Source organism: Papaver somniferum, chromosome 1 (assembly GCF_003573695.1).
Source record: "Papaver somniferum cultivar HN1 chromosome 1, ASM357369v1, whole genome shotgun sequence".
In the NCBI taxonomy this organism is placed as follows: Eukaryota; Viridiplantae; Streptophyta; class Magnoliopsida; order Ranunculales; family Papaveraceae; genus Papaver; species Papaver somniferum.
In genome coordinates this window covers 196,582,653-196,725,935 of record NC_039358.1, presented here as the reverse complement: position 1 = coordinate 196,725,935, position 143,283 = coordinate 196,582,653, and the positions used below count along the sequence as shown (strand labels likewise).

Sequence of the window (143,283 nt, the reverse complement as noted above, 5' to 3'; positions counted from 1 at the left end):
ATGGCAAGTACAGGTCTTTCCCACGAGGAGTGTGAAATACTCTACCAACTAATACCAAAAACTAAGTAATCGTAATATGATGTTTTTGAGAGTTTTCAGAAATTCGGAAAAAATGTAATAATAAATAACAAAGACGTAACAAAAATTAGAAAGGGTTGTGAGGGTTTTCGATTTCCGCCAATTCAATCATATATAACTCTACTAATCTCTATTTATCACTCAAGACAAAATTTGAAATCAATCTCATGTCCCGGAAGATTTTATATTAAATTCTAAAATATAGTTTCTCTGTTGTAATTTCCTTCGCTTCGTCTGTAGCGATCCTAAAGCATTACCTATCTATCCTTGCATACCTCGTCTAGGGATTTAACCGAAGCACTAAATATCAATTCAAAAGCATAAATAATCTAGAAAATCACATGAACGATTAAACACCAAGCTATATGAAGAGAAACTACTAGTCAATGAATCATTATTAGAAATATCATCGTAGAGTTTATAAAATTAAATTGACTTCCATCTAAACCCTAACAAACGATTTAGCCTACCATGGAGAAATAAAAATCAAAACGGCAAACCCTTGTTCTTCTCCTCTTCCCAGCTCTGCAGCCGCCTCCGGCTTCCCCCTTCTCTATCTCTGGCCGTCGGCCTCCTTACTTTTCCCTTTCTGTTCGTTCCAATATGTGAAAACTACAGGGAGACCCATTCTACCGATTTTCTACACCGTGAAACCCACGGGCGGAAAATTTCACGCGCGCACCCAATTTTTGTGAGAAAATTTCTTCCAAACCCACAATTTATAAAATTTGGTTTCTTCGTATCTTTTCTTCTTCTTCTTCACGGGAATTTTTTCTTCAATTATTTTTCTTTTCTTCCTCCCAAATGTGACTTACGATCAATAATATTGATAGACAGTATAATCACATGAAGATTGGAAACAATAGATGAATGAAATCGAAAGTTAGGGTTTGAGGTGATGTTATGAGATGAATTGAGATCTTGTTGTTTGTTATTTCCGAAAGATGTATGAATGGGTTTTTTTTTTTTAATTAGGTATTATGATTGAGAAGATGGATCTGAGATGTGTTCTGAGATGGAGATAGGGTTTTGTAATTGTTTCAATCAAGTAGAACAGGAAGAAAAGTTAATTTGAGATTTAGAAAATACAGGGAATAATAATAAAGCTTATTTGAGCTTGGATGATGAACAACGAAGAAGAAGAAGAAGAAGAAGATGTTGTTATGAGTGCATAACATGTCATGCAGTCAAAAAATGGATGCATAACACATTAGCCGGCATCTTTGTTATTTTGTGTGAAATTGAAAATTGATGCATAATGCATCATGCAGTCGAGAAAATGGATGCATAACCTGATATGCATCCAAAATATGGATGCATAATGCATTATGCAACCAGAAAATTGTTGCATAATCTTTTATGCATCGAGAAAATGGATGCATAACCTGATATGCATCCTCAAATATGGTTGCATAACCAATTATGCATCAATTTTTTATGTACGGACTAAAATCAACCAAAACAATGGCTACATAACTCGTTATAGATGCATAACTTTGTTATGCATTCGAGAAAATGGATACATAATTCGTTATGCTTCTGCATAATGTGTTATGCATGTGTTTTGGAGGCTGCATAATGAATATGTAGTCAGTTTTCGAAAATTTTCCTTAAAACGATGATCACCAACGACTTTTTCGTGAAAAACAAAATTTTGATATTGTTTTTTGTACTCGTTGTGTAGCTCTCTTAAAAAGATTTCCAATGATATAAAATTTGTAAAATTCCAAGGCGTGGATTTTTAGATATGTTATATCCAAATTATATTGCCAATTATACCCCTGAAAAATTAGGCTGCATAACGAGTTATGCCTGAAAAAATAGTATGCATAACGAGTTATGTATTGATTCTTAATAATTTCGGATTACTTTGGGTGTCACGGTATCTAAAATTAATTGTGGGCCTGACAATAAGAATATTATTTTTTTTGGGCCTACGCTTAATTTTCCCTTCCAATTAGGGGTGAGTATAAAAACCGTAACCGCGGATTTGACCCGTATCCGTCCGCAAAATTACGGATAGCACCCAAACCGCAAGACTTATGGGCCGGACATGGGTGGAGTTCTGAAATCCGCACACGGTGCGGTTACGGTTGCGGTTGTCTTTTAAAAACCGCGGATTACCCGTACCGTTGGGTAGTAAAGTAAACTAGTAATCCCATAACTCAAATTGAAAAACTTATGATATAGTGGCAATGGTGAAGCGCGTTCCTCCTATACATAGTGAAGCTAAGGTTATGGCTGTATACAAAACTGCATACTGAATGGTAGATGGTGTTTGGCAAGTTGATGTTGTCAGTGATCCGTTCACAGAATCACAGTTCACACACTGTGCAGGCCTAAGAGAACGTATGGACGCTGTTAGGCATAACAGAACCATTCCCTGCACATATAATATAAACAAGAGAAACAAGTTACAGAACTAGTATGAATTATGAAGTTATAGACTGAACTGAGCTCGTAATGGTCTAGGACCGTCAACTAGTTTCATAGTTCACATCCAAAAGCTAAACTGATAGTTGTCCCGTTGAGGTAACAATGTGGCATGCATCATCATCAGTTGGACGATTGTTTGTGTTCGTTTCAACCATTACATCGAAATGGAACATTTTCTGCTCTAAAGTGAGTGGGCTTGGCCTAACAAATCCGCGGTTAATCCGCAACCGGCCCGTATAATCCGCTGATCCGCAGAGGTTAAATCCGCGGGTGATTGGACCGGTCACGGTTCCATTTTTCAAATCCGCAATTTTGACGGTTTGGTTGCGGGTGACTCCTAATCCGCAACCGTCCGTCCGTTGCACACCCCTACTTCCAATATATCCTCTGTTGCGAAGGAATTCAGTGCAGACCTAGCCGAGTTGCCAGGCCCAGTCCAACATTCGATATCCAAAATCAAACCCAACTACCACTTTCCATTCTGTCGGATTCTAACCGCATGCAACACAAGCTTGCCAATTCTTTCCGTCCAAAACTTCTCCCTCCGGCGAAACCTCCTTCCACTCGGCTCTCGTTTTCTGCCTGCCAAAGTTTTCCCAGCCGAGAACTCTATGCTTAGCTTCTTGATGTAGTGCAAGATATGGCAGAATCTTATTTGAAAGGAAGAGATCAGCGAAAGAATATTCGTTAACCATGCAAGAATATCTGCATGTTTGTTATTTTTGTTAAGAAATAAGAGATATCTTGTATGATATCGTATTTGGGTAGATTTCCTTTTATTTGCATTAATCTTAGAAGATATTGTCATTAAGCCTAATAAGGCCTATATATGTCCTCGTCTAAAGAAAAAGAGGACAGACTTTGAATAATCATATTCTTCCTTTGAGAAGTTTTATCTATGTGTGGTTTCTTCCGTTTCCAGTACTAACATCCCACACCATTTGGTATTCAAAATCTGGGTATCGATCCTTCCAACATGGTTCGTGGTAGAGGTCAGGGTGGTCCTCGCGAAGCTCTAGTTGATGAGGTGATGGAGAGGACTAGATACGATGAATTTTCACGCACGGTTGAGCAGCTCGCCGGTCAAGTAGCAACATTGTTACAACGACATGAGCGTCGTCGTCCTCCTACGGATGAATCCAATTCGGATGGAACAGATGACGATAATGATACTGAAAACCCCTTTGCTGGGCGTGAGCGTGATTCTAGGAGTTGGGAATCGTCATTCCGCATAGAGATTCCTGAGTTTCATGGTAGTGGTTTATCACCGGAAGATTGTATCGACTGGTTCTCTACTGTGGAGGAAGTTCTGGAATTTAAGAGGGTTCCTGAGGATCGAGTGGTTCCGCTTGTGGCTACGCGCTTTCGCGGAAGGGATGCTGTTTGGTGGCGTCAGTTGAAAGCGTCTCGAAATCAAAAAGGTAAAACTCCTTTCGTCCTGGATTGTGTCGTTTGATCGTGGATTCTGGCAGCTGTGAAAACGTGGTTTCGGACGAGGCTGTTCGGAAACTCAAGCTTCCCACGGAAAAACATCCTAGCCCATATTCCCTTCACTGGCTTAGTAAGGGATCCGAGGTAACTATTTCCAGACGTTGTCTTGTGAAATTTTCCATTGGTGTTGTCTATGAAGATGCCGTGTGGTGTGATGTTGTGGTGATGGATGCCTGTCATCTGCTGTTGGGTCGACCATGGCAATACGATAGGGAAGTGACTCATGATGGTAAGCTGAACACATACTCTTTTATTTTTAAGCATACTCGTGTTACGTTGGTTCCTGCCAATATGACAGTACACGAACCTGTTTCTCCCGTGGCTTCCAATTTTCTTTCTTGGCGTCTGTTTGAGAACGAGATGCTCACTGAGGGGATGGTGTTCCTCTTGTGTGGTCTCTCTCGTGAGGCTACAGCTGCTATGGAAGTTCCGACATGTGTGCAGGAGCTATTATCGGACTTTGAGGATATCTTCCCAGTTAATCTTCCAGAGGGTTTGCCTCCTTCTCGAGCTATTCAGCACCGAATAGACTTGGTGCCTGGTTCAGTGCTTCCTAATCGACCTCATTATCGCATGAGTCCAAAAGAATATATGGAACTACAACGTCAAGTGGGGGAGTTATTAGCCAAAGGCCTTATCAGGGAGAGTCTCAGCCCTTGCGCAGTTCCGGCGTTGCTCATTCCTAAGAAGGATGGTACATGTCGCATGTGCGTGGATAGTCGTGCTATTAATAAGATTACGATAAAGTATCATTTTCCTATTCCTCGATTAGACGATATACTTGACCAGCTTCATGGTGCTACGGTTTTTAGCAAATTGGATTTGCGTAGTGGCTACCATCAGATTCGTATACGGCCAGGAGATGAATGGAAGACCGCTTTTAAAACGAGGGAAGGACTTTATGAATGGTTGGTAATGCCGTTTGGTCTCTCCAATGCTCCTAGTACATTTATGCGCGTAATGAACGAAGTATTAAAACCATTTCTGGGTAAGTTTGTTGTCGTTTATTTCGACGACATATTGGTTTATACTACTAACTTGGATTGTCACTTATGTCATCTTCGTGAGGTCTTAGTAGTTTTACGCCAACAACATTTTTTTGCTGCTCCAAAGAAGTGTGTTTTTTGTACGGATCGTATTCTGTTTCTCGGATACGTCATATCCAAGGATGGCATCTCGGTGGATGAGTCTAAGGTTGATGATGTACGTACTTGGCCTTGCCCCCAAACAATCCATGAGGCTCGGAGTTTTCACGGGTTTGCGTCTTTTTATAGGAGATTTATTCCCCATTTTAGCACGATAGCAGCGGCAATCACCGACTGCATGAAGAATGGTAAATTTGCATGGACAGAAGAGGCGACAGCAAGCTTCATTTCGCTTAAAGAGAAGCTTTGTTCGGCTCCTATATTAGCTTTACCCAATTTTTCTTTGCCGTTCGAAGTTCACACAGACGCCTCTAAGGTTGGTATTGGTGCCGTCTTAAGCCAAACAGGTAAGCCGGTCGCCTTTTTCAGTGAAAAGTTGAATGGAGCCAAACGTAATTATAGCACGTACGAATTGGAATTTTATGCCATCATACAGACTCTCAAGCACTGGCGTCATTATTTGATTCATTCCGACTTTGTTTTGTTTACTGACCACGACGCTCTCAAGCACATAGGTAATCAAGACAAGATGAATGCACGACAGGTTAAGTGGGCTAGCTATCTGCAGGATTTCACGTTCGTCCTCAAACACAAAGCTGGTACTCTAAACCATGTGGATGATGGTCTGAGTCGTCGTCGAAACCTCTTAACATCCCTGCGGACTGAAGTATTGGGGTTTGACTCGTTTGCGACATTATACCAATCAGACCCATATTTTTCTGTCATATTGGAAGCTGTACATGCAGGCAAGAGTACACAATTCTCCTTGCTGGAAGGATTTATCTTCAAAGGTACTCGACTGTGCATCCCGTCCTGTAGCTTGCGGTTGAAGATCATCCAGGAGATACATAACGAAGGTCCCTTTGGTCGTGACAAAACATTCCAACTGATCTCTTTCTCATATTTTTGGCCGCGTCTGTTTAAGGAGGTACAACGATTTGTCTCCCGTTGTCACATCTGTCAGATCTCTAAAGGGTCAGCTACGAATGCGGGTCTTTATATGCCGTTACCAATTCCTTCAAAGCCATGGACTGATATTAGTATGGACTTTGTCGTCGGTTTTCCGCGCACTCAACAGGGAATGGATTCTGTTTTTGTTATAGTTGACAGATTTTCCAAGATGTCACATTTTGTAGCATGCAAGAAGACTACGGACGCGGTTAATGTGGCGCTATTATTTTTCAGACATGTATACCGTCTGCATGGTCTTCCGGAATCCATTGTTTCCGACCGTGATTCTAAATTTCTTAGTCATTTTTGGAGATGTCTTTGGAAATTGTTACGTACGGAGCTAAAATTAAGCAGCGCTTATCATCCACAAACGGATAGGCAGACAGAGGTAGTGAACCGTTCTCTTGGGAATTTACTTCGTAGTTTGGTTGGGTCTCACACTAAGCAATGGGATCAACATCTGTTTCAAGCTGAATTCGCTTTCAATAGAGCAATTCATAGAAGCACAGGGTTTAGTCCTTTTCAAGTGGTCTGTGGGTTTAACCCTCGTTCCTCACTCGACCTAGCACCGGTTCCAGACCTACAACGTGTGCATACCACTGCGGATGCGTTAGTGGAGAATCTTCACCACATTCATGAGATTGCTGCTCAAAATTTGGTAGCTTCTTCTACCAAATATAAAACGGCCGCTGATAAGCATCGTCGTCATGTTGAATTTGAGGTAGGTGATTTCGTTTGGGCTGTGCTTATTAAGGAACGTTTTTCGGCGGGTACATACAACAAGTTGGGTCCTCGCAAGATTGGTCCATTTGAAATAATTGAAAAACTCAACCCCAATGCTTACCGTCTGAACCTTCCCAGTCATATTCATACGACTGATGTGTTCAATGTGCGTCATCTAATTCCCTACCACGGCGACTCGTCCGATGATGATCTTCCTAACCTGCCTAATTCGAGGGCGAATTTCCTCTTTCCCGGGGAGAATGATGTAGTGCAAGATATGGCAGAATCTTATTTGAAAGGAAGAGATCAGCGAAAGAATATTCGTTAACCATGCAAGAATATCTGCATGTTTGTTATTTTTGTTAAGAAATAAGAGATATCTTGCATGATATCGTATTTGGGTAGATTTCCTTTTATTTGCATTAATCTTAGAAGATATTGTCATTAAGCCTAATAAGGCCTATATATGTCCTCGTCTAAAGAAAAAGAGGACAGACTTTGAATAATCATATTCTTCCTTCGAGAAGTTTTATCTATGTGTGGTTTCTTCCGTTTCCAGTACTAACATCCTACACCACTTCTCCATCGTGGATACAACTCATTCCGTCCATGGCTGCTTGCAGCACCGGCAGATACACTTCAATCTGAATTTGCTCGACCAAGGTACTGCTCCATTAATTGATCCATACTTCCCTTCTTCAAGAAAAACTACCATCTTACTCGAAACATTCTGCCACTTCTGGATTATCAATTTCTCGACAAGCCAACGGACCCTCCATTTGACACTCGAACCAACACCTGCAATGGTCCCATTTCAGTGCTCGGCTTCAAAACCAGGAACACTACCTAGACCACAGCAGTATAAACTCCCGATCAGCATAGTCATCTTCTTCTATTGAGTACCAACAGTTCACCATTTCATGAATCTCACAACCATTAGCTTGTAGTTGTTGATTCCAGTTGATGCCAGCAGCCTAGGCTCATAAATTCGTCACTCAAATCCATCTCCACCAGCACCTCTTCACTGCCAACTGCCAGAGAACTGACTCCATTGTCACACACATATCTACAACCGGTACAGCACATTCTACGGCACCAGTTCACATTCAATCAAGACCGCGATGGGTCAAAACCCATCTCTACTGCCGTCATCAGCCAACACCATTTCATAAGATGAACTCGACCACTACCTGCAATTATTTCCACCATCACCATTTGCGAAGAGCTGCTGCCATTGTGGCTACCTCCATCAACATTTCTGCTACCGAAAATCATCTTCCGTGGATAAGAATACCACCTGCTGCTCAACGTGGATCGTAAATGATTATTTCTTTATCCCTTCACAAAGAATGGAAATGTGTAGAGAAAACCAAATGTTCTGAACATTTCACGAACGAGATGGGGAGAAAGAAGCCACGTCCTACTGTCCTCTTAACCCCACTAGTGCAGTTCACGTTATTGAGCTAACAAAAGACCTTTCGTTTCCTTGTAAACTTCTTTAGAAAATTCCAAACATAACTTTGATCACCAAGGTCCACTTATCTCTTTGCTGTTAGTGGAATTGACATGCTTGGAATAAGAAATGCAATTCTTTTGTAATGTATCCATTCTGTAGTATCCCCTGGCCGTGAAATGAGTTAGTAATGCGACTTGTCGATTTGGCAGCCCACGAGCCAGTGTTGTCACGTTAGGTGCAGTGAGTCGCAAACGCCATTATAATTCTATTTAGCAATTATTTTCTCGGATGATCGAAATTGCTAGTACTTTCTAAAAAAGCACTAAAATAATATTATTAGCCAAACTATCGAGTCCTAACTAATATAAATATGGGTATAAAATGCAGCGCTTACGTGCTTATCAGTTAATTTATCTGAACCAAACGGTAGACAGGGTTTGCTTTTTATCTCGATTCTGTTTTGATTTTAATTTTGTCCTTTGCACATATATAAATTTTAAGTTGTGTTTTTGGATTTTTTTTTTGTGAAAGGGTCTATATATTCAGTAGCAGGATTGGTATGGGTGACATTATGATTGGATATGATTGTATTTTTATTTCATGGCTTATGAAAGAAGAAACACAAAGTACAGTAAGGATATAATTGCTCAAATTTTGAGGTAAAATTTACAATAGAAGATGAAGCAATCGTCCAAGCTGATCCTCTATGGATGATAAACTTCTGTTAAGAGAGCAACTGCAGTTATACTAATGAAAGGTGTTGTTATTTTTAGAAGGGAAATTATTTGGTTTAGTGTAGTTGGATAGAAAAAATTGTAAACCGAAAAATTACATTCCTGACTATTTTTGTTTTTGGGGCTAGACTTTGTTATTCTTGATTTGCAACTGAATGGTCATGTTTTAGGCATAGAATGGAATGTGAGTAGAGGTGTAAATTGGTTTGTGCCAGCACGAGCACGGCCTAGCACAGCACGCTAAAATTTGAGCACAATCCAGCGCAGCACGTGATTTAGCCTAACACGACACAGCACGTCGTGCTGTGATGAGGTCACCTTCGCGACAGCTTATATAAGGATGCACCTTTTAACCTTTGGATATAATATCATGAATCACCACATTCATGTAGAAAATTATGGAAGGATTTCAGAATCCCCACTATAAAAGGAGTTGTATGGAATCATCTCGGGGGTTCTTGGTGGGGGGAGATTGAGAAAAATAGTGAGAGTATTATTTCATATTTCTTGTAATCGAGCAATATTAGTGAGTGGGAATCAATAAATTTTGTATCCTTTTCACGTTGAATCAATAAATATGATGCTACCTATTTTTTTTATAACATTCATTTACAATATGAGGAGCTAAACCTCATCACTGGGATGACGGAGGAAGCCAATTCTCAAAACTATGGTAATTTTATTATATTCTTTTTAAGACTTTTTCCTTAATATAATTTGAACTATGATTTTAAATTAATTAGTTGTGATTTAGTTTGATGGGTTACGCTTAGCTTAGGTGTTTTGATAACTCATGCTTACCATTTATAGTTAATGTTTTATAAAATCTACCTTGGCAAAGATTTAGAGTCAATATTATCTTTTTTGGAGTTATAATTGTCCAAGAATTAATATTGAACCATAGTATATGAGTTTGGTGGAATCCCGATTCTCAGTAACCTCTCAATATTGTCATCATCCTTTGTTTTATTTGCTATATCAATTTTATATTTTAAGTCTAAAATCAACTTCACAAGTCCGAGAATCAAACCCTTTTCTTACCACTGTAAAACCTACATCAGTTTTTGGCGCCGCCGACGCGACTTGTCTTTAGGCTAGAATTTTTAGATTTTTTTTCTTTTTTAGGTTTTTATTTGTTTTATTTTATTTGTTCTTCTTTACGTTTTTGGGTTTTTGTCTTTTCCTTACAGAATTTGGAATTGGAGCGAAAGAATATTTTGCCAAAGCTTTTGGTGAATACTTAAAGACTTGGAGTAAAAGCCAAAGCGAAAGGAGCGAAAGAAGAAGATTTTTTTTATTTAATAAAAATAAGAGAGAAAAAAAAAAAGAGAGACATTTTTATTTTTTTTAGATATTATTTTTTTTTAGACTTTTCTTTTTCTTTTGCACTTTATTTTTTTTTGGACTTTGGACTTGGACTTTGGACATTCTGTTTTTTTTAAACCCTACAGAAGGGTAGTATTAAATAGTAAACTGTTTGCAGAGAAGGACGGCGACTGCGAAATCGCCTCGGCCCCTCGGGTTCGTACATGACGTAGGATTCGTGGCCCGAGTCGACTTCAGCGGTTCATCCCCGTCTGGAACGGGAGGTAAGTTTGTCGAAACACTCGCGAATCCCCTGTCAGCGAGTTACTGTCTTCCTTCGTGTGAATATATGTCGAGGAACTGAATACGGCTGCTTTAATTTCCTAATAAAGGGAAAAAACTGGCCATACAAGATAAAGGTTCGGATTTCATCACCGTTCTCTTCTTGCCCGCCTTAGGAAAACGATACCAAACGCGAACCTAAGCTTAAAATACTGACTAGAACGAGACATATAGGGTAACGAGCTTAATAGAAAGTCGTTCGAAAAATATTGGTTACTCTTTTAAGCATACTTCGAAGCTCATGATGGTTTCTGTGAGTTGAATGCGTGACTGCGCCGCCTTGTAATGCGGTGAGGCCTTGGGTATCAAAGCTCCACGCAGCTTCCCTCGCCTCTATTCAACTTACTTTTACTCGGATTGATTCCAGAGGGGTTTGCTTAAATTGTAACGAATTCCCTTTCGAAGGATTAGAAGCTGGTCTAGAAACAATCTAAGTGGAGCCATCATGCTTTTTGTTTGCTAGAAATCAGTAGGTTTGTTGTGGTGAAGTCATCCTTGTTTGTGTTTGCATAGAACTTCCCTTCCTTTTAGGACTTTTCTTTTTCTTTTGTTTTTTTAATGTATGGCCGAGGTTATTAGAGAGCGGGCATGGAAAAGAAACCTAGTAGTTCTTCTTGTGAAGGCGGGGAGCTCGAAGACTCTTCTTTTAAGAGCCCCGTTTTGGAAACTTCAGTTTTGAGAATCTGTCTCTCTGTGAATAAAGTACCCCTAGTACTTCAGCCGTGCCATTTGATGACAACTTTGAAAGATTACATGTTCCCAACTAGGACCAACCGAGCTTCGTGCATTAAATTTCCAGCTAATACAGCTAATTTCGAGATAAAACCTAGTATTCTTCAGATGATCCCTATATTCTTAGGAAAAGATGATGAGAGCCCTTATTTTCATATTAGGGACTTTGAGGAAATTTTTGGGACAGTTAGAATAAAAGACCTTACTGATGAATTTTTGAAACTTAAGATGTTCCCCTTTTCCTTGAGAGATAAAGCCAAGACCTGGATGAACAACCTACCATCGGAATCCATTGAAACATGGCAGGAACTTATTGCTGCCAAAAACTGATGAAGTTTTTACAGTGGTAAGAAAAGGGTTTGATTCTCGTACTTGTGAAGTTGATTTTAAACTTAAAATATAAAAATTGATATAACAAATAAAACAAAGGATAATGACAATAATGAAAGGTTACTGAGAATCGGGATTCCACCAAACTCATATACTATGGTTCAATATTAATTCTTAGACAATTATAACTCCAAAAAAGATAATATTGATTCTAAATCTTTGTTAAGGTAGATTTTATAAAACATTAATTGTAAATGGTAAGCATGAGTTATCAAAACACCTAAGCTAAGCGTAACCCATCAAACTGAATCACAACTAATTAATTTAAAATCATAGTTCAAATTATATTAAGGAAAAAGTCTTCAAAAGAATATAATAAAATTATCATAGTGTTGAGAATTGGCTTCCTCCGTCATCCCAGTGATGAGGTTTAGCTCCTCATGTTGTAAATGAATGTTATAAAAAAAATAGGTAGCATCATATTTATTGATTCAACGTGAAAAAGATACAAAATTTATTGATTCCCACTCACTAATATTGCTCGATTACAAGAAATATGAAATAATACTCTCATTATTTTTCTCAATATCTCCCCCACCAAGAACCCTCCGAGATGATTCCATACGACTTCTTTTATAGTGCGGATTCTGAAATCCTTCCATAATTTTCTACATGAAGTGATGTCATTTTTTATTTTCTGGCTAATGGAGTGACGCCATGTGTCAGGACAATGCAAAATCCTCCAATAAAAATGAGCCACGTGTCAAATACTGCAGTCAGAATATTCTTTATTTGGAAAATATATTATTTTTAATTAATTCCAACCATAAAGAATAATATCTTGATTTCCTTCTTTATTTTTCTTATTTTCTTCATTAAACCACATATCTTCAAATATCCTTTAATTATTAGTATCTTGCACATGGTCTCCACACTTCTACACATGATATGGCACACTTCCATGCTTAATACACTCCAATAACCAAATAATTGACCCAATAATTCTTCATGTGTTCTTCTTGGGCCTAGCCCACTTCATTTATTTCTTTTTGCGAGTAGAATTCCACATTTTGGTCCATCGAGCTTTATTTCCCAAAATACCTACAAATACACAAAATAGTACAATAAGGACAAAATCGAGTACTAACATTACAGAGAATTGAGAACAAAATAGACACATAAATGCGTCTATCACACATATCTCGAGATTATAATTAGGAAAATGGTATTTTTTATTTTTATATCTTATTACCTACTAAAACCCCACGTTCAGTTTTATTGGCACCTTAATCCCCCAAGCAAATAGCGGTTTTTTTTTTTTTTTTGCCCGTGATGTCCTTTTTGTTTCAATTACTCGTTTGTTTTTGTTGTTAGTCTTTCCCAAAACCTAGACCTCTTTCTTTCTTTTTCTTTATATATAATGAAGAAATGATTTGATCAAACTTTGGATCATGATTTGTCAAGGCCGTGAAGGAAACAATGATGCCAAAAATTGGAACTCTGTTGCGATTTCTTTTATTTTCTTCGGAAAATGGGTCATTTATCCAAATATTTTTAAATCACGGTTCAAATGGACGAGTAAAAAATAGTTTGGATGAAAGGGCCAAAAAGAAAATAGCAAGGATGAAACTGGATTCATCCTAGCTTATATTTAAAAAATAGCAAGGATGAAACTGGATACATCCTGTGTAAATTAAAAATAAAAAAAATATATTTGAAAATGGGCACGATGAAACTGGTTACATCCTGCCTATTTTTACATTTTTGTCAATTTAAACAGTATCAAAATCTAACTGTCTATTTTACCCATGAATTGTTGATTTTGGTCTTTTTAACCAATTTTATGTATTTTCTTCGTGTCGGTGTCGAGATAGATTTAGGACTTGTCTGTTTTATTTTCTTTGCTCTGTCAAAACAGCCTTTGAAAATTGGAAGTTGCAACAGTACATTTGTACGAAAGCTCATTTGTGAAGTCAGCAGAAACAAGAGCTCCGATGTCCATAGCCTCGAGATTAGCATACGTAGATGCACTCCAAGAGGTGATAAAAAAGAAAACAAACCCCAATGCTCGTAGCTTCAACCCGTAAACTTTCTAGAACCATTTTGTCCCCGCCTGCCAAGTGTATGAAAAGTTAAACAATGGGGAACTTTTTTTCCAAACACATTTCAGTTTTTTTTTATATATGAAACCCAACATTAAAATTCTATATACGAAGAATCCATATTTATCTATAAGTAGGAGTTAATTTGGTTATGTTTTATTAAAAAAAAATAACATAATTGGATCTCTCATAAAAAAATTTGCCTAAATATTTTATTTTAGTAGAAATTAACATTTAGTCCCAAATATGTTGGGCCTTGGACTCTTTAGTCCTGTCCTCTCAAGCCTAATAATAGGAGATCCAAATTTATGAGATTTGTGACGAGTCAATCCTTTTAAGAACGATTCAGTCTAAAATGAACTTTTTTTATGACAAAAGACCCCTCGACTAAATGTGATATCAATTTCAATTTCTTGGTTTCATAAGCGAAATCTCGAGAAAGAGCTCTCCCTGTTGATAAAATTTCAGAATTTCAATTCGAGTTCGATTGATGATCAGGTTGAGATCATTTTACGCGTCTCTACCTTTCCCCTCTCTCACAACCCGGAAGAATTTCTAAAAGAAGATTTCATAACTAACAAATCTGATACAATTTCATCTAAATCTCAAAATTCGTTTAAATTTAGATCAATAATTTGTTCTTTTGTGAGGCTTTAGTTATTCGTTTTATTTTGATTGGTAATTAGATGCTATTCCATTGTATTTGTGGTTTGCTTTTTTTAAGTTTCGATCCATTAGATGTATAACATGTTTTTGGAAATTCTTGATTTGAATGAGATCCGTCCGAGCTTTATTGTTTTTGTGGAGAATTTGTTGGTCTCGATTATTAAATGTCTGCAATTTATGCATTGAGACTTCAATTTCTTATATTCAGATTTGAAGGAGTTACTGTAAGACAAAAATGACCCATCGATTGCTCTCTACTTGATTTTCCTCACGTAATAAAATAATTAGGATGGCTCATTGATCTACTTAAAGGATTTCTCATTTCAATCATTTAAATGTTGGTATATTTAATTATGTTTAGCTAATCAAATCAATTGATGTCTTTTTCTTAGTGATAGTCAGAAATGAAAATGGAAATATTTGGATTTTTATAATCATTTTTGTTTGATTGTATCATGCAAATGAAGGACGTTGGCTCATCATTTGATGATACGTAACAGCTAGAGCCTTTGATCAAATAATTGCAAATCTCAGATTAGTTTTTATTGATATTCATTTTGAATCCATTTGCTTTTAATTTGTGGTGACGAATATACTGGCATAGTTGGTTTACGAGTCAACCTTCGAGATGCCTCAAAAACAGATAAACAATTCATGTATTGAGACTTAAATTTCTTACGTATAATCAGCCTCACCATAATTATCTGGGTGGCGGTTAGGAAACTTTAGATAATTGACATTTCAATCAAGTGTTTATATGTTGGAAGATTATAGTGTTTGGATGGTCTAGTTGGATTAACCAGAGAATTGGCATCTTGCGATTTTTTACACATTAACAATGCTTTCGTATTGCAGGGATTAATGACAAGAGTGTTGAATACAAGAACTTTAACTTCACTATCTGGTCTGGGATGTGTGGGGTCAAGACAAGGTAAGGATTTTGTAATTTATTTTTGTGTTCTCTTTCACATTTTTATGTTAATGCTAAAGATCATTTTGTTATATCATATTTTTTACAAATCCCTTCATTGTAAAGCAGGAGTCTGATCTCTTATGGCAATTAAATCTTGGTAGAGTGAGTAAAGCTTAAAGAAAGCATGATCATAAGTAGGTCAGGTTGAAAAGATAGAAAGATAAAGTGAGAGAGAGTGGGAGTGGGAGTGAGAGAGGGAGAGGAAGAGTTGGAGTTTAATATTACGTACACTAATGATTGGTGAGAGTAATTGTGGCCTTCCGTTATTGAATTGTTAATATGCACGTAATTATACACATGTTAATTTTTCAAGTGTACATAATTTTACACGTGTTGATATTTAACTGTACATACTTGTACATCTGTGAATCGTCAATGCGCATATAATTGTACACACGTTAATTGTTAACGAGTGTGAACATGTTGAGTTTGAATGTTAAGTTTTTATGTGAGTGTTGCAAATTGCTGGCAACAATCCCCAAAGAATCTGGAAAAACGGGGAAATATATGCATCCCGGAGGTAGTGATGAAAGACCCTGCAGTTTGTTGAGAAGGTATTCTCTTTGTCTCCAATAACACACACAAACTAGCTTATAATGATGAATAACATTTTAAATGTTAAAATGGATACAATCAAACATTATGATTATGAAATTATTATTTTTTGTTAACCATACTTGTTTCATTTTAGAAATTCTTATATATGTTTGGTTTTCTATTGCTTATGCATTTCTATTCGCTTATTCTTATATTCTAAAACATAAAAGTAGCACATCTTGCTAAGGCTCTTTAATGTGAACCATCATTAGATCATCTAACTTCTAACTTAATTAACTGAAGTTACTCATCATTTGCTGGATTTGTATAGATTCACATCTAGTTTATTGATATCGGAGCTTAGGCATCTGGATACATCTCTTTGAATGCGTGTTTCAAAGTGGTCACTTAGCAGGTGCTAAAATAAAATCAGAGTTGATGTAGGTCTTTGTCAAAGTGAGAAAATAACACTTGATATTCTTTGAGACAATGTTTTTATTGAGATAGGATCTTGTGGTGGTGTGTTCATTGAGAGTGTATTTTATGTAAGACAATACGTGAGCCAAAAATTTTAGTGTACACCAGTTGATTCTTAATGTCTACATAGTTGTACCCCTGTTGTTAATGTGTACAGAATTGTACACCTGTTGATTGTTACTGTGTACATAGTTGTGCACATACTGATTATTAATAGTTTTTCATATTCAAGTTTAATTACGCATAAAGTATCAGATTACGTTTATAGCGGCATTCAGTAGTAACATGTAGTTGCAATTTTAGAAATAGGGAACCAAGTGATGCTTTCAAATGTTATGTAGTTGCAATTTTAACTCATTTTTTTTTGCGTACAATTATTTCATAGTTGTGTTTGAATACGTTATGAAAAGTATTAGCTATAATTGCATTTGGAAGGAAAATTGCATGTGGTACCTATACTTTCATTGAAACCCTTTGATTTTTGATTTATTTTTGAATTTTGATGGTCAGAAAGATACTGGATCTGGTGAATTAAGGAGGATTTCAAGTGTTGCTGAGGAGAATTTTGTAGCACAGTTTAACGCCAGAGTCTAATAGTGGTGGAGAATGCAACAAGGTTTAGAGGAAGTTTGCTGGAGACTTCTACTAAGGAAAGGTAAATTATAGGCTTCTCATGGTTTATGTAATTTTTAACTGCATTATTTGTTTTGTAATGTTAGAGTGTAGAAATGAAAATGTGATCCTTATAAGATGAGGGATTTATATGAACCATAGAATTACCTTTTCGACAAAATGGTTATATGAAAAGTTATGACCAAATGTTATCCAGCTTCCCAAAGGAATGATTAGGTGATTTAATTTTGGTATATGTTTATTTTTGCTCATTTTCACGTTACTTTTCATTTTTAAAAGATTAGTCTTCTTATTTATTTGTTTAACCATTTTTTCCGGTTCATTCTCATGGGATTCAGTAAAATTCCAAGGCTTATTTTGCGTTTCCCCCCCTGACAAGATTGCTAATTAGCGTTTCCTCCCCAAAAAGATTGAAATTAGTGTTTCCTCCCCTCGTTAGCTTTTCCATCCACTGCTCGGTTAACGGAGTCAGCACCTGTGCACGCGTGGCAAAAACTGTACATCTGTTTCCTGTCCTTCCCAAAATACCCTGATTTTCATAATTCATCATCAGTTTCACTCGGCATCATCTCAATTTCCAATCTGAGAAATAATCAAAACCACAACTCCATTTTTCGGGCATACACAACATTGAATAGTATATTCATACAAAAGCCAATTTGCTGCCAGTTTAGTCATAAACCCCATTACTTACTTCAAAGCTCAACCATCTGCAGTAATCAACACAAGAACCTTCATGATCTCAACCTCGTTTCTTCATCTGCAAACCCATTGAGATAACCTCAACATACCCATCTCCTAATTCATTCAGTCATCTTCTTCATCCATCATCTAACACCGAATAAACCCCCAACAATTTCATGGCATCATCATTCCATTTTCTTCCAATTGAAACCCATTAATTCAACAGATGAGATCCCCTCTTTCCATAATCAATTTCTTACAACCAATTCAATGATTATGTACATATTATTTCAAAGAAACAAACAAATTGAAATTTCAGAAGAACATGTCTTTGAGATTAAATTTCCGAGGAACCCTAAAAATTTGGGGTTTTTATTTTTACTGATTAATGAAATTGAATTTCGATTGAGGGAAGTAGTAAGAGATTGTGATGTTTCAGTTCAACTAAAACCTGGTGTCAAATGCTGCTAAGATTGATATGTTGCCGAGATTGAGATGTTTCAGTTCAAATTTGGTTCGCCGAGATTGAGATGATGCCGAGATTGGTTTGTTGCTGAAATTGCACCTGAAATAACACAAACGCGGAGTGAGATGGTTGCGTAGAGAATTAAGGGTTTGAATCACTTAAATTGCTTCTGCTCATGCTCGAGTGAAGAATACATAAGATGGAGAAATGAAATCCATTAAATTCATAGGAAATAAGGAGCTAGAGAAGATGGAAGAACAGGCTAATCTCTAATTCATCGGATGTTGTTAACTGTTAGATCTAGTTTCTTTTGTGGCTCGATTGAAGATTCATGGTCCAGGGATGAATGGGTTATCTTTGTAATTGAATGGTTATCAGTGATGGGTAGTTGAAATGTTAAGGTTTGATGTTAATTTGAGATTGGTAACTGACATAGGGGGTTTTAGATGGATTCAGGGACAAGAGAAGGAACTGATGGTGTTTCTGAGATGGAGAATGATAGAACATGATACTGAGAAAGGAAGAAAGGTGTTAGTGAGATGAAAAGCCAATGAACTGGGATTGGGTTAGTTGCCGATGGCATCTGTCAAATTTCACAGTACTGGTTTCAGGAAAAGATTTGGGTTTAATCACTTGAAGAAGAAGGGGGTATTTTTGGTAACACATGGGACACGTGTACAGTTTTTGCCACGTGTTCACAGGTGCTGACTCAGCTAACCGAGCAGTTGATGGAAAAACTAACGAGGGGAGGAAACACTAATCTCAATCTTTTTGGGGAGAAAACGCTAATTAGCTATCTTGGCGGGGGAGGAAACACAAAATAGGCCTCCAATTATAAACACTACGCTGGAATCATTCCAGAATTTTTTTGAGGTACAAGTTTGACCTTTTTCTAGTTACTTGTTATGATTCTCTAAAGATCCATTAAAGGATTAACTCGTCATCATGTATAATTTTTTGGAGCATGGGATGTTTCATTGTTTGTCCATAAGAAACTATCTTTGGAGTGATTGACATCTTGCAGTAGTTCATAAGATATAAATAACTTAACCTGATTCTTAACGTGTGCACATCTTGCAGTAGTTCATAAGGTATAAATAATTTAACTTGATTTTTGATTTTTAACGTGTATACAATTGTACACATATTGATTTTTAATGTTCATATAGTTGTATAGTCGTTATCAACATGCTGCACATAATTGTACACCTATTGATTTTTAAGATGCATATGCGAGTTACGACAAAACCAAATCATATAACTCTTGAGATTCCATCCACATTGTTTTAGAAAAAATGAGCATATTCATATTAACTTGGTAAGAAATGATACGAGGAAATTCAGATTTCTTGATGATTGGACAAACATTTGGATGTTGTACACCATTGTCCCGTTGATATATATGAAATGTTCTATGGGTATGTATGTTGGATTTTCTAGGTTTTTGTAGATGTTTACATAGTTGTACACCATTGTCTCGTTTCATGGATATATTGCATATTCTGTGTAAGTATTAGAATTGCAATTGTCTAGTAAATCACTATACTGGAATGTTTTGAAGCTCTATTAAGTTTGTGCAGTTAGGCCCAAAATGATTAAGTCAGTAGCTGAGTAACTTTTTACTTTATTCATTTTCTTGCTTTGTCTCTTATGTGGTTGTTGGTTCAAGGTTAATCACTTCTTTTTTAAGCTGCGAACTCTTATGTTTTATTTTTTTGTCCTTGATACACGTTTACTGCTTAACAAACCTCTACAAATCCGGCTATTACTCAACTAGAGTTTGGTGTGGTTGATAGTTTTGTCAGTCTGTGTAGACTAGAGTGGCTGTTGGCTACAAAAGATGTTGAATTGTTTGGATTTTTCTGCGGATGTGTGTACATAGTAACATAGTTATACATTAGTGTAAATTTAAACTTTTTAAAAAATGAGAATTATATAGTCACGTGGGTACTCTTTTTGTAGCTTTCGGAAAGAGCTTTCCGAATATATAAAGTTTGCGAATTTGGACAAACGGTTGAAAAGATAAATTAATTTTTAAATTTTTTTTATGTTAATTAAAATTGCTGACATCATCGTAAGTCACCATGGACTAAACAGTAGATATTTGGACTAAATTGTAAATGATAAGGGTTATTAGTGTACTTTCTCATATTTTGGACTAATTTGTACCCAGTTGATTCGGGCTGGACTAAATCATATTTTTGGACTGATTTTTGGACTAAACTGTATTTTCCCCTTAATTTTATTATAACCGACCAAATAAACAGGATTATCACTTGTGGAAATATAGGAAAATTTCAGTTTTCACAAGGCGTTGTTTAGTGAAAATTGCAACCGACCAAACAAACTCAATTATCACAGGTGAAGATTTAGGAAATTTCAGTTTTCACAAGGCGTTGTTTGGTGAAACTTTCCATTTTCACACTAATCATATTTGATGAAAATTTTGATTTTCAGTGAAAACTTTAGTTTTTTATTTCTAATAGTATGGTGTAGTTTGTGAAAATCATAATTTTTGATAAAATTCTAATTCTTTACCTATTGATAATCACAACTATCGCCTTTAACAATCAGTATTGTCTAGTGAAAATCATAATTTTCATCTACAATACCCAATAGTGAGTGAAAATCACACATCTGTTATTACAGTACCATCAAAAAGACCTTAAGGAAAGAAAAAGGATTTATTTTTTTATTTTTTTATGTTGGAAAAATAGAGAAAAGAGAAAACACGATAAACAAACAAGAAAAACATAATACTCGATGCTCAACGAATTTATTATTTCTCTTCATTCCTCATTGCTGGCAAGCTACACCAACCAAGTATATATAGATACCAAAAGTAGGGCATGACCTATGGATATTTGTGACTATAAGTAATGCATACACGTTGCATGGTATGGCAAATCTTAATTATCTTTATCCAAACCAAATTAGTCGGTGAATAGACACACTATAATTGTAACGTCCGGGAACGATGGAAATATATCAAAGGGACGCGGATAACGCCAATAAATGGGACGCGGATAACGCCCACAAATATGCCTATACTTATTTGACCATAAACTAACGGTTTATTTTTTAATTTTTTAGTATTATTATCGCACAATGGATAAAGGTTAAATTAGTCCAGTTAAATGTTTAAAAATCTAGATTCAATCTCAAACCACTAATCCTAACCGTACATCTTACATTTTGGGTTAGACATATATATAATTTTATTGATGGATTTATAAAAGAGAGAGGATGCAAACTTGAGTTTCTCAGAAATTTACTTTCTATTAATTGAGGATTAAAATCATCCGATATTATGCAGGTGTTAACTGTATCTACCTTTTCGTCACAATGCATCATAATCACGCAAAGGTATTTTTTTCGTTGCCGCTCCAAATACTAATTTTCTGATCATTTAGAAGGAGTATGGAGCAAATTTAATTAAATATAGGGATATAATGGGAAAGAAAATAACAAATAATTTTTCTAGATCTAGTTTCGCGATGTGTATTTATCATATCTAAGGGTTAGTAAGTGCACCCCGACATTGTCTTTCTCTCTCTTCTCTCTCTTTCTCCTCCCTTTCTCAAAAGAAAAGAACAAATCTTTGAGCTGCCTTGCTCAGATTTGGTCATTTTGGACCAGATCCGAGCAGGAATCTCTTTTTCTTTCAAAGTTTTTGGTAGTAAGTAATGAATAAGATGTTTTAACATCAGTTTTTTGTGTCTTTTAACATATTTCTTCGCCGTTTTGGGGCAAAACTTTTTCGGCGTTGTGGGGCGAGTTCTTCAAATTCCAATGGCTGGTTCGTGGCTTGCTTACCTCGATTCAAAAACATCGACGGTTCATCACTACATCGCTTTCAATCAGCATCTGCGTTTTTGTGGATCGACAAATTCATGGGCAAATTACTCCTTTGTTTTAGGAGCATCTCTTTTCGAAGAAGAATACAATCTGATTAAATGGTCGGAAATCATTTCCGGGTATGCCATCATCTCTCCCTTATACATAAAAACAAATTGGATATCTTTGCAGTTTATTGCTCTTTCTCTTCGCGATCTACTTGTAATTGATGTCCTTATTTGTATTAGGGTCTTGATTATCTTTTATTTTGATGTTTTTGTCATTTTTGTAAGCGAACATATAATCACTGTTTTGATTTGAATGAATTGAAATACAGTATGTTGATTGTCCAAAAAAAAAGTAAGTGCACCCTTACAGAAGCTGTCACGAGGGTGATCCCGTCACAGCAAGACTCTGGTTTCATGAGACAGGCTGGGTTTGACTAATCGACACAATAGCTCAACACAGCACGCGACACGGATAAGCACATGGCACGGCACAGTACAGCATGTTAAGAAAGCACGTCGTAATATGTATAAAGTACTACACAACATGTCATAATACATCATATTTTGTGTATATTTCACAAGAGAACATTTATTCTAGCGAATTACTGATATTTTATTATCGGTATGTTGACTTATTTTCATAATAACAAATATAATACCTAAATATTTAGAAAACATTTATACTGTAAAATATAAAATAAATGTGTCTGGCACAGCACAGCACGGCACAACACGTTTATTTTTCTGGCACAGTTCAGCTCAGCACGCTTTATAGCAAGGCACATCACGAAACATCATAATCTCCGGCACAGCACAACACGGGACATAACACGCTAAGCACGTGATTTCGTGGGTTGTGCTGTGCTGGGCCGGCACGTTTTACACCTCTAACTGTGAGTCATGGATATACAGATGGAGGTTATGACAGGGTATAATTTAAACCTGATGTCCACAATTCTTGATTTTGTCATCAATTTCGAGTTGGAGTATCACCATTCTATTTCCACTACCACAGCTTGCAAAATTTGACGCTCTAAAAAGGTACGAGACCTATGTCGCTTATTTTTTTTGGGTTCTGTACAAACAATATTTTTTGTCCTTTGAAAAATTGGTGATATTTGTCGTTTTAGAAAAAAAAATGTGGTGACCGTACCATTGTGATATTCGCTATGGATCATCATGCTCAGCGCCATTTTAAATTAATTAGACATGTGAAATCTAAGTTGGAATTTGACAGTAATTTCCATATTTTTACTTGTTATCTTAGATCAATTGGTAAAGCACATGACCTTCATCCATGTAGTTGTGGGTTCGACCCCATAAATGGCATATTAGTTAATTCTTTGTTCATGGGCTATAAACCCAATGTTGCAGATACTCAGATACCTTTAATAAAAAAATGTGACTTCAGAGGTTCAGAAGGTGATCTGATTAGCCTGATATAGCTATTAAACTTATGTTTTTAATACTATTTTTTACGTTATTGTAGGTTTTGACTGGCTCAGGCAAATCTGTACGCATTGATCAAAACTTATATTTTAGGTAGTAATTCTTATGCTAGAGAATTTCAATTAGCATATAGTATGTAAACAGGTAATTCTGAAGGGTATGTCTTTTGTTATCAAGTGATTTTATCTGTTGTCTTATATGCCAATTTCCTACTGTTAGAGCACTGTTCGGTCGAACTCGCATGTGTTGCTATCTCAAGCATGTTTTTCAAGTTTAGGTGTCAAAACTATATGTCTTGATTTCCAGACTACTTATAGATAAGTCTCGATTTAGAACAGATTAGTGTAGTTGAGCTCCAGACTCCATGGCGATTATCTTACGAAGACGAAGAACTACTCGAGGAACCAGTGGAACTTCATCCGACTAAAAGGTATGTGGAGACTTGAACTTATCTATCACTCAAAAGTATATCTCTCTATCTCCTACTCTTGAGACAAAGTCGTATAAGTATGATAGTTTTCATACATAAGTATGATTATGTAACTAACTATGGATATAAGCATATATAGTGTGTTCACACATTAGTGTATAAATCCATGTGCCGGAAACCAATTGTGTAACTTGTGCATGCGACATTGGTAAAGGAGACAGGTTGCGTACGCGTACGCGTACGCGTACCCGTACGCGTACTGGCGGAAGTTTTCTAACCGAAAACTTATGCCGGAGCTTGTAGTTTACAAACTGGAAAACCAGTCACCTTAGGTACGCGTACTCACGGAAGTTTTCGAACCGAAAATTTCTGCTGAGTTTCCAAACTCAAATCCGGTAGATAAGGTATACGTACCCGTACGCGTACCCAAGCTGGTTATTTCTCAAATCAGAAGTTCATGAACTTAAAACAATAAATCAATAAGGAATTCATAAATTGATTCAAGTGAATCAAACCGATTTTGTTTCAATTACGAATAAATAACTAAGCAATTGAACAACTCTATGAACTAGTTCTTATGAGTCATTTGAACTAGTTATGAGAAAGATGAATATGGTTGATATGAAAGTACTCATATGGCTAACCTCGGTTAACTATTTGTGAACCAACCAAGTGTACACGTTTAGGTACGATTACTCAAACCTAAATGAAACACATTTCATTTTTGTATGACAAGCTAAGTTTCCATCTAACGGTTGAAAGATATTAGCTTGGAGAAATCAGGTTTTTCATCTAACGGTGAATATTGAATGCTTTGTTACCAAGGTAACTTAGATTGCAAACCCTGATTTGGAAACTATATAAAGGAGACATCTAGCAACTGGAAAAACTAATCCCCACACCTCATGTGTGATACTAGTTAGTTTTCTAGAGTCGATTCTCCTTTAACCTTAGGTTTCTTCCCGAGACCCTATAGATTAACGACTGAAAGACTTCATTGGGATTGTGAAGCCAGACGAAACTACATATCTAATAGTTGAGCCATCTGATCTTGCCATTTTCTATCGTACGAGTTCAATTGAATAATTTACTTGAGATTATATCTCCGATATGAAAAGATAAAAAGAAATCACAAACATCTTCGTCTCATCGTTTGTGATTCGCAACATCTTATTTTGCTACCATACGATTAAGATTGTTGTGAGGTGATTGATAATACTAGGCTTTTCTTCGGGAATATAAGTCTGGATTATCAATTATTTCTTGTTCACCTTGATTTATCAATAGACGGAACAAAAACTCTTAGGTCTATCTGTGGGAGACAGATTTACCTATCATAAACTTTTCCGTGTGATACAGATTTGTTTATTAAAGTCTTCGACTTTGGGTCGTAGCAACTCTTGGGTGTGGGTGAGATCAGCTAAGGGAATCAAGTGTGTAGTATCTTGCTGGGATCAGAGACATAAGGAGAGAAACTGTACCTTGAATCAGTGTGAGATTGATTAGGGTTCAACTACAGTCCAGACCGAAGTTAGTTTGTAGTAGTCTAGTGTATGTAGCGGCTTAATACAGTGTGGTGTTCAATCTGGACTAGGTCCCGGGGTTTTCTGCATTTGCGCTTTCCTCGTTAACAAAATTTCTGGTGTCTGTGTTATTTCTATTCCGCATTATATTTCGTTATATAATTGAAATATCACAGGTTGTGCATTAAGATCAATCAATTAGAATATCCAACCTTTGGTTGTTGATTTAAATTGATTGACACTTGGATATTGGTCTTTGGTACCATCCAAGTTATTACCCTTGTATTTGATAAAGACTCGCAATTTCTATTTGCTTGAGTAAAGATCAAATCAAGTTAGAGAGATATTAACTCCTCGATATACTTTTCTCTAGATTGAGTCTGACTGTCTAGTTGATTCTATAGAAAGTATATTGGAGTTAGTCTATACAGATTGCTAATCGAAATATTGGGTGTGGTTGTTATACCAACGCTTTTTCACCTACTATCTTACACGATCGTGCACAATACTGATTTTCTGAATTTGTGATGTTAGGCACAAATATAGAGTCAGAACTCAGATCATTAGAAAACATATGCTCTACACTGAGGGCATCAAAGGTTTTTATGGAGGCACTACAAAAAAAATGCATATCCTGGTGATTTGACACTAAAATCATGGAAAAAATGTGATGTACCCACGGTTAAAACTGTCTGATATCAATACTTTATGTTGTTCCTCTTGCTTAGGTTATATCTCAATTGATAACTTCCACTATTGCCTTGCAGTTGAACTGAATATTGCACATAATCAGGAAATCAGATGGGATATTGACCAATGCTACTGGAAAGTTCCGAGAAGTGGTTTTCAAGTTTTAGGTCTTATGATGTGAATTATGTTGTAGTTATTGTTGTTATGCATGCTAATTTCCAATGTTCTTCCCAAAAACAATTTGTGACTGAAAACTGACTTATGAACAGGAAAATCAAGTACCAGATGTTGAAGATGATGTTATTGTATGAACTTTGATTGTCAATATTGTTGACGCTGATTCAAGAGGTCTATAGTTTTAATTTTTGGAGATGATTCATGGTCTCACATGAGTCTCTGGGAAGCACTTAACAAGATTATCAGTTCCAGCATTAGCGATGTGCAATTTCTGACAAGTTACATAATAAAAATAAGCTGATATAAGATGATTGGGTGGTAAATTATGTGTTCATTCATTGAAAATGAAAATAGGCATTTAAAAACATTATGATATTATTCTGGGAGATAAATGTAGATAAATTGTTGTTGATTTGGTTGGTTTTGTCGTAACAATGCGTTCATTAGTAAACGAATATCACAATTGCATTTGGTGTAGTTTGCGTTGGTTTGGTTTGGTGATGCTTATAAGTTCTTTTTACATTTGGTGAGTTCTTTTTGCGTTGTCCATCCTTGGTGCACTTTGTGGTATGAATTATGATAACCTCATCATGTTAGCAATAGGGCGCACCGACCAGGAGTGGTCTGGAGGGATCTATTGATAGACAACCCAAGGAGATCATGAAAACAAAACCAATTGAAAAAACTGCACCATTGACGGGAAATATCACGTAGAGCAATAAATAGTTAATTACTCTGGGAATACTAATCCGGGCCGACGATTAGTTAATTACTCTGGGAATGCCAATCTGGACCCGTGCAGACCACGACGCACATCTAGTTATGCGAGTATATCAAGGATTATTCTATGTGGTTTAGTGAGTTCCAAGGCAAGAATATTCACATCATGCAAACTAGATGTGCGTCGTGGTATGCACGGGTCCAGATTGGCATTCCCAGAGTAATTAACTAATCATCGGCCCGGATTGGCATTCCTAGAGTAATTAACTAATTATTGCTCTACGTGACATTTCCCGTCGTAATTAACTAATCCTGGGAATGTGGAAGGAAGAATATTTCTAATGAATGTGGAAGGAAGAATATTCTTAGAAAATTAATGTGTCAATCTAGTGAATTGTAGATCACTGGAACTTGAATTACTGAATACATATTAACCCCAACAATGAACTGATTGGGATTGATTCATAAAGACTGTGAGACAACCATAAGGCACATTGGTTGTGACACGATGTTCCGTTTTTAAAGTACTAACACGAGCATCACTACATTTGAGTGTATAAGACAATGAATACGAAGTTACGATATCTATCAAAATCAGTGATTTCTAAACTAGATTTGCACTGCCTCTCTCCATTATGCTTTAGAATCAGAAAGCACGTCACTCATCTTACAAAGTCTCTCTTTAGTAAAACATGATTGAGGCCATCCTGTTTTACTTAGATGCAAATGGTAAATAACTCATTCTCCAAAGAAATAAAGTGTTGTTAGTGAACATATATCCATGCAGAATGTGGACCGTTCAAGTGATTTATGGCACTGGTGGATAATTCGACGCATTGAATCAGTTATTGCTCATAAAAAATGATGCGTTTAATTTTTGTAAAATTACTAGCACATATTATACAAAACAAAGTGTAAAGGCTCACCACCCTTGTTAATGCTAGAGAATTTACATCAAAAGGACTTGATGAATATTGCATGTTTAATAAGATCAATATAGAACATCTTATACCTAATGGTCTCGCGGAGGCTACCATCAAAGGTTAAAGATGGTGTCCAAGGAATAGGTTATGCATACCAACCTACCTTTTAGTGCTTTGGGGATTATGCAATATTACACGCATCTTTACTTAATTCTTTTTTTAACCCAATATTAGTCAACCTTTTCTGCATACCAGTTGGTAACTGGATTTAAGCCTGACATTCGTGTTCTTATGCATTTTTTGGTTGCACAATATATGTGACGTTACGACACCACATCGTACTATGATGGGTCTTCAAAACTGTTAAGTAGTTATGTTGGAAATGAGTTACCAACAATTATCCGCATTTTAAACCTTTTGGAAGGAGATCTCTTACCGATAGATTTGCGAGTTATAACTTTAATGAGACAGTCTTCCCGTCGTTAAGGGGAGATAAAAAAAAAAGTATATTCTAAGGGGAACGACAGGAATTGTTGTGGTGTGTTCCCACTGTGTGTCATATTGATTCTTGTACTCCACAAATGTAAATGTGAAGTGACAAAGAGTAACCAATTTTAAGAATGTACACTGATGTCGCTAAAGTGATGAGATCACACATACCAGCTGCAAACCTACCTGCAAGGTTATAAATCCTCAATAAGGGATATACACCACAGTCTAAGGTGTTGCAACTACACTCACTGGAAGTGTGGTTGAGGATGTGGCTCCATAAAGGAAGTTGGAGAGACCACTTGGTTCGATCAATCCTCACCTAGAAAGGAAGTAGGTGAGTAAGGCACAACTTATTTATATCATCAGAAATCATATCATAAGATTGTCTCTGAATATGTCCATGAATCAAACTGGAGGACGCTCCGAAGTTTAATGATTCCAGAGAACAATGACATCCCAAGTGGATTATGAGAATGTGCACGAGTCAATGGAAAGATCATGCGATCATATTGATGATTAATTTCATATACACTTGCTTAAGGAAATATAGCAACATGAGATCGAACCAAGTTCCTTGTTGCTTAATGTCAACGAAGAGCATATTTGGCCTATACAATCCATGTAGAACTTGGTTCTTTGACAAATAAATATGTATTTGGTATGGTAATGCTAACCAACCAAGTGTAAAGCCTATTATACATACATGATTAATTTTTCACAGAGCATAATGAGAAGAAAGAAGTCTTAAAGTATAAAGACTCGCCTTGTGTCGCGAGGTTTCTCACAAATCCCTGGAATTGTTCTCTTGTAATGAACGTTATGGCGTTCCACTACTTATTTAGCTTGGTAATTTCAAAACACTACAAGAAAATGGGGGTTTAGTGTCAAAAAAAATTGTCAGGAAATCCTCTTTTTTTGTCTCGAAATATTTTTGAGATGAATTTTTTTTGTCACGGAGTTGTCTCAAATACCCCGTCTGGGAAAGTATATCGCGGCAAAATTACGAACGGTCACGAGAACAATTAATTAACAACTAAAAATTTATAGTCAACAAAAGTCTCTTTTGCCAACGAAATAAAATTGTTTGTGAAAGTTATTTTAATGACGAAAAACTTCGACACCAAAAGGCAATTTTTTGCGAGCAAGATTTTTGTCGCAAAAATGTAAATTTCAGGACAAACTAATTTGTCTTTAATGATAACTATTTCAGACCAATAAATTTGTCTCAAAAACTAAATTCTTGTGTCAATTTAATTTGTCTTTAATGATAACTATTTAAGACCAAAAAAATTGTCTCAAAAACGAAAATTTTGTGTCAATTTAATTTGTCTTTAATAGTAATTATCTGAAACAAAATTTTTTTGTCCCTAATGAATTTAATCGGAGACAAAATCAATAGCCCCTAAATACCAGATTTTGAAGACTAGCTTGTTCGTCTCTAAATATTTTATTAGTGACCAAATTTCTTGCCTTAGAAAGAATATTCGGAGTCAAACCCCCTACTCTCCGAAAAATTTATTTTTGTCTCTAAATTTTTTATCAAAGACAATACATTTTGCCTTTAAAATGGACTTTCAAAGACAAATATTTTTGTCTCCAAAAGCAACATGTTTTGTCCTTAAAAATTCCATCAGTGACAACTCATCTTGCCTCAAAATACTCTTTTCAAAGACAAATGATTCCCTCTAAAAAAAAAGCGCCTCTAAAAATCATAATCAATGATAATTAAATTTTCCTTAGAAAATGACTTTCTAAGACAACTTTCTTCTTCATTAAAGAGATCTTTTTTGATCCCTAAAGACTTTATTAAGGACTACTTTTCTTCCTTCGAAGAGAATTTTAAAGACAAAATTATTCGTCTCTACAAGCTTAATTATGAACCGCAAACAAAATTCATTCAATCTTTTTATTCGCATTTTTTTATTACAAATCTTAGAATCATAACAGATATGGAGCTCAAAACATTTACCGTTACTACAGAAAACAACCTAAAAACAATAAAACCAGCATAAATTGAAATTGTATTCTAAACACTAAAAATTTAAAATACTATATTCATAACTTGAAACCCTTCTTCATCCAGGTCAATTTGGTTCATGATTTGAATCGATATCTCTTGTTGGAATAATTCGTAATCTGCTTGCATCTTCCGGAATTCTTCTTTTAAATCTTATTCCAAGAACCTCATTGAAAATATCAGTTTCATCTCTTTGCTCTCCTTCAATGATGCTTTTTTGTTGGAGCGGAATCATCTTATCCTATATAAAAATTACATGTCAGTTTACAGGTTGATAAAATTAAGAAAAATAATTAGACAAAAATCAAGATGATATAACTTTGTGTTGCTTACAATTTATTCGGTCTTCGTCTTTAAGCTAGTGAAACAGAAGCACCTGGCTTCTCTTTGGCTGCAACAAAAGGAGAGCAAGTGAGAGAAGAGTTTAATAAAAATTGAAACAGACATATACATATAAGTGTTCATACAACGCACTTAAATTGTCGTTATACAGTTGTCAATTCGAGTAAAGATCTGTCTATTACTCCAGCTACTTCTTCAAATAGTATTCATTCTTGGCATGCAGATAACTAAACGGAAAATAATACAAACAGTCGAACAGATATGAGCCAGTCTGATGGTTTGCTCCTTCCTGGAAATGATGATGATAGTTTAAAAACTATGATATACCTCTGCGCAATGCAGGTACATATTAAAGGAAGTTCCGGAGCTGAGACAGGTGATAGAGCCTGATTGTATGATATGCACTAACAAATTGACCGATTATTAAATGTACACAGAATGAACATCATTATTAAGTGCATTAAGAAACTGTCAGATTCACCGCACACCTCATACAATTGGGGTTTAAGTTCAAACATGTTTTCTGGTTATAATTTGTTCAATTTGCTATGTAATTGGGATGTAGTTGTGCACTCATCCGTGTAACCTTTCGAGTTTTTGATGTCACTGTTTTGGTGACTCAAAAACTTTAATCAAAATTTGCCCTTGTTCTGTCAAAAAAAAAAAAAAACCCGGCTAGCATCTTTATTACGGGCTTAGAACTTAAAGTAGTACACTAACCCTTAAACTTCTCTAGTGCTAAGTAATTCGGTATCATGTTATAAATTCCTTGCTTGTTAATTCATGTGGTTGGAGAAAAATACCTGTCAAATGTCAATCCTTTCCCAACTAAAGCCAGTTTGGTTTTGACAGTCCCACTAGGACATTTGTAGCATAAATGGATAAAATGAGGAGGATTTGCAGAAGCGCCGACAACAATCAAATACGAAGACAGGATTGGTCACTATATTTGGTCACAAATTTTTTCAGTGACAACTTTAAAGACTAAATTTACCGAGTCTCACGAAAAAAATATATATAGTGACAAAAATAAATTCCTCCCTAAACACTAGACTTGTAGACAAAATTTTATTGGTCACATAAAATTTTGTTACTAAACGTGTGTTTTGTTGTAGTGAAAGGACTTGAAATGCAGCATATGTATGTGGTTGTTACATATCTCTGAAAGAATCAAGAGTTAGTAAATATTTACAAAAGTACTTGATAGCCTTTTGTTTCCCAAATCAAGTGACTTTAAACCAGAGAGTGTGTTTACAGTTAGGTAGAACGCTCACTTATAGATTGAAATAATCAGGCGGATGTGATATACCCGTCTAAGTGACTATTTGATTTGGAAGGGATAAACAATTAAGTTATTTTTAGTTGCGTATTCACAAGAAAGTTCCTGATTTGGAATTGTAGCTATCTATGCCGATGGTACAGACATGATAGGTACTCTTGATGTAATAAGAGACCTTAAAAGCTATTTGAAATCCGAATTTGAGATGAAAAATATGGGGAAAGCTTGACCGAATACTAAGCTTGTGGTATATTATTCCACCAGTTTGCATATGTCTAAAGTTGTCAGGCAATTTAACAAAGACATGCATCCTGATAGCACTCCCATGATTAGTCGAAGTACAAAATAAGTAAATGACCATTTCGTCTAAAGAAATATGACGAAGATGTGTTGGGATATGAAATTCCCATATCTAAGTGCAATAGAGGCATTGTTGTACTTAGCATAATGTACTCGAAAAAAAATATTTCATCTGTAGTGAACTTGTTAGCTAGATATAGCTTAGCGCCAACGCAACGTCATTGGAATGGTAAAGTGAATGTAATCATGTACTTAAATGTAACTATTGACATGAGTTTGTTTTATCCCTGCACAGACATAAAAATGAATGCTAAAGGAACTGCAATCCAAAGATTGTTGATTATGAAGGAACAATAATCCGTTCTCCAACGAAAGTAATCAGGGAGAAATATGGTAGACTATTTTGTAAGTCATTATCGATATTCAGTTTCGAAAAGTACATGACTAAAGGAACTGTCTGGAACAACTATAAAAGTAATCAGGGGGAGATGCCGACATCAAGGTGAGGATCCAAGGATATGATGTCGACATATTTTACTTCGAAATTGAAGTTGTGTTGTACTATTTTTCCCTTTGATCGAAGAATAGTTTTTCCCAAAGGGTTTTGTCACTCGACCAGGTTTTTAGCGAGACTACACTAAAAACATCAAGTATGTTGAACGTTAAATATATAAAGATCGCGTTGATATTACTTAAAATATCTGAATCAAATAAATGAAACGTGATAGTATGTTAAGCAACGTAACTTCCAGAATCAACAACAGGGTCTTATAAACATTCAAGTCACCAAACTAAAGTGTGATAAACTCCTTTTGACTGCATTAGAGTAATGAAAAATGTCTGACATCAAGGGTAACATCTAATGGTGTGTTGAACTATTTTCCTTCATCGAGGTTGCTTTTTCCAACAGGGTTTTAATACTTGACAAGGTTTTTAATGACACAACAACAAACACCGGGAATGTAATTTCCCAACTAAGGCTATTGTCTTTCCCACGAGGACTTTCCGCCTTAAGAGTTGTGAAGCAACTAGTCAACATCAACGGAGCAAAGTGATCATCTGCAACGGATCACCTTCACTTGCATCTGTCACGTTGTACTCGTTTTCCTTCGTCAAGGTTTTGTCCCACTGGGTTTTTCCCTGTCAAGGTTTTAATGAGGCAACATATTCGAGTCCAACTATGTTCTAAGTTTGCTTAATATTGTATTGTTTTTCTTTAGTTCAGGTTTTGCCCCTCTGGGTTTCCCTGACGAAGTTTTTAACGAGGCAATTAACTTAGACTCGTCGATCTTTGAGGATCGTACAACATGTGAAGTACTACATGCAAAATACGAGATAACATGATGTGAAGAGATGTACCAAGGTTTTGTCCCACTGGGTTTTCCATTATCAAAGTTTTAATGAGGCAATGGACTCCTGCACAAGTCATCAAGGAGAACGATATTTGAAGAACTATATGTAAAGTATTATGTATAAAGTTTTTTTATTGAACCGCACAAGGGGAGTGTTACAGGGCCTACGGCCCATGGATGTGCGGTCCATTTAGATTCCTAGGGTTGTATATAAGGGAAACTATGTAATGATTCTATACTGATCTCTCTAATAAGATTGTTCTTCTCCTTCCTCTTATCTTTCCATGTTTCACCTGTAATTCTCCTAAAATACTTTCCATGTATATTTCCTTTTCTAGGAATATTACCTTGTCTAGGAATACTGCCTAAAAATCAGTATTCCTTCCTTAAATTACAATTTTATCCTCAATCCTTCTTGAGGATCACTAGTTTCCGGAGAGAGGAAGATACACATGTATCACAGACTAGAAAAAATCATATATTGGGTACATGAGAAAGGATTTGTAGACTAAAAACCGGATATCAATCGATTTTTTTCTTTACTTTTGATAAGAAGGGTAACACGACAAATAATAAGTATTAGTTCTAATATTGGAACACCGTAAAATGCATATCAAATAAAAATTATGCCTGTATCGTTACGGCACGGGTTAATCCCTAGTTTATAATAAATAATCAAGCCAACATAAATGACACCTTATAAAACCTAAACATCCTGTATGATTTATATAAATACTACAGTGTCACCGTCACCAAGCGAAAACCTTCAATATTCCTAAACTATTTATATAACTTTTAAACACTACATAAATGTCGTTAATCTAACATGCCTGGATGTCCAACGAATTTTCAAAATCGCATCTAGATCCATCCTACTCCGTTTGATTTCAAAAACTCCATCCTCATCCAACGTATTAAAAAACGGTCTAAACATCCATCCAAAATAATACTTTTGGTCCAGGTCATATCCGCGGATAACGGGCCAAATGATCACTCCTAATTTTTGTCTAGTATACTATACTTGAGCCATATGCCCAATAAACAAGCGCACCAACCTCAAAGTGACCTTATTTAGATGTCAGGTGTCATTCTCTAGTCTCAATTCGATGATCACGACTAATGACGGAGTCACTAATACCAACTATGACGGACCAAAAATTTCACTTTACTGGATCGGGATCCGACCCAACTGGCAAGCAAAAATCACGACACACTACGCAACAGGGTTAAAAGGAAAAAAATTCACTAACTAAAATAGGATGCAAAGAATTTTAGTGAAGCCCGATTATGACCAATATAATAATATATATATATAGAAATTAATTCAAACTTCAAAATTTATACAAAGATGACAAAGCATATTAATTCTTTTTTTTTTATAGATAATAGAGAAAGAGAAAGCGGTCCTCAAACTGTTAACAATTGTTGAGATTTGGTGCTGCTGCGCAGACTGCCAGTTCCCACCAGGTTTGCATCCAAACCATTCAAGTCTAAAACAGCTATTACATGATTATTAGTGTGTATTCTAACAGTACAGGGAAGTAAATTGCCGGAGATAATCGGAATAATGTTGTTAATAGTGTTTTGGTTCCAAGACCCATCAAAATCACAGCCAAAGCTATATATAGCTAAATTCACTGCTAGGTGATTATCTCTATCATTTGTACCGCTCCAAGTTTCAATATCAAAAACTTCCTTTTCATCGTGATCCATAGTGAAAAGAGATCATATCTTCTCAACATGCATATTTCTGATAAATTTTGGCAAAAATTTGATTCAAAATCCATTCTGCATCCTAATTCCACTGCCCAGTTGTAAGCATCCAAGGCAGCCCTCTGTTTTACTTCACCATTGGAGCTTCGTCCGAGCTTTGCTCCTGTGGCTCCCCTGCATTTCCCTGTATGGTCAAACAGAATTAATCCCATTCCATAAATATTTGTAGCATGTTTTTGGAATATTGCCACATAAATTTTCATAGTTAATTCAAACTTCAATGTTTATATATATGAGGATGTCAAAGCATAACATAGTATATGTTTTCTCAAGCTTAACAAGCTTAATATAACAATACATGAATAAACAAGTTTAATTTCCAAGAAGAAATCTTGAAAAAAGAAATTCATCTTCACGAGATAACTAAATCAATCTTATTTCAAAATACAATCCTATTTAACATCCCATGATGTATATGTACAAGGACAACAACATATACAAATATTGTGTTCATAGTTTCACTGTTGTAAGCTTTTCCGGATTACTACATCCAGCTAGCTTTAAACTATGTGGGAAAACAAAACAAAGCAGATAATGAAGAAAAATATATATATTGACAGTGGGAACAAACAAGCAATGAGTAAAAGTAAAATTTAACACGAGACACACACATACATGTAATATTTTGGAGCCAGTTTTAGTTTAGGTGAAAGATGAAGAGAAAACAGGTTGTTAAGAATGTTATGATCATCACAAAGAGTTCGTTCAATTAAAGCACAAAGTAATAACTGTTCAATTCGGCCTACCCAAACCTAGTTCTGTCCATGTTCATCTCGGAGTTTTACTAGGATTACTGTGGAATTTTTTAGGAGGCATGAACTCTGATTGAGATGACCACTTGCACCTTGTATACATAACTTGGACAAATTTCCATCATTAAAAATTGTTCCCGCTAACATAAAACTCTTGCTCACTCCCTTGGTAGTTCCCACCATTTTTCAAAATGTATTTACACTTTCCCAATTGGGAGTATACGGTTCTTTTGGTTGTTTTCTGGACCTTCATTCAGAACGAACCTTCTATATATAGGCTGGGTACTTGGTCAAGGTTTTAATTTTAGGTGAAACATGGAAAGAAAACAGGTTGTTAAGAATGTCGTGGTCATCCATCATCATAATTCCAACTTGAAGTACTATTCTGTCCATATTTCCACATTACAGAGCTAACTGAAGTTCTTCACTTCCATAGACCAACATATCCACAAGATCATTTTCTTTTTGATATAAAAGGAAAAGAAATGTTTAAAATTAAAAAGATGATAGGGATTATAGCTTGTAGGTCTTCCTACCTATTAGTATATATAGAGATCTTTCAAATTGTATGTTTGCACATCCGTATTTGATCTGATCAAGTATCGAATTGTTTTTCGAAGATCAGAAAAGAGTTCTTTTCTTCTCAGGTTAACTCTCTTTTCTCCAAGTTGTTATCTTTTACTCTTACTCTGCTTGTGTTTTTTAAATACTAGGTGCATGTAACCCATGCAGTGCCATTGCATCTGCTCTTAGTTCTCAGGAGTTGATGATGGTTTTACTCGACCGAGTAAGAAGAGATAAATTCAGAATACTCAGATTCATATTACTACTAATTAGTTTCATCTACCGTGGTTGTGTAGGTACAAATGGCAGACAACGACATCTCGTTAGTAGTTGACGACTTGATAGCCAAACTTCCCAAGTTAAAAGCACCTACGCGTCCTTGGGGATCACAAGTATGCATCTACAAAGTGCATCAGAAGTTGCAGGAAGTGAGCAGTCCTAGTGTATACAAACCTGCGGTTGTATCAATCGGACCGATCCACTACGGAGATGAAAATCTAAAAGAAACACAAGACTGTAAGCTGTATTATATGAGCGAGGCTCTAACTCAAAGGGGAAAGAATGATATCAACTCAACAACAGCGTTACTGCAAAAGTGTGTGGAGTCTATTGAGAAGCTTGAAAAAAGAATTAGAGACTGTTATGCAGACCCTATACATCTGGAAAGCAAGGAATTTGTAGAAATGTTGGTTATTGATGGCTTGTTCATCGTCGGGCTTTTCCAGCATTTCGGGGTTGAACAACCACCACCGGACGAGGATCCTTTAGCTCATAATCCATGGGGCAGACAAAATCTTACATGGGATTTGCTACTCCTTGAAAACCAGATTCCTTTGTTTGTTCTCGAAAGCCTATATAAATTAACCACATCGGAGGAACAGCAAAATTCTAAAACCATTGGTTATCTTGCTTATGGTTTCTTCAAAAATTATATCCACTTCCCAAGAGATAAAACTGTTCTCGAGAACATGCAAGAAGCAGATAAGCATGAAGACACCCCTTATAAGCATTTACTCGATCAGTTAGCACAGACATTTCATCCTCTTACAGATAACAAAGATGGCGAGGCCCCTCCACCATTGCCGCCGCTGAGACGTGCTTTAGGAGCAACTTTCAAGTTGATAGTCAAGATAATCTTACCTAAACCAAAGACCCTCCATACAACAAGACTGTACATGGCTAGTGCGACACAGTTGGACCTAGCAGGAATCAAAATCGTTAAGGGCCCTACGGAAGCTAGTTTCCTCGACATCAGCTTCAACGATGGAGTTTTGACAATTCCACCTGTTTCGATCAGCGCCCGCGTTGATCCTCTGCTTAGAAATCTCATTGCAAATGAACAATTCTCCGATCGATATACAGAATACGTGACTTCTTATTCTTTATTCATGGATAGGCTCATAGTTACCGAGAAAGACGTTGAGTTCCTAAGCAATCAGGGTATTGTTACAAACAATCTAGGTCGCTTCGAAGAAGTCGCTGATATGTTTAGCAGGCTTCATAGAGAGGTAGTTTTGGGAAGACCATTCTATTATCTTGGAACATTCGATAGGGTCAACAACTATTACAACAGCCGTTGGAACTTTTGGAAAGCACATATCAAACGGAAATATTTCAGTAGCCCATGGGTGACTATTGCAGTAATCGCAGGAGGCATATTACTGCTTCTGACGACCTTAAAGAGTATTATCGAGACACTTCAATTTTACCTCCCCAAGGATAAACTATCTGCTGAATTTAACCCAAACTTTCTCAAGTTGGGTTACTATTAATATAGTAAAAATACTATTGCAGCAAGTGTGTGGTGTGCCAATAAACTTGTAATATGAAAATTACTTGTATTGTGTTGTGTTTACTTTAATAATGGCAGAGTTATGTTCTATCGTTATTTCATGCCTAATCTCATGCTTCAATTTTCATGGTGTGAATACATCAAACCAGATCAACTCAAAGCCCAATAGGCTTTCACAGTACCATACGAGATGCATACCCCTAAGGCTAAACTACAATGGTATCTGAAACAAGACTACCACTAAGCTTTTCTCGCAACAACTAACCCATTTTATCTTCCAATGCGCGTTTTCTTTAAGCGTGTGCATATTAAAACTCTGGCACTACATCTTATACCCAAGAACACACTACACATAGCATAGACCAAAACAAATCCAACAACTACAGCAATTTACAGAACAAACATTTCAATTTCTGGCAAGAAAATCAACATCATAGACAAACGCATACACTTAAAAACAAAAAGATAAGCTTCCATTGATATCATCATTTCATCCAGTGTCAACCCAAAATCGATGATTCTCATCTTTTTCACATATTTACATTTCTATCAATTGAAACTCCAATATGTCTAAACAAGTTTGAACTCAAGAGTTTCTAATCATGTGTTATATGCATGAACATCTATCCAATCATTAGAACAAAGTTCAGTAGAGACAATCAAAGAGCACGAAACAACTTACATCATAGACGAAGAATCCGTGTCACGCGATCCAGTACTAGCTCCATCCTCCTCCACATTTGCGCAATTCAACAGCTCTTCTTCAAATTGCTCCAATTCATCCAATTTCAAACACTCTCTCAATTTCAGCTTACACAACTTCAATTGATTCTCTAAAACACTTCTTTCTGATTCATGTTTGAATATAACCCATTGAAGTGATTGAATGATTTCTTGATCATATTGCTGTTTCTGTTCAGCTAATCTTTTACATTGATTCGCTTCGATTAGTATTGAACTCTTTTCACCTTGTAATCTCAGAATCATATCCATTGCTTCATTTGTCGCACATGTTGATGACATTCTCTCATTCTCTAGTTCTGTAACTGCTCTGTTCTTCTCTTCTCTTTCAATCTCAATTGCTTTCTTCAATTCCTCAATTGTACTCATCTCTTCATCCCCATCTTCATCATTCTTTCCTTGCTCACTGATTTCAGGAGATTTCTCATTGATTTCTTCACAGATTTCAGCAGTTTTGTCAATGGTTTTTTCAGATTTTTCGATTCTAGGGTTTTTAGAGAGTTTACTAATCCCAACCAAACAAGATGAGATTTTTGAACAGAATAAACCAAAAACACCAAACCATAACCAAAACCCATGTATCAAATCAATTGATTTATCTCTGAATCCACCAAAAATTCTGATCAAACCCTTGTTACGGTAAGACCCAATGGTTGACAAAATCAAAAGAACCCAGAGGACAAAATCACCTGTACAGAAAGTAAATGCCGCTCCAAACCCAGAATTTGTTGTATCTTCACTAAACCTGGAGTTTCTGAAAAAGGAGGAATTATCCATCTGCTGCGTGTATCCATCAATGGCGCTCAGAGTCTGAACTTCGGCCATTTTTCTTCTTCTTCTAGGGATTGAAAATTTCTTCAATCAAACACAAACCCAACCTTCTTCTGTTCTTCAGAATCAAAAATCCCTAAGAAAAAGTAGTGGAAAAACAAGTGAAAATTGAAACTTTTTGAAATCAACACTCTGTTTTTTTATCTTCTGATGAAGATAAAGAGATAAAGAGATGGGGTTTCCGATTGGATTGAAGATTGAAAGACTGGAATTTATGTCTGTGGAAGAAGATGAAGAAGAGGCACAAATTGAGGCTGCAATTGATTTACATTTCCAATGAGTGACTGAATTTTAATGATTTTTTCATTAAAAATCCGAAACGTTTTTTTTCTTTTTTTTTTTCTCTGATTGTTCCAGTGTGCATACAGCACTCAAGAAATTCTATACACCGGCATTGATATAGGAACACGTGGAATAGTTAGCGTCAGAAATAAGCTTGAGGACAGATGTTCCGTTTTCATTGGTGTTGGCGTAAGTAAGGCGGTAGTTGTGGTTGTAGTGAGATGTATGGATTTAGGTATGAGTTATAAACCGTTGGATTATTTATTTTGATTCCCTTGATTGATGCAAATAAGAACGTTGGGTTTACCGTTTAAGAGTTTAGATAGCTGATTATTAGATTTGGAGTGATTAATTAAAGTAATTGTATAATTAGATCCAGGGATTATTTTGTTTGAGATGTGGACCATTATGCTAAGTGCAGAGGATGGAGACTGTACCATATGTTAAGCAAAGTACACGGGATACCCAGAATATCTTCTCTAATAAATCATTTATAATCTACCACTTGCACAGTGCTGCACAGGCCACAGACTCTCATAGTATATATGCATGGTGGTCTTTGTATAAGTATCGGCGCACATGGTTTAGAATCAGATAGAAATTAATCATTCAGACGGGTGAGCGTTTCACTTTGCCAACTTGCAAATGCTCTCTGATGAATCCGAATTTTCTGACTTATCTGATTCGTCTGGATCAGATTTTTATAAAGACAACTCATTATATCTGGCTCAGAATCAACTAAAAACTAATGCGGATTGAGGCTCCGAGGATCGGCGATAAAACTGAGTCGACCCAGTTTTAATTTTTCTTCCATGAATTTCTGATTCTCTGGCTGTATTAGTTGTTTAAATCGAACCATCCTCCCTTAATTTTATCCTCGATTCTTTCGTTTCTTTTAATTGATTCCTCTTCTTGGTTTTTTCTTAGGGGTTTCATTCGTTTCTTTTTTGCTTTCTTCCCCAATTTTTTCCTATCTAGGTTTTTCAATTTATCCTTTTAATTCTTTACGGTTTCTTAATTTGTTTCATTAGATTAGTCAATTTTCATTTTATCCAACTATTTTTATCTGGTTTTCTTAAATCTTTTTATTAGATTAGTCAAATTTTCCTATTTAATTCTTCTTGCGGCTCTTCTTGATTCCTTTAATTTTTCAGTCCTTTCGGGGTTGTTTTTAGGAGTCCCTTAATTCCCTCTTTTTCTGTTTTTTAAGATGAACGAATACATACTAGTTAAATTGGTTACTCTTTGTTGTGTGCTTTTCTGTTTCTGCAGGGAAAGCATAGTTGGAGCTAATGCTCAGTTGAGGCCATCTCCGGTCACTAGCTTCTTTCCGGGAAGGAGCTTTTTGCTACAGTGTTTAGAGAATTCTCCTAGTCAGCAAAAGGAAGTTTCCTTGCAGGCAAGTAAAGTATCTTTCTTATCGGGTAAGGACAATCCCTTCAAGCCAATTTCAGATTATAATAATAAAGAAGCAATCATTACTCTCAGAATTAGATTTTCCTTGGGGAATACTTCTATAAAAAAAACTTGCATCAGCAATGTTCACCATGTCCGGGACTATATCAATCAAAACTTTGGACATAACGATCTTTTATTACAAGTGTCACTTGTTTTGAGAAGGAGTACTTCTTATAAAAATTTTGATATATTCTTTAGTCATATCAATTCAGAAATGGTGAGAAGTAATTTACAAGTGGAAAATTTCTCCAGAATATACAGTCATAAGATTACATGCATTCAGAAAATATGTAGTAGTAATCATTCTAAACCTCTGTCACCCCCTTGCTACAACATACAAGTGTCATTTAACCCCAGAAATTATAGCTATATATACTTAAAATCTCTGCCTGCTAGTCTTAAAACTCCCACCAGTCATAGCTTCCATTGTACCTCTACAAACAAGATCCAAAAAACCATCTACACAAGCTCTCTCCTTACAATTCACACAAAAACCCATAAGTTCTTTATTTTACTGACTCCGGTTAAAATGTCTGATGTTCCAACTAGGAACTACATTGCTCATCTTACTGATATCATTGAGGATGAAGCACAACCTCTTACAAGTTCAGTTAAGAAGTATGTGGAGTTTCTTAGAAATGTTGCAGTGGATATAGAAAACAGAAAATTTCGTAGAGTTATTGCTAAAATCTTTAAGGAAATTAAGAAGGATGATGATCCTAGAGGTCTCAAGAACGGAGAAGTGGTTCATTCTCTCAATATGTCATGGTCTCCAACTGGCAGAATAATTGTTAGAAAGACTGCTGACCCCAAGATATTCATCATCACATTCTCAAATGCTGCTGATTTTGCTGCTGCTATCTACTCTATACCAAACAGAGTCTAAGGATATCTTTTTTCCATGAGGATGTGGAACAATGAAGCAAAAGTGGAGGAAGTAGACTTTACAGCTCAAGATTACTGGATCAAATTCATCTTAAGAGGTGATTTGGTAGAAAAAGGTTGTGTGGCAAAGCAGGTGGCAGATAAAGTTGGAAGAGTTCTTACTCTAATTGTCCCAAAGAATAATCAAGGAGAGTATCAAGCTCATGTTGTTGCAGATATTTCCCAAGGAAAAACTCTTATTCATGAAGTAAAAGTTATAATTATTGATTCAAATGACAGAGAAACAATCAAGGTGAAAATTTTCTTCATGGAGATTCCATATGGTACCTGTTTCAAATGCTGGCATATTGATGCTTCCCATTCAGATGAAAAGTACAGAGCTAGAAGAGGAGTTTATAACAAAAAATGTCCTAAGGTGTTTGTTTATAATGAATAAGAGGAACATGCAAATGTGACTTCTCAGGACAATAATGGAATGGAGGGTTTAGCAACTGCAGCTGTTGGAATAAGAATCTATGAAAGTCAAATTGATAGAGAGGATACTCAAAGAAGGGGCATAAAAAGGAGGAGAATGGATGAAGAAAATGTTTTCAGTTTCAATAATGAGAAGTTGACTGAAGTGGGTGTTATTGGTGACAGAAAAACAGTTGCAAGTGGGTCTGGAGGAATTTTTGGAGATGTGAGTAGTTCTAACTTTGAAAAAAGAGTAAATGCAGAAATAAGAAGACTACAAAAAGGGAAATATCCTATAGCTGAGAACACTGGATCTAGTCAGAAAGAAATGAAACACAAAAGAAGACAGGAAGACTGGTAGACTTCTAAGTCAATACTCTGTAATGGATAGGAAGAATGATGACTCATGGGTTATGGTGAAGAGAAATGTTAACATCCTTATTGTTGGTATGGCTGGAGGAACTCAAAAGAATCTTGAGATAATTACAAATGAAGAAGAAAATGCTCTTTGCTGGAGTATTATTGAAGAGGAAGCTGATAAGGTTGATAAGGAGACTGTGGAGACTATAGAGATGGTCAAATCTTATGCTAGCTCTGACAACTCTTTCCCTATGAAACAAACTTCAAATCATGAGGTAACCCTTAACAACTACTCTTCTAATAAGTATAATTTCCTATGCCAGTCTTTTTCAAATTCTAGATCAATTTGCTCCTGTTTAGAATGGAATGTTGAAATTTTGAAAGTCTGGTTAATCTATATGCTTTTCCATAGTCCATTTGAACAAAAAATTATCAGTACCTCTTTCTCTAAGAAGATTGTTATATGCATGTTTGTTTTTATGCCTATCATAATTATGCCTATCATAATTCCATATCATATTTGTTTATTTCTGAATTGCGCTTTTAAGAGCTTATTACCATTTTATCAAAAACTACTCTTAATAGCTATTTGTTTTGAAAATATGATCTATGTTTCTAGTTTACACAGTTTTAAAAAAGTCCATGTTAAAAATCTTATTACTAGCATGTTCATATACTTATGTTTGTTTTTAAAATGCATCATTAATAGTTATCTGCATTTTTATGAGAGATTGTTTTTCTCATATATGGTCATGAAAGATAAAAATCCTGGGTATGACTTCAAGGTGTTATCCTGGAATCTTCAGGGCATTAGGTCTAGTCTAAAACAATATCACCTTCAATTTCTCAATAAATCCCATAATCTAGATATGATTTTCCTTTCTGAAACAAAAGTCAATATGTCAACAGTAGAAAAAGTTCTCAAAAGATTAAAAGTAAAAGATTGGTTTATTCTGCCTTCAATTGGAAGATCAGGAGGATTTTCCATTGCTTGGAACCAGGGAGTTCATGCTAAACTTGTTTCTTTTATAGATAATGTCTTTCATTTCCAAGTCTTTAAAGAAAATATGAATGTTTTTATCACTTTCATTTATGGTGCTTTAGATAATAACCTTAGAAATGACCAATGGGATTTTATTAAAAGTATTAGTTATGTGAATACACCTTGGGATATCATAGGAGATATGAATTTTATTCTGCATAAAGATGATAAAGAAGGAGGAAATAATCCCTCTACTAGTAGTTTCGCTTATGTTTTCCACTGTATTCAACATTTAGGTCTAGTAGATCTTAATTTCACATGCCTTCCATTTACCTGGACTAATAAAAGAACTGGAAACCAACACATATATGAGAGAATAGATAGAGTACTAGTCAACCATAAATGGTTAGAATTATTCGCGAAATCCTGTAACAAGTATCTTACTAGGATAGTTTCAGACCACTCTCCTATACTTCTAGAGACTCTGCCAAATGGTGATAAATTGGAAAAACCTTACAGATACATGAAATGCTGGATAGAGCATAAAGATTATAGGAAAGTTATAGAAGATTCAGTTCAGAAAGTAAGGAAAACAATAGTAACATGTTTAAGACTTTAAGGAATTTAGAGTATCAACTTAGAATCTGGAATAAGAAAGATTTCGGTAACATTTTTAAGAATATTTCTAGCATCCTAGAGAATATTGAAAATAAAAACAAGAAACCTTATAGTTTAGAAACAAAAGTAAAAATCGAACAGTTACAAAATGACCTAGCAAATTGGTATAAAATAGAAAAAGTGTATTAGGGTCAACATTTTAAAGAAACTTGGATAAATGAAAATGATAATAACACAAAATTCTTTCACCAGTATGCTTATGATAGAAATAGATACAATCGAATTCACACCTTGAGAGATAGTACTGGGCTATGGATTGAAGGCCAACAGCAATTATGTCAACTCCTTACTAATCACTTCAAGTGCATTGCTAGTTCTAGTGAAAATGATATTGATCCCATCTTTGATAACATTTTAACTCCCTTGATAGATGGTAATGATAATAATAGATTTCAGGAATTCCTAGTGAACAAGAAATTAAAGATGCTCTATTTTTAATGAATGCTTGGGGGGGGGGGGGGGGGGGGGGGGGGGGACAGATGGTTTCCCCCTGGTTTTTATCAGCAACATTGGGATTTGCTTAAGGATGATATAGTTAATTGTGTCCAAAAAGTTTTTAAAGACAAATGCTTCAATCAGAAAATCAATCATTCCTTCATCACCCTTGTCTCAAAAACTAAAATGCCAAAAAATCCTAGTGACTTCAGGCCAATTAGTCTTAGTAATGCCATGTATAAGATAGTAACTAAAATAATAGCAAATAAGATCAAGCCCATGTTAGATAAAATAATTTCTCAGAACCAATCTGCCTTTATACCTAATAGGAAGATAACAGACAATATTGTAGTGGCTCACGAAATACTCCATACCATGAAAACCAATAAGAGAAAAAATGGCCATATGTCCTTAAAACTTGAACTTTCTAAGGCCTCCGATATGATGGAATGGAATTTTATAATGTTTGTGTTCAAAAAATTTGGTTTCTCGACTGATTTCTGTGATTTAGTTTATAACTTTATTTCCACTGTTTCGTCGTATGTGCTTGTTAATGGTTCCCCGGGGGAAAAATTCTTTCCTACTAGAGGAATTAGGCAGGGTGACCCTATGTCACCCTATATCTTTATCATTTGCATGGAAGCTTTCTCTAAGCTTCTTTTCCATGCTGAAAGTACTGGTAAGGTTACGGGTATAAAAGTTAATAAAAATTGTCCTTTTGTTTCTCATTTATTTTTTCCAAATGATTCTTTTCTGTTTACTACTGCTACTATAGTTCAAGCTAGGAATTTATTGGTCACTCTTAGAATTTTTAGTGATTCCTCACACGGGCGGAGGCAGAAATTTTGAGATGGGGGTGTAAAAATTTTCTAGGGGTGCAAAAAAATATTTTAAGGGGGTGCAGATAAGCAAAAATATGCTTGTATATAAAAAAAAATTCTTGTTGGGCCTAAAATAGGCTTTGGAGCCAGCTGGGGCTGGGGGTGCAATTGCACACCCATGCAATGGGCTGGCTCCGCTCCTGATTCCTCAGGTCAGGCGGTTAATTACCAGAAGTCTGGCATCTATTTCAGTAAAAAAGTTGAAAATAAGTTGTGGTGCATCATCCTTAAGAATAAATACTTCCCAAACTTTGATCCTCTTAGGTATAAGAAGAAATCGGTTAAGTCGTGGGTCTGGACTAGCATTTGTAAGGGCCTAGACATTATTAAAGAAAACCATTGTTGGCTGGTAGGAAACAGTAAAAATATTGAAGTTTGGTCAGATAAATGGCTCCTACAAGGTGAAAACCCTAAACCTAAGAATAGTGAATGCATACAACTTGTTTCTAAAGTGTCTGATTTAATTGATAATGAAGGTAGTTGGAATGTTCAACTTATTCAGAGTGTGTTTGATAGTGATTCTAGCAAAAAAATTAGGTTGCTTGAACCTGATAGTAAGGAAGATACTATGATGTGGATTGGTACTAAAGATGGGTATGTTTCAGTTAAGTCTGCGTATAATTTTCTGTGTGATAGGAAACATGTCAATACCCCTGTGGAATGAAAAGGAATTTGGAAGCTCAATATAATGCCTAGAGTTAAAATCTTTACGTGGAAAACCTTAAGCGTATGTCTTCCTGTTAGAGAAGTTTTAGGAAGACATACTCACATTGATTTACATTGCCCCTTATGTAATAGCTATGTTATCGAAAGTGTTAAGCATCTATTTACAAATTGTGTTTTCTATGAAGCTGTTTGGAGAGGTCTATCCTTCTCTCATAACTTCTATTCTGCGGCCAACCTGTCTTACAAAGACTGGTGTCTTATGTGGCTTGATGATGGTGATAATAGAGATTTTTTTCCTTATGTTCTTTGGTATATTTGGAAATATAGGTGCAAGGTTTTTTTTGAAAATGTTATTCCTAATCCTAAGGATTTGATTGAATTCATTAAGAAAGATAGTCCACAATATATGAGAAAAAAAACTGTGTTGTGTAAAAAATTTGAATACTTCGTCTGTTTGTGATATATCTCACCCAGATTGTGTTCATGAAAGTTTCGATGGAACTCAGGGAGTTTCCTATATATATTTCGATGCTTCTTTTCATAACAAGGAAAAAAGATTTGCATATGGGGTTGTTGAGGTAAATAACAGTGGTTATATTATTGATTTCACAGGTGGTACAGGTTGGTGCTCTAGTGCAGAAGAAGCAGAATCCAGAGCCTGTCGAGAAGCAACAAGGTGGACTCGAAACAGGGGAAATGAAAGGATAATCTTCCTTAACGATAATCAGAATGTGATAAACAACATGAAGAGGAACAGTTTTGCGGTAAATTGGACTTCGAAAGCTATCCTTAACCAAGCTTTAGAGTTCAACAAATTTCTTGTTTATTCCTCTTTCGTTTATATTCGGAGGTCTTGTAATAGTTTAGCGGTTAATTTAGCAAAATTCCTTAACAATGTGTATGTACATGTTGATTCTAGACACCGGGAAAAGTCTAGAAAGGAAAAGTGGCCAAGTGTCCTATGTAATGGAAACAATGTAATTTCTTTCTGCTAGTTTTATGAAATTTCCTTTTATCAAAAAAAAAATATTATATCTGACTCAAAAATTATCAAATGTAAAAGTTGGAAAAAACTTTTGATTCGTGCAAATATATGCGCCGAGTGAGATTTCGAGTCCGATATTAGAAAAATGAAACAAAATGGAAAATAGGATCTAACGCCTCACTGGGATGAATCATATTGAAAGACGGATCCAGACGAATAAGATTCAAAGACAGGTCCAAACTGAGCTAGATTTAGTTTAATTTTATGTTACGGTTTGACTATCATACACAGATGAGACCACTATGCCCATTTGTGGACCGACCCATGAGAGGGGTTAACTCTCTTAGGCTAAGTCTTATGGTGTATTAATCTAGCAGTTAGTTTAGCAGTCCACGTCACCTACGACAACCTCCTAAGTCCTATGGCAGTGCTAACCTAACAGCTAGATTAGCAGTCCACATCAGCGCCCAACGCTGTTTGGTTCAGCGCAATCAATCTCAGCCGTTAGATCAAAAAATAAATCTCCCAACGCTGAATCATTCAAGGAAAAAGTGATTTTTGTGGCGCTGAACCATTCAGCGCTACTATCTCCTGCTAGTTCAAATGAGAGCAAATGCTAGGAGAGAGAAATAGTGTTAACAAATAGACAACATTTTTTTTTGAACTGCAACACTTTTCTGCTAATCTAGCTCATAAGACTTAGCCTTACCCATGTGTGCTATTTTTTCTATTTTTTCCATTCTTTTCACTTCATCATTGCTTTTAATCCTGGCCAAAAAAATACTTACCTCCGTCCCAAATTAGTTAAGCTAGTAGTACAATTTAGAAATGATTTATCTCTCAAAAAATACTTATCACGGATATTCGTAAGTTTTATATCATTCAAAAGTATTTTAAAACACTTACATAACTAATATAAACATGACTATCAAATGATATAAAGTCAACTATTAATGGGACAAAATTAATTTGGGACTACTGAGGGAGTATAACAAACAGATCTTGGATCCGTCCGGTCGTAAGTATATCCCGCTCATGTTTGTCTTATATGAAATTTATTACTCATCCGTACTCCTCTTAGCAATGTTGTAATTATATGTCATAAATAAAATGTTCGGTGTATTTCACATCCATGTATAAGGAGCGCACTTGCGCCTTTGAAAAAGGCAAAAGCAGCTTAAAGTTCCCAGGCACTGAAATGGAAATTTTTGCACGGAAAAGAGACATTTACAACCACCACATGGTCTGATGTAGGAAATGGACCCAGGTCCCAGGAGCGTCTATTTCAAACATCATGATTTTACCCCAAATTTCTTTAGTATCAATGCTTTAATCTTAGAAAATTAAGCACTGGACTTGACAATATTTTTAGAAGATTATTATTGGGGCGTCACATTCCATTAGAGTGGCGTCACCTAATAAGACAAAAATAGATCACCCACAGATAATATTAAAAATCCCTTATCTCAAATAATTTTGTAATGACCAAACAACCCTTATGTAGTTATTTTTAATTTAATAAATAATAATTAAATTAAGAAGATGAACTTTTTTAGATGGTAGAGAGAGTTTACCACGAAGTGATGATGAATCTCCACCAATTGAAGAAATAAATCAACAAAGTGAAGAACCAATGGTTGAAAATCAACATGTACACCTCTAAACTATCTCTCATGGGTTCAATTTCGCTCAAAACTAGCTTAAGTACGTAAAAAATTTCAGATTTTTAGACTTTCATGGCAAATTACGTCTGGGTTGGGCTTCGTTTCCAACCGTAATTCAATTTTACGCCTGGGTTTGGAAGAACTCCAAACCGTAACTGGTTTCTAATAAGACAAAAATTGAATTACGTCTGGGTTCCCCAACCCAACCGTAAATATGTTTTTCATGGGTATTTATTACCCGTTTTACGTCTAGGTTAGATTTTTGGATTTCCAACCGTAATCTAAAACGTCTGGGTTAGATTTTCTTCAAAAACCCAGACGTAGATAATTACGTCCAAAAAAAATAAGCCACGAACCTAGACGTACACAATTACGTCTGGAAAATCAATTCACAAAACCTAGACGTTATCCAATATGAGCGAAACTCTCAAAAGATACAGGAACAATTACGTCTAGGTTAGCCTATAAGATAAACCTAGACGTAAATTCAATTCTACGGTTGGAACTAAGGAAACCCGAACGTAAACCAACATGCAAACTATTTATACGGTTGGAATTTATCCAACTTGGACGTAAGTTCTTCATAAACCAATATTACGGTTGGCGAACCTAGACGTAGCACTAACAGTGGAGGAGAGGAAGAGAAGAAAGATGAAGGAAGGAAGAGGAGCAGTTTTTTATTTTAGGATTAGATTAGAAAAGATTAGGTTTTTATGTTTTTATTTTAGTTAAAGGGTATTCTAGACATTTTATACATAAGTGAAGGATATTTCCATAACCACTTTTTTAGACACTAAGAATACAAGTGAAGCCCCTCTAAAGGAGGGTGACGCCCCAATAACAGCCTTCTATTTTTATCACACCTTGATTGTTCCCTTTCAAATGCAAAAGAAATTTGAAGTTCCAAAGCACTAAAGAAATCTGCACGGAAAAGAGATGTTTACAACCACGTGCCCTGATAGTCATATCATATGGAGTTCATCCACTGTTTGGCGTTCCCAAATTGCAAACATCCCTAAAACATTGCAGGTTAATACGCAGGGGCAGCGGGTGCGAAGGGAACCTTCAAAGCTTCACCAAGGACGAATAAAGTGGCTACAACAAATTCAGTGCTAAAAATATATAAAGCACAAGAAAATATGAATTCTTTTGAGGATTCTATTACATTTTGACACGACCAAATTTCTAAGGTTAACAAAAAGGGATCTAACCGAAGAAAAAATAGTATTGCACGACTAATTTAGAAATATAATGCGATAAATTCAATGGTATTTTGCGCTGGTAAGTAGAAGGCGGTCTTTATAGTTTCTGCATCATAATAGACTACATTTGTGGCCTAGTTTGAACCACATATATTTCGCCATCTTTTACTACACCTTCTATGTCTTGAGCAGAAGAGTATAAGCTCTCAATGATTTTTCCTGCCTCAGCAATTCTTGAAAATATTGACCGTTGGAACCCTTTATCAGTTACTAGACGGTCGCATGAATAGTCCAATATAACTTCCTCCTCTTTGTCCATGGGTACACTGGTACAGCAACACATAAATGAAATTAGTTTTCATGACTTAGAGATTAGCAAACAAAAGAGAACGGAAGTGTGGGGAAAAAAATTGGGAAAAATAAAACACAATATAGGACCTGTCGTAAAGCCCTGCTCCAGCATATCCTTCCAAATCTTCACCATTCGAGTCTGATCTGAATATAAGAGACTTCCGAATAAATAGCCCGATTTTCTTGCTAGGATAACCAAGAATCTGCAAATGCACATCAATCAAAACATTAGACCTAACTTTACTAGAGAATGTGTCCATGTCTCTGCAGGAAATGAGTAGTGGCACTAACCTTTGGAGATTTTAAGTCAGACTTTTTGGTAATAAAACCCATTGCTCGTCCAGGATAAGCACCTACTAAGGTTTCTCCCAGTCCTTTGACAATCTGAGTACACCAAATGGTAAGTAGAAGGAAGTTTTGGAATAAGCAATATGACATAGTTAGATCAAAATTACCTCTGTATATATCTCTGAGGTGTCTCCTGATAAGGGATTTCTTGTATGGATAACAAAAGCATAATCAGCAGCAATTACTTCTTGAACTAAAACAGACATGCAAAGGTTATCATGATTAAGATTGGCTTTCCTGCAACTAACATATGCTCTTTCATTCCACTTTGAAGCCCAAACCTAAAAAAAGCGGAAGAATAGATGGGAATCAACAGCAGAATTAGGCAATCGACATGTTAAGGTAAATATGAACAAGACACGTAATAATTATGAACCGTTACGAATATCAAACCTTCTTTGTTGCTTGCCAACCTTGATTCCATCTCTCCTCGCCTTCATCGCCGGGCCAAGGCATCCTTGAACTTTTCATTTTGCTTCTGAATTCATTAACCTGCCACAAAATGAAAAGAGTTATAGGTAATCCTCAGATGAACAATTGAGTTGAAAGATGCAGGTGCCTAAAGAAAAGGTTGGTGATTATTACCAACTGAGAAGGAGCTCTCATTTGTAGTATTGTTTCTTGAATTACTCGGAGTTTTGAAAGATCACCAGCATTAACAAACTTGCTCAATGAAGAAACTTTGGATGCCAAATCCTATAAATAAACCAAGTTTACTAAGATCTATTTAGGATAACAGAAATCTAATGAAGTAGAGCATAAGGGGAATGCTCACAAAAAATCATATAAGACAGAGATACTGCAATGTAGACAGTACCTTGTTTAATTCTGATGCTAAAACTGTCTCAAAGACTCCAAACGGTAGAGCTACTGATGTTGGAATTTTTATCCATGATGGCACCCTGCCTCTCAAAAATTGAATATTACGAGATTTTGCACCCACCTATATTAGATTAAATTTGGTCAGGATAACAAGAACATGCATTCTCTGCTAGCTAGGTCAGATTATCATTAGCAAATTAATTGAGTTGTATCACAAAATCTAATTCTAGTCCATACTCAAAATTGATTTGACAATACCAAAGGTTAAACAGGTTGTCAAGAAAACAAAGGACATATCATCTATTAGCCTACCATCTCAGTTGTGAACTCTTCAGCGGAAACAGCATATTTACCAGCAAATGATTTTTTTTTCAAGGTCAGACCTCGAGGAATGGAGGAAGAAACAGAGGCTCCAAGGGACACATCTGAGCTACTAATGTCACTGCACATAGAGAGAAACCCCACAAACAAACGTAAGGAAGATGAAAAATGATGCTTTGTAGATACCATAGCTAATTAATCAGCATACCTGATCGCCAGATTTGATGACTTTACTTGTAAAGATACTGCTTTACCTTCCTTCAATTTAAGTGCCCTGAGAATACTCTGATCAAAGCATGTGGCAAAACACACCTACACATCATGGCAATCATTAGTTAGTTTCTTTAACAAACACTTCATGCGGCAATTCGATTTAAATCGAAGAAGTTCAAAAATTTTAAGGTCACAAATCGACATTATGCGAAAGAGATGTGCATGCACCATAATTCATACCTTACTATTTCTTGCTCTAACCGAAACATGAGACAGAACATCAGGCATATCAGGTGTCAGCACAGCAACAACTCCATCTGGAATCTCTTCCTCTCCAGATACTTTATTTGCAATAAGTACTGTTCGTCTCCCATAAACTTTGTTTTGAACACTAATTAACTCATTTACAGTTGTTACAAAACCACATACTTCCACTGCACTGATTATCTGCCAACTGCCATAGAAAACACGTATGATAAATTTGAGTTGAAGGATAGTAATGTGGCAAAAGAGATTAGCAGCCTGCATTAATGATTATGAAAAAAGAAAAGAAAAAAAGAGCGTGTAATTGGCTGGCCGACAGAGACAAACTTACCAGCCCAAGTTTCCAATTTTTCGAAGAATAGGATCTAGACGGTTAACAAGCATAGAGAGACATGTCACTGATCCCCCTCTTATTAATTCCTCTGTGAAAATGTCAATCTGAACGAAAAGTGATTAGCAAGATTAGAAAAAAGGACTTGATCCTGAAGAAACATGTAAAGAGCTCGAAATAAAAGATACGAAAGTTCAGGTTTTGGTATAACATACTGCCCATTTTTCCACCATTAGCAGTTTGCCAAGATATTCTGCACTAGGCTGAATCATGTCATAGTAGTACTGGGCCTTATCAGTGAGTGATAGCCTCACTCGATCAATGACAGACTTTGCTTGTAATGCCCATTGGTCATCATTGGGTTTGTATGATTCACAGATTCGGTACCAATCCTTCCAAAGCAAGAAACAACAACAAAGAAATGAGTTTTCTGTAAACTTTATGGAAAAAACAATGCTTGCAGAAATTACAAAAACTCTACAGTAAAGATTCGGGGATAAGTATAACAAATGAGCAAAAGACGAATAACACAAGAAAAGGGTCACGGTATAGGAGGATAAACAGAGCATAAGTATGAAACTGCAGCAAAGGATCATCGAGTATCATGTGCTGGAAAATCCCAACAATTTACTAATACAATAAATGAAAATTACCTTCGTGCAAAAAATCAGATCTTCATTGTTGACAGTAGATAGACAAGAATTTTCAATCAGCAAAGAAATGAAGAACAGGATATCCTGTTTAATGTCAACACATCAGAGACAACCTTCAGGTATTACAATCTAAGCAATACTCCTGTCTTCATAAATAGCAGCAGTTATTATAAAGAAAAAGAAGTGGGAAAACAGTAAACAGTTAGCTACCAATTTATTGAGCAGTTAAGTGTGAAAAAAGAAGTAGATGTTAATCTACTCCTACGTTCAACATATTTCAATTTGTTTCTCCAATTTCATGCTAAACATCTGAATGCAAGATTGTAGTTTAAGTTGTCTACTCATGAAAAGATCAAACTGAGTCTTAGCTTAAAGAATATTAAAAGTCCAAGCGCGGATTTAAGGTCTAAAACCTCAATTATCATGAAAGCTGGAAAAGTTATTAAATTATAGCTAATCATATTGGTGAGAGAAACATAACTGGAATATGGGCATCACGTAGCTCCTTGAACCCCCTCTCAATAGTTGTTTTGACAGAAAAATCCAGTGCCAGATCCAGAAATATCAAGTCTTTCAACCTCTCATGAGATGTGAGGAGAAGCGGGCGAAGTTCAATGCGGCACTCTAACAATTTCTGGAAAGAAAAATATATAATTAAAATTAGTTCTTGCAGATAACACTAGAAGATGAATTAAATCTCTATCAAGACACACCTCCATCAACAGACGAATGTTATTATCCTCAATGTGAAGCTTTACAAAGCTCAAGCATTCCTGCAATTTCAGATCATGTTATTTAAGTGGATCAATGTAAAACATATGTACACTGAGAACATTATGAGCAGAACTATCAGTTAGTCTAGATGTAGATTCCTTGTCAAATAAAGTAGTAGTAATAAGTAATAACCTGCAATTTTGGAGATAAGCCACCAATTGAACGAACTTGAACTCCACCCATAAAATCATAACCCTGTAATACGATATAGAAAATGCGAGTTCAGGATTGTAGTTTCCAACAAGTTGGTGGTATGAGGCCCAATCTCTTTGAAGCAATATGGTAGAATTACCTTAGAAGAGTAACCCAAACAGGTATCGATGGCAGATTCAAGGTCGGCACCTGAATGAACAGCCTGCATGTAAGAAATGGAATTCGTTAAACTGGTTATAAGTGCAGCAATCACACTTAAAACAGTAACATATATTGTCATTAACAATTAGACAATGGATTACATTTAATATTTGTTTCTATAAAACTCAAACCTTTAGCGTCTTCAGGTATGAAGTCAGGTCACGAATAAGTCCTCCTTTAGTATCCACCCTGAGACGAGGCTCAGACACAATAGGACGGTCATAACTCCGTAGTCTGTCTTTAGTTATGCCGTTTGCTTTTAGGGTATTCCAATAAACCTCAATCTTGAAATCACTTTTAACATAATCCAAGAGTGCCTGTTCCAGATGGAAAGAAATCATGACCAAATCACTGGCAAAACACAGAAGAACGGTGGTTCGAGAACAACTTACTTGACAAATTATTACATCATCCGGGCTGCTGTTGTTGTGTAACTTTTGGTGCCATTCCTCCATCATTCCACCTTTGCAGTCATTATTTCTCTGGTATGTTTGGCACAACAAACATTAATATGCTGAAGAAAAATACAATAGATATGTTTTTTACAGAAGTAGAAGCAGACAACCTGAAGAACAAGAATTTCGTCACGAATCCTCTGCCCTACATCACCTTGACCTCCTCGACCAATAGTCGACATAATTAATCTCAAAATTTCCCTATCATTTGGCTGGCTGGAATATTTTCTTTGTAGTAAATTAGTGAAAGCATCTTGTGCGGCACTGATCTCACTGCCGAAACAATGGAAAAACATAAGAGAAAGTTCTTAGTGAAATATGGTTACATGTACTGTTTTACTAACCAATCTGAAAAAAAAAAAGTTACTAATCTACCACCAGCGAAGAACAATCTAATCAAGAAAAGGAAGAAAATGAAATGTTTTACCGAGGCTTAACATTATAGTTCTTATTCCATGTAAGTTGTCTGCATGCCATAAACCTCAACCAGACTAATATACCAATGAGTCCCAGCTGCCCTTCGCTCTGGCAGCGTTCAGCTAATTCTTTGGCAATATTGAACCTTTGCCATCCAAAAATTATTGAATTATTAAACATAATCCTACTAAGAAAAAGAAAAATAGTAAGAATATTCTAAGTATCTTTTCTAAAACTTTGTTTGTCTACGAAGGAGGAATAGCTATTACGCAGCTTTTCTCCCTCCAATATGTTAAGAATTCTACAAGCAAGAATTTCTCATATAACCCATATACGTGATTCAATACCTCACTAATGCAACTACCACCTTTGTGGCGCTTACCTATGCATCAATGACCTTTCAGCATCTGTTTCTCGTCGATTTATTTCATCAAGTAACCATTTCACTATTTTTTTCCCGTCTCCTTCATCCTACAAAAATTATTTCATAACGGTTGAGCAAAAGAACACTGAAGTCTGAAGAAGTGCAACTCTTAACACCCAAAAACTGTCTGATCACATCAAAATGCCACAAGTACAAAGAATAGGGTGTTTGATGGTGTGAATGTCTGATCACATCAAAATGCCACAAGTACAAAGAATAGGGTGTTTGATGGTGTGAATGAACACGCTGGAGAATTTGCACTGTAGGTTAATCTATTTAGCCAAACAGGAGGGTTGTAACTGGGGATGCAAAACACTCTCCCAGCTTCAGTAGAGATGGAAATTCGGTACATATAAACAGAAAGCATATGAGTGATCACTGTATATCACTCTAGGCGTGTGGGGTAAATAGCACAAACACATATGCAATAAATTGAGAGGGAAAGGTGATAACCTGTTTGGATTTCTGACTTGTCGGCTTGAGGTCCACAAAGAAGTTTGATCCATTGTCCTTTAACCAAGACTCACCAGACCAGAGGATAAATTGGATTCCCAAGAGATCCATGCTTCGAAGGTTAATATCCACAAACTGCACGGCGATACAAAAACTTAATAAGGAAGGTAACCAGAATATCTTGAACTCACTATTCAAACATACTACCTGAAACCAGCCCTCTCTTGATGACATTTCTTTAAAATAAGACTGACATGCTCCATTGACCAGTTTCGACCTTTCAGGCAACAGCGCTTGTGGGGGAATCTTCATTGATTATGAGAAGTTTATTATGTTAGCACAGTATAGTGCAGTTACATTAATAACTAATACAATTCTTAAGCAAAAGTTTTCTTCGAACATGCAAAATAAAGACTCACCAACCACTCTGTAGCTGAGAGCTTTGATATACCCCAGTGAAGCACCAAGGCACCTTTCATATTCGAGGCAACGATCAAATGATAGTCACCCCTGACAGTTATCAAAAGAATCTGTATCCAGAAAAAGCAAAACAAATATTTACCATTGAACTGAAAAATTGGAATGTCAAAATATAAACATTAGGGCAGGAAGGGCCCTTTATTGCTAGATAGAAGCCTACAACTATTTCATGGTTGCCAACTTGAAACTTTTGCCTCAGGATCACGTTATCTCCTCCAATACACTTCTCAACAAGATTCATGAAAGCTGATGCTGCGAAGTTGTTGGCTTTAGCTTGTGCATTGGAAGTTTTGTTTAACCACAACCCTACATCATATCTTCTGTGAGAATTGGGTGTCGGAGCCCTGCTAACAACTATAGGACGTTCTTTTTCATCGACGCTCCTTTTCGCTGGCGATGGATGACTGCAGTTTCTCAGTTCTTCTAAGGAAACTCCCTTGGAAAACTGGCTTTGAATCTCTTTATATGCAGCATCATAGTCTTCCTGCACCAAATTATTAAAGTAAAGCATAAATAACAAATACGAGAACAATCAAACATATCACGGTCGATATACAGCCCCTAACTATATACAGGTTGCTATTGATTGATCTATTACTTGGAAGTACACAAACCTTTTGCTGCTGCGGAGAGTTTCTTGGCTTGCCCTTACTTTCCCAAAGTAAATATGCCCTACGTTCTACTAAATCTTTTGGTATAGATAAATGAGAAGCATTGAGCACCACTACATCCTCAGGTATCTCGATCCGAAAATTGCTTTGATTCAGCTTCAGCCTACAAAAGGACAATCATGTAAAACCTGCGCAGACTGTATAGAGCACTTACTAATTACAGAAACAACTCCTGAGAAAGTACGACACAAGTTTCAGCAAAATACCAACCATTTATTCAATCTGTCATCTTTCAAAACAAATTCGATAGCATGAATTTTGGGGTCCCTCAACTCTATTACGACTAAATAGACCTCACCAACCTGCAAAGTAAAGTACCAAAAAAAAACAATTTGTAAACTGGCTATTGTAGACTTGTAAGCAATCGAAAAAACCGAACATGAAAGTCATGAGAAGATTAACCTTCACAAAGGGGGTTTGCAGTGCCTTTTGCTCAAAATTTTTGGTCCCGGAAGGATAATTAGAAGGAAGGATCCATTTCCTGCAAACGAAGAGAAAGCCTAAAATCTCTAGAAGACAAAAAAACAAGACTAAAAGTAAGCATAAACAAGAAAGACTACAAAGCAGCTTTACGTCTGCCCTCGATAAACTCCACCCCAGTGAAGCACCCATGTGTTTGAACAGTTCCTCAGTTGAAACTCCAATTTTGCATTACTCCCCTTGGAACACCCAGAAACTTTCACCTATTAAAAATCCAAAAAAAATATCAAACGTCTGCATAAAACATCTTTCAATTAACATCATGAACTAACACACACAATACCTGTAATTTCATTCCATCACTGAGATCAAAATAATGAACAAGTGACGGCATGATACTTAGCTCAGTTCAGTACCACAACCAACGAAACAAGACACAAGAAACACAAATACAGCATTCCAATCTATCTACAACATCCCCAATTTATAATTTCCTCATTTCTTTATTCTAGATTCTCTATTGCTTATCAAAGCAGAATCAACGAGTACATTTAACTTTTCCATAAAGTTGTATAAATTTTGCTTCAGCAATTGGATTATTCAACATTTCGAATATTTGCACGGATAAAATAGCAATTGCAATACATCGCCGACACGAAATCATAGTTGAAGCATGCGAATACAATACTTGATATCACACTATCTAAATGAATTACAAAGTTAGGGTTTGTAATTTAGGAATCTTACTTTGAAAATTTATGGAAAAGGTGAAAGGTAAAAGATAGGATTATTCTTACCAGATGTTATAAGAGAATCGATGGTTGTAAATATGGACAGTCCAAGTTGAATTTCTCCATTCTGAAAAAAAAAAAAAAAAGGGAAGAATGAGTGAGTGAATAAAAATCAAAGGCAATAAAGAAAAGAATATTCATATTCAATTTGATCAAAAAGAAAAAGTTATTCTTCTTACCGATTGAAAAGTGAAAGGTTCTGAAATTGCCATTACTGGTAGAATGGCAATTCCCAGAGTATCTACTGATTGAGATCATTTGATTTATGAAACGGTTCCCACGAAACATCTCACTGTCGCGAGTTGATTGACTGATGATAGAAAGGCCGAAAGAAATGAGACCTGACCGGTATAATGTGTTAAGGGAAAAAACTGCACACCGTTTTTTCGCTTTTCCCTGTCCTTTCTGAAAAGGAAAAGACCGAAAAAAACCGAAAACATCGGAGCTAACAAAGTTCAATGGCACGGCACCCATGCCATGTAGTACACTGCATGCACTCATGTGGATATCTAATCATTCTCGAGCCAAGAATTTATTGAAACAAAATTAAACCAAAAATTGGAACGAAGTTAGATCAAAGAATAAGAAAAGTAAGTGTAGTTGCGAGAAAAATCTTGCAACTACACTCCAATGTACCTAGATTGTTCCTCTAAGTAATCATAATGAATTATTTATTAACTTTCAAGGATTATAATTGGATACAATGGATAACAATGACTTTACTTCCTCTCCTAACAAATTTTATCTCTCCTAATTTCTTGTCTAACACACACTAAAAGATCTCTCTCCTATGTGATGACTTCCTTCCTTTATATTACGATTCCTCATAGTGGATGACAGCTAAGAGATCCACTATTTTCGGAATCACTGTGCGATACATTCGCTCCTTTACAATCATTCATTCTCGCACAGACTATACTTCGCATAGAACATCACACTTTACTCGTGATCTTGCTGACATCATCCAATACGTCACTTCAGCTTTGCCATGTGTGATAGTCCTCGCTTACATCAGATAATCCTTACTTCGCATACTTATTGATATGTGCGATATTCCACTCCTACATTTTGCCTCTTCTCATTTCGCTTACATTGTGAAGTGAGCGATATGAGAAATTCACATCCTATAATATCGCATGTGTATATCTTTTCGTATTCTATCTTGCCGACACTCCTCCGGAATTCCAGTTTTCCTTATTTACGCATGCATTGTTAACCACTTATTATCTGACACGTTACTTTAACCGCCTGTTTTTATCCTCTCATTCCTCGCATTAATGAAACCTTGAAAAATGGGACTGATTTTTCTTTATATATCTTCTTTCGTCTTCTTCTTCTTTCTACTTTCTTGTTTCATCTTCTCTGCTACTACTTTCCATTCCCATTCTAAAAATGGCTCCTGCTGGCAAGAAGATGGAGACAGAATTTAATAGGTTGAAGAATGAATTCCATTCGAGAGGTTACTCACTTTCTCTTCCCCCATCATCAGACTATTCATCCAAACTTAGTCTTGATTTGATCAATTCCGATCAATGGAATAATCAAAGAGTTATTATTTCATTGGGACAACTTTCCATTCTTCCAATTCCCTTGTTTAACCCCGAAATACCCATATTTTATGAAATTCTTGCTGATGATCGATTCGCACGGGGAATATTCCAACTAAGTGGTGATGCGATCAAAATAGCATTGGAATATTCTCGTCGCGCAGCTGAGCTAGACTCCTCTTATCCTTATGAGGTGTGAAACGAATCGCATCGTGATAAGGTCATTGATTCTACTGAATATACTCTTGATAATTTCTTCAAAAATTACTATGTTGCAATTATGAAAAACAATTTAACTAAATGGGTCAGTCGCTTAAGAAGAAAAGATGGTATTGTTGAAGATGATAGGATCATGCGAGATGTTGATTGGAATGACAAATCTAACGATTTTGCTCGCAGATCTAATGACTCGAGCTGGCTTAATTGCCCTGTCATTCTAGAGGGTCCTTATATTTCTGGTAAAGATGAGGATGGTTCTGATATTCCTCTTCCTGAAAAGTTTTCTTCTTACCAACCTTGGAAGTTTGTATTTTCTGAAGCTGAGAAAAAGAAAGTGGTATGGGGCTTCGCACAAATGTTCTCAATCTCGCATAGTTTCTTCCGATTTCTTATAGTCGTATAAATGTTCTCAATTTCGTATAATAATCCCACTTTTTGCAGACTGCTAAGAGGGCCAAAATTTTACACAATACATCAGCTTCGCAGAATAATGAAGTAAGAAACATTCTTTTTGATTTTAACAATATTGTTGCCTCTATTTCTTATCTTGATTATTCACGTAGGTGAAATCTTTAGGTGATAAGACTTCAAGTAAAGGCAAGTATATTCCTAGAAGGCCTACGTCTAAATCTTCATCAAAAATGACATCTATAATGGATGATCTCTCTAGGAAGCGTAAAAGATACGATTCCTCTTCAAGTTCAGAGTCTAGTGAGGATGATATATCTGCTTCTGATGATTCATCAATTCCTTCTTCTTTGAAAGAATTGTCCAATCTTTTTGCTGGAGATCTCCTAACTGATGTTGATAATGAAGAATTAAATCGTGCTTTTGGAATGGTTTCTAAAATATGCGATGCTCCTACTTTAGATGATCCATCTCTTCGTGGAGCTGCCTCTGCGATAAGTCCAAACCTCCAATTCGCAATCGGCTCTTTGGTAATGTTTGTAATTTTACTTTTTACTTTTTTTTTAGTCTTTCTTTATTCCTAATAGTAATACTTCCTTTCGTTCTCGCACGGAGCCCGTTTATCTTATGTAATCTCCTCGGACTACCAAATGAGACTTACTAAACTTGAGAAAGAAAATGCCAAGCTTAAAGCTGAGAACTCAACCAATTCTGATTTGATTCGCAGAGCCCGAGAAAGAAATGATGAACTCATTGGTGTGTAGCTTTTATTTTCCTTGTTCTTCTATTTTATGCGATAATTCGCATTTCTTATTTTGTTATATTCGCAGACCTGTATAACCTTTCGGATGAGGATGCCAATCTTCCTGATGGTGAAACCCTTTTAGAACACCTTAGTTCTTCTTCAAATAACTATCCCACCCAAGGATTTGAAAATCTGAATTTGGAAGAATTAAGATTGAAATATGCTGCTCTTAGAAAAAGTCATAGATCTTTATTGACTACACTGAATAACTTTAAACGTCGTCTTCATGAGAGCCAAGAACAAATTCAAGTTTTGGAAACAAAGAAGAATAAGCTTATTGATGAGAAAGACGAGATCACTCTGAAGGTGCGAAAGCAATAGAAAAATTCCAAGAATCCATTGTTGAGGTTCAAAAAGAACGTGATTTAGCTTTGAGCGAAAAGAATATATAGTTGTCGAAGAAAGAAATTTAATTCGCTCTCGGCTTCTCATAGAAAGCGAAGCTGAATTTAGTTGGGCTGCTAGAGTTATGAATGATGCTAGAAAGGACTTAGCCATAAACATGAGTCTTCAAGCTGAACATTCCGCATTGGTTAAAGACATTGTTTCCAATTATGAAGGTCAAATATTGCTCTTTTAATACTTATCTTTTTTTCTGAGAATGACACTTTTTTTTAATAAATGTATTCTGATGAGTGCCAAATATTGTATATATTTATCCCTTTTTGTTGGCATTTTAACTCATCTTTTATGCATTAATTCTACATTTTATCCCATATTCTGTATTTTCATTGTTTTCAAGAATAAATATTTTTATTAATTAATTTTGCATTTTTAGGTAATAAATAAAGTTCGGATGAGTCGCGGAGCGAAAAGAGCAGAAAAGCAGTGAAAAGCCGGGAGAAATTACGCAAGGAAGCCGCGAAGAATGGTGCGCACAACCTCATTTTCTACACACAAAAGCGCCTCCGTTCTCAGCCGTCATATCAGTTCTCAGAAGCATCCAACGGTCGCTCCTTCATAGAGCATCAAAATCTGAAGTCTTTGCCAAGCACCACAGCGCTGAAATTCCAAGCCTTCAGATTAGATGGTAGTTGAATCCAACGGTCGCTCCCTTGATGTGCATCAAAGTTTGATATCTCCGCCTTACACTACAACACCTAACCCCATCTAGAGCCGTTAACTTCGTTGTATGATATAATCCAGCGGTCGCTACAAGCTTCACTTCACATCACCGTCCGATCTACCTACCATCTTCGCATCCAGTGACTCAGCGTCACAGAACATCAAGATTGGATGAAGCCGCCTCACACCCTAGCGACCGAACCCATCCACCTAACCAAACACCCTTCTCTCCCAAACCATCGAACCCTTTCTTCTCCGCCATTACCCTGCTGCAGAACCACCTTCTTCACCTGCCGCACCACCATCATCACCACCTCTCCCTGACGCCCCCAAATCACTCCACTAATTTCTCCCCAACTCTATTCTACCTAAACCCATCACGTACCATCTCTTTAATCATCATTTACAACCTCAATTTCTCATCTCTCTGCCTGAAACCCTAGGTGAGAAATTGGTGATATATATGATGATTAAAGCATCAATTGGAGCTGGAGAGGAACGAGAAGAAGCAGGAGAAGATTGGGTCGACGAGATGGAGCGAGTATCTCATCAACAGTAGGTAAATCAATTTTTTTTACCAAAACCTAATTTTACTGACTTTGGGAAAATTGGGGGAAAACCTAATTATGTGTAATGGGTATAAATTGATGTTTTGGGAAGTATTAGGAAGACACTATTTACCTCTCTGGACTAGCCAGTAGAGAATTGGAGAAAAATTTTTATGAACTGAAAATTTCAGTGCTTGTATGTTTACAGTTGCAATTTGCTTATGTGTTGTAGTTATTTGATATGCTGAAATTTATGTTTAACTTATCTCATATGATGTATGTTTGTTGCCAAAACATGGTTAGCATGAGCTAATCAGTTTCAGGCCAAGGCTCAGTGAAGCCTTGTGCACTGTCAAGTGTGATTGAGCTAGGATAGTTCTCCCCTGCTGTGTGTAGATTGTGCAAATGAGAGATGTCAATGTTCATAGAGCCTGTGATTGGCTGTACTGTCAAAAGACAGCCAATGCTAGGGGTAGACTAGTGAGCAAGTTGGTGCTCTTTCATTTCTAGTTGTATGCTTAGGAATGAACATAACCTAGACCATGTCACTTGATTAGGATACAAGGTGGATCATATGCCTTGGCTTACCCACCACTTCTCTTTCAGTCAATCTTAATTTCAGTCACTTTTATTTTCAAGTCCTGTGTGTTTGCATTTCAGCTATATTTTCTTGCTTTTTATTTTCCTGCATCTTGTAGTCACTGTGCACTGAAGTCAGTGCACAATCCTGCCTCTTGCCCTTGGCTGCCAAGCCTTGGTTGTTTGTTGCTTTTCTTAACTGCCTCTTTATTGCTTTACCCTGCATTTTTGGTTCTTTGCTTATCTTTCCCTGCTGTGGTTCTTAGCCTGTTTCTCTATTGCTTTACCTTGTGTTCTTGTTTGTATGCCTGAAACATTGTTTGCCTTTAGCTCACTGCCATAGTGCATTGCCACTCTTGTTAGCCTAGGAAAACTTCTCATATGCTCCTCTCCCTGTGGACAAACCCTTACTCACCCTTTTATTACAAATCTTGACCTTGTATACTTGCAAGTGTATTGTGTGCATCTTATAATCACACCATATTCTAACTTTCTTATTCATATTTTGCAGATAAGGAGAAGAATTATCTTCAGAAGATTGAAGAGTTAGAAACTCGCTTAGCTTCTGAAGAAGAGAAGAATTATCCTCAGAAGATTAAAGAATTATAAACTCGCTTAGCTTATGAAGAAAAAGATTTGTCTGCTCGCAACTCTAAGTATCAGCAATTGAAAAAGAACTTCATCATCATGGTTTCAAACAATAGCAATGATGTTAATCGTGCTCGCGAAGCTGCTGTTAAGAAAGTCTGTGTTGAGAATAACATCCCTCTCACAAAGTATAAATTTCTTGAAATCCCTGATAATGAACATATTTCTGATATTTCAGACAGTGAGGGAGAAGATGAAGAATCTGAAGAAGAAATAAGTGGTTCTGAGGCTGAGCGAGATGAAGATTAATCATTTTCATTTGTTGTAAATTCTTTGCCTTCTGAATATTTTCATGTAACCTTAAAAACATGCATCTTTTGAGTATTAATTTTCACTCCTTTAATATAAATTCCCTTCGTTCGCATTCGCGTCCAAAATATCATTCTCTCGCATGTATATGAGTCTATCAAATGGGGAAAATAACATTCCCTTTGCATTCTCATTCTTGCCTCTGTTAATTGACACATCTTGATAGACTTAGTATGATTAATCTTATTTTATAGTTCTTCATTCATTTGGTGTGAATGCTTTCGCAATATTCCTATTTCCCTGTAAATTCCTGCAAAATAAAATTAGTATAAAATTTTATGTTTCTCATAAGGTCTTATTTTGCCTTCCTATGTAAAGGTCTTATCTTGCCTCAATTCTATGCGATGAGATCGCAGGAGGTCTTTACAGTGTAATGTATCGACCCATTGACCTCATCTTATCTTTTTCGTGTATTATTTCCTCTTCAGGTTTTATCGCATAAATATGATAAGTCTTAATACTCCCTTGAGTAAAAAGTCTTATGACATTTACGTCTTTTGACACAATTCAGCTCCCTAATGGAGGGTGTCGTCCTTATCTTCCCCCTTGATTTCCCCTTCAAGGAAGCTTACCTCTACCGGGTTAAGGTTATGGATCTTCCCATCTGGTTAATTCAGCAACCACTTGATTTCGCAGCCTCACATCCCAACACTGATGAGGTTTATGGTTGCGAGACCGCACCCTAAGTGGGGTATCTTCGGACCGAGTGCATCATAGTCAGGACTTCTCAAGAGTGGCAAGGTACGCTCCAAACGCCTCGGGAACTCTTAACTCAACCGTGTACCTCGGCGCCCTGATCGAGTTTCTGCATTCCTTAGGAGAGACTTTCTCACCTTAGTCTCTCAATCTAAGATTATTATCTTAGACTGAAAATTTAAGGTACCTCTCCCGGATGGGCATTTTCGTTTGTTCTCACCCCAAATCTCCATGACTCGAGTTCCAGGGTCGGTGTTGCTTTCCCTTGAGTCATGCTTTCTAGGTTCTCCGACTATGACGTGCGACAGGTCTTACTTTTTTTCCTCTTGCATGTATGCGAACTAGGTTGCACGCCACATTCGAATTCCTATCCAATCTGATTAAAATCACTTCTGATGCCTTTTATTAAGGTCTTATTGTAAAGATTTTAATTTTTCTTTTATCGAGATGGTATCACTTCATGAAACTAGAATCTGTCATTTCATTTTCAAATTTTGAGTTTATATAATTCTAGTACATGGATTTCTTATGAACTTATTTCTCATAAAGAAAGACATCTGCATTCTCCATATTACTCATTTATCCCCTTCATTTTTTGTATCTTTTTAAACTCGCAGATATTGTTCAGAATACTATTTCGCATACCCCTTTCAATCTTCTCTGTGTGATAACTATTAGGGTTTCGCATACTTATCAAACCCTGTTTCAGTACTCTGTTTTTCTGTTTGTCCAACTCTCAACAATACTGTATCCACCATTAACCTCTCAGCTCTTTGACTATCTGCAGCATGTTTTTTCCAATTTCTTCGCTTACTATCTCTTTCTTCGCACTTGTCAATGTCAATTTCTTGACAATTTCTACTTTCAACTGTGTCTCCTCTTATAATACCAACACCCTGAGGTAAAGGAAATTTTATGCACTGATGAAACGTTGAGGCCACACCCAAGATACTATGCAGCCATGGTCTTCCAATTAGAGCATTATAGGGCGATTCGACATCTACAACACAGAACACAATATTTGTAGGCATATTCTGAAGAAGAATCCTCATAGTCACCTCACCTTTTGGCTTGTTCGCAGTTCCATTGAATCCATAAATTTTGTACGCTGAAGGAATCAATTCGTCGTCCCTTCCACCCATGGTTTTATATGTAGAATAAAAGAGAATGTCAACAGAACTTCCGGGATCTATAAGTATTCTATTTATTCCCCAAGTGTTTGCTTCATCTTCTTCATCATCTTCTACTTTTGGCTTCGGATTAATTCCTAATCGCACTACTAATGGACATTCATGCGACTCCCCTCCTCCTGTGTTTCTTCCGCACTAAATGAGATAGTCTGTTTTTTCCAATCCTTCAATGGTGATATTTTCGCAAGATTAAAAATTTCCCTTCCATCAGCATCTCTCGCATACACCTTTCTTAAGATATTGTCATGGAAGTCTTCTATGCTTCTGAATGAATATATAATTGAATTGCAATATAGGTTCGTCGCTTTCGCGCCTACTTCAATTACAAATGTATCCTTTCCTTTCTTCTTTGCATATACATTTCCTCATGATGGTGATGGTGGTAAATTCTTTGGTTTTTGTGCTAAGAAATTATCCAATTTTCCTTGTTCAATCAATCGCAATATGATTTTCCTCACATTTCTGCAATCACTTGTTGTGTGACCATGAAAGCGACGATATACACAAAATTCTCTGCTCCTCCTCCATGGTGGTGGTTCATCTCCTACATTATGTGGTTCTGGGATTTCTTCCATTAGAATGACAGCTTCCCAGACTTTATCTACTGTAGTGTTCAGCTTTGGCAGATTTATTTGTTTCCATACTATCCTTTCAGTTCCTTGTCTTTTATTATAATATGGTTGTGGACCTCCTGAACTTTCTGGTGGATTATCCATTCTTTGCATTTTATTACTACCTCCATGATTTTGAAATTGTCTGTCTCTATATTATTTGTCAAATTCTGCTTGATCTGCAATACCCATGGCTATTAGTTTGTGTTCCATTTCTGTAATGTTCCTTCCTTGATTTCCCTGCGACGTACTCGCAACAGCATTTGTCAGCCTTGGGAGTAAACTTGCATTTCCGCCTTTCACATCAGGTATTGCGACTGGGTACCACTCCATATCTCTTTGTTTTTTCTCAAGTGTTATGTACTCCTCTTGAAATTCGCGTAGCTCTGACATTGTTATTGTATCTTTTATCCTAAAGATTTACGTATATAATAAATATGTAGCGAAAAGAGCATTAATAAATGCAAGAATAAGGTGTCACTCATCCACTCGTCTCCCCATTTCACTACACATGGTTCTCCAGCGTGTTGTCAGATGACGCAAACTCTCATTTGTTCTTATGCAAAGTCCAAATGCCGTCTCAATCTCTGGTCTTGACATATTATTGCTGATATATTGTCCTAAAAAGACGTTCTGTAAGTGGTGGAATGATCCAATGGATTCTACTGGTAGTCCTTCAAACCATTTCAGAGCTTCCCTTGCCAGGATCGCAGCGAAATATTTACACATTACTGCGACATTGTTTTACCACTGCAACAAAGATCGTGTGTAAGCTTTCACATGTTGTATTGCACAGGAGATTCCATCAAATATGCTAGTGAATGTTGGTAAACTGCACTTAGGCGGTATCACTTCCCTTTGAATCTGTTTTGTAAAGGGAGTTTTCCCAGCCTCCTCCACTGCTTCTTATAATTGTCTTCTTCCACCATTTCTTTTCGCAGTCATCATTTCTCTTAATTACACCATTTCTTTAAGAATTTCTTCACTGAAGCTTTGATCTATATCTTCATGCATAGGTCTTTTTAATATTGCTTGCCTCAGTCTATTCTCATGATTATTCTGATGTATTGCTTCTTGTATCTCATATTCTTCAGTTTCTTCTCTCCTTCTCCTACGCCTGTCAGTGTTCGTTTCAATCTGTGCTCTATCATGTCGTTCTTCTTCACCTGTGCGATCATGTCGATGTCTTGATATTTCTCTTTCTCATGGTGCAACCCATCCTTGCTCTATATCATTCATGCGATGACGTTCGCGCTGCCTTACTCGATTATTATGGTTATTTTGACGTAATGCTTCTTGCAATTCTCTCTCTTCAATTTCTTCCCTTCTTCTTTGTCTGTCTCTTTCGTTCCTCACACGTGTAGCTTCCCTTTCGCGTTCATCCTCTGTTCTCAATATTTCTCTTCCATGCAATATCATTTGTCCTTGCCTCAGATCCTTTTCTTCCCTTTCGAAATTATTATATGTGCGATGTAAAAGTTCACATGGATGCTCATATCGATTAGTTCCCAAATCTTGAGCTACATCCCTTCTTCTTTGTTGGTCTTGTGGATTATCATCTACTTGCATGTGTTTCTTCAATTGTTTCCATGCGTTGTCTTCGCCTAGTATCTTCTTGATTGGATCCACTTTGCCTTGATGAACTCCTACTTGATCTCGACTTGGATCGTGTGACACTTCTCGATCTCTGCTCTTGCAATCTAAGATTCTCTTCTCTTAATTCATCATTCTGACGTATCAAATTCGAACGCTCTTCACTTTCTCTTTGTCGTTCTGCAATCAATCTTTGTCTAAGCTCTGCAAGTGTCATATTCTCATCATTCCCCTCAATTCTTCATGTATCCCCATTTCTTTGTATTTCCTCCTCAGTTGAATTTGTTTGCGAAGTATGAACACTCACTCTATCATAATCAATATCATTATTCCGCTCTTGTTCACGCTGAGGTCTAATTGGATTTTTGTTTCTTTGATTTTCTCTTATTCTTTCTTCTTGTTGATCAAGATTTGTAATTCTTCTTATCTCAGCAATTCTATTGCTCCTACTGGATGTTGCTCCGTGTTCAATAGTAGATCCAAGTCTTGCCATCTTCAATTTCCAGATCTTACTTTTTCCAAGATTCTACGAATTTACTACCAGGATTTATCACCCAAAGTTGTTTCTAGCGCCAAAAATGTAGTTGCAAGAAATCTTACAACTACACTCCAATGTACCTAGATTATTCCTCTAAGTAATCATAATGAATTATTTATTAACTTTCAAGGATTATAATTGGATACAATGGATAACAATGACTTTACTTCCTCTCAAAACAGACTTTCTCTCTCCTAGTTTCTTGTCTAACACACTCTAAAAGGTCTCTCTCCTATGTGATGACTTCCTTCCTTTATATAGCGATTCCTCATAGTGGATGACAGCTAAGAGATCCACTATTTTCGGAATCACTGTGCGATACATTCGCTCCTTTACAATCACTCATTCTCCCACATACTATACTTTGCATAGAACATCACACTTTACTCGTGATCTTGCTGACATCATCCAATACGTCACTTCAGCTTTGCCATGTGCGATAGTCCTCACTTACATCAGATAATCCTTACTTCGCATACTTATTGATATGTGCGATATTCCACTCCTACAGTAAGTTAAATGGTCGGAGTTGGTTCTAGAAAATACCATCATTCTTCCCTATGTATAAACAAAAGTTGGATGACTTTACGTTTTAAGGCACTTTTTCTTTGCGATATACTACTTTTTTTTGGCCAATCAACATATTTCAATTCATTCAAATCAAAACAGTGATTACATGTTCGCTTACAAGAATTACAAAAACATCAAAATAAGAGATAATCAAAGCCCTGATACAAACAAGGACATCAATTACAAGTAGATCGTAAAGAGAAAGAGCGATAACCGCAAATATATCCAAAAAGACTTTATGTATAACGGAAAAATGATGGTATATCCGGAAATATATTCCGACTATTTAATCTGATTGTATTCTTCTTCCATAAGAGATGCTGCTAAAACAAAGGAGTACTTTGCCATAAAATTGTCGATCCACACGAACATGTATGCGCGATGTCATGATAAATCGTCGATGTTTTTGAATCGAGAATATCAAGCCACGAACCAACCATTAAAATTTGAAGAACTCGCCCCGCAACGACGAAGAAAAGTCGCCCCAAAACGACGAAGAAATATGTCAAAAAATACCAAAAATAATGTAAAAACATCTTATTCTATTACCTACTATCAAAAACTTTAAAGGAAACGAATCCTTGCTCAGATCTGGTCCAAAAGGACCAAATCTGAGCAAGACGGCTCTTGAGTTTTTTTCTTTTTTGACAAAGGGAAGACGAAGAAAATGAAGAGAGAGAAGAGAAAGAAGAATGGGTGACGTGATATACTACTAATTAATATCTTTAATTATATTAGAGTTTTCATTATTTTGCGGTTTGATGTTTTTGTTATTCTTATAAACTATCGTGTAATTAGTAGTATATTGATTTGAATAATTTGTAATATTGTGATTGCCAAGAAAAGAAAAAGAAAACTGCAATGTCCACATCCCTACTAACACTCAAGTGGCATGTCTTGTAACGTATTTTTGTTACCCTCCGTCTTAGGGAGACTCCAGCGAAGGATTTAACATTAGGTTGTAGGATCAAATCTCCCCATGCACACAAGTGTTCTTACATTTTATTTTATTTTTCCAGTTTGCCTCATTCATTGTTGGGTTTGTCACTTAAGTTATGACAGAAACTTTCAAACTATGTTCGACAGTTCAGGATCATTGCCAATCTTGAAACCAGGAAAATGAATCAATGACGGGGTAACATATAGAGGGAAAATTGAACAAGACATTGTTTATTTGGCGAAAATTGCTATAACTTACTAGCAAATTAGACCTCCATAAAACTCAAAGCAACAAGGATCTTTTACGCACACAATAAATAATAGTAGTACTTAGCTTGGTACTTAAAACTAATAAGATAAAATCTCATAAAGGAAAACATAGCTAGAAGGTCGGATCACGATGAGACGCTGCAATTTGGCTATGCAATTTTTGATATGGTGTTGGCAACATCGATGACAAATCTGTATCTAACATCACCCTTAGCAAGACGTTCCATTGCGGTGTTGACATAGTCCATTGCAACAACCTCAATATCTGCTGTAATGTTGTGTTTTGCAGCAAAATCAATCATCTCTTGCGTTTCTTTCATTCCTCCCATGATGCTCCCTGCAACAGTCTTCCTACCTGCATTGAAAAAGCCATATATATTACTTGGTGAGTAGAATATTACAGTACGTTGCATAAAAGTGAAACAACCGAAATCAGAATAGTGCAGTATGTTGCATAACGTACCGAAAAGTAGTGGGAAAACAGGCACTTCGAGTGGCTTGTCAGGTAAACCCAGCATAATAAGTTTTCCATCAGCTTTCAGCAAACCAAGCATCGGTAATAGAGAATGAGGCACGGAGACTGTGTCGAGGATACCATCCAATGTACCCATCACAGCCTACACAAATTATAAGCAAGTGTAAATGATAACAGGATAACATGAAAACGATGTATACGTAATTTGTTGTGGAATAACATCAGAGCAAAAAATTATTTCACTTACCATCAATTGTTCTTGGTTACGACTATTCACAAATGCATCTGCTCCAAGATGTTCAATTGCTTCCTTCTCCTTATCTGGTGAAGTGCTAATCACAGTTACCTTCATCCCGAAAGCCTTTGCAAACTTAACAGCAACATGACCAAGGCCACCAAGTCCAACCACACCCAAATGAATACCAGGCTCACTAAGTCCGAAGTATTTCATTGGGCTGTACACTGTAATACCAACACACAACAGTGGTGCACTTGCATCTAGTGGCATGCTATCTGGGATTTTAACCACGTACCGCTCATTAGCAACCATGATATCAGAATAACCTCCGTAATTTACCGATCCATCATGATAAACACTATTATAGGTTAATATCCGCTTGTTGCAATAATTCTCAACGTCTTTTGAGCAGCTATCACAGGATTGACAGGACCCAACCAAACAACCAACACCCACTCTGTCTCCAACCTTGAATTTCGATACCTTATGCCCAACCTCACTTACTATGCCCACGATCTCGTGTCTGCAGTAAACACACCATCAACACTCAAATTAATTACTACTAATTTGCAATGTAGATACATTACAGAAATTGGAAGAGATTATTACCCTGGAACCAAAGGAAAAAACGAATATCCCCATTCGTTCTTAATGCTGTGTAGATCAGAATGACAAATTCCACAGAACATCACCTTAAATGTCACATCTTCGTCTCCGGTTTCCCTAACAAGTATCAAATAAAACCACATGTATAAATTTTCTACATACATTTGAATAGGCACAAATAATGTGTTGAAGTTACTGAATTCCAATTAAACAAAATATTTTTCTTCTAGATTCACTGAGTATATTGAAGAAAACATAGATTCTTGCACAGATCTAACTAAACAAAGATTAGGAATGCTGAAAATTTTGTACTACTAACATTTTCATGCAGAATTAGCTAATATAATACTACAATTTAGTGCCTCATGCCAAATTATTGCAAGACACATGTACCTTACATTTTCATCTAGTCTAAATTGGGGCATATAGATCTGATCAATTAGCAATAAGTCCTAGTGAATGAGAAATGTACTGTGCATACCTTCTTGAGAATTTGAAGGGTGTGAGAACACCAGAATTATCTTTAGCTGCTAATCCTAATGCCTTCTGTGGGAAAACTTCTTCTGGCAATTTAGACATTTTTGCTTCTTCTTCTTCTTTCTCTCTTCACTCTAGTGACTGATCTTCTCTGACTAGTACTGCTGTAGTAGGATAAGTGGAAGAAGCTGCAAGTTAATAAAGAGAGAGTGGGTTTTAATTACAGCAGGTGTAAATGTGTATGGTTGGGAGAGTTGTACAAATAAATGACATAGTGGGTGGGTGAGCTAATAAAGTATGGGCATCACACCCTTCAACGCCCCAATCTGTTATTACTGTTACTCTCTTTACAGCCGAAAGTAAACCCCCAAAATAACAAGTTAAAAGAGTGTAATACTGTGGCTGTGAGTCGGAGCTAGCATAGTCATTGGGGCAATTGCCCCCCATGGCCGTGAGAGAGCCCATCACAAATTTGAAATCGGTTTTTTCCTTTGTTTTTTATGTTCCTCTGGAATTGTTGTATTAAATTATTTTTGCAGATTTGATGAGTCATAATGTTCACATCGCAAGAGCCATTGTCAAAGTTTCTAAGCTCTTAACCGCTAATTAGTTTATGCCTCAACTGTAATGTTGCTGCTAAATGTTATTTGATACAGGTTGAGATTATTCGGTTTATCTGCTAAACAAAGAAAGTTAGTTGGCAGATTATTATCAGGTCATAACAAAAACATCAGATTTCACCAAAAAAGAAATCATATTGCATTGACATGGGAACACACAATACATCGAATATTGCCACTCAAAGCAGCAGCACTGATATTTGTTTCTTCTCATTTTCCTAGAAGATAGAAAATTTTTAAGTCCTTTATTTTTAATCACCGTTATCATAGAAATCTTGGCTCAAGGAAGATTTACAACTCTTATCAAATAGTACTTCGCTTGGTACTGAAAACTAGATATAATCTCACAATGGAAAATATAGCTGCAAGTTGGCTAAGCAATTTTCGATGACGAATCTGTATCTTACATCACCCTTTGCAAGACGTTCCATTGCGGTGTTGACATAATCCATTGGAACAACCTCAATATCTGCTGTGATGTTGTGTTTTGCAGCAAAGTCAAGCATCTCTTGTGTTTCTTTCATTCCTCCTATAGTACTCCCTGCAGCAGTCTTCCTACCTGTGGTGCAAAAACCATATTACTTTCTCAGCGAAACTGTAAACAGATTTGAAGTGTAGAATATTGCAGCTTTCTACTTGCATATGGATTTTTTCAAGCTGCATGACATACCAAAAACCAGAGGGAAACAAGGCACTTCGAATGGCTTATCTGGTAAACCCAGCATAATAAGCTTTCCATCAGATTTTAGCAAGCCAAGCAACGGCAATAGAGAATGAGGCACAGAAACTGTGTCCAAGATACCATCCAATGTAGCCATTGCAGCCTACACAAATTTAGAGTGATAGCAACATAACATCAAACTCGGTGGATATGTACTTAGTTGTAAAATTTGATTAGTGCCGAAAGGAAACTTCACTTACCAGCAACTGTTCTTGGATACGGCTAACCACAAATGAATCTGCTCCAAGATGTTCAATTGCTTCCTTCTCCTTATCTGGTGAGGTGCTGATCACAGTTACCTTCATTCCAAACGCCTTTGCAAACTTCACAGCAACATGACCAAGACCACCAAGTCCAACCACACCCAAGCGAGTACCAGGCTCACAAAGTCCAAAGTATTTCATTGGGCTGTACACTGTAATACCGGCACATAATAGTGGTGCACATGCATCAAGTGGCATGCTGTCTGGGATTCTTAATTACCACGTACCGCTCATTAGCAACCATGATATCAGAATAACCTCCGTACGTTGTAGACCCATCGTAATAAGGACTATTGTAGGTGAATATAGGTTTAGCGCAATAGTTCTCAAGGTCTCTTGAGCAAGTATCACAGGAATGACAAGCCCCGACTAAACACCCAACACCGACTCTGTCCCCAAGTTTGAATTTTGATACCTTCTTCCCAACCTCGGTCACAATGCCAACGAACTCGTGGCTGTCAAGTTTGATAGTACGTATTATTTAACAATCTATGAGAAAAATAAAATGAAATTTGCAGTAAGTAGGAAAAGTTTATTACCCAGGAACCATTGGGTAACTAGAAAATCCCCATTCGTTCTTAATGTTGGAAAGATCGGAATGACAAATTCCACAAAACATCACCTTAAGTGTGACGTCTTCATCTCCTGTTGCCCTGTATCCAATAACAGTACCATTCTTCATTAGCTTAACTTATTTTTCAAAATGCATTTGAATCGAAAACTATACATACCTTCTTGAGAACTTGAAAGGTGTGAGAAGACCAGAACTGTCTTTAGCAGCCAATCCAAATGCCTTTTGTGGGAATTCTTCCTCTGGTATTTTAGACATTTTTCTTTTCTTTTTCTTCTTTCTCTCTTCTCACTGTTCTCTACTTATAGTACTGTGAGGGGTAGTGGGGAAGAAATGGCCATGTTGATGCTATAAGTTAGGAGAAGAGTAGTAATCTAGAAATACTCTATAAACGAATCACCGGAATCTCATTCTCATAATTTCTGAGTCCTGACCTCTCAAGGGGGACCAAACAACTGACGACTTCTAAACCACGACGGCACGACCATCAATGTTTATTTTATTTTGCAATAAATCATGAAAAAGAAACACGGACTACACGCCATATAGAAGGATAATTTCATATGTCATGGGACTCTTTGAGATTTCCTATGAAATGAGGCATGCAACGGAGCTACTATGAAGAAGTTCCGGCGGGAGTTACCAAGGAAAAGTTGGGCTCATATTGGTTATGGGTCGAGAATGGGAATTGTGCTCGAACTAGATGTGTAAATTGGGTCGCAGGTTATCATACGATTCATACCCCATGGAATTTGAACGATTTTTTGGGTACTACTCAAAAATGGAGGGGGACTATTCTTCATTTTTTGGATGGATATTTGAAATAAATTTAAGTCACGCCTTATCTATATATTTTTTTAATACCAAATTTGCCCTTGGTAGTAAAATTAGTTAGTGTATTGATTAGTGAGATTAAATTAATAATTTGATTTTTTTCAAAAGAAGAATTATTGAGAGGGAGAAAAAGAAGATGAAGATGAGGGTTTTGGAAGAAAAAAAGTTAGATCTTTTTCTTTAAGAGCCACAACAAGAATATGATGTTTTGGGTACTCACGAATACTTCAAATTTAGTTAATGGTGCTTGAATTGACCAAAACATCCCTAAAAATGAACAATTTACAAATTGATTTCGGTTGGTTAACAAAGTTCGGCTACGACATTGAAGAACAAGTAGCCGAACTCATCTGCAAGTGTAGTTCGGCTAATATTTCTAAAAACACAGGTAACTGAACTCAGCTTTAATGAAATTTATTCTTTCAGAGAAAAGTTCGGTTAAGAGAAAAAAATTGCGAGTAACCGAACTAAAAGTTCGGCCGGGAAAGTTAAATGAAAAAATTTGCGACGTAACTGAACTCAATATATAGGTTTTCAGAGAAAAGTTCGGTTAGGAGAAAAAAATTGCGACGTAACCGAACTTAAAGTTCGGCTAGGAAAAAAATTGCGACGTAACCGAACTTTCTCTGAGAGAAAAACCTCCATTAAAATTGAGTTCGGCTAGTTCGACAAAGTTTTTCAGATAATTCCTAGCCGAACTTCTCCCTGCAACTTCCATTTTCAACTCATTTTGAGGATTACCTCTCATTTTTTCAACCAAAAACGAATGACAATTAATGGGTTTGTTATAATTTTGATTTTTATTTTGTTTTGTTAGTGATTTAAATTATGTTATATATAGAGGTGGTTGTGGTGGTGGTTCGAGGTGGTCGGTGGTGGTAGGTGGTGGTGAGCGGCGGTGGTGATGGAAGGAGGTGGTTATATATATAGGTGGTGGTGATGGGAGGAGGTGGTTAAATATAGTATATAGGTTAAGGGTAGGTTAGTCATTTCAACATTTTAGGACATCCCTTATAATTACAAGATAAATATTTTATCACTTAGTAGTAGAGCTGCACAAGACCCGGTCCAGACCCGGTGACCCGCTCCAAACCCATAATTCCCGGACCTGTACCGACCCAGACCCGGAGTAGCCAGTACAGGTACCGGTTCTGAATGTTGATACCCGGAACAGACCGGTACAGGTATTGGTTCTGGCCTATTCCCGATCTGTACCGGACCGAAATACCCGGTAAATTAGAGCCATTGATATTTTTTAGGATATTACATCCTAGCCATCCCTTGTAGGTTTAGTCTCATCTTCAAACATAGGGTATATCATTTTATTTTTTTTCGTTTTTCCCGATCTGAACTCCTCCTTCACTGAAGAGTCTGAAGAAGAGAACAAGAACAAGTGAACAACATGCACCATAGATCGTGAAATTTCTTTGTTCATACGTATCAATTTTCACCCCCCACAGATTCAAGGTTAGTCCTGGACTCCTGGCTTGAATCTCAATTTTTTTTCTCTTTTTTTTTCTCAATTTAGAAATTTGCTTTCCTTGTTTTTCTTCTGAATCTTCTTGGGTTCTTGTTTACTGATTCTTCTACAAAGTAAACAAAGATTCTTAATAAGCTTAACGAATAAGGTGACGCACTGACGCAGTGACGCTGATGTTGTTGTTTGAGTTCTGAAAGAAGTAGAAAAGGGTAAGATTATTTAGGTTTCTGAATTGATTGATTTCTTTCCTTGAAGTTGATTTGTGCTGATAGATTAAAGATGAGTCTTCTGTAAATTTTTAGTTAGAGTTTTGCATGAGGTTTAATTTTTGAGTTTGTAGAAAGTTAGGGTTTTCCCCTGTTTTTCCCAAAAACCCAAAAATTAGGGTTCGTATGAATAAGGGTGACTGTTTTGGAATCCACAGATGAAGAAGATGAATTGGTTAGGATTGAATTTGGGTTGATAGTTTAAGGTTCTGCATAGGAGAATTAGAAACTAGGGTTTTAGGTTGTATTTAAGAATTAATTGGATTGTTTTGGGAGGAAGATGAATTGGGTGTTGCTGTTGGTGTTCTTATGTAGAAATAGATCTAGTATTGGTAAATACAATTGATAAAGTTGTTCTGTTGATATGGATTTGGGTGGTGAATGATTTGGATTCAGTTGAAGGGGTTTGTATGAATTAGTCTTTGTAATTAGGTTTGGATAGAACTTAGGTTTGGATTGAACATATTAGCAAATATTACCATTCAAAATCAAAATATAGAATCATGAGAAATCAGTGTGTAGAACCTAATGTTTGTTTGGCGTTTGATCACTGACAGTAGACTTAATGTTGTAATGTTTCTCATATAGTTTCTTGTAAGATGCTTTGATTGAAAACCTTTCTCGTTTCTGTATCTTGTTGTCTTGTTAATTACCTGCACTGAATCACTGATATGTTGCAGCCTTGTAGGCCTTTGAGGTGCTAAATGGGGAAGCGCAAAGCACCAGATGATTCCAATGATGCTGATGGCATTGCTCCTGTTAGTGTAAGACCATAATAAACTTTTTTTTTTCTTTTTTTCTTTCACTTTTGTCGAGAACATCAACTGGTGGCATTAATTTGTAGATGAGTTGGTGAAATCATGTCGTATTTTTGATGTAAACAGTAATGTGATGTATTAAAATACCAAAAACACATGTGCATGGGTGTACTGTACAATATCCATATTCTTTTAGGGTCCACTTTGCTACATTATTATCATTGCAGAAATGTCAAAGATTATTCTTTTTGGGTCCACTGTGCTATGCGTGAATGCAGTATCATACGGCACAATGAAACATTGAGCATTAGAATTTCTCACACAAGAGAACTAAGGGTCATAATGCTTCCTAATCCCAGTGTTTCTTAACTGAATTGCTTACAATTATTGTTGACCAATGTCTGCTCCCTGAGTCATTGCAGAAATGTTTATTATTGCTTAATATTTATGACCAATGCCTATTTTATTACTGCTTATTTTTAATGTTTTATTATTGTTTAATATTTGTTAGATTGAATCATTGACAGTTTAATGTTTAATGCACTTAGAACACCTGACCAATGTCTGCTATTACTGTTTAATGTTTGTTAGATGACTACTCCAAATACAAGTACAACTATTGGAGCAGAAGTTGGATCATCCTCTCAAGCTTCATCTCACACAAATGAAGCTGAAACTACACCAACAAGTACAACTGAAGTTAGTGCAAGCAAAAAGAAGTATGGCAAAGTGAGATCTGGAGTTTGGTTGGAGATGACAAGGGTAAGTGACACTCAAGCTCAATGTCATCATTGCAAGGGATTATATGCTGCTGACAATGATGTACATGGCACTTCTGGATTACGGAAGCATTTGAATAGATGTGCAAAGAATCCTAACAAGAAGGTAGAAAAAGGACAACAAACTCTGTTGATGCCACCCCCAAAGCCAGGTGAAGATGGTAAACTTGTGTCATGTACTTACAGTTATGATAGGTTAAGAAGGGCTCTTGTTGAGTGGATAATTAAGGATGAAATAGCTTTTAGAGCAGTAGAAGGGTCAGGCTTTGTGGCAATGATGCAGGTGGCAGAGCCTAGGTTCAAGGTTCCAGGGCGTATGACAATTTATAGGGATGTTTTGAAGCTTATATAGAAGAGAAGAATAACCTAAAAACTTATTTCTTGACATCTAAGCAGAGGGTATCTTTGACAACAGACACATGGACATCACCAAATAATTATAATTATATTTGTGTAACCGTTCACTATGTTGATCAGAACTGGAAACTACAAAAGAGAATACTCATGTTTTGTCAAGTTGAAGGTCATACTGGTAATGCAATTGGTGAGAAGCTGGTGGATTGTTTGAAGGATTGGGGTCTACAAGATGTATTTGGTGTCACTCTAGACAATGTCAGCGCCAACAAAGTAGCTATTGATCATTTGAAGAATGTTGTCATTGACTGGACAAGATCACCAATTAGAGCCAAATATTTACATGTAAGTCCATGTTCTTGCTCTTGTCAAATATTTATTTTTTTGCTGCATTTTTAAGCATTGAATTTGACAGTATACTTTTTGTTTTGTTCTTTCTCTAGGTGAGGTGTGCAGCCCATGTTCTTGCTCTTGTCATAAAAGATGCAGTAAGGCTCTTTAATGTATCAGTTAGAAGAATAAGGTCAGTTGTAAAATACGTTCTTAGTTCTCCTTCTAGGCACGAAAAATTTAAACAATGTGCTTCTCTAGCAAAGGTAGATTGTAAGAAATCTCTGATTTTAGATGTGTATACTAGATGGAATAGCACTTACTTGATGTTAGATGCTGCTGAAAAATATGAAAAAGTTTTTGCAATGTTAGCACAGATTGATAAGGACTTTCAACAGAGGTTTATCTTTGAGCAAGAAAAAGAATCTGTTTTACCTACTGATGCTGATATTGAAGAAGCTATAGCTAGTAATGTTTTCATAGAAGACGTGTTTGAGGATATGTAAGAAGAGGAAGAGGTTGAGGTTATGGAAGATGAGGTTGAGGAGTTGGATCCAACAAGCAAGATCAAGGCAAAGCAGAATAAGAAGAAAAAGATTCCTCGTCAACATGCTCCTTATCAAGAAGATTGGAAATATGCTAGAGGTCTTGTGAAGTGTCTAAAGGTATTCTTCGATGCTACTGTCAACTTTTCTGCATCTATACAAGTCACTACTCATATGTTCTTATGGCAATTGTTACTCATAAATGAACAATTAGTAGAATTTAGAAACAATGTAGCATCAGATCCTTTTATTGCTCGTATGTCTCGTCTAATGTGTGCTAAGTACCATAAGTATTGGGGTGTGTATGAATCAATGAATTCTGTAATGTTTATTGCTCATCTGTTAGATCCAAGAGAGAAACAAAAGGGTTTGGAATTTACTCTTAATTGTTTGTATGAGAATAATACATGGGAGGTTCAAAGAGTTATGAGAAAGGTGAAATTAGAATTTGAGGAACTCTTTGAAGATTATAAGTCCTTGTATTCAGTTCATGAGGAGGGGTCAAGTAGTGATGCTCATACTGTTGCTTATCCAGTTAGTGTGCAATCTGTTGGTCTGTTTGCTAGAATTCAATCAAGGAGGAAACAACATTGGGACACCCCAAGTTGTGTTGAAGAGGCAAGAACAACTGAGCTCGACAGGTATTTGACAGATGTGATTGAAGGTGGAATGCGTGAAATAGGTCAACCTGACCATTTTGACATATTGGCTTGGTGGCAGGCTAATGCAAGCAGGTATAAGATACTTTCATACATGGCAAGAGATATATTAGCCATGCCTGTGTCTTCAGTGGCCTCTGAATCAGCTTTTAGCACCGGGAAGCGCGTGCTGACTCCATGGAGAGCTTCTATGTCTACAAGGACAGTCGAAGCATTGCTCTGTACACAAAGCTTTCTTCAAAAGCCCATTGCTCTTGATCTTCTATGTGACTATATACCTGATGATGCTGTTGAAGATGAGGCAGGTAATATATTAGGTTTTCTTCTATTTAATAGAACTTACTTTTCAAGTTTTCTTGTATTGCTTGCTTACTTTCTTGTTTTACTTTTTTGTTCCATGTTGCAGCCATATGGGATTCTCTGCTAAAAGAAGCTTGATGTAAACTCCGTGTCAGTGACTCAGTGCAGCCAGTGCCAATTGTTCGAGAAGTCCCCCATCCTTTGCAAGGATTTCTTTTCATTTCTTGTCGCAGACTTATGGAAATGTTGTTTTTAGTACTATGTTTTAATGTTGAACTTTGAACTTAAAGTGTGATACACTTATTATTCTGTGATGTTTTAAACCTTTGTTATTTTGAACTTTGTAATGTTGAACTTAGTCTTAGACTCTTAGTCTTAGGTTGTTACTTTACTGTGTGTGTTAAAATTCAGGTAAAAAACCGGTACCGGAGTGGAACCGGACCGGTCTTACCGGGACAGGTACAAGTCCAGGTCCAGGTACAGGTACAGGTCCTCAAATTGAAGAACCGGTCAACTCCGTGTACAGGTACCGGTTCCCACAAAAACCCGGTCCGAACCGGCCCATGTGCAGCTCTACTTAGTAGTCCCTCACCATTTTTGAGTAGTGTCCAAAAACTCATTCTAGAACTTCCATTTTCAAACTATGCTCACGAGTCTAGGCCCATTAACGTTTCTGAAACCAAAAAATGAATTTATTGATGTAGTAACAAATAAGGGAATGGAAAATTGGAAATACGTCTGGTTTTCACTAATCTGTTTAGAGATCTATGTCATAATTAAAAATATTTAGGAATATAAACATAGTAAATTGATAGGGAGAAAGCCAGTTTTATTAGATGGAAAGCTGACTCATGTCAAACATATTTGACTTTGGGTGGATTTAAAAATAAGCTGATTACTCCGTGTCACCCTTTACATAATCCCTAGTAATATCAAATACGTACTATAGTATGTTATTCTTAATCTCAACACATTAGAAATTGAAACCCAATGGAAGTAAGTGATCGTATCTGTGATAAATCTAAAACGTGCAGTGAAGAGCTTCACTAATCACTTATTCGCAGTTTTAGAATCCAACGAAAGAACCAGATATTTTGTTAGTCCATCCAGTCTAATCCAAAACGATGCTTAAAGAAATTTTAAATATGAACAAGGCCTGCACACCCTGAACATCACAAGCCAAAAAAAGCATTAACTGACCCAGTTAATGGATATTACTCAGTTCCACTGCCAATGGAGATCCAGCTTTTTGTAAATCACATTCGTTGAATATAATGAAATGGATGTGCTTGTTTTACACTCCAGAACGAAAACTCAGTTCTTCATTCGCCTGTAATTCATTTTTCTTTTGAGTCCATTTAGTCTTGTTGTAATGTATTGTTTTAGGCTTAGTTTGGTATTGCTGCAGCTTTTGTAGAAGCACTTTTTTGATGTGCGTTGCTGTGTTGTGCTGTGAGAAAAAAGCAGTTTGATGTTTGGTAAAATATTAACTAAAGTTAAAGCTGATTAAAAAAGCAATCAAAATGTGTCTGGTAAAATATCAAATTCAACCATTGTTGTAGCAAATGACAAAAACAAACATCTTTGAAAATAGTTTTATTCGATTTTATTGGTTTTTATTTATTTATTTATTACTATTCAATATAAATATATATATAATATTAAATTTACTAATTGTTACTATTATTATGATTGTTTAAAATTTTATTTTACTTAACCACTTTTTAATATATATATATATATATATATAATTTTCAAGCAAAAAATCAAACTAAAATTAATTAAATAATTATTTAATATTTGTTTTATTTTTGTTATTGATAAATGAAATGAAATAGTTTGAAAATAAAAAATAATAATATTTAAAGACTAAAATATAAGAAATAAAAAATTGGTTGTATATAAGTTTAAGGGTAACTTTAGTTATTTATAAAATAAAATAGGGACAAAAAAGATAAATCAAGTATTAAATTTAGGTGGGACCAAAGTTTATGCTTTTGTAGCTTTTAAAAGCTCCTCCTCCCCAGCTTTTAAAAATTAAGGAACTTGGGAAGTGCTTTGGGTAAAAAGCACTTTGATTTTTTTTTACCAAACACCAATTCCAAAAATTATTGACATGTATAGGTTTTAAAAGTGTTTTTGGAAAAATAAAAGCATTACCAAACCCAGCCTTAATTTGTTTGTTTTGTTGGCTTTTAGCCTCTTTTTGATCGGCCTAATCTAGTTGTAGCGCCGAGTTCATGTCTTTCGAACTGCCAACATATAACTTTGCCGATCATAAATTGCATTATGGCTTTTATAGAGTGGAGAAGAAATGCTAATATATAACCTTGCCGTTCAAAACAAAAAATAATAATTATTGATGAAAGGAGAAGCATTTTTTTTTAATCCACCCCATATAGACAAGAAGTCAAATTGATTAAGCCAAAGTCAGTTTTTCTATAGTAAAAGTGGTTTTCCACCTAACAATTATCAAAACATAATGAGAGGAAATTAAAACATTAAATTCCTGATATTCCACATGTGTGGAACCACACGTTTGTTTAACTTGCAACTAAATGAGTTTAGTTCCTTCTCCGTAACATGTTCATCTTCATCTCCGGCAGCCATGGAAAGAAACTGAACCACTAGGTGTTCTTCTGTAATTGACGACTCTGAAATAATTATTTCATCTTATCAGGAAAAATCAGTTGTATTTAGAACTTCATTGTGAACAAATCTTAATTGATAATTGAAAACCCAAAAGTTTAAATTGACGAAATCAAACCCTAGAAAATATAATCCTACATTAGAACACCGTTGCCACGGTGGGGAGGGATGGCCGAAGAAAAACCAAACTATAAAACTTCATAGTTTCATTTTTGCCTCAAAAATAGGCCAAACTGAAAAACTGAAAATAGTGGATTCATAGAACAAAATAGTGGATTCATAAAACAAAATATGGACGCATAATGTGTTACGCGTCCTTTGTGGTGGTTTGCATAATGGCTATGCTTTAAACTTCCGAAAATTGTGCCTAAAAGTATAAACACCTTCGAAATTTTCGTAAAAAATCTAAATTTGTTTTTGTTGTTCTTACTCATTGTGTAGATCTATTTAAAATCTTTCCAACAAGATAAAATTTGTGAAATTTCAAGCCACGGATTTTCAGATATGTTATATTCTAATTTGCTTGCCAATAATACCCCTGGAAAAATATGATACATAGTTATAATAATTAGACTAAAAGGGAGGGGGATTTCGGGCTTTTCAAGTCCTAAAGATTACCACCAAACCATTTTCAATTTTTTTTTATCAAATTGCACATTTGCATTATGCTTCATTTTAAAAAATTGACGCTTAATACGATTAATTAATGCTAATTAATCAGGAATAAAATAGATAGTCAGATATTAGTTGGATTAGGGGTTGTGTAAAATTTATTTCTAATCACTTTTTTGTCATCTAATAACGGGCCCCAAATAATTGGCCTACGCCCCAATTTAGCCGTATTAAAAATTGTGTTTCCTTTTTTTAGAAGAGACTTGGAAGGTAGACACTCTTGCAAAGGGTAATAGGAATTTTATGGTTCTAGATTTTCCTACTTCAAACATGCGACATGTGGAAAAAACTAGTTTCTTTGTAAAGGACGGGCCCTTCTATGATACCGTGTTATAAAAGCCTGGTTAAATTGGGGCCTATGGATTTTTTTCATCACCCCATAAAAAATGATAAGGGGCGTCTAAGTTTGATGAAAGTACCATTTTACCCTCTATCAAATATTAATACTACTAGTTTGTCCCTATCAAATCCTAATCATAAAATTAAAAATTAAAATCAAAATCATAAAACTAAATCATCATAAAATTTATAAACTAAAATCAAAATCAAAATAATAAAACTAAAATCATAAAATTAAAAAATCAAAATCAAATTCATTTCCATCTCCACTTCAAATGATTCTTCTTCTTTTCTTCTCAACCCAATCCTATAAACTAGGTTTTAGTAATATAAAATTGCTCAATAATTGAAAATTTTGAAATCAAATATTTCTTGGTTTATCAGAATCGGTTAACGTTAATGTACATGTGATCGGATTGCAAATAGAAATGGTTTATGTTCATGCCCTCAAAGACCGATTGTCCTTGATATGTTTTCTGGTTCGAGAAATTTGAACCAGAATCGGATTACATTAGCACTTATAAAAACCGATTGTTGATGTATAATGTTAGAATCGGATTTTATATGTATGTCGAGTAAACCGATTGTTGTTCTCAATTTTTCTGTATCTTTTTTTTGTTAGAATCGGATTACATGAGCATTCTTATAAACCGATTCCTAGTCTGCAATGTCAGGAATCAATTTTTACATATGTATCGTGTAAACCGATTCTGGTTAACCCATTTTTTTTCCAGTTAATACTCGATCATAAAATGAGTATGAAATCATACTCGATTTCATTTCATTAACTAGAATGAATTTTAATTTTATTTGATGTTTAAGAACACATAATTCACAGATAAAAAAGAGAAAATTTACCCACAATCGGTTTACGTTCATGCCAATATAAACCGATTATGGATAATCGGTTGATTTTCATGTCCATATAAACCGATTCTGGGTACAAGCTAGTTTCAAAAAATCTCTGCATGCTTTTGAGGTTACAATCGGTATATGTTTTTGACAACATATACCGATTCTGAGTTGGTGTTCTGAAAAATTTTCAAATTTTTTCATGTTCAGATGATTAATTAACACAAGTTAATATCACATCTAATACTATATTTTACCACTAATCACCCGAATTAACACTAATTTATCAACGGTAAATTAGCCGTTAAGAAAATAGTTGGTTAAGGGATTTCTAAGAATTACTTTTTAATGACCCTATTTTGTCATGTAGCTATAGGTCCCAATTAAGTGGCATAGGTCCCAATTTAACCGGGTATAAAAGTACAAGGCTTTGATTTATGAGTAAACATATCGATGGAGTGAAATGGAAAATGGAAATTGCTAGGGAAATAAAGGCATGGTCACAGCGAGGCACAAGTGGTGTTCAGTAGGTCGCTCTTTATGGTCCTACGTTAGGTTATGCAATATGCGCCCATAGTTTCTAGGATCAGAATCAAATCCCCCATACATACATGTCTTTCCTTTTTTATTTTATTTTCCAGGTTGCCCCATTTTCACATAAATCTTGGCATTCAATTTAAAGCATCATGAACGACTAACAAATAGTACTTAGCTTGGTACTGACTACTGAGAACTAGATGTAAGTTCAATCTCACGACGGAAAATATAGCTAGAAGGTTGGACCATGATGAAAAGCTGCAATTTGGCTAGGCAATTTTTGATAAGGTGTTGGCAACGTCGATGACAAATCTGTATCTAACATCACCCTTGCCAAGACGTTCCATTGCGGTGTTGACATAGTCCATTGGAACAACCTCAATATCTGCTGTAATGTTGTGTTTTGCTGCAAAGTCAAGCATCTCTTGTGTTTCTTTCAGTCCTCCTATACTACTCCCTGCAACCGTTTTCCTACCTGTAGTACAGAAACCATATTACTTCGTCAGTAAAACTGTATACATATCTAGGATACACTGAATTTTCAACGAGACCATAACTGCAGTGTTCTATTCGTACTGTCGAACCCTGTCATGGGTGCTTAGGGTTACACACTACAACCAATTCTTCACTTAAAAGTAAGTAAATGATAATCAGAATAGTGTAGCTTTCTACTTGCATATTGATCTTTTCAAGCTGCATAACATACCAAAAAGCAGATCGAAACAAGGCACTTCAAACGGCTTGTCTGGTAAACCCAGCATAATAAGCTTTCCATCGGATTTTAGCAAGCCAAGCAACGGTGATAGAGAATGAGGTGCAGAAACCGTGTCCAAGATACCATCCAATGTACCCATCGCAGCCTACATAAATTTAGAGTGACAGCAAGATAACACCAAACTCAGTGTATATGTAATTAGATGTAAAATTTGATTAGAGCCGAAAGTGAACTTCACTTACCATCAATTGATCTTGGTTACGGCTAACCACAAATGAATCTGCTCCAAGATGTTCAATTGCTTCCTTTTCCTTATCTGGTGAGGTGCTGATCACAGTTACCTTCACTCCGAAGGCCTTTGCAAACTTAACAGCAACATGACCAAGACCACCAAGTCCAACCACACCCAAGCGAGTACCAGGCTCATTAAGTCTGAAATGTTTCATTGGGCTGTACACTGTAATCCCGGCACATAATAATGGTGCACATGCATCAAGTGGGATGCTGTCTGGGATTCTTACCACGTACCGCTCATTAGCAACCATGATATCAGAATAACCTCCGTATGTTTTCGAGCCATCATAATAGGAGCCATTGTAAGTGAATATTTGTGAAGGGCAGTGATTCTCAAGGTCTCTGGAACAATTATCACAGGAATGACAAGCCCCGACCAAACAACCGACACCGACTCTGTCAGCAACTTTGAATTTTGATACCTTCTGCCCTACCTCAGTCACAATGCCAACCAACTCGTGACTGCATTTACACCACCAACATTCAAATTACAAAATTTAAACACTGGTACCAGATCGTATGCATCCCTCTAAAAAAAAAGGAAATTTGCAGTAAGTAGGAAAAGTTTATTACCCTGGAACCATAGGGTAAGCAGAATATCCCCATTCGTTCTTAATGTTGGAAAGATCAGAATGACAAATTCCACAAAACATCACCTTAAATGTGACGTCTTCATCACCAGTTTCCCTGTATACAATAACACCGTTCTTCATTAGCTTAAATTTCTTTAAACACACTCGAATAGGCACAAAGGAAATGTGTTGAAGTCACTGAATTCCAATTAGCACCAAGTCCAAATGAGAGAAAATTATACATACCTTCTTGAGAACTTGAAAGGCGTGAGATGACCAGAACTATCTTTAGCTGCCAATCCAAAAGCCTTCTGTGGGAATTCTTCCGCTGGTAGTTTAGACATTTTCTTTTCTTTTTGGTTCTTCTTTCTCTCTTCTCACTATTCTCTACTTATAGTACTAGGAGGGGTATTGTGGTATACATGGCCAGATGGATGCTGTAAGTTAGAGTTAGTATAAACCCATGATCCAGTCTCGCAATATTGTATAAACAAATTCACCGCCATCACATGCATTGCTGAAATAAGCTCTACTTTGATGTAAAGAACTAGTTTACCAATCATGAAAAAGCAACACGGATTACACGACATAAGAAGAGATAATTTCCATCATGGCTGAAGTTTAGGTGAACTATAATGAAAACCAACAGTTTACCAACAAACAGTCAAGATCCAATTCAATATAATAACACAACACAAAGACTCAGATCCAAGTATATTCACTATTAAAAAAAAGCAGAGAAGATTAGTAACTGCAGAACTCATGATGCACTGAAATACTTGGACAAGAAAATATACAAAACAAGGTATTCAGCCCAAAGTCTCGTCTACAAAGAGCAAATAACAAATCACACTACTACTCCTAGGAACAGAATATAAACCGAGAATTGCCGCTAAAAGCAGCAGCACCCATATCCTACATGACCAACAAAATACAAGTGCTAAACAAAATAGCTCCCCCATAAGAGTCTGTCTGCTATGAAGAGCTTTCTACCAAAAGGCATTATCCAACTACGCTAATCAGTGTGTCAACTAAAACCATCACATTTTTTTCATTAATTATCTTCAACTTCCTCCATTTTCACCATGCTGCATAAATCTCCCTTACTCAGCTTAGATTTCAGACTAGCCATTTCCGATTTGAAACTATAATACTGAGCTTCAACCACTTGTTTTTCACTCTTTAACTTGGAGATCCTACATTGAACTTCCGCCAAGTGCAGCATTTCACCCCTAATTTTACCATCCAAATTCTTTATTTTGTCTTGATAGCTCTCATCGTTTTTAGAAATTGTTTTGACTCTCACCAATAAATCAAATCTTTCTCTCAATTTCATCACATCATAACCCATTTCTTCTAAATTAGATAACTCCCCTTTAATAGTATCTTCATGTTCTTGAGATAGATCGCCTAAATTCTGCAATTTTTGAGTCAATTTGATAAAAATCATATCAAACCCTAATTTCATTTCTTGTCTAACACTAGGACAGTATTTAGCTAAGGGACTAAAATGGGGTTGTTGTGGTAATGCTGTAAATATGTGCTTACGAAGTTTGTTAAATTCAGGAGACCGAGCGGCATAAGGGTTATCATCACCACCGCCACCGCCATCCGCAGCAGCGTTCTCCTCGCCGATGGCTATGTCATCATCAGCCTTACGTTTTCGATTCTCCACCGAGTTGTTTTTCTTGTTGTACATGGACATGGCTAAATCTAGATCTCGGATAGCCTCTGCTGTACCTCTGATATGGTGGCAGGATCTAACGGTGGCCAAGTGAGCCCTGAGTGTTTCGTAACGAGATTTCACCTCTGAATCTGTAGATGAAGTCGGGATCTGAAGAAGGGTATAAGGCCAAACATCTCTTCCAGGAAATTTACGATTTTCAAATGTTTTACAGATGTGAAGAATCTCACATAATGAAATAATTTGTTTACCATTTTCGAAAGTGTTCGCCTTTTGAATCTTTGCTTTTGCACATTTAAATTTACAGTGTCTAATCATAGATTTAACATCTCGGAGTGCTTGTTTTGCTGCTGCTGCTTCTTCTTCAACTATATTCCTCTCTGATTTAAATGTTTTTCTTCTCACCATCTTTCTGTTTTTCTCAGACTTGATATGAGAACCAACTCTCTGGTTTTCTACAACAAGTCCAATGAAAATCGGATAAACTTCAGCAGCACCCAGACAGTCAAAGATGCCTTGACGGCTGACTACTCGTCTGAATTTTGGTGCTATTTTGTCTCTTTTAAATTAAATACTCACTTTTTTTAATCAAAAAAGTATATTAGTGCGTCCATCGACACAGGAACACAAAACAAACCGAGAATTGCAACACAAATTAAGCAGCACTGATGTGATATTCTACTAACATTAGAAAATACAAAAAGGATTCAGTCTGTTATCAAGAGCATAGAAACAAAGGAATTTTAATAAAGTGCCGACACTTTCAATTTCATGTTTAAGAAAATGTCACTGTCTTTTTCAATATTTATAAAGTGTCACAGTTTTGACCTTTTCCATATCGTTTTTTTTTGAGAAAACGGTTAGCTGCCGTTAGTGCCTACGTGGCAGTAAATCAGTCCTAGTAAAAGATATTTAAGCCCCCAAAACATCTAACTAGGACTGATTCAAGTCGACTTAATAGTGTGAGTCATTGGGAGTTTGGTTGCGAGTAAGTGCCCAATGAACCCCAACTCAACCTCTGTTTGTCTTCTACCCAAACCAGTGGAGACCCAACTGTTGCAGACACTCCCAAGCACAGTAAGAACACCACTGTTCTTCCCTAAAAGCAAATGGCACTGACTAAGCACTTTGATGTAGTAAGCAAGTATATCCTTCTATGTGTATTCCTTCTGCTGTACAATGAGTTTGTAGTAAGTATAGTACTGCAACAACACTTCTAGCAATAAAAATATATAAGACAACATGTACGAACTGTTTTAATTCAATATTCAGTTGTACTCTGCCTACACCAAGTAGTGCACCATCAACAACAACCAATGAAGTATAACAATAATAAGACTGCAATTAGCACCAACAATAGGACCTTACCTCTGAACTTGTGCATCAAAAATAATGTAGCTAGGGTGCAGTCAGCTTCACTTCAACAATTAGCTGTGTAAACTGAAAACTGAACAAGGAATGGTGGTGACGATATGCAGTTGAAGACGACTCAGGCATTCTGTCGAGCACTAAATGTGTGTCTAGCAAACTAACAATCGTTGTGTCCTAATTGCATATTGGAGCCAACAAAAATCAATTCCTTCCCTGCAAATTCAAAGTCAATAAGAACGCAACAATTCAAATCTCATTCAGAACTCTAACTCACTATCAACCTTAACCAATTACTTCCCAAAGATCAGTGACGGCAAACAAGATTCTTTTCCCCTGTATTTCCATCCTTAAGCTCAAGCTATTCTCTGCATTTTCGAATCTGAATGAAACCCAACTCTCCTTGATTATTTGCACTTCTCAATGAAAACCCATCTTTCCTCTTCCTGACACTGCCTCCAATGTCTCCATTAATCCTTGAAACCAACGGCAATAAGCCAGTACCAAGTTCATGTGCATGTGAAATTGAAATCAGAAGACCCTAAATAAGCAAAAAGAGTTCAAATTTAAGACATCCGAATTTGAGAAATTGAACCCTAAAAGAGAAAAACTAGTTACAGGACTGAAGAACGATTTTCGATCAAGATTAAAGATAGAAAAATTTCAAGATTTTGATCTCAAAAGTAAGGCTGAGATGACATATTTACAGATCTAAGCTTGATCATAATTTGATTGAGAACTTTTATATGAAATCGATGATTTTAGTTTTCAAAACCCCAAAGATTTATTTTTCTGGTGTAGTTGCAAATCAGAAAAATGGTGTGGTGAAGAATCACTTGTTTAGTGGTGATGGTGGTAGTGATGCACGAGAAGAAGAAGCAGATGTAGATACATTGATTCGATTAAAGAAGAATAAAATTAGAATAAAGTTGAAGCTCTTCTCTGTTTGTGCAGTTTCAATTCAGTTGGAGGAGAAAGAAGAAAACCTATTTGAGAAGACTACGAGGACAAATAAGTAATTGCAGAATGAAAAATTGACCAGGTCAGTTATACATGACCAATCATGTGGGCCTTGACGGAATAGATAACAGCAGTGGTATTTTATAAATTTTGAAAAAAAACAGTGGCACTTTGTTAAACCAGAAAACCAAAAGTATGGCATTTTGTTAAAATTCCCTAAAAACATTGAATTAGATGCAACCAAAATCATGACAGAGTAATCTTCGGCTTCCATTTTCACATCCCTTAGTCGTCCTCAACAAAGATTTAACTCTAGCCAATTCCAATTTCAAATCATGATGCTGAACTTTTATCTCTTCATCATATCTCTTGAACTTTGCAATTCTTCGCTGAACCTTCTCGGCACTAATTTTACCTTTCAATTCTTCCCGCATTTCTCGCTTGCTTTGATCTAACATACCAACAACTTTCACTCTCATCAATAGAATAAATCTTTCTTTTAGTTTCACTACATCATAACCCATTTCCTCGAGATTAGATAATTCTCCTCCAATAGTATTTTCTTCTTCATCAGACAGATTATCATCTAAATTCTGTAACTTCCCAATTAGTCTGAGATAAATCACATCGAATACTAATCTAATCTCTCGTTTAATACTAGGACAATATCTGGAGAAGGGGAGAACACGGGGTTGTGGTAGTGGGTATGGAGTAGATATGTGCTTACCAAGTTTCTCAGAGTAAGGAACATCAACCGGATCATCATCACTATTCTCCTCTTCCTCAGCAGCAGCAGCAGAATCACCACCGTCGTCGTCATCACCGCCGGCAGCTTTGCAGTCGTCGTCATCATTACTATCACCATCAGAAAGCACTAATTTATTTCGATTGTACACAGACATGGTTTGATGCAGAAATTCACTAGTAAAAAAATCCCTTTTCATCACGGTTTTTTACCGTGACCAAAGATCTACGGTCACGGTATTTCAATTTTGAGAAACCGTGTCCAAAGCCTGCGAGGCCAAAAGTGTTTCCCATTTGGTCACGGTGAGTTTCGTGACCAATTTGTACATTTCACCGTGACCACAATTTCTTTGGTCACGTACTTTTGTTAGACACCGTGACCAATACGCACAATTAGACACGGATATCGTTCTATACCGTGACAAGTTCATGTTTTTAAACCCGGGAAACTAACATACACCGTGTCCAAATTTGATCATTGGTCACGGACAACATTTCATACCGTGACCAATCAGTGTAATGGTCACGGATCAGGAATACCCACCGTGTCTAGTCCAAGTATCCCCCAATGTTGACTACACATTAGATCAATACTGTACCCAGAAAAGTCTTAAAATCCATAACTAACAATAAACTGAGTTTTTATTGAAATTAAAATATTATATCCATGACATAAAATTCAATAAACATATATAGCTTACTGTTAACAAGAATGAACAAGAAAGCATAATGAAATCCCTATTTACAATGCTGGTACCACTTGTAATGTCCAACTTAGACCACCAAAAAAGTCTTAAAAGCCATAACTAACAATAAACTGAGTTTTTATTATATCCATGACATAAAATTCCATAAACATATATAGCTTACTGTTAACAAGAAAGCATAATGAAATCCCTATTTACAATGCTGGTACCACTTGTAATGTCCAACTTAGACCACCAAAAATCTAATCACGGAGATGGAGACAACTCCCAACCTAGGCACTTCCATGTCAGTATTACTGGAAAGCATGCATTGTATTGATCCCAGCTTCACAGGCGAGGTTTATTTATCCAACAAGAAACTCATTGAGATCATAGTAATGAAATACCTTTACGCGAATATAGTTAGTGCGTTTAAGTCTCATGGAGCATCTAAGTCTCTGACACCGCATGTGTGGCATCTCCATTAGCACCTTGGTGTGCCTGAAATTGAATGCATATTGCCTCTTGCATATCTTTACACTTTTCCAGAAGTTCCTAAAACGTAACCAAATTAGTGTGGTTCACTGTTCTATCAGATTTTTAGATCAAACACTACAACTAAATTACGGGTCTGATATATCAATGACAAAATGAATGAAACAATTTGTTTGTCGTAAGTTCTGCAGCTTCAGCTATAAACGTAATGCTCAGACCTGTGCCAGTAGTTTTCCATTGCGGATAACCGTTGTAGGTCTAAATCAGATAGCCAGCCATTCACAAGTACTGCAGCCCCAACCACCTGAGAAAATACCAAAATCTATTTTAACTTTAGTTTGTTTAAGTTCTACCGAACACACCTCACTTAAGCACCCAAGTTGACTGTTTTATTCATTCTCTGGTCAAGGGTTGGTAGCTACAATCAATTCAACTAACGAGAACTACAGCCGTCAATAGGAAGTTGATCCATACAATATATATTATGGGGACAGTATTTGATGCAGTACATTCAACAAAGACGAAGAGACACACAAGTCAAAAGCTCTTCCGAAATACTGAAATAGTTTCACGGGAGCATTCAAAAAACTGGTTTACCTTTATCGGAGGGTACTTCGAGAAGGAAGCATGACCATGGTCCATGGGCCAACTCTACAGCAGTTTATCCCAAATGACCAGATATCAGCTGTGCAAGGTGTATAAACAAAGAAACTTCACAAGAGTATATAGTGGTTCTTATAGACATATGAGATAAGGGTTTTTCTGTGTATCAGTAGTTTTCATGGAAAAAATCGAGATCTGCCGAGTAAAAACTGTTATACAGTACAGTAAGAGATAAAAAACAGCCACTCATTTGAAATCGTATCCACTTCCCGGCTGAAAAACTTCTAAGCCATCCCGTAAAATATGGGAATGTTTTCTAAATTCAATTGTGTACAGCGGTGAAGAATGAAAAAAGGAAAAAAAAGGAAGAAACAGAAGATTTTCATTCAGAAAAAACTTGTTAGAAGGAAAAAAAAACAACTGACGAGCATGCAGTTCTTACAAAAGTATCCCTTGAGCGTTGCCTGCCACCCTTGTCAAATACACAAGCTGAAACACCGAAATCCCCAATCTTCACTATTCTATCGCTGTCAAGCACAAGCCTGCATATATGCATTCCTTCAGTTCAATCAATCTCTCCAAATAAATCACAAAGGGAGAACATATGTATCTGTCTCGCTTCTAGTAAAAAGCAATATATAAAAAACCTTGACGTCATTTCAGTTCAATCAGCATAATGTACTTACGCCATTTAAAGCCATACTATATACGTCACCTCCAGTCTAGTTTAGCTGTGCCTCGCTGAAGCAATCACAATAAAATCTCCAGTGTACCGGAAGGAAGAAACTCAAATCAGTAATGCATGTGGAATATCAATTCAGCCAAATTAATTAGAATTATAATTGATCTGAATTGATAAAAAAAAGTAGAGTCGATAATTATAATACAGAACAAGTTACACATCTAAGAGATAAAGGGTGCATTTGAATTGATTGACTTCCCAAAGATATTATACATTCACATTGAGAAATAATGTAATAGCTAGCATGATATAATCAGTGACCAAGACTCCAAACTTCTCATCTTACCGGCAAGATATTCACCTAATGATCCAGGATTAGAAAAACAAACGAACAACAAAGAAAAATCAAAATAGTATATTATAATAAAAATTACCTGATCAACAACCTCAGTGATGAAATCCCCAGCTACCTCCCTAGACTCCGCAACTCCTCAGCGATCCAATTCCTATTAGTTTCAGTAGTAGTAATGAAACTAGCATGTGTGAAAATCCTACATTTTGAGGTGCAAAATTCTAAATCACGAGACATGAGTACTTCTCCACATTTTGGTAAGTTTTCAGAAGTAAAAAATAAACTGACCTTGGACGGTGGTTAATATTAACCAAAGAAGCATCCAACATGTTAAGCATAATATTTTCCAAGCCACTTAAAACAGTACTTGCCGTTAACCGAAAAAATCTTCATCGCTTTTCTTTACCTCGCACAATGTAGTTTGTTTCCACAGGTTTTAAGAATTTAATGGTACAACCATACATGAATATATCCAACATAGATAATGGAAAGGTAAATGAAAAGAAAAAAAGACTAACCAGGGGTTGGTATACCCCCAGCTGGCTACTATCACATGACCGCTACTAGCACATGACCTTCATTGCCCTTGGTTATTGATGCTTATGTACCTTGCAGAAAGTAGAGTAAAGGTCAACATCGTAAGTCTATGATGTCCGTTATATAGACAGAGTGTTACTGCCATAGCACATTAAACAAGAAGTGAAGATTGAACTTCAATCATAGTCTTAACTGTAGAATCAAAAAAATCAATAAGAAAACACTGAAAAAACTAGAACATCAATGGGAGATGACAGAATATTGATGAACACTTTCTATTCATTTCAAGAAAACCCTTATCTAGCATCAAAATTCTGCTGGTGATTCGAGCTAGTTATAAGATATTCTTGCCAAGGCAGTACAACGGATTACAGAACATAAATAACAAGTAAAACAAGATAAGAACTTAATTATATGTGCAAATAGAATGCAGAAATGGAAGTAAACGATTTTGAATCTGCCGTAGCACGACAACTACACACAAAATCCACCCTCCCTTCATAATAACAAGCAGGAGGAGTTACCTGCAACAATAAAGCATGGATGAAAGATAATCAAATTTATGGGCACATTACCAGCTTGTGAAATTACAAACTAAAAACAAATCTAGCTTCTTCGAAACTGTACTGTTAACATACTGAAACTGGTGGGTCTCTTACCAGCTGTTGCTACCATCTTATTGTTCAAAGCAGGGATCAACATATATCCCCTGACCATCATCGCGAAAATAAGAAGTGTCAGAATCGTCGTCCACATAAAGTGAGCTCATATCTACTGCCATATTATCTTCTGGCCGACGATTCTCAGACATTAGCTCATCCTCAGCAATTTCATCGACATCATCGTCATCCATATAGTCATTTAAAGGGCACGATATAACAACAGACCACCTTGGATCTCCTGATCTTCTACATAAAAACTTGATTAGCTTGGGAAGCTAAAATGAAAGTATCCTTTTTATTCCCTAATCTGTTGAGGTCGACTAGTGTGTAACCAAGTTCATCAGTTTTGACACCATAACCACTGTGTACCCAATCACACAAGAACACGGGTATCTTACGCAGTGGTAATCAAGAACCCAAATCTCATTTATCACTCCATAATAGCGCGATGTGATTTTGTGAGCAAACCTTCGCACTAGCAATGTGCATTCCTGACGCCTCCAGGCTAACCCCACAGTTTTGGTTTACGCCAACATCACGACTTTTAGTGCGATACCGGCATCCATTTATGTCATATCCATTGTACTTTACAACTAAATGACGCGGGCCCTGTGATATCCACCTAAGATATTTAGAGATCTTCTTCTCCTCTGCCATGATTTCATCTTCGTTCTCCAACTCCTTCTCGACCTACATAGTTAATGTTTTAGATTAGAAATCGTGGAACACAGTTACGATGCAAATAGATGTACGTACTAATCAGGGATAGAAAGAGATGCCCAATTGATTAGAACATAGTTAAACTGCACAAATATACCTAAATGGAAAATTTGAAAAACCACTGAAAATTGATGAAATGATTACCTTTTTGTTCAACCATCGACGGAACGTTTTATTGTGTTCATTTTGCAGCCATACTTCATTTCTAGCTTTCTTTCCATACTGTTGCTTCAATTCGGACATGTGTTGGCTGGCAGTGAGAAAGAAGTTATTAGTTCCACTGACTTGAGTTAATAAACTTGTATGAAAGGAAAAAGAGGAGGACATACTCTATGTAGGGTTTTACTTCTTCAGTATTGTGTAACACAACGAGGTGGGCTTGGGACAATAATACGCCATCTACCACATCCTCCTGAGCACCTTGTAATGGTTTTCCATCTGATATTATACTTGAACCCTCCGAAGAACTAGCTCCAGTATACTTTAAAGGAGGAATACCGATTGTTTCCACGCCAGACAACCAATCGGCAGCAAACTCAACAAATTCCTCTAACTCGTTACAATTTACAATACAACCTTCAGCACGATTTTTATTTCGAATGTATCCCTTCAAAATCTTCATGTACCTCTCAAATGGATACATCCATCGAGTAAAGACTGGTCCACACAATTTCACTTCTCTGACTAGATGCACGGTGAGATGAATCATGATGGTAAAGAGACGGTGGAAAATACTTCTCAAGTAAGCATAATGTCTCCACCAGGTCCCTTTGTATATTATCCAATTCAACAATATCAATCTCTTTCTTGCATATTGACTTGAAGAAGGATGACAATCTAATGATGGTATTTCTTACGTTCTTTGGAAGAATCGATCTAACCGCAAGTGGCAAGAATTGCTGCATAAGAACATGGTAGTCATGTGATTTGAGACCAATCAACTTGCTATCTTTTAGCGACACCAGACTGCTAAAATTAGAACAGTACCCTTGTGGAACCTTCAACTCGTACAATGTTTTGCAAAACTTCACATTCTCTTGTTTCGTCAATGTGTAGCAGGCAGGAGGAAGATACATCCTTTTTCCTGCAACAACAGGTTTTAACTCAGGCCTTATCTTCAAATCATTCAAATCCATGCGAGCTTTATAACCATCTTTCGTTTTTAAAGGATCATTAAGCAATGTCCCTACTAAACTCTCGCACACATTCTTCTCTATATGCATCAGATCAAAATTATGTTGGACAAGATTGTATTTGAAGTATTCAAGCTCTTTTGCCCAAATTGACAATTTCTTCAGATTAGATGAATCCTCGTCCTCAAACTCCGACCTTGTTGATTTTCCCAATGTTCTACCGCCATTACCTTTCTTTCCCCATGCATTTTCAATTGACTTCGCCTCTTCAAACCTTTGTAACCCACTCACTGGTTCAGGAGCCACACCGAATTCTTGATTGCCATCAAATGGCTTCATTTGATATCTGTAACGATGGCCAGACGGTAACCATTTTCTATGACCAGTGTATGAAACTTTTTTAGAGTACTTAAGCCATGTGGAGTGTGTATTCACACCACATGTTGCACAAGCATCATATCCACCAACAGTACAGCCACTCAAATTGCCGAGTGCAGTATAGTCACTTATTGTCCACAAAACTACATCCCTTAATGTGAACCTTTCTTGTTTGTAGGCATCATACGCTTCGACCCCTTCATCAAACAATAATTTCAGATCATCAATAAACGGAGCTAAAAAAACGTCGATGTCATTGCCTGGTTCTTTTGGTCCTTGAATTAACATTGTAAGCATCATGAATTTTCTCTTCATGCATAACGATGGGGGAAGGTTGTAAACCACTGTTAGGATAGGCCAGCAACTATAACTTTTCTTCTTACCACGAAATGGATTCACTCCATCAGCTGACACTCCTAAGCGAATATTTCTAGGATCCTCAGCAAAATCAGGGTATCTTTCATCAATCGCCTTCCATGCTTCAGCATCTGCTGGATGACGCAGCAACCCATCTTTGTTTCTATCACGATCATGCCATATCAATTTTCTTGCTATGTACTTCACCAAAAATAAACGTTTCAGTCGTGGAATGATCGGGAAATACCACAAAACCTTTACAGGCACCCCTTGCACTCCTTCAATGTTATCTTATCCTTTTTCCATCTTGATTCCCCACATGTTGGGCATACTTCTTTCTTTTCATGATCTTTCCTATATAGTATGCAATCATTAGGACATACATGTATCTTCACATAGTTCAACCCTAACGGATTAATGGATTTCTTAGCTTCATATGTAGAAGAAGGAATTTCATTACCATCAGGAAACATCTCGTTCTTCAACAAATCTAAAAGCTCACCAAAAAACTTGTCTGATACTCCATGCTTCGCTTTCAAGTTGTACAGCTTGATTATTGCCGACAGCTTGGTAAGTTTCGAGTCTCCTGGAAATAAAGGCTTCTTAGCATCCTCTATTAACTTCTCAAACTTTCTACGATCACCTGGAAAGTCCTCTAGTATCGCGTCGACCATCTTTGTTGCCTCTGCAACATAATCTGGAGCATCATCTATAGTACTGTCTGGAATATTACCCAATGGCCCCTCTTCAAACTCATGTTCTGTAGAAGTATGAGTTTCAAAATTAACAGTACAGCTACTAGCATGAGGAGCATGAAGATTCTCTCCATGTTTAGTCCAACAAGTATAGCTCTGGTCAATACCATAGCGGAACAAATCATATCTTACTTCGCTTTCAGTTTTACGACAATGGTTAACACATATTTCACATGGACAAAAGATTTTCTTTAGTTTCCTTCTCCGTGCATCTTGAGTAGCAACTTTGATAAAATCGTTAACTCCTGCTCTGTATTCGGGTGATAATCTATCCATTCTCATCCAAATTTTGTCCATTCTGAATGCTTGAGCTAATGCCCCTTCTTATCAAGTTTATTCTCGTAGATTCTGTGTAAATGAATGTTGTCGGACAAAACCCTAACAATCACCAAACAAACACCCAAATTAGATAAACAAAATCACAAATATTAAAATTTTAGAAAAGTAAAGCAAACTTTGGGTCACTTTTCTACCTGCGGTCCTTACTCTCCAGGACGTTCTGCACCCAAAATATTTACAAGGGCATCTGTATTAGCTTCACAGACAATTGTACCCTCTTTGATCTGTTTTGAGCAGTCATCCTGTCACAAAACCAAAATTTTGCACACATTACAAATTAGGATAACTACTTACTTTGTACAAACACGAATTTCATCGGTTTTATATTCCCAATTTTCATTTTGGCGTGCAAGTATCCCAATTTTAATTCTCGTGGAGGGGGTGCATCACCTGTTTTCTTTCTTTCCCTTTTCTGAACAACAAATACATTAATATCAGTATGATGCTTATGTTGAATAATACTATGTTTCATCTAAAATCTTATATCAACAGAGAAAAAAACAAAACTGAAGTTAGAAATTTCTGAAGGAGATACCAATCTCTAGTAAAAAACAGAGAAAAAAAATGAGAATCATGTATTCACAAGCTCTCTCAGCAATAAATTTCAACATTTTGCTAGAAAAAAAAAACAAGTTATGAACGCATACCTTAAAAAAATGATGAGTTAGGGGAATGATTAAGAGCTTATGCCTCTTCTTCTCAAGCACATTTAAGGGGATTCACGACCCTACAATAAAGTAGGAAAACCCTAACAATGAGTAAACAAAAACACAAAATTAGATAACCAAAAACTCAAATTTAAAACTTAAGAAAAGTAAATCTAATAAAGGGTTAGAAATAAGTCAGATCTAAAAGAAAAGATGAGTTAGATTGAAGATTTAGAGATTACCTTGTTGACGGAAGTTACAATGGAGAAGATTTCACTGTAAAATTAAAAAACCCCAATACTATCACCATACGAATTCGAGTAATTCCAGTACTCGAAACAGGATGTTTCTAAGATGAAGAAATAGGAAACGAATATTAAGTTAAACTAAAATTAGTGGGGAAACTGGGGGAGGTTCCTTCTAGATTATTCGATTCCGCCATTACAGGGTATAACGGGGAGGATTGAGAATACATTAATCACCACGATGAATTCTCTCCTAATAAAAGTAATAAAATAAAATAAATGGAAAGAGAATATAAGTACTATGCAGTTTACAGTAGAACAAGCACGTGTATAAGTATTTCATGGGACATTTTGGAAAAAATAAAAATTCTCACACCATGCACAAAATCCCACTTGTAATCCAAAATATTAAGGCATAAATATTGGTTGAAGAGTAAAGAAGGTCTCCAAACAACAATAAATTTATGGTTGGTTTGTTTTCAGAATTCACTGTTTCTAGGAATTAATAATCCTATGGGATTATAAATTTTGGATTCATGTAAATTTTTTGTGTGTTTGGTAACTCAATAAAAATTCCTAGAATTTATAGATGTGTTTGATAACAGAGAAAGGAAACAATTCCATGGAAAGTGTTTCCATGAAATCAGTTTCCCGGAGGAGGCAAGGAAAGACTTTCCATGGAATTCCACGGAATTGAGTTTAAAAAATACCTTAGTTCACGCTTTTATTGCCCCAAATCCCCTAGACTCATAAATTCCACCTTTAAAATTCTACATCCAAACTCATCATTGACTTCAAAAGAAGTTATTAGAATTCGGTCGATTAGGGTGAATCTTAGTCAAAGAGATAAAATAATGTATCCTCATACTAAAAATGGGGGAAGGAAACCTCTTGATTTCATTAATATGTCAAAATTGAATACATCAATTCCAAATACTTCAAAGATGGGAACAATAAAAATTTACATATATCTTGTTTTATAGATGAAACTGGTATTTGAAATATGGCATGTGAAATAAATTCCTGCCATTTGAATTTGTCTTCTACATTAAGATTAAAATTTCTCGGAGGAGAATAATATTCCCTATTTAATTTTTCTTATTCTTTAAGAGTAAAGTGTCCCAGAAGGGAATAGTATCCCCAAATCATCGCTATCACGATCACTTCTTGTTAGCCATGTACCTTCAGAAAATCATAGAATCATGGCCGCTTTTAAAAAAATACATATCATAATCATATTTACACCCTAAGATCGTTTGAGAAAACGATGATTTATTTAATAATACTAGTAACTAATGGTTGTACCCGATCAATCTGGAAGATCTGAATAAATCAGATCAATTCCGATAGATTTGGATCAAAATTGAAATAAATCAGGAAGTTTGTATATCAGGAAGAGAAAAATGAGATTAAATCAGCTTACAGGATTTATATGAATGAGAATAGTACTTTGGAAGTGCTTGTTTTATATGGAAAGTTTGGTCAATTGATTGTCTTCCGAAAATAAAGTTCTTCATGTGGAAAATCTTTGCTCGATGCGGTCTGTTAATTCCTTTCTTAAGTTCTATAAGCCTTACATGGATGATAAATGTCCTTTATGCTAAAATGAGGAAGAGTTTGTTATGCATTTATTTATTATTTAAGTGTCCCATTGCATCTCATATTTGGTTTGGGGTTTCTCTGCAACATCTAGTTACTACTGATCTAGATTAGATTGATGAGTTATTTCTTTACTGGCATGATCATACCCTTGGCATATCCCCTTTTGTTATTAGTTGGCCAAGTATATGTGCTATTGTTATATGGTTCATTTGGAAGTTAAAGTATGATGTAATCTTTGTAGTTGTCATTCTTTTAAAATTGTTGTGTATTACTATAAGGCTTGTTAAAAAACAATCTAGCAGACCGACTTACACGTCGGGCTAGAAAATACTATGTCAAGGATATTTGGATCTCCTTTCCTTATTTTTTGGATAGCCTTGTTAGGAAGGAACCATTAACTGAAAGAAGTCTTAATGAACCCTTAATGAACCCTCCGCTTCGTTAAATCTAAGGTAACTTTCTCACCAAAAAAGAAGAAGGAATAAGTCCTTTGAAACCTATCACAGACTCGAAACTTGTGACCCATAATCATCCATGCAATACAAATTTTAAGTAATGTGACCCGAAATCCACTTTCTATCTCAAGCATTTCCTCATAACCCGAAACCTACATTTGAAATACAACATTGTGACATGAAACCTCTCACTTGACCGGAGATATGGTTATTCGAAAGTCATCAAGTGATTCAAAACTTGGACAATATAACCCAAAAAATAAACTTAGCTAGAGAATCTCCAATGCAATGGGCCAAGGTTTTAAAAAAGCATGACATATAGGATTTAATATCTTTTTCACCAAATTTTCATATCCAATGCAAGGATGAAGGTCATATAGAACAATGACATGACTAAGTGGGGGTAAAGTAGAAAGTCTGATCTAGACTTTCTTCATAACCCTGTGTCTTCAGTCTAAAATCTGAATCATCTTTTGTCTCTAAATTTAAATAAAAGGTGTTAATAAGACCTTGAGATTTTTTTCTCTTTTCTCTCTTTCTCTTCCCTTTATAAAAAACAACCCTAGAACCGTTTTGCACAAATTTGTTCCCTTTGGGCTAGATTTGAGCAAAGATTCTTTGTCTTTTCAAGTTTTTGGTAGTAGTAGGTAACTGAATAAGATGCGTTTACATCACTTTTCGTGTTTTTGACATATTTCTTCGCCGTTTTGGGGAGAGTTTTTCAAATTTTAATGGTTGGTTCATGGCTTGCTATTCTCGAATAAAAACATCGACGATTCATTATGACGTCGTTTTCTATCGGCATCTGCGTTCGTGTGGATCGACAAGTTTATTCGAAAACTACTCCTTTATTTTATGAGCATCTCTTATCGAAGAAGAATATAATCAGATTAAATGGTCAAAATTTAGTTGAGAACATAACATCATCTCTCCCTTATACATAAAAAGAAATTGGATATCATTACGGTTTATTGTTCTTTCTCTTCGCGATATACTTATAGATGTCTTATTTGTATTAGGGTCTTAATTATCTTGCATTTTGATGTTTTTGTTATTCTTGTAAGCGAACATGTAATCCCTATTTTGATTTGTATGTATTGAAATATGTTAATTATCTAAAAAGTCTTATCTTTATTTTGTTTTTGCCATTTAGCAATAACTCACACTCAATTCCATGCTCCCAAAATTGAGCACTTTGACCAAAAATATTCTCACTCAATTAGTACATGCCTCACATGTGATCGAAACACATGTTGTCAGAATCTATCTTTGGTTTAAGTAATCACGGAAACCTGTAAAGTTTTCCTTCACACAGATCCCCCTTTTAAAGTTTCTCTCATGCGCAGTGAAGGATATCCTATTCAAAATGAATTATGAGCACCATTTGCATTATAAATTTAGATTAAAATTAAAACAAAAAGAAGAGAGAAGAAAAATGAACACAATATCAGACAGTTAAGACTTAGGAACACCATTTGCATCATAGCTGCACCAATCCTTTAAAGTTCAAACTAAAATAAGGAGCTAGGGAAGACAGTATTTAAAACGTCATTAAATTAATTAATTCAAACTAAACAACAATTTTTTTCTCAATACTTCTTAAGAATTGGTGAAAAACATCAAATTGTTTTCTCATACTTCTCAAGAATTGGTGAAATATAATCCATCCACTCCCTTTTGATTTCATCAATTTCTGTCGTACCATAGTTCATCCCCGACTTAAACATCTGCAGTCAAAGAGTTCAAACACATGTAAGCTCTGTTAAAAACATTTTTAGTATCACATCGTGGAAACATATTGAGCTGCATGAAGAAGTTGAATCACTACCTCCTTAGGGTTCCTCATTGAAGTGTCATAACTTTCTATAATGTGCTTCATATATAGCATCAAAAAAATCCACACTCCCAATCTCCTTTTTGTTTAGGGTTGTGCTGCATGTATCAATTCTACGTATTTGAAACATACTCTTTAAGAGTTAACAAAATAATGGTAAAATAATGGTATTAATCTTAAGTTTCTTTTTCTTACCTTCACGTCCACCCAGAATACTTTCTCTTCAGATCGTTTGACACCTAATTTTCTTAAAGCTTTTGAAACACTGGTGAAGAACAAAGAGATATATTTATTAAAAACTGGATACTAGTTTCACAAATCGTTCAATGGAAGTGCCATGAGTTTAAGCATTTTTCCTTCTATGCATACAAAAAAGTTCAAACCCAAAATCAACTTACGTGCTCATTTGCTCCTCTAGTTTGTATCTACACTTCTCATCCAACGAATTTAAGTAATAAAATACCCCATCGAAAAATACAATTAGTACCCAATGAATTCTACAAAGTGAACAGAGAATAAGTTAGTATATGCAAGTATGCAAAAGCAATGTCAGCAACACCAGATGATATCAAAGAATACCTTAACTATGCTTCAAAAAAAAAACAAGGATACCCTAACTCTAATAGTTTTTTTACTTGATATGCAAATTAAGGTTAAATTCTGAAGAAAAAAATATATCTAAATTCGAGATGAATAATGCAATGCATCTTCCGCTTACCCTGTATTACAAGGAATAAATATGTATTTTCGACTCGGCACTGAATCTTTCAGTCTATTTAATACACTTTTCACGAGTTCTGTTTTATTGACTGAAAAGTGAACTGCCGCTGGATTCATAAATCCGAACTTGGTTTTGCGTGCATCGCCATCCAATTTTTCATACAAAAATCTAGGAACAATAAAAACACGAGTTCCAATAGCATACCATTAGCTAGTCAAAAAGAAGTAATTATTTATGAAAGCAACAATCAACAGAGACTTACCGGATGAATAAGACTATAGCATTGTTCGTAAGTTTCTGAGACGTGCAAACAAACTCAATATCTTCTAGTGCCATATGTATAGGCACATCTACAGTTTGACCAAACACATCGCGATGCAACTCAACTTTGATCGCAGCCCTGCTTCTGAACACTTCTTTTGCTCTTAACAAATTCATCAAATGCATCCAATCTCGTTCGCCCCTGCAATAAAAAAGTTCAAGTACAAGACGACCAACACCTAAAAGAGATATTAAACTACGCTGTAAATGATTTCATAATTGAAAAAAAATAGAGATTAAAATACATTTCCGACAAGGACCACCAAGTGTTTTGGCCATTGAACAACACTTTCACGGGCATCATACACAGTAACAATATCACCAGATGGATATGGAAGTATTGCAGTTTTTATCTCCACAAAATCCACCGACACACGCAAACAATCATCACGCATTTTTTTTCCATGAATCATTTTTGAGTCGCTGTGAATAACATGTCCCAGCGCAACAACCCTGCTGATTTTGTCGTACAATTCACACGGATGGCTCTACATGACAAATATAAAATTATATTTGGAGTTATCTAGTTTCAGATGAGAACGCCATTAGGGGGTCTTTAGATTAAGAAACTTACCCTGTTAGAAGGCGGATGAGGTGGTCCTGTTGGTGGCTGCAGACGTCATATAATAACATATGAATGTCCTGCATAATCAATTAATCTGGTTTGATTTCTAACAAATTAAACAACTCACCTGTGCAACCACTTTTTTTGAGGACAGCATCGAATTAGGTACCTAGATAAATTAAATGAGTAACAAAATCAGGATCAACAAAATAAACTATGATTTATCACCATATCATAATTAGGTACAAGATTCCAAACATTTGAGGATAAAAAATGTAGAAAATAAACCGAATAAAACACTCACTTGGGCGGGCGCTTTAAGAGAGGCCGGGATAGATGTACTGTTCAATTCTTGAGACGTCTTTCTAGCATCCAGTTTAGAGCTTTTGGCCCCATTATGTCTCTAAAAAATTGATATCCAACGAAATTTTTTTTATCATTCTCAATATATCCTGATTGGTTACTGCAACTCGATTACGACAAAGGTACTCGTACACAAGAACAATAAGTATATGTCTAAAGTTCAAATTTTGACAAACCCGAATATTTTGGGCCTTTCCTTTCGGATCGTGAACAGCTTCCCCCCAAGTTTCAGCTAAGTCCTTATCCTCAGCACCCTGAAAAATTTGCAATGCCATTTCCATTAAGGTGTTCAAAAACGATCAAACCAGATTAACCCAATAAACTAAAAAAACAACTCACTAAGGCAGGGACATTTTCTGAGGACATCATAGGTGGCTGAATCGTATCATATTGGGATTTGCCCAATAATTCTTTGAACTGAAGGAATTGTTTCTGCAATTTTCTCTCTGTGTCTAGTGACTGTTCCTCCAATTGTTGTTGGAATTCTTTTCTCAAGTTCTCTTCACTTATTCTTGCTTGTACATCTTTCACTCTTAGTTGCTCTTCCAGTTCTCTGATTTTATTCAGATTATCTTTATTTGATGATCCACGCTGTCGAGGAGTGTCAAAATACTGACTATGGGTCACTCTTGTACCTGCAGCCCTTACTCTTCCACCATGTTCTTCACCCAAAATCTTTACAAGGGCATCTGTCTTACCTTCACAGACAATTGTACCCTCTTTGATCTTTTTCGAGCAGTCATCCTGTTACAAAAAAATTTTGCACACATAAAGAGTTAAACTGGATATCTACTTATTTTAAAATAGAACTTGTGTATAATTAAATTGAAGTTGTCTATCTTACAATTTGAGCAGCAACTTCACCAATCTCATCAGTCTTATACTCCCCATTTTCATTTTGGCGTGCAAGTATCCATAATAATTCTCGTGGAGGGGGTGAATCACTTGTCCACTTTCCTTCTCTTTTCTGTACAGCAAATACATTAATATCAGTATGATGCTTATGTTGTATAACACTATATTTCATCTAAAAGCTTATGTTGACAGAACACAACAAAATTGAAGTTAGAAACTTTGGAAGCAGATAGCGAACTCAAGTAAAAAACAGATGGAAAAAAATGAGAATGTATACACGAGCTCTCTCAGCAATTAATTTCAACATTTAACTTCACAAATTAAAAAAAAACAAAAAAAAACTTATGAATGCAAACCAGTTTGTCCTTTAATCCAGCATAGGTCCTTCGTCCCATCCTATGCGGATATTTGTGGTGAGCTTGTACCGTTTTGCCAATTTCAGACAACTCCTGAAAATTAAAAATGTATTAGCTCTATATAGTAACAAAATAATTCTCGACCCAATCTTGTTTAGCTCAATTGACATACCTTGCCTTTGTCGCTCAATCTCCGTTTTACAAACTCTTTCCATTCTTCTTGTTCTACAAAACCTCTTAAATCTGAAGGAACATTCTTAAGCTTTTTTCGGCTTTTTTCGAATGGGGTAACATGCTTTGCAGCAGTTCGTTTCCTCCATCCTCGCCACAAGTCAGAAAATTGTCTCAATACATCTTTCCTCTTTGATTCGTCGAGATCAAACTTAAACTGGAGGTAAATAAACATCGACTAAGTGATATATATATATATAAAACATTGGTAGGGATTTTAACATTGGGCATTTCATTAATTAATACATACCGTTACGTCCTCCCATAACTTTTTCTTCACTACAGGTGGAACTTCTTTCCAACAGGTATACTTCAGTCCAAGACTTGGACCAACTTCGCTGCCTATGTAACTTGAGAGCAAGCAACCATTTTTACCGGTTGCTTGGTTGGCTTCATCATAAGTAACAGTCCGCCTTTCACCATTAGTATCCCTTAAAAGCTTTGGTAATCTTGTCTTACCCCGCTTTCCTTTATTTGCATCCACGTTATCTTCACTTGAAACTTGAGATAAAAAAAAACGAAAAGAAAAACGAATTGATAAGTGTTTGGCGCGGTACAACCTTAAGGATCTTTATATTGTCAAAATTTTTTGGTCGAATCAACCATGTATACTGCAAGAAAACACTTAAACAACAAACCTGATTGTTCGCTGTGGGAATCTGACTGCTGTTCGCGTGGGAATCTGAATACTCTTGCCCGCCATCAGACTCTGTGTCTGAAGTATCCATGAAATGAGCTGCAAGAACAGATAATATATACGCTGCTAGGAGCAAAAAATTACAAACATATCCAAGAACAGATAATATCTGAAGTTCGAGATTACTAGTAAAGACAATAACGAAAAATTACAAACATATCCAAGGTGCTATTACTAATGAGAGATCGGCTAGTATTTGCTATTACTAATGAAGTATTGCTATTACTAATGAAAATAGATTTCTATTCGATTTTAGCATGAAAAAATGTGGTTAACTAATGAGAGACCGACTAGTATTTGCTAAATGAAGCGCTTTCACTATACCAAATATCATAACCATTCAAGCCATTTAAATCTTCCTTTTCTTCTTTAATTGTGGCCAATGCAGAGGTCTCCCTAACACCTGATATCACTAGCCCCTTAGTTAACTTATTCAAATCCTATAAAAACAACTATAAGGAAAGAGATGACGCAATAAATATAAAAGACAACAAATAAAGAAATGCAAAACCAAAGGTAAAGACAACACTTAATCTTTTCTTTCTAAAATATACTGCAAGTGTGAGAATCAGGCAGTATCCCATTATTTGACATTTCATCAAGCACCTTGTATGTAATACCCAATTCACCAGCCCATTGATCAGAGTAGTATAAGATACCGAATTCGGAGAATGACCCCAAAAAAATATAAGAGAATGCTTTGATTTTAGGAGGAGAATACCTTGTAATCATCTGTTGACGCTTTCACCTTTTAATATATTAGTTACAGGGGAATGGAAGGATTTTGCTTGATTAACATCAGATAGAGAAAACAACTTGCAGTTGGCTTCATGTAATCCCTTCAACACTGCTGCGGTTTCAAACAAGGAAATAATGGAGAGAAAATAGGGAGTGGAGTAGTGTTGATCGTGGGAAACCAAAATTGGCGGTAAATTTGTAATGGGTATATCGTAGGCGCGGGTATTAAGCAGTTGCATCAAACATGATTGAATGTAAGCCGTGTCCAATAAAAAATCTCCGTGAGACCTCATCGATCAATAAAATCTTCGGTAGAATTAGCTGAATGGATAAATAGAGATTGATAACAGTGGAGAATGAATTTTGTTTTCGAATTGTTGGCAACATAAACTCTAGGACTTAGGTTTTAGAAACGGCAGCTGTTCTTCGAGGCTAAAACCTTATCTCCTCCCTCTTTCTGATTTTGAACTTCGGTCATATCGAAACCAAGATCCAAAATCCAGAATCATATATCAAAGTGAAGACACGTCTCTAGAGATAGATAAACACGTATTAGGACTTGGCCAAAACCGAGTCTATTAAATAATAGGAATCTAGTGTCTCAGCTAAAATTAATGCCGGCACTAAAGATATAGTGAATAGTCCCGCAATTTTATATCCCTGAGACTAATTTAATTTTGGTCACGTATTTACATAAAACCGTGACAAGGTCAACCGTGACTAAAACCCCTTATTGTACTAGTTAAACTCAAGAGCCAGATTTGCACTGCTTGTTGAAAGGAACCTGCTACTATTCTTTGCCAAAACCAAGTCCCTCGTGAGCTTGTCGTAACGCTTGTGATGCTGTCGATGAAGTTGGGATTTGAAGAAGATCACAAGGCCAGGCTTCTCGATCTGGTTGTGGTTTGAAGGTTTCCGATATGTGAAGAAACTCGCATATATCTAACATTTGTTGACCATTTGGGATATGGGGATAAAGACTGATTGCTTCTTCCACTTTTGTTATTGCAGATTTAAAGTTTTTTGCTCTGATCATGGTTTTAGCCTCTTGAATGGCTCTATTTGCAGCACTTTTCTTCACAGATATCCTCTTCTCTCTCATTTCTCTGTTTCTGTAGAAGCTGGGAACACCTTTTCTTTGTTTGCTTGGTTCTAATCTATTTGTGCTATAAGAATTCTGAGTCTGTTTCCTTTATATCTCTAGTCTCTAGAGAAGTAGAGGAGGAACAGACAGGGAATAGCTTCACCGTCACTCGTGACCAATGACTCTCGAGTTGTCTCGTCGTATCTTTCCACTGATGGCTCAATTTTTTGTATTGTTAAATCGTATTTTTCTTTACCCATTTGTCTAGGAAGTAAAAACTCGATTCTTATCCGAGTAAAAGTCTACTGGGAAGCACAAAGTACCCACAAACTCAATTCTTATCCAAGTACTCCTTGAACGTTTCAATGGTAATCTTATTTTATGAATGAGTAGGTCGTAGGTTGGCACGGCACACTCTCGAACTTTTTTGTTTTTGCGATGCACATTTACACCTCGTTCCGTTAAAAACAAGGCCTATTTTGTGATTCCTCCCCTCCCAAGACTGCTAATTAGCGCTTCCTTCCCAAATAGATTAAAATTAGTGAATCCTCCCCTCGCTAGGAGTTACGTCCACTACTCGGTTAGCTGAGTCAGCTGCTGTGCACGCGCGGCAAAAATTGTCCACGTGTTTACCGACCTTCCCAAAATGCCCTCGGCTAAAAAACAAGTTAGATCTCACATGTGTATGGTCGAAGATGGAGCAATCTGTACGGTCGGAAATCTTCCAAAATTGGGTCGTTTGTTGCATAACGGTCACTTTCTCCTCATCTCCTCTTCCCATCTGTTTATAAAGAAGAACACGGATTCATTCCATACACTACCATTATTTTTCTGAAAGTGTACAATCTGAAGAAAGAAATAGCTTAAGTGAAGAAGGAAACGCGACTCAATGGGGGATTCATCATCCAACTCCACCTGTAAGGTAAGTGAATCCGCCATTAGGGTAGGTAATGCTAATTAGTATGTTTACAGTGAGGAGGAAACACTAATAAAATTATACATTTCCAGTGTAGATGCAGCTACCAAATTTGCAAATCACCTTCACATCATGCCATGAAGTGCCCATTCCTATACTCAAAATGCAGAAAATGTAATGGTATGCGCAGGGTATGGGAAGCAAATACTGATGCTAACAAAGGAAGGAGATTCCCAAAATGCCTAAATCAACCAATCTGCAATGAATTTCAATGGTTAGATCAGGATGTGCAATCACCAACAAGATCCACACAACAATATATAGATGGATGTTTCAAGTGTGGTAGTGATTCTCACTGGGTTTCCAACTGTCCAGAAGCTTCACCTGCATCCAAGAAACAAGTGAAACCTATTGATGGATGTGATGGATGTTTTTAAAAGGGAAATATGCAACTGATGAAAAACATGACATGAAAATGATCCTTGATTCAGAAGTCAGTGAAGAGTTATTTAATGAAATTTGTGTGAGATTCAAAGATGTGATTGTAGAAAAAGGTGGAAAAGAAGCTGAAAAATGAGACTACAATGTTTAACAAAATGTATTTCATTACTTAGATCTAGGATTTCAAGTCTTAAACTGTTGTGTAATAGTATCTAATAATGGAATAAAAAGCAAGGCATTCATAACTAATCCTCCGACCAAAACAAAATGCCTAAAAACAGAGTATAAAAGTTTTCTCTGAACTAATCCACATGACAATCTTACTGAACTAATTCGTCCATCTTGGTGGCTTGAACACCTGGGACCGTGGCCTGCTTGGTTCTCTCATTCCATCTGGCTGAGATCCATACAAATGTTGGTAATTTCCAATTGTTGCAGAGCTTGTGGATGAAAGAGGTGTAGACTTGCCTCTGCCTTGTGTTGGTGCAGTTGTAGTTGTACCAAACAACAAATATTCAAAGCCTCTGCCTCTGCCTTGTGCTGCATTATCTCCCCTTCCTCTGCCTGCTGGTGGTGGTGTTGCTGCTGCATTAGCTTCCCTACCTCTTCCTGGTGGTGGTGGTGCTGCATTAGCTCCTCTTCCCCTGCCTGCTGCTGGTAGTGATGCACCAACTCCTCTTCCTCTTCCTCTGCCTGCTGTTGATGGTGGTGCCGCAGAAGTTCCTGCTGATGGTGGTGCTGCACCAACTCCTCTTCCTCTTCCTCTGCCCCTGAAGTTCACAATTCATTATTAAAACCTGCCCCTGAACTGAACTATATGAAAAAATTAATCAAACAACATATTAGGTAGATAGTTACCTGCCCTTTCCCAGGGTTCTTGGTGCACTACCATTGTTTTTGGTTGGGCAGCGCCTGATATTATGGGATTCACTGCCACAATGGGTGCAGGACCTCGTTGCCTTCTTATATGACTCTTGTCCTTCAACATCAGATCTTATCCTCTTAGTTCTAGGTTTGCCCACCTTTGATTTGAACTTTGGTCTATTGACCTCCATTTCAGGCTTAAATGCAACACAACAACACATATTTAGTACAACTTAAATGCATCACAACAACACATATTTAGTACAACTTAAATGCATCACAACAACATATTCAGTACAACTTAATTGCAGTTCAAATTCAATGCAAATTAAATTGCAGACCATCTATCTTGACTAGCACATGGTTCCACCCTTCCACCATAGGCCTTTTTATATGCAGAAACTTTATGGTATTCTTCAACCAAGCTAGCAGAGGTAGATAAACTAGATAAGTTAGTGGATAAACAAAAAAATAGTAGAAGTGATGGACAACCAAGCAGTGTCATGAACAAACTGAGCTATTGGGATCCATTCTTAGATGGCAAGCTACATCAACAACATGAACACATGGTATCCCAGTAATCACCCACACACAACAAGTGCAAGTTTTTTTCTGTCAAATTAACCTCCCATCTTCTGGATGTTAGATAGTTCATCACACACCAAATATATTCTTCTGACCCAAACAACTGGTATCTTCTTTTCAAAATGATTTTGTTCTTCATAATCCTATTAGCTCTGAGGACCAATATCAAACCTTCAGCTTCCCATTTCTTGGCTATCATCTTTCTATCAAATATCAAACTCATCATCTTCAAGTTGAACCCTTCAAGAATCCTGTGGATAGGTTTGCATCTTAACTCCACCAACCAACTGTTGAGACATTCTGTAAAGTTAATGGTTACATGTTCACACTTTGAAGTATGGTCAAAAGTGGATCTGGCCCATTGGATTGTTGATACATCTTCAAACCACTGGTGTGCCTTCTTGTTATCTTTTTCCATGAGAGCCATGAACCTAGTGTGGTCTGTGTCTCTATAAGCCTTTGCTGCACCCCATGCTAAAGTCTTCATATGAACACCCTTGTGTTTAGTCTTAAAATTCTCATACATGTGTCTGAAACAATATCTTGTTATATTTGAAGGGAATACTATTTGAAGAGCAGGAATCAACCCCTTTTGTCTATCTGAGATAAATGTCAATGGTGCTGGATGCTCTAATAACATATCTTTGATAAGGTTCAGAAACAATATCCAGTTCTCTTTATTCTCACAATCACAAATGAAGATGGCAAGGGGATACATACCATTATTTGCACCAAGTGCCACTGTAGACAACAACACTCCTCCATATTTTCCATTAAGGTGACATCCATCTAGACCAATAAATGGCATGCATCCATTCTTGAACCCTTCTAAATATGCCTTGAATGAAAGACAACAATAACTGAAATCCTTGTCCATATCAGTTGCAACCACACCTATGGATCCTCTATTCTTCTTTTTTATCTGTTCTAAAACCTCAGGTATCCACTTGTAACCATCTTCATATGAACCAAATATCTTGCTCAATGCCTTGCCTTTACTTTTCCAATCTACCCAATAACTGATATCTACTCCATGTTTGTTCTTCAATCTCTTGATGATCTTCTTAGGTTGCAGTAAATGTTCATCCTCTAGGATATCAGCTTCAATCACACTTGCTACCCAATCTGAATTTGCCATTCTATTCTTTCCAGTACCACTTCTGTTAACTATGTTTATTAATATACTTGGTAATCTTGATGGTATGACCATCTTTTGCTGATTGCCTGTCATGAAAATAAAAAAAGTGTTTTGTTAGTTCTTATCAAAAGCCCATTAGAATTCAATAACATAACAGAAGTGGGCTACCTTTGAGCAAAAAGCCTGAATGGGCAAGTAGTAACTCTGCATTGGCACCTCAGTCTCTTTGGGTCATCTTTTATCTTCCTCACTTCAATACAGTTTGCAATGCAGAACTTTGTCACCCACTTCTTGTATTCATCCATGGTGGGCCATGTCATACCTACTTCAATAACATCCTCACATGTGTCACAAGTCCATTCTTTTACTTCCTCACATTCTTCATCATCATACAAATCATCATACTTCTGGTGATCACTTTGTCCTTCTTCATATCTGTCAGGTTCTTCTTCTTCCAAGTCAGTATCAGTTTCACCACCTTCTTCATCATCATCATCAGAGCTTGATGAGTTTCCACTGTGATAGTCATCTTCAATAGGAAAGTCATGAATTGAATGTTGCTTCAAATTTGTACTCTCAGGCAATGCATCAAGTTCTTCATCAGCTAACAATGCTTCCAATGTGTCATGCTCCTCATCAAGTTCAACTATTGGCTGGTACTTCAGTTTCCTCTTTGTTGCAGGTGATTTTGAAACAGATCTCTTCCAAGGTGTCTTTTTGGGTGTCTGCTGAGGTGTCTGCTGTGACGTCTGCTGACTAGGTATGTCCATTGGAAACTGACTTGGTTGCTGTAATGGTGACACTTGTGATGTGTGCTGACTTGGATCATTTGCCACTATATCTTCTTCTTCACCAAAAGTTGTTTGCCAAAACTCTTCATCAAAACTCTCCCAATCTTTGATAACTGGTCCCTCTTGTTGAGTCTGTGTTTGTGGATCAACAACTTCATCATCCACACTAGCAGGAGCTGCTTCTTCACCAACTTCATCAGTCACAATAACTGGAGGATGAACTAATTTTTCACCAGGTTTCAGAACATTGATGGCTTTATTATACCTCATAAACAAATGAACTTATTCTGGTACATCTTGGTCTGATTCATTCCAAAACTTCAACAGCTCACTCTCTTCATCAATATCATACAAAAACCTATCTTGCAAGTAGTGAAATAGGCATTGTGGCCCATCCAATTCATCAATGCAGTCCTGAACACTATCCAACAAGTCCTTCAAGTTCAATAAGTCTCCATCATACTTAGGCCAGCGCAATTCCTTCCCATTCATATAATCCATGTAAGTAAATCCACCTTTTGGTTGTCCATTAGGCCACTTCCCATCATAATGTATATAAAGAGTTTTGACAGCATATAAAACCCTAGGACTGTCACAAAACAAAACAAACAACATAATCAATCACATATAAAACACCCGATTCCCTTCGAATTAAATAGAAAAAAGAAAGATAAAAAAACAAGGAGACAGAAACTTCATCTGCAACAATTCCATAAACCCTTCAATCATACACCAAAAACTATCGCGTCATGAATCAACAATCCACAGTTTAATAATCAAAGAAAAACAGAAACGAACCCTAATTTCACTGACTGAATCTTCTAATCATGCATAAGAATCAAACCCTAAAAACCTAATCTATAACAAACCCTAAAAATATAATCATGCAACACGAATAACGTTGTTCATATCATACCCAATTCCTCAAAAGATGATTAGATCACATCAATAAGGGCAGGAACTCAAAAAAAAAAAAAAAAAAAAAAAAAAAAAAAAAAAAAAGCAAAAAGACTGTATACTCACAATTTCTGGTGATTCATAGCAGATCGGAAGAAATTCAACAAACCCAATCACTAATCTTCTTTCTATTACAACAACGTCTTCTATTCGATCTAAATCTAAAATTGAGCAAAACTCGATTTGGGGATTTTGTTTCTCTTCTCTGCAACTAGTTTTAGGTTTTTTACTCTCTCATGTCTTTTCCCGCTTGATATAGGTGGTAGTTGAAGAGACAGGGACGCGTGTTCTAATTCTATAGGTGTACGAAACGGTGAGCTGTTAATCACCGCTCGTTTTCTGACATATGCAGAACCGTCGGATCTTAATCCACCAAATATCTTACACGTGTATTAACTTGTTTTTTAGCCGAGGGAATTTTGGGAAGGTCGGTAAACACGTGGACAAATTTTGCCACGCGTGCACAGCAGCTGACTCAACTAACCGAGCAGTGGATGGAATTCCTAACGAGGGGAGGATTCACTAATTTTAATCTATTTGGGGAGGAAACGCTAATTAACAATCTTGGGAGGGGAGGAAACGCAAAATAGGCCTAAAAACAAATTATGGGTTAAGAAATTGAATTGAAATCTAAAAAATTAACGTTTGATTGAAGTAATCCCTGGAATCCAATTCTATTGCGCTACTAGATAAAAATGTCTTTACGTTTGGTTGGAGTAAATTATCTTTAGCTGCTAATCCTAATCCCTTCTTTGTGAATACTTCCTTTGGTAGCTTAGACATTTTTGCTTCTTCTTCTTTTTCTCTCCACTCTTCTCTGACTAATACTAGTGTACTAGGGATTAGTGAAAGCTTCAAGTTAAAAGATAGTGGGTTTCAATTAGAATAGGAGTAAATGTGTATAGTTGGGGAGTTGTATAATGACTGTAGGGACACAATATCGCACATCACATTTTGTTTGTGTGCGAGATTGATTCATTTCCTTAGCATGCGAGAGAACGTAGCATGCGTGCGAGAAGATCCAATGTGAACGTGCGAGAACATCGCACATTAGATCCGAAAATAGGGGAAATATTAGCTGTACTCCACTACATGTGAGCTGTCATCCACTATGTAAATACCTATATAAATAGAAAGGAAGGAGAGAGACAAAAGAGAGAGATACATTTTGTAGAGAGGGACTTTATTTTCTTTATCATCTTCTTCCCTAAAAGCTAGATCTAGAGCTCTACCAAGAATCCATTAATGGAGATTCCCAATGTAAATTCATGTAATTACAACAATCATAGTGAAGAACCATGGATGTAGATCACATTGATCGAACCATGTAAAAAATTCTTGTGTCCATTTGCAATTTTAGCACTCTTATCATCATTTTTATGTTTAGATCTAGAAAATATCTTAAGGGGTGTGTTGTAGGATTTCCTGCAACTACATTTTGGCGCTAAAAACACTACCTGATCTTGTTGGTTCAAGAAAGTTTAGAAAAACTAGCTATTGTTAGAGTTGAATTCACTAGATCTACAAAGTTTAGGGGTGAAAAAGGAAGTCTCAACTAAAGTTTCACATCTCCGGCAACAAATTTTATCCGCTAGCTATTCAAAGAAATCAAAGAAAAAGAGATAAGGATGAAGAAGTACAGAATCTAATCCGGAGAAGACATCAGCAGCAAAAAAAAAAAAAAAAGACAAGATGACATCGAAAATCATCTCCAAAAAAGACAAAATCTCTTATATCTCTATCATTATATGTTCAAAAATCTAGATCTGGGAGGCTTTGGGTGCGAAGAAAATCTCATTACAGCATTATGAGGATTTAACCGGAGAGTGTACGGGAAGTAAATATTTCCAATGGTCTCGACAAAAAAAGTTTAGCTCTGTAAATTCTTAACCAGGGACAGCCACAACAAATGACAAAGAATTCGCACCCTGAATAGACAATATGCGAAAAGAAAGAAATCAATGGGCTTAGGTGACAAGGCTCCGTGCGAACAAAAAAAAAAAATAGGTGAAGAAATGTTCTTAAATGAAGACAAAGCCTCTCATACAGACAGTGGAGGGCAGACAAAGGATCATCAATAAGCAGCACGAAGAAGTTCGCCTCCAAAACCAGGACCAGTAAAGAGACAAATACGAAAGAAAAAGACATCTACAAATGTGAAAAGGACGCATCTAATTAGCAAAGATAAGCTTACAAACGAAGAAATAACACAGATCGTTCAAGGTCGAGAGATTAAACAATAGGTCACGGGTTCGAATTCGCACACATACATATTTTTCATTTTCTTCTCATTTCCAGAGGCTTATAAAAGATAAGGATAAAACATAGTAGTTTCCTTCGCACACATGAAGTCAATACAGATGGTCACGAGCGAAGATCGGCAGTTGAACATCGCGTGTTCGAATCCCAGTGCGAATAATAGAATAAGAAAAAGATGTTATACGTTTATTTCACACGAAGGTGCTTGAACAGTTGGTTAAGAGAGGTGGATTTTTTTAAAGAACAGCAAAGGGGGTTTAAGAATTGTGCGTTCATTTCGCACAAGAACAAGAGAAGTAGCACAATTAGTAACGAGCGGAAAGAGGGAGCTTGATGCTCTGGGATCGATTCTCACTTGAACCCTCATTTTTACACATTTTTACATGTTTTTGACTGAGGATGTGCATGTGTTTCTTTCGCACAATGAAGGACGCAGATGATCAATTAAGCTAAATTGTTAGATGCGAAGATTATGTGTTTAGTGGCAGGTGTTCAAGTCTCGCCTCGCACCAAATTTTTCTCATATCTTTTGATATACAAAGAGCGAAGATTATGATAAAAGGAAAATGCGGTTCCATTTTCTCACAAACAGAAGCTAGCAAAGTTGGTCAGAGGTGAAGAGAATAAGTTTGACTTTGCGTGTTCGAATACCACCTCACGTAAAATAGTAAGACATATCGCACGTCATATTCGGAGAAACCTAGAAAGCATGACTCAAAGAAAGGCTACGCCGACCCTGGAACTTGAGTCATGGAGATTTGGGGTGAGAAAAACGATGATGTCCATCCGGGAGAGGTGCCTTAAATTTTCAGTCTAAGTTCTTAACCTTAGATTGGAAGACCAAGGTGAGAAAGTCTCTCCTAAGGAGTGCAGAAACTCGATCAGGGCGTCGAGGTACACGGTTGAGTCAAGAGTACCCGGGGCATCTGGAGCGTACCTTGCCACTCTTGACAAGTCCTGACTATGATGCACTCGGTCCGAAGATACCCCATTTAGGGTGCGGACTTGTAACCGTAAACCTCATCAGTAGTGGGATAAGAGATTGCGAAATCAACTAGTTGTTGAATTACCGGATGGGAAGAGCCATAACCTTAACCCGGTAGAGGTAAGCTTCCTTGAAGGGGAAACCAGGGGGAAGATAAGGACGACACCCTCCATTTGGGAGCTGAATTGTGTCAAAAGACGACAATGTCATGGGGCTTCTACTCACGGGAGTACTTAGGCCTGTCGCATTGTCGCATAGATATATCCTGAAGAGGCAAAAATACAAGAGATGTTAGGGCAAGATCAATGGGTCATTACATGAAAATGTAAAGACCGCCTGCGATTTTGCCGCCCGACCAAATAGAGGCAAAGATAAGACCTCTACATAGGGAGGCGAGATAAGACCACGCTAGACACACATAGACCTATATATTATGATGATTATACTATTATTATGCAATTCTAATAGTGCAGGAATAAGGAAAAAGAAGCAACAATACAATGTGATACGATGGACAAAGAACAGAGGTAAATAACTCAACATTATCTATACATTGCACAATCATCGCATAAGCATTACATTGCATACTCATCGCATAAGCATTACATTGCATAAGCATCGCATACACATCTCATCCCATAAGTGTTTTCGCTCAATTATTTCGCATAAGAAATTTGAAGACATTATACTCAAAGAAGAAAGACGTGAAGATCAATTCGCTCATCCAACACTTTCTCAAGAGTTCTTCCCTCATAGATAAAAAACAGAGGCAACTATGGATTATCAAGAAAATATTTTTTGTTCTTTATCTTCTCGGTCAGAATCATTTACAAAGAAGACGCTCATTCATGAATAACAAGAATTCTCACCAACAATGGAGTAAGAGAAATAGAAGACATGTAATAGAAATCACACACAATAGTTTCGCATGATTGACAAAGCTAACATAGCATGAGGCAAAGAACATGGAGCAATAGTTTCGCATGATTGATTCACAATACTTCTTATATTTCGAGGATCAATACTTCTTATACTTCTTCAAGGATATTTCATATTTCTAATACTTCTTCAAGGATACTTCATACTTCTTATACCTTGTTTGGATAGACAAGTAGAAGTAACTTATTGACTTCTGGAAGTCGATAAGTCGAAAGTCAGAATGGATGCTTCATTTGTAATTAACTTTTAGAAGCAAAGAAGCAGCTTCTACACGGAGCAAAAAATCTCGACTTCTCTCTTCTATCAGAAGTATCTTTTTTGCTTCTCCTCGATCTGTATGTGTAAAAAAATAATTTTTCTTTCCTCCTCATCTTCCTTCCCTCTCGTCTTCCCCAAAACAATAACCTAAAACTCTGTACTTTGACATGAGAATTAAAATCAAAAGAGCCGTGGGAGAAGAACAAGCTAGAATTTTTGTTTTCTTTCTCTCATCATCACTAATTCAAGGTTAGATGGTGGAAAAACTATACGAAATCTCTGTTTCGTTTTTCAATTTAATTTTTCTTTCGTAATTTTTCTATGATTTTTAATATTATGGGATTTTCATTTTGTTTTAGGGTTGAGTTTTCTATATGGGTCTTGATGTATTAGGAGAAACTGATTTTTAGTTAACCCGTTGAACTATTTCAACAACTGCAAATACTTGACGAAGCCTAAAGACGATATAAGTTCTCAATTTTTCAGAGATTTGAAGATAAAGAAAAAGAAGGTACATCGTTTAATCTTGTTCCTGTAATCATACTTTGGCTTATACCTGTAATGGTACTTCGATTTTAGAATGTATGAAGATCTGTGTTAATTTGAGATTTTTTATTTATCACTTGGGGATCTCTAAATTTTGATGTAATGATTTAAATAGATTACAGTCGGGTGATTCATTCCATTCCATGCTTCTCATATTGGAATCTTAAATAAATTAATGAACTCAATTTTTGAGTACATGAATTCTACCATCTTGTTTTATGATTTTGGGTCGCACAAGGAAATGGAATGTCATATGTCTCTTGTATTGGTTATATATGTCGCATTAGGATGTATATTTGGGTTTTGTCTAAACTGATTATGGCGGTGGTGGTTGTATAGAAAACTTAGACATGGGAAGAAAATACTATACATCTTGATAGCAAGTGATTGAGTTGTAAGTCTTAGTTATTTTTGCTTCTCCATCTTTTTGGTCACTTGTATATGGGTATTGACAATTAGTTTTTAGGAACCGTAGTAATTGAAAGTGAGACATAAGGTTGAGTGGTTATTACTATTTGTGCTCTGAGTTGCATTATCATATAATTTGATTTATTAAGTGATGGTATCTGTTGTCTAGTGTCTACATGCAGTTATTTCAGATGCATTTGTACATGACGCGATCCGTGCTCGGTCTGTGTTGTTGTTAGTGCATGAAGGGATATGGCGCTCTGCGAAGCATCCATTTGTTGTTCCCGTCTTACATCGTTAAGTTACGTTTTGTAGGCAAGGCCCTCTCTTTAATCTATTTACTTGTGTTCTTTCATTAAGGTGTTGGGCTCAAACTAAATTTTTTAATATCATAGTGATGCCAACTTAAAGATGATTGCTCGCTTTCCACTACTACGTGCCCTCTTCTTATTTAGAGAATGATTTTGATGTCCTGCCAATTTGTTGGTCCTGGTGGCCTATCTTGGATATCACATTAACGTTCCTTAGATAATCATGTACTTTCTTGATTAATATTCAACCAGTTTTCGAATCTTGTTTGTCGATTCCTCCTGATGTATTTTTAGTAGTTATTTGCTCTTCCCAATGTAGATTATCCAGGTCATATAGTAAAGAAACTGCAACTGTTATCTAATATATACAGTTTTCTTCTCTTCTGTAGGTGTTAAAATTGCAGGCTTGCAAGTTGAAATGACTCAAAGAAGGTGCTCTTTCATCCCTCAAGAGAGTCATTTTGTTCCATATCAAGGAGAGAAGTAGCATCTCAATGATTACAGATGAAATATTGTATACTCATAGCATAACGGAGATTTTTTATTCTTTTTGAAACATTTCGCAAGGGAGATGGCATAGTATAAGAACATAAAAACATAAATTTCAATATACAAAATGTATTTCGACTTCTGCCTTTGTTATGTTGCCAAACATACTTATTAACTTTTTTACTTATAAGTCGAGCAGTTGCCAAGCTAACTTATCCACTTTTTTGCTTCTGAGAAGTACTTCTGAGAAGTTCAGAAGCACTTCTGACTTCTACTTCTGTATCCAAACATGTTATTATACTTTTTCAAGGATACTTCATACTTCGCATACTTCAAGGAATGATACTTCTAATTACTTCTCAAAGCTACGGAACTTCACAAAAGAATAGAGGCAAGTACGTACTTTTCAAGTCCAATATTCTTTCGCGTAGTTCTTTAATCAACAAAGATCAAAGACTACTCCAACATCATGCATCTTGCACCAACAATTACAACAAGGTGGATTTTTCCTTAAAGATCGCTCTTCAAGCAATATTCAAGAAAAAAGAGGCAAAATGTAGGGACACAATATCGCACATCACATTTTGTTTGTGTGCGAGATTGATTCATTTCCTTAGCACGCGAGAGAACGTAGCATGCGTGCGAGAAGATCCAATGTGAGCGTGCGAGAACATCGCACGTTAGATCCGAAAATAGGGGAAATATTAGTTGTACTCCACTACATGTGAGGTGTCATCCACTATGTAAACACCTATATAAAGAGAAAGGCAGGAGAGAGAGACAAAAGATAGAGACATTTTGTAGTGAGAGACTTTATTTTCTTTATCATCTTCTTCCCTAAAAGCTAGATCTAGAGCTCTACCAAGAATCCATTAATGGATATTCCAAATGTAAATTCATGTAATTACAACAATGTGAAGAACCATGGGTGTAGATTACACTGATCAAACCATGTAAAAAATCCTTGTGTCCATTTACAATTTTAGCACTCTTATCATCATTTTTATGTTTAGATCTAGAAAATATCTTAAGGGTGTGTTGTAGGATTTCGTGCAACTACAACGACACATAGTGGGTGAGTTAAAGTGAAGACACCACACCTTTCAATGCTCAATCTTCCTCTCTTTTCAACCAAAAAGAAACCCCAAAAACAACAAAATTAGGAGTGTAAAACTTATGCTGTTACATGGATTGTGAGTCGGAGCTAGCATAGTTATAGGGGCAATTCCCCATCATGGCCATAAGAAAAGCACTAGTTACCCCTTGAACCGTGATCTGGTGGCATAATGCATTCATGTGCACGCCCCTACGAAAATACCATAATGAATCTCCAGTGAACAATTCCGAAGTGGGTGTTTTACAGCGTTTTGGTAACTTTCAAAACTAAAGATGAACGCTGATGTCTTCCTTGCATTTAGTGATTACAATACAATGTAAGCATTCACTTGGAAACAAAGATATCAAATGCTTGAGAAAAACAATGTAAGAATTTGTACTCGCATTTTGATGCAGCATTAGCTAATCATCTCTGATCCCACATATGTAGTGTCTCGTGCCAAATTTTTAAGAACATGTGTGTTGCATTCCTTAGCTAGTCTAATGGGCATATGGACCTTAGTTAGCAGCACTAAGTCAATATGAGTGAAATATATACATACCTTGTTGAGAACTTCGAAAGGCATGAGAAGACCAGAACTATCTTTAGCTGCCAATCGAAAAGCCTTCTGTGGGAATTCTTCCTCTGGTAGTTTGGACATTTTTTTCGTTCTTCTTTCTCACCATAGTACTGTAAGCTAGAATCTCACATCCATTGCAAAAATAAACTTTTGCTTTGTAATCTTCGATGTAAAGAACTAGTTTATCAATCATGAAAAAGCAACAGGAATTACACAACATATGGATAATTTCCATCATGGCCGAAGTTTAGTTGAACTAAGGAAATACCAGTTCACCAACAAACAGTCTAGATCCAATTCGATATAAGAACACAACACTAAGACTCAAATCCAAGTATTCCCTACTAAAAAAAGCAGAGAAGAGTAGTAATTGCAAACCTCATGGTGCACTGAAATTCTTGGCCAGGAAAATATACAAAACAAGGTATTCAGGCAATGTCTCTTCTACAAAGAGCAACTAAGAAAACACACTACTACTTCAGAATTGCCACTAAAAGCAGGAGCACAGATGTACCTGCATGACCAAGAAACTACAAGTGCGAAACAAAATAGCTCACCCATAAGAGTCTGTCTGCTATGCAAAGCTTTCTACCAAAAGACATTATCCAACTACGCTAATCAGTGTGTCAACTAAAACCATCACAATTTTTTCAGCAATTATCTTCAACCTCCTCCATTTGCACCATGTTGCATAAATCTCCATTACTCAGCTTAGACTTAAGACTAGCCATTTCCGATTTGAAACTACAATGCTGAGCTTCCACCACTTGTTTTTCACTCTTTAACTTGGAGATCCTACATTGAACATTCGCCAATTGCAGCATTTCCTCCCTAATTTTACCATCCAAATTCTTGATTTTGTCTTCATAGCTCTCATCGCTATCACCACCACCACCACCGTCATCATCATCGGAATCAGCGTTCTCCTCGTCAGTGGCTTTGTTCTCATCTTCATCTTCAGCAGACTGAGCAGCATAAGTATATTCATCTTCATCTTCATCTTCAGAAATATAACGAGAAGGCGCCCTACGTTTTCTATCAACCTTAGGGTAGTTTTCCTTGTACATAGAAGACATGGCTAAATCTAGCTCTTTAATAGCATTATCTGTACCTCTGATTTGGTGGCATCTGACTGTAACCAAATGAGCCCTGAGTGTTTGATAACGAGATTCCACCTCTGATTCTGTGGATGAAGATGGGATCTGAAAAAGAGTATAAGGCCAAGTTTCTGTTTGATAATATCTTGGTCTGAAGAATCTCACAGAGTGTGATCAATTCTCGACCATATTTGATTGTTGGAAACACATTGATTGTCTCTTGTATCTTTGCTTTTGCATTTTTGTATTTACCGTCTCTAATCATGGATTTAGCATCTTGGATTGCTCGTTTTGCTTCTTCTTCTTCTTTAGAAGAACTCATCTTTCTCTGTTTTTCTTAAGAACCAACTCTCTCTCTCTCTCTCATTTTTACAACGAATAAAATAAAAAAAATTAGTCCAACAAATTTATGACACTCTGATAAAGTTGAGCACCAGGACAGATTATAGTCGTCTGGTCAATCAATGACAGGAGCTTGACAGCTTTGCACGCCTGGACTACTAGGGGCCATTACTGTGGGGTTGGGATGCTAACCCCACTTCTAAAATTTGTTCCGGTTTTTACTTGGGCCAATGATCATGCTTTTTGTAATTCGGTCACAAAATGATCGATACTTTTGTAATTAATTTACAAAGTAGTCTTTTTCGATTCGATTTAACACTTTTGAACAAAATAATGTTATCTTTTTCGAAAATACCCTTCCTAATTAACTAATTGGTTGAAGTGGTGGTGATGAAGCGGTGGTGGTGGTGGTGGTGGAAGCTTAAGAATCTCTGCTAAACCCCGAAGGGGAAGTGGTGAACCCTTTGGATGAATGCGGTATAACGATCCTGAATGCGGTGTAACGATCCTGAATGCGGTGTAATGATATGTAAGTGGCACCACCACCACCTACAAATAGCACTACAGTCAAAAAAATTATAATGAAAGCAAAAGTTAAAATTGTGTATGAAGGGACAAATACGAAGGATAAATAGGTAATTTCATTAACATATTTAACTGTGAGTCACCACTTAACTTTCTTTTTAACGGAAATATGATCATTTTGTTAATAGTTTATAACAGTAGGATGCTTTTGTGAATCGGGTCCTAATACTAGGACTGTTTTGTACATTTTCTTTTTTACTTTTGGTGCTATTTGGCCCTTTAAAATCGATGCCTACTTTTTAATCTTAATCAACATAAATTCAATTTTCCCTTAGGCCAAGCACTATTGTGCACCATTTCCCTTCCATATCTCTCATTTCTAGGGATAAATTCCAAAATGCAACCATTATGGTCTCCCATATCCCTACAAACCAAGGGATATCCCTTCCTTTCCCCACCAAGTATATCACATCTGATACACTTTGTAGCGAAGGGAAATGTGACGGAAACTAAAAAAACTGCTTTACGGAAACTCATGTAAAGCCGTTGAGACGAAAACTGAGTTTCTGTATCCGAAAATATATTTGTTTGACCTTTTTTTTACACCTCTCCCACACCCCATCCTAACCATCCATCACTAATAACGGCTCTATCCGCTCCACCGTCGGATCGCAACGACCATATTTTCAAAAAATCCTCTGTAGATACAACTCTTACTCTAATCACTCCAAATCAATTGATTTCTTATCTCTCTTCCAATTGATTTCTTAATTCTCTCTTTGTACCATAGTTGTTTGATTTCTATCTTTATCTTCTACTACTCAAGTTCTTATAATTTTTGGTTAGATTCGAAATGGTTTATAATTTTACACATCAGGAAGAGGTTGAACTTACTACTGCCTATATTTACGTGAGTTATGATGAAATTGTGGGTGCGCAACAAAAAACCTCGTTATTTTGGATACGTATTCATCAAGTATTTGTCCAACGCAACGGAAATCCTAATAGAAGAGATTAGAGTGCCTTAAAAACTAAGATGAAAGCAATAAAAAAAATGTCAGAGAATTCATAGGCGTTCTTAATGCTCTATATCGACAACACAAAAGCGGTGCATCACACGAAGATTTGGTAAGTTTTTTTACATTTATTAGATATTTTTTGGTTTGTTGCATTTAACTAAAATTTTGTTACACAATATTTCAGACAAAAGAAGGTAGGAAGGAATTTCAGGTACAAACTGGCCTACCTTTTAAGTTTGATGCATGTTATGAATTGTTTCGAGAAAAGGTCCAGGGATTTAATTATGAACTCACTGTATCCCAAAATAGTCAGCTGTTTGAAAATCATTCTAACTTTGTACCCATCGAAGACGGTACAGAAGTTTTGCCTAACAGAGAGACTCGTTGGAATTACAAGTATAATGCTCGTCCTATAGGAGCAAAAAAATTCAAGTTGCAAGCAAGACAGAAGAAGGATCGGGAGCACGGTATATCATAGAAGGTGATGAGGGGAGTTCTTCGGTTAAGATGGAAGAAGATTAGATCTATCAACAGAGTGCAAATATTTTGGATTATCTTAAGGAAACACGATCAAGGAATGAACTAATGAAAGCAGAACAAGAATCCCAATACCAAACAATATGGACGTCTATTCAACAACCGAGTTATCAAATGGAAGAACAACTCAATTTGCAGAACCTCCACCACCAAGCTTATCAAATGCATCAACTACAAATGCATTACGACGAAGATGATGTAATAATAAGTATGGATATTAGTAAGTTAGGTTGAAACGAAAAAAATTATTATCGACGCAAGCAAAAGGATATCTTGAAGAGATCGAATATAATCAGCGTTGAAGATTCAGAAGATGAAGATGTAATCCATCTCTAAATTGTTTTATTCTTTAATTGAGTTTAGTTTTAATTTTCAGTTTAGTTTCAAATTAAAAGTGTTGTCTTTATTTGTTGTTTGAATTAATGAAAAGTTTGAATTTTGAGTAACCGTTGTTCATTGATAACTAAGAATAGAAATTACACGCCCTACCCAGACATTTGGAAACAAAAGTGTTTTTTTTTTGAGATGCAGATGAAAGTAGGTCGAACTAATGTGTTCATTGGTGAACCATATGTGATCTATTTATACATGGTAAGTATACATATCCATATACTGTACAAAGATATTATTACTGTGCAAAGAGATTTCACTAGGAAGTATATATATCCATATATTGTACAAAGAAATTACACGGATAAGTATACATATCCAAATATTGTACAAATGAGATTTCACAGATTAGTAAATACATATTCAAATACTGTAAAAAGAGATTTCATGGAGTAATCTATTATCAGGCTTAAATAACCAACTCATAATCGTAAACCACATGGCCATAAGATAAAAACGTAATTATTCGGATACATAATTCAAGCCTAAAAATATTTTAAAGTCCATCTTACATATTTCTTTAGCATTAAGACTTTTAAACAAATACAAAATTTATAGGGTTATCATTCATCCTCTTCCTCCTCGTCGTCATCATCATCTCCATCATCTTCATATTCGTCTACCACATGTCCATCTCCATAAACATGTTCGTCTGCAGGTTCAAATTCATCCGGCATTTGGTCATTGTAATCTCCATAATAATCAAATGCACCATCCTCGTTTTCACCGGGAATATTTTCTTCTTCTAAATCCATATCATCATAATCTCCATCCGATGATGGAAGTACCACGTATTCCATATCTGAACCCTCCAAACTAGACTAGTCCCCTGCTTGGCCTCCTCTACCCGGACGCGCAGCAATGTGCTTGACAAGATTTGTTCTTAATTGTAGGTGCATTTCTAGGTTTTTCAGAGATGACATAAAAACACGACCTTCAATGGTAGGTTCTGGAATCGGAACAGGAACAACTCTTCCCCAATCTGTATCCCGACGTTCATGCTCAATGATCATGTTGTGTAAAATAAGACAACATTTCATAATTAGGTTCAAGTCCTCTTCATACCAATACTTACACGGTGATCCGACAATTCGGAATTTAGCTTGAAGCACTCCAAAAGCACGCTCAATATCTTTTTTTTTAGCCATTTGATATTTGTTGAATCTCACATACTCTGGAATGTCCAATGTATAACTGAAAGCTTGTACAATTATAGTCAACTTTGGATGGATACCATCGGCTAAGAAATAACCCATATTGTATTGGTGACCGTTGATGACATAATTACATGGAGGTGCTACACCCTTTAGCATGTTATCGGAAAGGGGTGAGTGTGCCAACACATTCAATCGTTATTTGATCCCGACATTCAAAAAAAAGTATGCCAAAACCATAAATCATAGGATGCCACCGCCTATAGTACCATATTACTCTCTTTCTCTTTACCCCGGTAAATTCCTTTCCAAGCTACCGGAGAATTCTTCCATGGCCACTGCATACAATCAACACTACCAAGCATTCCTGGAAATCCTCGTTCTGCATTCTCAGCTAACAACCTCTGAACATCTTCAGGAGTGGGTTGGCACAAATATCTTTCTCCAAAAGTCATGCAAACGGTATGGTAAAATCTTTTTAAATAATAGTATGTTGTGGTGGCACCCATACGAGTGTAATCATCAACACTATGAGTTGCCGTACTTTTGCACAAACATTTCATCACGACAACTAATTTCATATGTGGAGAATGTCCCATAGCACCAGTTGCATCCGGACGTTGATTCCATTCCGGATCCACTTCAAGCAATTTTCCTAACAATTTCTCGAATAATTCTTCCCTCATGCCTAGACGTTGTTTGAATTGTCTTGAGGTATAACCATTACGCGGTGTAAAATAATCATTTATCATTTTCGCATCATGCCACGCTCGATCTCGGGTAATTACACTACGTGTTTGCACCTCCCTAGGTATCGGTTGTCGAATGATACGCAGTCGTTCATCCAAACACAATTGTGTAAACATTAGCAAAGCTTTTCTTCTTCATCACTAGAAGTATCCAAATGTATTCCGTATTTAACTCTCACATAAGCACGCATAAGACTAATTTTGTACCTTTCCATACAACAAAAATAATATCATTTTGTTTATACCATACATAAATACAAGCCAATCAATGAGATAATACACCAATAGAATAGAAGTTTACAAACATTTCATTCAACATATGAAGAGATGCATCACACACCAAGATCAAATTAATATCAACTAAAATCAAAATCAATTTAATTTTAAACCCTAAAGTTACAATCACTCACCTTTGATGATTTTGTGGGTGGAAAACGAAATTGAAGAATAAATTTGTTTCACCTTGGAGTAACGATCAAACCCTTTTAATTTAAGCCAACGAATCGCAATTAATCACCATGAAAATCAAAAGGGGATAAAAGTGTCTTTAGAGGGGTTTGAGAGAAGAAAGAAATTGAGAAGAAGAAGAAGTTGGAGGAAGGGTCGATGTCCTGAAACTTTATTCCTCTGTAACGAAAACCGAGTTTCCGTCTGGTCAAGTCAAAGAGTTGACTGTGACGGAAACTCAGTGTCCGTCTCGTGTAGGGAAGGGATGCAACACCACCATAGTGGAGCTGCCTTATGACAAGTATCCTTTCCCTACAAATGAGGGATAGGGAAGGGATGAGTCCAACCAATGTGCTTGGCCTTATAGAAATTCACTATCAAAACCAGTGAGAGTCTAGCTGAAAGAGTGACTTTGTGACCGTGGACAAACAAATTTATAGACTATGAGGCTGAAGTTCAGCCGAAACGGCTAAACATGTGCCTCCTAGTTATTTTCTTTTTAAAAAACTCCAATCGGCCCGCATAAAAGAGTTTAAAAAAAATAAAAAAACTGAAAAAAATCTCTTGAAACCGCAAATCTTCAACCGTCTTGTGTCTCTTTAGCCTCCTAGTGAAGACTGTCGGACACTCATTCATCTGAATGAGTATATGAATGATTTTGGGTGTATCGGTGAGAGCTCCCATCCCACAATAGCACCTAATTTGATCTATTTTGATCAAACTCATTCAAATCCAATGAGGCTCTCACTCTATAATCCTTGCTCTTAGAGCAAGGTTTATATGCCTTTTGGTAATTCCTCTGATGATCACCGAACAGAAAACTTTGGTGAGCCACGCGGATGAACAAATGATATTTTTACTATGGAAAATCGCAAAATGAATAAAATTTGATTTTTTTAAGGTCCAATACTATTTCTTTTTAATAGGATAAAGTTAAATAAAATAGGATAAAGTTAGATAAAATAGAATAAAAAATAATAAAATAATACTTGGAAAACAGAAATTGTAATTAGCAGTTCTGAAAGACCCGCGGGCGGTTGGGGAAGATCCTCTAGCGGATTTGGTCGGTCCGCATAGATTTATTGGTCCGGGAGGCATTACTCATGTTAGTCCATCAAATTTGTTGGTTTGACCACCCGTTTTTCATGTTTGTTAAGTCCATAGTGGATAGAATTTAGTTTAATTGTCTGTAATATTTATTTCTGTCAGGAATTTGCTCTCCAATATTTTAAGTCAGAACTCTCCCGGAGCTTCATGATTCATAGTTTCTATGTCGTTATACCATATTTTAAGTTTAAATCGACTCTGAGATTTATATTTATTATCGATTTCGATGATGTATCATGCCAAGTTTGAAGTCAGAACCCTCCTGGAGCTTCATGATTCATACTTTATTTGTCGTTATACCTAATTTGAAGTTCAAATCGACATTGAGATTCATATTTATCAATTTCGATGATGTATCATGCTAAGTTTGAAGTCAGAACCCTCCTGGAGCTTCCTGATTCATAGTTTGTATGCCATTATTGGTAGGCCTTGAAAAGGGTATAGAAATTGAGCGCAAATAAAAACGGGGGCCTACAGTAATACCGCAAGTGCACGGTCGTCAGTTGTAGCTCGTGCAAGTACGGGTCGATCCACAGAGATCGGGTGTGTTTTGGAAGTGTTTTAGCTATTTTGGGTTCTAAATTGCTATTGGGCTTCTAATTGTGCTTTGGGCTTAGTGGGTTTGTAACAATGAAATGGTTTTGGGCTCAGTGGGCTTTTGGATTGACTGTGAACTTATGGGCTTTTGGTCTTTTGAATTGCACTGGGCCTTGGGGTAACAGTGAACTGTGGCTGGACTTGAGGGTCTGTGGCTTAGTGAACTGTGGGCTTGGTGAGGAAGCAGCAAGAGAAGAAGTGGCAGCAACAGCTGCAGCAGTGCAAGAGAAAGAGGTGCAGGGCAAGTGCAACAGCAACAGCAGAAGGGGAGATAGTGATGCAGCAGGAACTGCAGGAAGGCAGCAGCAGCAGCTGCAAGGGAAGAAAAGCAGCAGCACTGCAGAGGCAGCAGTGTAGCAGAAGAAGGCAGTGCACAACAGCAGCAGCAACAGAGTTGCAGCAGCAGCTGCAGACAACTGCAAGGCAAGTGACCACAAAGCAAATAGCAGCCAAACAGTGAACAGAAGCAAATGAAAATAGCAACAAACAAAACAATGCAAAAGCAACAGAAAACAACACAAGAATGAACCAAGGCCTAAGGCCAAGGGCAGGGATGTGGTGAAGCTGAAATGAAGCAAGGCTAGGCAGAATACAGGCAAACAAATAGAATGGGAAGAAAACTAGCTTGCTATGAGCACTAGTTTCTCCCAATGCTCAATCAAAGTGCAACCTAAGCATACACAGGGAATGGCAAGAAAATCAGCTTGCTTTAAGCACTGATTTCTTCCATTACACAATTAGCACAATGCTTCAAGTGTATCTAGCCTAACATTCCATCATGTAACAGTGAATTGATACTAACAGTGAGCAATAACATTAACAGAACAAAGTAACAAACATTAACAGGAAATAAACAATCAACAGGAGAGAAACATAAGCATAACAGGAATACTAAGCAGTGAAATTGAAAATGAAACTAAGCAGCAAATTGAACTGAAAAGAACAACATGAACAGAACTATGAACATAAGCATAACAAGTGAACTGAAATGAGCACAACTGAAGTGAACTAAAGTTAACATGTGAACTGAAATTAACAGAAACTCAAAATTAACAGGACTTGAGAGTCCTGGATGTAGGCTAGTCCCAACATACATAACAATAAACACAAACATAACAATTAACAGGACATGAAAGTCCTGGATGCTGGCTATTCCAAGCATCTTAACAGTAACTTAAACAGGATATGAAAATACATGAAATTAAAACTAACACACATGAACAGAAATGAGTTTGAGCTGAAATTGAAAAGATTAACAGGACATGAAAGTCCTGGATGCTGGCTATTCCAAGCATAACTTTCTAACACAACCCATCAACCTAATTTATACACAATATCTTTTTCCCCCAAAACAGTGAACTAGGGTTTGGTAAAAATTGAAATTGGGTGTTACCTAATCACTGATAGCACTCAATAGCTTCGACCCAATCTTCCTTGTCATCTTCTCTTGCTTCCCATACCTCCAATTGCTCTGTATCATCAACTAATTTCACCAACTCACTCTTAGGGTTCAGTGGTGAGAGAATGGGAGAAATTAGTTGTTTGATAGAGATTAAAACGTGGTATAGGTGATGGGTTGAGTGTGTATGATGGTGGAGGTGTGGTGGTGGCAGTGGAGTTGGTGGTGATGATGGTGGTGCGGCAGTTGCAGGAAGTGGCTCTGCAGAGGGGTACGGTGGAGAAGAATGGGTTCGATGGTTTGGGAGAGAAGGGTGTTTGGTTAGGTGGATGGTGCTCGGTCACTAGGGTGTGAGGCGGATGTATCTAGTTTTGATGTCTGTGACTCTGAGCTGCGAGATGCGAAGATGGTTGGTAGATCGGACGGTGATGCGGAGGCAAGCGATGAGCGACCGTTGGATTATATGATACAACAAAAACAACGATGCCAGATGGAGTTAGGTACTGTAGTGTAAGGCGGAGATATCAAACTTCGATGCACAGCAAGGGAGCGACCGTTGGATTCAACTACCATCTAATCTGAAGGCTTGGAATTTCAGCGCTGTGGTGCTCGGCAGGGACATCAGATTTTGATGTTCTATGAAGGAGCGACCGTCGGATGCTTCTGAGAAATGATCTGATGGCTGAGAACGGAGGCGCTTTTGTGTGTAGAAAATGAGGTTGTGCGCACCATTCTTCGCGGCTTCCTTGCGTAATTTCTCCCGGCTTTTCACTACTTTTCTGCTCTTTTCGCTCCGCGACTCATCCGAACTTTATTTACTACCTAAAAATGCAAAATTAATTAATAAAAATATTTATTCTTGAAAACAATGAAAATACAGAATATGGGATAAAATGTAGAATTAATGCACAAAAGATGAGTTAAAATGCCAACAGAAAGGGATAAATATATACAATATTTGGCACTCATCAAATACCCCCAAACCTGAATTTTACTTGTCCTCAAGTAAAACAAAACTAAGGAAATCCTAACTATACCACTGTCGCTGGTCTCTCGAATGCATTTAGCGTATGCACTAAGCCTTTTAAACCACTAAGTGTCCCTAGTGGACGAGTTGAAGTCTCGTGAAGGTTTGCTTAGAACGTACCTACAAAGTTCAAGGTCAAAATATAAGCTCATATTCCATCAAATGTGACATGTGCAAAACAGTTAAGCTCACAGCAAAATGGAGATGTCAATCTAGCTATCGAAGGCACAATCCTAGCACTGATAACAAATAAGGACATGTGATAAGAGTGTAAAGTGTATCTACACATGTGTAAAGAAAGATCTGAAGTCATGACTACTAATCACCAAGAGATAGTTTCTCAGGCTAAGAACTGAGGTCGAAATCTAGCTAGCTGTCCGGACTTTACGAGAATTGTGAATGAGTTGGAGGTATTTCACAATTGCTCGCGTTGTACATCAATGGCATACACCCTCCTTGCTTACAACACAAAAACAACAAAAGATGACTATTTACATGACTCTTATTTACATTGACAATTCTCTTTTTATTTTTGGAACAAGAGATGATGGAATTGATAAATACTTGATTTTTTTTTTTTTTTTTTTTTTTTTTTTTTTTTTTTTTTTTTTTTTTTTTTTTTTTTTTTTTTTTTTTTTTTTTTTTTTTTTTTTTTTTTTTTTTTTTTTTTTTTTACAAGGAAACACTTTTGATACATAACAAAAAGAAACAAAAGATTACATGACACTTTGCAAGAGGTAGCCCTTTTTGATGCACCCAGTTAAATTCGATGGTTGTTTTTCTTAATGTAACCTCCACCTTCTATCCCAACCAACCAAAGAACAAGCTAGTCAAGTTTCGTTCAGTATTCTAAAGTGATTGGCAATCGTAACTTCCTATCAAACACCTTGAAGATCGAGGCCATACATGTATTGGTAGATCGTGCGTGTGCAAATTTCTTATCACGATGTGAATTGTGCTAGAATCAGGGTGCCTAAATATCTAGACTAAGACTCCTAATAAAAATACATATTTGCACAAGAGTCAACATTTCAAGGTAAATGAGCTCCATTTTTATGATTTTTCATTTTTTAATTTTTTTGAATTTTGATTTTTTAATTTTTTTGGAATTTTTCAATTTTTTCAAAAAGAAGAAGGAGTTCGTTTTCAATTATGGCATATTATCGTGGCATCTACTCTATACCCCCAAACCTAAACTAAACATTGTCCTCAATGTTTCAAAATATGGAAAGAATTAAAATGCAACATATGGAAAGGGACATGCTGAGTAGAGTAAAAGGAGAGAGAATACCCGATTTCGGCGAAAGCAGAATTAAAACTCCGTTATTCAAGGCAAAAATCCAACATATTTCAGCCGAGATCATATTGGATTAGCAAAATATATACAAAAGGAACAAAAGGGTTTTTAAAAATTTTACTACTGGATTATATACAAAAAATTCACCATACACTAACAATCTAAAGAGTTGAGGATCAACCCAAAAGACAAAGTGTAGACATTTCAACAGCTTCACACATATATAACAGGAAAGAAACGCAAGTGAAACTGTGAAACAAAATGAGCTACCCCCAAACCTGGATTTTACAGAAGATATAATTTTGAAAACAAAATCGCGCAGTTTCGGGGGTTCATCATGCAAAAGGTCTAGCTCGAAATGAACTGTGCTAGGGACGGGCAAACATGCTAATTCCAACTGTGGTTCCTCAAATGTATTATATTTGGAAGCAAAATAGTCCAAGAGGACTTGGGAAGCACACAGTTCCAAACCTAGGTTAGGCATTTTCAGAAAAATTGGTTTTACAATATTGGTACAAACCAAATCTAGGTTGGGTGGAAGGCCAACAAATTGTGACTTAGGTAGAAGAATAGGCATATTATCAATCAAATCAAAATCTTCTAACTCATCTACACATGTCACATCATGCTCATTATCATCAATCACATTGGCAAGATTACAATCAGAATTATCAACATCATCAACAGATTTATTCTCGTGTATCGGCACATCAGGGGAAACATCACATGGAATACTAGAAGAAATATCATGCATTAAGGTCGGGGCAGAGAAGCCTAATGTATTTGAACTCAAAGGTTCCACAACATTTTCAGTATAGACATGTTCTTCTAAAATAACATCATAATCATCATCATCATCATGATAGGCATTTTGCAATCTAGGATAATTTTCAATCCTAAGGTCGGAGCTATTACAAGAATAAAACTCTAATTCATGGGGATGACTCATATCATGTGGTGTTGTTCCTGTTTCCCTAACGGATTCCCATTGATGGGTTTTCTCTGCAATCTCGGCTAAAAAATTCCATGCATCATCCACAGATTTATCAATAAACTCACCATTACACATAGATTCAACCATGGTTCGAGATTTAAAGTCTAGTCCCTCATAGAGGATGACGACAAGTCTCCACTTCTCAATTCCATGGTGCGGACATTCACTCAACAAATCATTAAAACGTTCAAAATAGTGAAAAACAGTTTCCTCATCCAATTGGACAAAACAATTGATACTTTGACGAATAGCGATGGTCCTATGGTGTGGAAAAATTTTTGGAAAAATTGATTAGTGAGTTGTTCCCAAGTGGTGATTGATTGTGGTCTCAAACCGTAAAACCATGTTTTGGCCCTTTCTTTAAAGAAAATGTAAACAAACGCAATTTCAGAGAGTCTTCGGACATATGTCAGGTTGCATAGTCCGACAAATTTGTTCAAACTCTTTACATGAGTATAGGGGTTCTCAGAATCGAACCCTCGAAATATAGGAAGTATTTGTATCATGCTTGCATTTATTTTAAAAGGGTTATTGGTTTGGGTAAGACAATACATGATAATGGAATTTGTATTGATGGATACATGTATTCATGGAGAGCACGAGGTTGGTCCATTTTGAAATGACACAAAGCCCACTATTTGGTTTTAATGGGTTTTAAAATTTGGTTTTTATGGGAAAATTTTGGTTTTGATGGGATAAAAATAAAATTTGGTTTAAAATGGGAGTAAAAATAAAAATTTTGGTTTAAAATGGGAGCAAGTAAATTTTTTTTTTTTTTTTTTTTTTTTTTTAAGAAAAAATTAAGAAAATAAAATTTGGTTTTTGAAATGGGAGCAAGCCCACTGTGCAAGCCTCTAATGAAATGAAGGCTACGGCCTACGAAAATCCAAGTTTTAATTTTTGAAAGTTTAATTTGGCCCAGTTGGTTAAGGCCCGACGTTTGTTTTAAAACTTTGGTTTCGAGGTCCACTCTTGAGTGGAAGCAAGTCCACAATCAGTTATAAGCTCAGCTGGGTTTAAACCCAGAGTCCAAAATACAAGTCAAATGAAAGAATTTAAACAAGCCCACACAAAATAAATACAAGCCCACAAATTAAACAACAAGCCCACAAATAAATTATTACAAACCCAAAATAGAAAAATAAAAAGCCCAAAAAATTGGGTTAATTATTACAAGCCCACAATTAAATAAATTTGGAAGCCCACAGGTTGGGTTCTCTCAATTGAATGGGTTTAGGCTTACCTTTGTAGCACAGCCCAGCTGCTCTGATATTGTTGCAAAAACCCAGTTGGGTTTTGGTTCTTTTCCTTGGTGGCGTCCCAGCAGAGGAAAAACAGGTTCAGAATCAGCAGGTCCAACAGCAAATGAAATGAAACAGATGCAGATGCAAATGCTATGAAATGAAATACAAAATAGCTAAGAAAACACACAGATAAAACACAGCACCAATCCCCGGCAACGGCGCCAAAAACTTGGTAGGCTTCTAAAAGGTCCTAAAAATGATCCCCGGCAGCGGCGCCAAAAACTTGGTAGGCCTTGAAAAGGGTATAGAAATTGAGCGCAAATAAAAACGGGGGCCTACAGTAATACCGCAAGTGCACGGTCGTCAGTTGTAGCTCGTGCAAGTACGGGTCGATCCACAGAGATCGGGTGTGTTTTGGAAGTGTTTTAGCTATTTTGGGTTCTAAATTGCTATTGGGCTTCTAATTGTGCTTTGGGCTTAGTGGGTTTGTAACAATGAAATGGTTTTGGGCTCAGTGGGCTTTTGGATTGACTGTGAACTTATGGGCTTTTGGTCTTTTGAATTGCACTGGGCCTTGGGGTAACAATGAACTGTGGCTGGACTTGAGGGTCTGTGGCTTAGTGAACTGTGGGCTTGGTGAGGAAGCAGCAAGAGAAGAAGTGGCAGCAACAGCTGCAGCAGTGCAAGAGAAAGAGGTGCAGGGCAAGTGCAACAGCAACAGCAGAAGGGGAGATAGTGATGCAGCAGGAACTGCAAGGCAGCAGCAGCAGCTGCAAGGGAAGAAAAGCAGCAGCACTGCAGAGGCAGCAGTGTAGCAGAAGAAGGCAGTGCACAACAGCAGCAGCAACAGAGTTGCAGCAGCAGCTGCAGACAACTGCAAGGCAAGTGACCACAAAGCAAATAGCAGCCAAACAGTGAACATAAGCAAATGAAAATAGCAACAAACAAAACAATGCAAAAGCAACAGAAAACAACACAAGAATGAACCAAGGCCTAAGGCCAAGGGCAGGGATGTGGTGAAGCTGAAATGAAGCAAGGCTAGGCAGAATACAGGCAAACAAATAGAATGGGAAGAAAACTAGCTTGCTATGAGCACTAGTTTCTCCCAATGCTCAATCAAAGTGCAACCTAAGCATACACAGGGAATGGCAAGAAAATCAGCTTGCTTTAAGCACTGATTTCTTCCATTACACAATTAGCACAATGCTTCAAGTGTATCTAGCCTAACATTCCATCATGTAACAGTGAATTGATACTAACAGTGAGCAATAACATTAACAGAACAAAGTAACAAACATTAACAGGAAATAAACAATCAACAGGAGAGAAACATAAGCATAACAGGAATACTAAGCAGTGAAATTGAAAATGAAACTAAGCAGCAAATTGAACTGAAAAGAACAACATGAACAGAACTATGAACATAAGCATAACAAGTGAACTGAAATGAGCACAACTGAAGTGAACTAAAGTTAACATGTGAACTGAAATTAACAGAAACTCAAAATTAACAGGACTTGAGAGTCCTGGATGTAGGCTAGTCCCAACATACATAACAATAAACACAAACATAACAATTAACAGGACATGAAAGTCCTGGATGCTGGCTATTCCAAGCATCTTAACAGTAACTTAAACAGGATATGAAAATACATGAAATTAAAACTAACACACATGAACAGAAATGAGTTTGAGCTGAAATTGAAAAGATTAACAGGACATGAAAGTCCTGGATGCTGGCTATTCCAAGCATAACTTTCTAACACAACCCATCAACCTAATTTATACACAATATCTTTTTCCCCCAAAACAGTGAACTAGGGTTTGGTAAAAATTGAAATTGGGTGTTACCTAATCACTGATAGCACTCAATAGCTTCGACCCAATCTTCCTTGTCATCTTCTCTTGCTTCCCATACCTCCAATTGCTCTGTATCATCAACTAATTTCACCAACTCACTCTTAGGGTTCAGTGGTGAGAGAATGGGAGAAATTAGTTGTTTGATAGAGATTAAAACGTGGTATAGGTGATGGGTTGAGTGTGTATGATGGTGGAGGTGTGGTGGTGGCGAGTGGAGTTGGTGGTGATGATGGTGGTGCGGCAGTTGCAGGAAGTGGCTCTGCAGAGGGGTACGGTGGAGAGAAGGGTTCGATGGTTTGGGAGAGAAGGGTGTTTGGTTAGGTGGATGGTGCTCGGTCACTAGGGTGTGAGGCGGATGTATCTAGTTTTGATGTCTGTGACTCTGAGCTGCGAGATGCGAAGATGGTTGGTAGATCGGACGGTGATGCGGAGGCAAGCGATGAGAGACCGTTGGATTATATGATACAACAAAATCAACGATGCCAGATGGAGTTAGGTACTGTAGTGTAAGGCGGAGATATCAAACTTCGATGCACAGCAAGGGAGCGACCGTTGGATTCAACTACCATCTAATCTGAAGGCTTGGAATTTCAGCGCTGTGGTGCTCGGCAGGGACATCAGATTTTGATGTTCTATGAAGGAGCGACCGTCGGATGCTTCTGAGAAATGATCTGATGGCTGAGAACGGAGGCGCTTTTGTGTGTAGAAAATGAGGTTGTGCGCACCATTCTTCGCGGCTTCCTTGCGTAATTTCTCCCGGCTTTTCACTACTTTTCTGCTCTTTTCGCTCCGCGACTCATCCGAACTTTATTTACTACCTAAAAATGCAAAATTAATTAATAAAAATATTTATTCTTGAAAACAATGAAAATACAGAATATGGGATAAAATGTAGAATTAATGCACAAAAGATGAGTTAAAATGCCAACAGAAAGGGATAAATATATACAATATTTGGCACTCATCAATTATGCCACATTTGAAGTTCGAATTGACACTGAGCTTCATATTTATCAATTTCGATGATGTATCTTTCTAACCCTAGTTGAAATAAATCGAAAGCAAAAAAAGAAAGCACAAAAACACAAATCGAAAGCACAAAAAAAGAACAAAAAAACACACGAAGAGCTTCATATTTATCGATTTCAATGGTGTATCCTGAGAACCCGAGTCTTCCAGTGTGAACTAAAGCTACTTCATGACATGTATGGATAGTCGAAATTACTTCACGACTTATGTGACTAGTCGAAATTCAACCCGGAAGCACATAGAGAAAGCAAAAACAAAACACAAAGAAAACACACTTTCCTTGATCCGTATGACGGTCTTAAATCAAATCTCCACCTTCCAAAGATATCCCTAATCCGTATGACCATATTTAAATCAAATCTTGCCCGTTTAAAGATAGGTATATAGAAGATCAAAAGAAAATTTCTCACAGTTTCTTCATTTTCCTCTCTTATCTTCGTCTCTAACCTTATCTTCCGCCTCCCTTGCAAAAGAAAACCCTAACTCACCACAGAATCTATTTCTCGATCACTCTCTTATGTAAAAAAAACTTACGGAAGTTGTAGATCGGTTCTTTCAAATTGCAATGGC

General features: G+C 36.5%; 12 protein-coding genes, 5 long non-coding RNA genes and 1 pseudogene across 18 annotated transcripts; 3 read left to right on the top strand and 15 right to left on the bottom strand.

Moving 5' to 3' along the window:
- The first annotated feature begins 14,517 nt into the window (after window positions 1–14,517).
- LOC113334838 lies at window positions 14,518–20,220 on the top strand. Of its 2 annotated transcripts, XR_003352988.1 has the most exons (4): window positions 14,518–15,422; window positions 15,531–16,018; window positions 16,989–17,133; window positions 17,450–20,220. It is a non-coding gene; the product is annotated as an uncharacterized LOC113334838 (long non-coding RNA). The 2 variants fall into 2 exon arrangements; XR_003352987.1 differs by lacking the exon at window positions 17,450–20,220 and having other exon boundaries at window positions 16,989–17,246.
- Window positions 20,221–30,571: 10,351 nt separating this feature from the next.
- On the bottom strand, window positions 30,572–31,752 carry LOC113334832. The gene is made up of 3 exons (XR_003352986.1): window positions 31,673–31,752; window positions 30,861–30,918; window positions 30,572–30,768 (listed from the first exon to the last, which is right to left on the bottom strand). It is a non-coding gene; the product is annotated as an uncharacterized LOC113334832 (long non-coding RNA).
- A 3,404-nt stretch (window positions 31,753–35,156) lies between these two features.
- Window positions 35,157–40,542, bottom strand: LOC113311109. Its single transcript, XM_026559961.1, has 2 exons — window positions 39,364–40,542; window positions 35,157–35,697 (listed from the first exon to the last, which is right to left on the bottom strand). The coding sequence occupies exons 1-2, from the start codon at window positions 40,245–40,247 to the stop codon at window positions 35,646–35,648; spliced, it is 936 nt and encodes a 311-aa protein (XP_026415746.1). The 5' UTR covers window positions 40,248–40,542; the 3' UTR covers window positions 35,157–35,645.
- Window positions 36,843–38,789, top strand: LOC113311098 (UPF0481 protein At3g47200-like). Its single transcript, XM_026559953.1, has 2 exons — window positions 36,843–36,972; window positions 37,186–38,789. The coding sequence occupies exon 2, from the start codon at window positions 37,192–37,194 to the stop codon at window positions 38,659–38,661; it is 1,470 nt and encodes a 489-aa protein (XP_026415738.1). The 5' UTR covers window positions 36,843–36,972; window positions 37,186–37,191; the 3' UTR covers window positions 38,662–38,789.
- Window positions 40,543–51,078: 10,536 nt separating the features above from the next.
- On the bottom strand, window positions 51,079–59,438 carry LOC113311087 (alpha-glucan water dikinase 2). The gene is made up of 31 exons (XM_026559941.1): window positions 59,279–59,438; window positions 59,089–59,198; window positions 58,918–58,996; window positions 58,726–58,817; window positions 58,459–58,618; window positions 58,005–58,328; window positions 57,784–57,894; window positions 57,572–57,670; window positions 57,365–57,499; window positions 56,870–56,958; window positions 56,498–56,632; window positions 56,181–56,343; window positions 56,008–56,097; window positions 55,747–55,932; window positions 55,554–55,616; window positions 55,394–55,456; window positions 55,201–55,260; window positions 54,969–55,121; window positions 54,488–54,571; window positions 54,050–54,226; window positions 53,835–53,941; window positions 53,480–53,693; window positions 53,235–53,338; window positions 53,018–53,147; window positions 52,701–52,826; window positions 52,469–52,579; window positions 52,277–52,375; window positions 51,991–52,164; window positions 51,827–51,919; window positions 51,623–51,738; window positions 51,079–51,510 (listed from the first exon to the last, which is right to left on the bottom strand). The coding sequence occupies exons 1-31, from the start codon at window positions 59,327–59,329 to the stop codon at window positions 51,306–51,308; spliced, it is 3,903 nt and encodes a 1,300-aa protein (XP_026415726.1). The 5' UTR covers window positions 59,330–59,438; the 3' UTR covers window positions 51,079–51,305.
- Window positions 59,439–72,172: 12,734 nt separating this feature from the next.
- LOC113311080 (probable mannitol dehydrogenase) lies at window positions 72,173–74,242 on the bottom strand. Its single transcript, XM_026559930.1, has 5 exons — window positions 74,062–74,242; window positions 73,584–73,697; window positions 72,984–73,497; window positions 72,725–72,878; window positions 72,173–72,616 (listed from the first exon to the last, which is right to left on the bottom strand). The coding sequence occupies exons 1-5, from the start codon at window positions 74,157–74,159 to the stop codon at window positions 72,411–72,413; spliced, it is 1,086 nt and encodes a 361-aa protein (XP_026415715.1). The 5' UTR covers window positions 74,160–74,242; the 3' UTR covers window positions 72,173–72,410.
- Window positions 74,243–75,021: 779 nt separating this feature from the next.
- Window positions 75,022–76,490, bottom strand: LOC113356997 (annotated as a pseudogene).
- An 11,147-nt stretch (window positions 76,491–87,637) lies between these two features.
- LOC113311051 (probable mannitol dehydrogenase) lies at window positions 87,638–90,816 on the bottom strand. The gene is made up of 6 exons (XM_026559900.1): window positions 90,716–90,816; window positions 89,414–89,604; window positions 89,169–89,282; window positions 88,544–89,057; window positions 88,293–88,446; window positions 87,638–88,061 (listed from the first exon to the last, which is right to left on the bottom strand). The coding sequence occupies exons 2-6, from the start codon at window positions 89,509–89,511 to the stop codon at window positions 87,856–87,858; spliced, it is 1,086 nt and encodes a 361-aa protein (XP_026415685.1). The 5' UTR covers window positions 89,512–89,604; window positions 90,716–90,816; the 3' UTR covers window positions 87,638–87,855.
- Window positions 90,817–99,289: 8,473 nt separating this feature from the next.
- LOC113356987 lies at window positions 99,290–101,559 on the bottom strand. The gene is made up of 2 exons (XM_026600232.1): window positions 100,912–101,559; window positions 99,290–100,729 (listed from the first exon to the last, which is right to left on the bottom strand). Exons 1-2 carry the CDS (start codon window positions 101,557–101,559, stop codon window positions 99,290–99,292), a joined length of 2,088 nt encoding a protein of 695 aa, XP_026456017.1.
- A 4,479-nt stretch (window positions 101,560–106,038) lies between these two features.
- On the bottom strand, window positions 106,039–107,521 carry LOC113334823. Its single transcript, XM_026581043.1, has 6 exons — window positions 107,389–107,521; window positions 107,124–107,294; window positions 106,804–106,902; window positions 106,601–106,670; window positions 106,400–106,503; window positions 106,039–106,298 (listed from the first exon to the last, which is right to left on the bottom strand). The coding sequence occupies exons 1-5, from the start codon at window positions 107,460–107,462 to the stop codon at window positions 106,459–106,461; spliced, it is 459 nt and encodes a 152-aa protein (XP_026436828.1). The 5' UTR covers window positions 107,463–107,521; the 3' UTR covers window positions 106,039–106,298; window positions 106,400–106,458.
- Window positions 107,522–107,548: 27 nt separating this feature from the next.
- Window positions 107,549–108,064, bottom strand: LOC113334819. The gene is made up of 3 exons (XR_003352980.1): window positions 108,022–108,064; window positions 107,693–107,935; window positions 107,549–107,589 (listed from the first exon to the last, which is right to left on the bottom strand). It is a non-coding gene; the product is annotated as an uncharacterized LOC113334819 (long non-coding RNA).
- Window positions 108,065–108,314: 250 nt separating this feature from the next.
- Window positions 108,315–108,878, bottom strand: LOC113334815. Its single transcript, XR_003352978.1, has 3 exons — window positions 108,715–108,878; window positions 108,552–108,629; window positions 108,315–108,415 (listed from the first exon to the last, which is right to left on the bottom strand). It is a non-coding gene; the product is annotated as an uncharacterized LOC113334815 (long non-coding RNA).
- Window positions 108,879–108,908: 30 nt separating this feature from the next.
- LOC113356976 lies at window positions 108,909–111,098 on the bottom strand. Its single transcript, XM_026600225.1, has 10 exons — window positions 111,069–111,098; window positions 110,839–110,954; window positions 110,603–110,639; window positions 110,456–110,483; window positions 110,068–110,318; window positions 109,759–109,974; window positions 109,587–109,679; window positions 109,220–109,342; window positions 108,993–109,119; window positions 108,909–108,928 (listed from the first exon to the last, which is right to left on the bottom strand). Exons 1-10 carry the CDS (start codon window positions 111,096–111,098, stop codon window positions 108,909–108,911), a joined length of 1,041 nt encoding a protein of 346 aa, XP_026456010.1.
- A 2,923-nt stretch (window positions 111,099–114,021) lies between these two features.
- LOC113356969 lies at window positions 114,022–117,341 on the bottom strand. Its single transcript, XM_026600216.1, has 4 exons — window positions 116,759–117,341; window positions 115,314–116,366; window positions 114,552–114,789; window positions 114,022–114,463 (listed from the first exon to the last, which is right to left on the bottom strand). The coding sequence occupies exons 1-4, from the start codon at window positions 117,339–117,341 to the stop codon at window positions 114,022–114,024; spliced, it is 2,316 nt and encodes a 771-aa protein (XP_026456001.1).
- A 5,095-nt stretch (window positions 117,342–122,436) lies between these two features.
- LOC113334810 lies at window positions 122,437–123,737 on the top strand. The gene is made up of 3 exons (XR_003352961.1): window positions 122,437–122,718; window positions 122,829–122,980; window positions 123,593–123,737. It is a non-coding gene; the product is annotated as an uncharacterized LOC113334810 (long non-coding RNA).
- A 2,812-nt stretch (window positions 123,738–126,549) lies between these two features.
- LOC113356963 (late secretory pathway protein AVL9-like) lies at window positions 126,550–127,318 on the bottom strand. Its single transcript, XM_026600206.1, has 2 exons — window positions 127,205–127,318; window positions 126,550–127,101 (listed from the first exon to the last, which is right to left on the bottom strand). The coding sequence occupies exons 1-2, from the start codon at window positions 127,316–127,318 to the stop codon at window positions 126,550–126,552; spliced, it is 666 nt and encodes a 221-aa protein (XP_026455991.1).
- Window positions 127,319–130,630: 3,312 nt separating this feature from the next.
- LOC113356954 lies at window positions 130,631–131,122 on the bottom strand. Its single transcript, XM_026600194.1, has one exon. The coding sequence runs from the start codon at window positions 131,120–131,122 to the stop codon at window positions 130,631–130,633; it is 492 nt and encodes a 163-aa protein (XP_026455979.1).
- A 101-nt stretch (window positions 131,123–131,223) lies between these two features.
- Window positions 131,224–131,715, bottom strand: LOC113356948. The gene has a single exon (XM_026600184.1). It carries the CDS (start codon window positions 131,713–131,715, stop codon window positions 131,224–131,226), a length of 492 nt encoding a protein of 163 aa, XP_026455969.1.
- Between the last annotated feature and the right edge of the window lie 11,568 nt (window positions 131,716–143,283).

Bases quoted from the DNA above. Each gene is read 5' to 3' on its own strand.
- LOC113311098 (XM_026559953.1), top strand. From the start codon at position 37,192: ATGGCAGACAACGACATCTCGTTAGTAGTTGACGACTTGATAGCCAAA.
- LOC113311109 (XM_026559961.1), bottom strand. From the start codon at position 40,247: ATGGCCGAAGTTCAGACTCTGAGCGCCATTGATGGATACACGCAGCAG. The intron at 35,698-39,363 runs GTAAGTTGTTTC...TTGACCATACAG, and splicing joins ACGGATTCTTCGTCTATGAT to GGAAATGCAGGGGAGCCACA.
- LOC113311087 (XM_026559941.1), bottom strand. From the start codon at position 59,329: ATGCCGTCACTTGTTCATTATTTTGATCTCAGTGATGGAATGAAATTA. The intron at 56,098-56,180 runs GTTGTCTGCTTC...CAAACATACCAG, and splicing joins ACGAAATTCTTGTTCTTCAG to AGAAATAATGACTGCAAAGG. The intron at 54,572-54,968 runs GTTATGTTTCTC...GACATTAAACAG, and splicing joins TACGTGATGCCCATATTCCA to GATATCCTGTTCTTCATTTC.
- LOC113311080 (XM_026559930.1), bottom strand. From the start codon at position 74,159: ATGTCTAAATTGCCAGAAGAAGTTTTCCCACAGAAGGCATTAGGATTA. The intron at 73,698-74,061 runs GTATGCACAGTA...GATACTTGTTAG, and splicing joins CCCTTCAAATTCTCAAGAAG to GGAAACCGGAGACGAAGATG. The intron at 72,879-72,983 runs GTAAGTGAAATA...TAATTTGTGTAG, and splicing joins GTAACCAAGAACAATTGATG to GCTGTGATGGGTACATTGGA.
- LOC113311051 (XM_026559900.1), bottom strand. From the start codon at position 89,511: ATGTCTAAACTACCAGCGGAAGAATTCCCACAGAAGGCTTTTGGATTG. The intron at 88,447-88,543 runs GTAAGTGAAGTT...AAATTTATGTAG, and splicing joins GTAACCAAGATCAATTGATG to GCTGCGATGGGTACATTGGA. The intron at 88,062-88,292 runs GTATGTTATGCA...TCTGTACTACAG, and splicing joins TTGTTTCGATCTGCTTTTTG to GTAGGAAAACGGTTGCAGGG.
- LOC113356987 (XM_026600232.1), bottom strand. From the start codon at position 101,559: ATGGATAGATTATCACCCGAATACAGAGCAGGAGTTAACGATTTTATC. The intron at 100,730-100,911 runs GTATGTCCTAAT...TTTTTGGTGAAG, and splicing joins TGAACTATGTGAAGATACAT to TACATAGCAAGAAAATTGAT.
- LOC113334823 (XM_026581043.1), bottom strand. From the start codon at position 107,462: ATGGCACTAGAAGATATTGAGTTTGTTTGCACGTCTCAGAAACTTACG. The intron at 106,903-107,123 runs GTAAGCGGAAGA...TTCACTTTGTAG, and splicing joins TTTATTCCTTGTAATACAGG to AATTCATTGGGTACTAATTG. The intron at 106,671-106,803 runs GTAAGTTGATTT...GTTCTTCACCAG, and splicing joins CTAGAGGAGCAAATGAGCAC to TGTTTCAAAAGCTTTAAGAA.
- LOC113356976 (XM_026600225.1), bottom strand. From the start codon at position 111,098: ATGGGATACTGCCTGATTCTCACACTTGCA. The intron at 110,484-110,602 runs GTTTGTAATTTT...CCACGCGAACAG, and splicing joins TATTATCTGTTCTTGGATAT to CAGTCAGATTCCCACAGCGA. The intron at 109,343-109,586 runs GTTTGCATTCAT...TTTGCTGTACAG, and splicing joins CTGGATTAAAGGACAAACTG to AAAAGAGAAGGAAAGTGGAC.
- LOC113356969 (XM_026600216.1), bottom strand. From the start codon at position 117,341: ATGAGGTATAATAAAGCCATCAATGTTCTGAAACCTGGTGAAAAATTA. The intron at 116,367-116,758 runs GTGGTGAAACTG...TTTTCATGACAG, and splicing joins TGATGATGATGATGAAGAAG to GCAATCAGCAAAAGATGGTC. The intron at 114,464-114,551 runs GTAACTATCTAC...TGTGAACTTCAG, and splicing joins AGAACCCTGGGAAAGGGCAG to GGGCAGAGGAAGAGGAAGAG.
- LOC113356963 (XM_026600206.1), bottom strand. From the start codon at position 127,318: ATGAGTTCTTCTAAAGAAGAAGAAGAAGCAAAACGAGCAATCCAAGAT. The intron at 127,102-127,204 runs GTGTTTCCAACA...ACTCTTTTTCAG, and splicing joins AGATACAAGAGACAATCAAT to ATCCCATCTTCATCCACAGA.
- LOC113356954 (XM_026600194.1), bottom strand. From the start codon at position 131,122: ATGCTAAAGGGTGTAGCACCTCCATGTAATTATGTCATCAACGGTCAC.
- LOC113356948 (XM_026600184.1), bottom strand. From the start codon at position 131,715: ATGATAAATGATTATTTTACACCGCGTAATGGTTATACCTCAAGACAA.